Here is a 144,179-nt window from a genome sequence, read left to right on the forward strand (position 1 = left end):
GGGTGGAGAGAGGGAGGGAGGGATGGTCCACAGCTCTGTGTTTCTTGGTCCACGGCATTCAGGATCCACGTGTTTGAACAGCATGTGGAGTCCAGGTCCTGCCCACTGCTCACAAACACTCCCGCTGGTGTTTGCCATGCTGGCAGCAGAGTGGAAGACTCCAGCCTGCTTGTCCACATGCTGTCTTATCAGCCGACACACTCTCACAGCTTGTAAACATGTTTTGCAGAGGGAATTCTCAGGAAAAACAGTTGTAAAAGAGCCAAACATAACTAGGCTTATATATTTTTATATCTCTGATGACCTTCAGTGGCTGACATGCTGAATGGGAGCGATATGTCTGCAGCATTACGGTGTTACTAATTTTGGATTCAGCTAAAACAGAATACATTGTGTTTGACCTTGCTAGCCTCCAGGCTGGTTTTCTTCCCCTCTTGTCTTGCAACACATGACCTGTACCCAGTTACCTCATGCTTGAAACTTGTTTAAGGCTGGAATGTTAGTCTCACAGAAGCAAAACAGATGTGTAGGAAGTGTTAATCCCGTTTGGGAAAAGGGAATTCAGCTGACAAGGAAGTGAAGACAAATTTCTGGCAAGCTGAAAGATTTGCTGATAAAACCTTTATCAGCTAACATGCAACCCAGAAGATCAACATCCAACATCATTCTGCTGTGAATACGAGCTATAAAATATTAAAAAGTGACAAGGTTACACTCCTCATTTCAGTTTGAATTAATGTTTCCTAATTCTATCTGTTAGAGAAAGTCAAAGAAATAATTTTGTAAATGTATTTAAAGCAATGAGACTTCAAGACATGTTAATCACCCTTTTTCCTCCATATCATCATGTATTGTTACATGTATGTCATTGACCTCTATAGTTAAACTATAAGGAATATAAATATGCAAACATAATGAAAGCTGAGTTATGAAATCCTCTTTTTTTCTATAAGAGAATTAAAAAACATCTTAACTGAGGAAGATCTTGCGTACTAGTATTTTATTATAGACTTCAGGAGTGTCAACAGTGTCTGGCTGGTGAGTGTAGGGCTGAGAAAGCACAGCTGATGCAGTCCCATAATTTTACATAAATGTATTTTGCAAAGGGCAGCACAGTGGTTAGAACTGTTGCCTCACTGAGTTCAATTGGACAATCAGGCCGTGTTTTTCTGTGTGGAATTTGAACGTTCTCTCCGTGTTTGCGTGAGTTCTCTGTCGAGGTCCAGCGCGTACCCTGCCTCTTGCTCTAAGACAGGATAGGCTCCAGCGCCCCGCGCAACCCTGAAAAGGATAAGCGGAAGAGAATGGATGGATGGATGGATGGATGGTATTTTGCTGTATAAAAACAAACGAGTCCCATATTTATCTTCTAGTTATTTATATAAACAACATCCATTATTTTGACTGTTCTGAGTGTGGTTAAGTTCATCATTTTGCCAACAGCATGAACAGACATAATAATATTATTATAAGAAAATTAGAAATAGTCATATTTCTAACTTGCGAACATTAGCCAATGTTAACTATGATTGGATCACAGCAGCACCTACATCAGTGGAAATGTTGCAGACAAACAGTAAGTTTAGAAAAGTTACAAATTTTGGTTTTTATTCTTTTCACTGAACATTTTTTGCCAGCTGTGGACAAGAGGAGGGCAACTGCAGATGTGCTAGGCAAGTTCTCAGTTAAATACATATAAGTCTCTTCAGTCAAAAAAAATCTTCTGCCCAAAACACCAATTATTGTGCTAACAGCATTTAACAGAAAGTAACAAGCATCTTTACAATTCTATAGCAGCACTGTTAGCACCGCACATGTACTGAAGCTGAAATTGAATGGCAACACACATTCCCATTATGTTGTATAAATATCTCTAAGTCAGTTTTCTGTTTGCCTGTTTATATATGTATTAAATATACATTTTATACTTCTGGAATTTTAAACCTCAGATCCTAAAAAAAGAAAAAAAAGGCCATTGGAAAGAGTTTACCTGAAATTTGACCTCAGTCAAGTTCACGTCTTTGCAAGTTCTTCATATGGGAAAAACAAGCCTGGAAAAGCTTGGAATTCTCTGACTGACGCACGTGGGCCTGCATGAGTCACTGCAGGCCTTAGGCTGAACAGGTGAACACGTATTGATCTTGCAAGTTCTTGCTAACAGGTAATATGCAAATAACAAAAGTGTCATCTTTACTCACACAACCACTGGCAAGTACAGAACGTACATGACATAAATCCTGCATGACGTATATAAGTGAATTACTTTCTTGCCTCAAGCTGTTTAAAAATAGTTAGATGGCTTTTTGTTTTGGAGATCTTTAGTTACAGTCTGTACTTTCTCAGTTTTTCCAGCTGTTGCATCGTGATTCAGTGTGATTGGAGACGAAATGAACACGTTTGAGATATTCTTTTCAATTTTTAAATAATTAAACAAAAGCACAAACGTTATTATTCATAATGAATATATTTATATATATAAGTAATTACACTTCTCATTGGAGCATTTTAAACTCTCAGTGGGACCTTGAACCTTCTTTGTTTTTTGGATACTGAATGTGTGTGTGTGTGTGTGTGTTGCAGTGACTATTTACATCAGCCTTAGTGTGAAGTTCAGTACTTCCACTCTCAGTTCAGGTATTATCTTCAACCATTATTCATTCATTTCACTCCTGTTTTAATCAGTTTAAGAGATCAACACCATCTGATCAGGGTTAGATAACAGTTATGTTTTCTATTAATGCTCCATTTCAAGACTTCCAGAGTGGCAATGTTGTTACCAGTGACAACATTTAATATGTTTTTAGGCTCCTTTTTGGAATTTTGTAATGTTTCTGATTGTGCCAATTTAAGTGTATACAGCAACAGTAGGGGATCTTTGAAACTGTGTGCAAGAACACTAACATGCTAGCGTAGTAATGCTAGGATGTAGATGTTTAGCCATGAACTATATAGCCAGTAAAACATAGACAAAGGCACCGCAGTGTTACCCATTAGTCATGTCTCAGTTTGAAGCCTCAAGCTGAACACTTTTGCCATAGTCATTTTAATTTATATATTTTGAAACCAGACTAAGTGAAGGCAGAAAACAACATAAGCTCATTGGCTTGAGCAAGTGAACATAGAATGGTTTAGCCTCCTGTTTTGCAATTAGCAAAGTTACAGACCCCTGCATACAGATGTTTGGTGTGCCCATCATTTATTTTGATTATCTTTTTTTTGAGCGGATATAGAGAAATGTGTACATATATGGAAACAGAAAAGTTGGAAACAGAGAGCATTGTACCTTACTGAAGAAAATGAAAACTAACAATCACAATACAGCATCACTAAAAGCTCTAAAGTGCCTTATATATTATTGAAGGATTAAGCAGCAAGTGCTTTTTCATGTTTCATATAATGATAATACAGTCCAGCTGCAGTTTCAGGTCATATATTCACTGCAACAGTGAGCTGCTGCTAGAGCTAACCTCTGGATTAGCTAGCATGTCATCTTACTGACTGTTAACAATTTTAAAGTTAGCCACAATGTTTTCATCCTTATATATTATTGAAAAATAAAGCAGCAAGTGCTTTTTCATGTTTCATATAATGATAATATAGTCCAGCTAAAGTTTCAGGTCATAAATTCACTGCAATAGTGAGCTGCTGCAGCTGCAGCTAACCTCTGGATTGTCCTCTGGATGCCATCTTAATGAATGTCAACAATTTTAAAGTTAGCATCAATGTTTTCATCCTGAATTGGTTGGAAAAAAGTATTTGCGCTATTAAAGTCAAGGCCAAAAAATGTCAACGTGGTGGCACGACAATTCAAATCTGATAACACACGAAAGTCATCAGAAGTCATCTTCAGTACAATGAATGAATATATGTCCAAAATACAATTGCACTCTATCAGAGATGATTTGAGATCCATGTATTTGAGTCTAGGCTGACAGAACAACTCACTGTAGCATCCCTAGAGTAATGTCACTAGCCAAGCTAAAAAGGTCAAAGACTACATTTGTTTTATCCCATTTAATCCTTTATTTATCATGAAAGCAAGCTTCTTCCTGCCATCTCTGTAATTATGCAATTGTCTTTAAAGTCACGGAACACAACATAGAGTAAAAGCACAGCTTCCACGCACAGTTTACTTAATCCACTCATATCAGGAAACACAGCGTGTGCATGACATGAGTGGATTTTTAAGTGTGGCGTTCTCTGCCGCTATCAGAAACCATAACACACAAGGCGAGATTAGGAGAAATGGTGACTTTGGTGCACACATACAGTCGGGCACATAAATCCTGTCGGCTTATCCACGTTTTCCATCTGTGTTTCCGACCTTTACTGGCCCAAGGGCAAACAACTTTAAAGACCCATGCTGCTGTACGCAGAGCATCATAAAGAGTTTTCTCTATCACTATTACTGAAGATGCCTAATCTGTTGGTCTTTTTTATCGCTGCTTAATCCTTTAGCTATGGCGTCTTTGCAGAATGTTCCACTACCAAGCTATAGTGTTCAAGTGGGAAGTCATTTGGTGGCATATGTTTTCATGCACATGAGGTAAATGCTCAGGAATTTGAACGCACCTAAGGAGCTTTATAATGTGGAGAATGCCGTAGAGGTTTGTCCATGTGCGATACTGTTCTTTCTTTATTGCTAATGCACTCTGCATCTTTGTCCTGTTTCTTTAGCCTCGTATGTTTCTGTAATGGAGGACAATGCAATTCAAGTTAGTTTGTTGTCTTTACTACATATAGCTACTTTTACATGAAGCCCACTTCTTGTGGATTGAATAGTTGATTACTTTCTGGGTGCAGTTTTTTGTTCTGAACACACTCTCCGTCTTGGCATCAATGTGTTGATACATTTCTTGTCTTCCCAAAAATGCATTTTTAAATTTTTTTTAATATAATTGTAAACAACAGTCCGCAATAACTACTGGACTGCAATGATTGCGGACTTTTAGGAAGCTGATCAAAGAAAGATAAGCAGGAGACAAATGCACGCAAACATTAGAAACATCATAATCACTTTCCATGTAAACTTTGACCTGAAATTTTCAATCCAAAAATGTGTGCATGTAACCCATCCACTGAGACGCTGTTGCTAATGAGCATTAGCTTAAGTCTATAATGCAGAGCATGGCAGTTTAACATTGAGGGCAGCCTTAGCACACAACCAATCTGACTCGCTGGATTTGGGATGATACTGTTGGTGACCTAAAAGCGCCAAACACGCATGTACAACACAACACAGGCTCTCGCTGTTTACCTCAAGCATTACTTGGACCATTTTCTTTGGTTTTTAGCTGCACTTATTTACATTAGAAAATAATAAAAGACATTAAATGTAAGCAAATAAATCTTGGAAATAGTAAAGTGACCTTCCTGACAGATTGCACTTGTGTGTGGCTGTGCGCCATTTGACTCAAACTGATAACATGAGGGTAAGGGGGTTTACACATTTATGCAACAACTTTGGTTGGTGGACTGAATTTATTATGTGGTATTTAACAAAGGACGTTCAGCTATTCAGCTTCTGTCTTTTATTGAAGTGGATCGTTCTCTTTACAATGCAGTCTAAGGCTCATGACCAAAATTGAAGACTGTTTAATTGCTACCTTAATGGTTTTAGTTACCTATCAAAAAAGGTTCTATACATTAAACTTAAATGACAGCCACCGAGTTGTCCATGGTAATCCTGCAGTGCTTAAAGTTCTTGAACTGGTGCCTGATGAGTGTTGCCAGAAATTTAAGAAGCCAAGAAGTTCAGAAAGTCAGATTTATGTTGAATTTGTTCATTTGTCGAGCCGTCAGTTTAATTCCTGGATTGCAGCTTCTGAGGTAAAGACCATGGATGATTTTTGGGAGCTGGGTATTCTACAACAACTTAAGGACAATTTCTCCAAACAGCTTGAAAAATAACTGTATAGTGAGCATTGAAAATGACCCATCAAGCCTGTGAGTTTCCTAAGGTGAGAGTAAAATATCTGAGTAGTTTGGCTGGACAGAGTCAGGTACATCTGGTAAGGATCAGAGTAGAGGCTATTGCCAAAAAGTGTCCATGAGCTAATTAAATTTCAGTGCTACTATACCACTAGGATACTTTATTTTGTGCTCATATGCACAGATAAACACCAATCACACAATGCTTATTTAAGCATTGTATAAATGGTCATAAAAGCTCTACACGCAGACATATATACAGCTAACACTGGGACAATAAACGTACATCACAGAACAACCATTTATAAATGAATTTATATATTTAGAACATTGGACTTGAATGTTTTTGTCAGTGATGCAAATTTAGTTGTCAATTCCAATGCAAATGCAGTTTGATCCTGTTACAAATCATGTTAAAACCTCCCTCCCTGCAAATACTTTCCTCTAATTCCATCTCCGTGAATCTATTAGCGAGGCTCGTGCATGTGAATCCAGGGTCATGCCTGCCTCTTAGCCTTGTGCATTAAAGTCGTCCACACGTAAGCATAATGTGTACATGTGGATGTCTCCGTAAAGACCATTAAATAAATGTAAACAGATTGTTGTCTTGTAATGAATGTGTCCAGTTATTGCATGTTTAAGCCTAATTTGATGGAAATCACTGCTCTCCTCGGAGCAATAAAGTTGATTTATCTTTCCATTAGCGTTGCCTTTGAGTGAATAAAGACAGGACTTTTATGCTCACTTGTTTCGTACTGTTGGCTTTATGTGCATTGCTGAAAAAGAAAGCCCCCTTGTTGATATTTAACCCTCCGTTTCCTGTTTTCAGGGGAATAAACTTTAATAGCAAGGGTTTTTTGAATATTTTTTTACATTTCTACCCACACTTGTGGTCATGGACTTATCAAGATCTCAGTAAAGACCAATGGAATGAGCTCACAGATACAAGTTTCCTCTGAAGGGTGGCTGGGCTCTCCTATAGATATAGGTTGAGGAGGGCCTTGGAGGAGGGCCCCTGTTCCTTCAAATCAAAACGAGCCAGTTAGTGTGGTTCGAGCATCTGATTAGGATGCCTCCTGGATGCCTCTGAGGTGTGGTGTTTCAGGCATGTCGTATCCTTTTGGGAGGCACCCCTGGGGCAAACCCAAGACTCACTGGAGAGATTCTATCTCTCGGTTAGCTTGGGAATGACTGTGTCCTCTCTGATGAGCTGGAAGAGGTGGCCAGGGTCAGGGAAGTCTGGGATTCTCTGCTCAGAGTGCTGCAGTGACTACCCAAACCTGGAGAAGATTAGATAACCTACAGTGAAGACACACAGCAAAGAGCCTCATGTGAAAAGTGTCCCTGGGCAAGATGCTGAACCCTGATGCATCCACTGATATTTCAGTGATAGACTAAAAGTGCTGAAGTATGAATGTGTGTGTAGGTGAAGTGTAAAATGTGCTTTCTACTCAAGAAAAGTAGAAGCACAGTTTATAAACTTCAGTCTACCTGCATGTTTTCAGTCGTTATGCTAAGCTAACTGCTCTCCGGGCTCCAGTTTTATAAATAAAGAGACATGTGAGCGGTGTCAGCCCTTTCATGTGACTTTTGGCTAACAAGTTAGTTTAGGATCATCACCAATCGTGACTTAGACCTCACAGGGTTAGTTCAATTGTGATCTCACTTTTCTTGCACGTAGACTCTGTTATATTCAAAGCCAGGATTTACTAACTATGAATTTCTTCTATAGCAACTCTCTTTCTATCTATTCCCAATGTAACAAGTAGCCATACTTTTCCTAGCTTGAGTGTGTCAGTGTAAATAAAGGCTTTTTCTGTATGTCCAAACATTCTTCCAAGCACTCCTCGACCTCCGCTGGAGACTGTCACTGCACTACAGTGGCAATTAAGTGACTACGCAAATGGATGCTTACAGTTCCTGTTGATTACTGAGCTTTCTAAGCCATACAGATTTTAATGACAGCTTGGGTTTGTGAGCATGTGGGTCACTGAGGCTGGGATGTGCTTCAGGCTCCAGCGTCTGGCTCCACAGTTGAGCTGGTACCTCACTGTTTTTGACCTTAGTCCTGGTGCTTGTTTACCTGCTGAGTGGAATGCGGAGTTATGTAAGGCTTAATCTATCAGAAAGTACACTTTCCCCTGTTACCTGGCTCACAGGGCAGCACACACAGACACTGACCCACACGCAAACAAACAGCTTTAATGATATGGCCTTTCTGGTGTCGCGCACAGCATATCTAAACAGTGATCAAATAAAGAAACCCTGTGTACACACTGCTAAGCTTTCCAACGCACACGCGTACTGCACACACTGGTGCTGAAGCCTTACACTCTGTCTGCGCACAGTGTCCTGACGCGTGCGCTTTTATGACCAATAACCGGGCTTTTAAGGTCACACAACAAAGATAAAGGCCCACTTAGCTTACGCATTCTGAACACACACATACACACACACAGTGGAAACACATGCACCTCGGGCAGTTGTTAACCAGTTCCAGTGTGTGTGTTGCCATTATACTCTGACCAATCTATGGAAATTTCCTCTCATGTTTGCTGAAAACACTCCACTGACGTGTTTGTTATATGTTAGGGAGCTATTGATGAGCACAGCAAGTCGATATTTCTTTCCAAAGGCTCTTGGATGCCCCCACCCCCCTGCAAAGAATTTAGTATTGGGTCAGATTGAACAGAAAACCCTTTTAAATGTCACTTTCAGAATCAATGCACTGTACTTCATGAGGTTTACAGATGAAAATAAATGTATAAATAGCACAGATGCTCTCCCAGTCTTAGTGGGGCTTCACCGTGATGCTATCTTTCAGGTCAGCTCTTGCACTCAACGCTCCTTCTGTTGCACTTGGGGCTTGGTGCCTAATCTCAGGTGGGGGTGATGATATCTACCCCCTGACCTGACATCTTGGTTTCCTTTTGCCTTAGCATTTATGTTGTACCTCATTTGTGATAGCAGTTACTTCTTCCAAATGTTGGAACACTGAGCTACTAGTTGTTTCACCATCAATGTCCATACAGTAGCTACAAACATGAACATACATATATATATAAAACCTGAAATATGAGTTCTATATATACAGATATGTTTATATGTGTAAGAGAACTCTGTGGTGAAAGTGCTTCACATATTCCCCATATGATCTTTCTACACATGGCTGTCTGCCACAATTTGAAACAATCCTATTACTCTGAATGGGTTAGTGCCTATAGAAAGCCTAGTCAGTACACGACAACACCCAACCGAGGTAACACCGGGGGCATGTTTGCATGCATGGCAGCCAAGTAAATCATCTGTCAAACATCCCAGCCACACGGCTAAAGCTTACAGAGACAGGGCCGAGTAAGACGGAGACACACATTCAGAGGGGCTTAATGGAGGTCGGCAGCACGCAAAGAAGCTGCACACGCAACCTGCTGATCAAATCCAGTAAACAACTCTATGCCCCATCGCTCTGACATCACCAGCAGGTGCGAAACAGTTGAAGCCAGCTTGTAGAAACAACATACAGTAGGGTGGAGGTGGGGTGGAATCTGTGATAAGCTTCAACAAGGAGTTCAACGAACATCATAAACATGACGATTTTTGTATTAATGTAAGCTGGTTGTAAACAGAGCATGACCTTTTATTTCCTGTCATAATGCTTACTAAATAAGACACGCCTGCAGGTGTAAGTGGGGCTGTTAGCGGGCTATTTTGCTTCCAGTTATGTTATTTTCTACCTAAACATGGACCTGACTCTTAAAAGGCTTGCTGACTGTTGCAATGCTCTGAAGCTGAAGATGGTCATAGGTCAAAACTTTATGAATTTTTACAAAACAACTTAATGACTAAATTATTATTTTACACATGACAATAGGGTGAATAGGACTGACTTTTGTCACATCAAAATTTTTATTTTTATGACCTCACATATAAGTTTGCATTCATAAAATACTTAAATGCCTGAAATATTTAAAATAAAACACTATTAAGGAAACAAATGCAGAAATGGAACGGAAAGCACTCTTCCCTCTTACCTAATTATGGAAACTTTTGGCTCTCCATAAGGAATTTTGAGTATAAGCCATAATCTTGTAGCCATCCAAAGCAGATTTCGTGGGAGGTGTGACATTGTGAAATGATGATCTGTGCTCCCGTAGAAACACAAGTCTGCATGATAGCAACCTTGTTTTAACAAAAGAGCGTTGGATTCACTTTGTCATGAAAAAGAGCTACAGCAGAGTTGAAACAGCGATGTCACTGACTGGTGGAGGTCACTCTTACCATGGAAATGTCCAAACCCGTGAACAGCAGTTTGCTTAGTGAATCAGGAAGTCAGAATTTACGCACTGTGCTGTGTTCGATAACTGGGTTGTATTTTACAACACATGCAACACAAACTATGAAAATATTTTCAGAACTATACATTAAGAAAAAGAAAAATGATTTAACTCAAGAATGCTGGACCTTGTTCACCTCGGAATCTGGGATTTGCTGCATTGTTGGAGCATTTCCCTCATTGTAATAAATAAATATATATACACAGGCTTTGCGTTTTTCCCCATTTTCCTTTACATGTTTGAATCAAATCAAATCTTTGTACAGTCAAAAATATCCTAATGGGTTGTTGTTTATCAGTTTCAGTGGAAAAAAGGAATGAGAAATCATTTCAGGAAGTGGACTTACTGTGTTTCAAAATGGAAGATTATCTATGGTATGCTTATTGGCTAACAACTTATGACTGACAATGCCGTCGAGCAGGCAGGATTGCAGTCAGAAACGGCCCTCCTTGTCACATCCAGTTTTTTAAAAAACCCAAGATGGCAGCAGTGAAAACCAATCTCAAGGCTTCAGAAGGGGACTTAATATGCTGCGTTTTAGTTACTTTGAAAGTCAGATGTTGGAACCCAGGAGTGATGTCACTGCCGAGTCGAGTGTATTCCAACTGTAAAGTCGGAAAAGCTCAAAAAGCAGGATTTGTTTCGCTTCTTCGTAAGCTAGCCCCATTCATCGCTAGCAGTACAGCGTTATAGCTGAGATTTTTTAGCTTAAAAACACAGCCGCAGCACATTCACGGCTAGAGCCAGGTCAGCTTATTTAGCGAGTCACAAATACACAACAGTCGCAGTGCAGATTAAAAGTTTTACAGTTTTACTAGTGTTTACATTCACTGCCGCCATTTTGGATTGATAATATGGGGTTGTTGGGGTTGCCCTGACTTTCCGAGTCGGAAAACCAAGTCGAGGGGGTGTTCCGGATAAAAATTCTGATTGGAAACCCTGATATTCCAACTTCCATCTTAATCTGGAATGCACTAAGACAGTGATCCCCAACAATTTTTGCGTACCGGTTTATGTCCAACAATATTTCCACGGACCGGCCTTTAAGGTGTCGCAGGTAAATATAACAAAATAAAACCAGTACTGGTACCGAAAAAAAGAAGGTTTATTCATAACACACGAGAAAAGACTTACGGAAACTGTGTTAAAGATTAAAACGATAAAAAAATAAAAATAAAAACTGATAAAAACCATGAAAATCATAAATTTCACACCTCAACTCTCAGGGCCCGGTACCAAATAACTCTCGGATCGGTACTGGTCTGTGGCCTGGGGGATGGGAACCACTGCACCGAGACACCAGTGTATGATATCACACTGTCCGTGTTAGAAAAGAGTGATGTCACAGTGGTTATGCCTTTTCTTTTTTACACGTTCTATGCGACTTAGTTAAATTACCTTACTTGTGTTTCTTTCTCTTTGAAAGTTGCAACCTATTGCTAGCAACACTGGTGTGAATAGTGTGAGCAATGGTGTGTGTTTCTGCTATAATCTCACTAAGGCTTTACGCGTATAGACCCTAACAGACTTGTCATGCCTGCTGCTGCTCTAAGCTATGCTTAGGCAGATGCTGTTAAGGTAAGAAGTTAAGTAAGTTTCAATTAATATGGAGGAGAAACAACAATGGGTTTTTATAGATAAGTCTACAAAGCATTAGTAATTGATAGAAAACACTTCATTAGACACAAACTACAAATCATTTAGCAGGTAATGTCGCATAGGATCTGTGAATTTGACTTGCTCTTAATGGGCTGTTTGAGGGTTTGCTCACATGTTAATACGATTAAAGTCTTTATAATCTTGCTTGACTTTAACAGTATCGCAGACCTGGACATGCATAGTCTGGCATTTTCAAAATACAAATGAGTGTAAACATTGAGACAGTGCTGCTCTGGGCCACCCAGACAGGCTGCGAGCAAATGTTTGTTTACAAATGACCAGATTGTAGTCGCTCCAATTGCTCATTGGATTACAGCCACTGCCAAGTGTCCCAGACTGGTATCACACACGCAGGGCCAGAGTGCCGGCCTGAGGAAAACAAAAACATGTCAATAACACAGAGCGACGTATATGCAATTTATATATAATTATTATATGAATCAATCCTGAGCTGATCGTAACATTTCACAGGAGCGTAAATATCTAGGTTCATGTTTTTATGATGGAACTGTAGTTTAAGCACAATAAATTGTTATAAAGGTAAACAACACAGCAGTGAAGTAGCCAACAGTATGTTAGTAAGTTCAAAGTGTACAGCCTACTGTCTTGGAACCATCCCCTGCGTTCGCATCAGAGCTTTTCCCCCTCACCAAACAAGATGCCTTGTCCCTCAGAAATGTCATTAATTTGAATGTTACGTAAGGACTTGTTTGTGCAGAGCTTCGTACTTTAGAGAAGGACCAGTGATAGTATAAGGTTGCATAAGATGTATTAAAGGGTAATGTCTTGACTTCTTTGTGGTGGCTGATACTGTGCGTATTATCAGCGAGTGAAGGTTAGCGCGTCATGTTTAGGCTGAAGGTCAGGATGGGAGCAGCTCTTCCTGACAAAGCTCTCTAAGTCACTGAGTTCAAAGAAAACATTCAGATAGTAAGACTGCAGCAGATAACAATTACAGCAGCGTCAGTGAGATCAACAACATCACCTTATGGGAGGAGAAGCCTGGCATTATAAATGACAACAGTGCAAATGCATGTTACAGAGAGGCTTGGTTGAGAATACAGGGAACTCCGTACAGTGTTGCTTTTACATTAGAAATGTACAGAATAACAATGCAAATACTAGAGGTGGGACCCACCAGACACCTCATGATACAACATTGCCACAACACTTCACTCGCAATACAATATCATTGTGATTTTTTACATTTTCCTGATATTCTTGGTTTTGCAGGAAGATATATCACAATCTATAACATTTCGAATATGTCCTCAAAGTTCAACTTTGTCAGTATCTGTTTTATACAATAAGATAAAGTTATCTCACTGTAGTTATTAATTTAGCTGCAAAATGAGATTATTAACCTGCCATAATAATTACCATAAGACATAGTCTGTCTGCAGTTGAATGGGGTCATGCTGAAAAGTACATGCAATCTGTTACTGATAATGCAGCAATTAACTGTGATAAATCATTGAAAATCAAACATTTGTTCCTCTCTACATAGACAGAAACACTTAACTATCAGATTTGTGCTAAGCAACGTTCCTGTTCTATAGGAAAATAATCAGAATACAACCAGCTGGCAGCCAGCTGAGTTGAGTCCCCTCGTGAAAGAAATGTGATGAAGGGCATACATTTTTGGAGTTTTAACTGTGTTTTTGTTAGTTTTACAGCTTTTCCTATTGACAAAGACTTCCTTCATGGTCGTTTACTGAAATAGTAAAAAAATTAATGCAAGGTTGTAAACAGTGACGGCCCAGGCTGAAAACAAACCATAATAGGCCCCAGAATCGAGCCCTGAGGCACATTCAAGTGATGCTTTTGGGCTGAAAGGTAACACGGCTGTAACAAAAACTCACTTGAGTCTAAAAGAAGTCTAAAGGGATTAAAACAGTACTTTTTCCAGAGTCGGCATTAAAAGCACATCTTTGAGCACCTTCAATACTCAGTTCTACGGAAGTCTCTGAAACTAGACTGATATACAGCGCGGTACAAAAAAATGGTTTGGGCCTTTATAATTAGTTTCCCTTTCGTGACAACCTCTGAGAACCATAATATGGTTTGCTCTGTGGAATAAACTTTACAGGAAGTTTGTACTTTTGTTTTCATGAAAAAAATTCATTCATTTCCATTCATTCAATTGATGTGTTTTGTGTGCTTTTGCAGCATTTTCTTTTGGGGGTGGGATTTGTTGGTATTTTCTTAAGTTGCAATGCGTTTGACCTTTCAGGGCCACTGTACTATAGACACACCGCTTCTCGCTTGAAGACTAGTTCCATAGTTCCACACCACTAGCTGGAAAACAAAAACTTAACATAATATTTTGAAAGTTAGCAAAACAGAATCTCGGTGTCCTCGTCTTTCCTGACACTTGTGGATTCTAATGTTGCTCTGAATGCGATCGTACCTCGAAGCACTGATGAGTCAATATCAGCTTTGGCGTGGGCGTGCGTTTATGTTTTTCTCATTTTGTTTATAAACACTAGAGACTGCAAATTTCCGGTAGAACAGACAGAGGAGAGAAGCTATCTAATTTAGATCCTGACGTGTGAAATCTGGACTTTTATTAATAAATTTGGATAATGTATTTGGCGGCGCCAAAAGCAGCAGCACAATGAGAAAGCACTAGTCTGAATGGGCTTAAGTTTAAGGCATAAGAGGCATCAGTGAGAGTTTTTGCATTAACCCGTCACCTCCCTTTAATGTACTCACACAAGTCTACTGTGCTGATAGTGGACCTGACGAGTGTTTTATGAATGACTTCTATGACTTAATTAGCTCCTAAAAACAACTGAGCCTTCAGAAAGTTTATTTATTCATTGTTGTCATTTGGTAAAATAGCTCAATAGGAGATATGAGCCACGATGGGACGATCGTGAATGTGACTGAATGTGTAAAGCGCTTTGGGATCCTTAGGGACTAGTAAAGTGCTATACAAATACAGGCCATTTACCATTTATAAATTCTGCTTGCAAATTACACAGTACTCTTACGTTATTCTCACATTCTAATAATCTAACCCGGGCTACCAAGGATGCATCTACTTTGTTTTATGGCTGAACTAGCTGTTGTCTCTTGGTTTGTGCTGCTGTGTTGACCCCTTGAACCCTCTGCTATTATGCTACATGATATAATCACAGGTCACAGGTTAGCCTGCTGTCCAGTCAGGGATTTCATAGGAATGGCATTTCATAACAACTGAGAGAGGGAGAGGGGAGGTGCTGTTATGACACAGCATGTTATGAAGGAGAGTAAACAGGGAAGACAGACAGCTATCAAAGAGTTCCAGATTCACAGTGATGTCTAATTGTATCCTAATATCTCTTGCTTCTGTCTGGCTCGCCCTGCCAGCTGAAAAAAAAGAGAGAGAAAAAAGGCCTCGCACAAAATTCTGTGCTCTGCAATTTTGACAAACAGGATCGCACTGTCCTCATCTCTCCTGACATTTGTGTAAGATTATGTGGTGAGGAGTTCATTTGTGTCTCGAGGCGGCGGCACAACATCAAACGTGGCTTTGGCAAGCGTGGATTATTTTTTGCTCACTCGGTATAGACAGCAACTGCTGGGAACACAAATTAGGCACTTGTACGTGTGGGTACATACTGTACGGAAAAACACGTACGCTTGTAAGCCCTGTGATGTATATCAGACCGAGCCCTTGGGCTGCTGTTTGCAGCTGGTGCACTAGACGCAGTGGTTTCAAGAACATGCTTCATTTAACAGTGTAAACAACAGTGAATTTGAGGGATTTCAGGTGATGCAGCAGCACCAAAAACATGAAGTAAGCACAGATAATGGACCAGAACGTGACTTTTGGATATCTATTCCTGTCATATATAAAATATAACAGCACAGAAATTCGTAAGAATTTTGAGGTAAAACTAAAGAGTAACAATCTATCAGCCTTTGGAAACCTACCCACTTTATCTTGTTTTCACATTTACCTTTGAAACTGAGCTTGTGCAACCACATTACTGTGGCTGTAATAGAAAAAAAAAGAGCAGTCAGGTAAAGGCGTTGTGGTTAAGCTGCAATGAAGTCACATGCTTAAATGTAATTAATTACAGGACGCTCTTGGAGAATGTTTGTGGAATGTTTCCCCTGAGCACTTGAGATGGATCAACGGTAAGGTTTGACAATGTAGGTTTAAAAGACACCTATTATGCTCATTTCCTGGACTCTACTATAGTAGCTTTGCCTGATTCGCAATTCAAAATAAGCCTAATTTATGTTATATTGGGTATTTTGACTGCTTTTAAACTGGCTATGTTTAGTACACTATCAGTACCAGGATAGTATGCTGAAAACTACCAAAAAGTGTGTGGAACTTATACTTGTACACTTGTTACCCTCAGGGGTTGGCATCTAGTGGAAGAAGGGAAGGAACCATCAGGACGAGAATACTCTTCAGATCTATAACGAGCATTCCTGTTCAATATGTTCGGTCAGGACCACTACAGCCAAAAAGGAGACTGTTATATCCAGCTGCAGTAATTTACAGTTGACAGCATCCTGTTGCAGGTGCATGAGGTCTTCCCAAACACTCAGTAGACTGTGGCTCAGAAAGTAGAGCAAGTTGTTTACTAACCTGAACCCCAAATGAATCTATCATGTCTGAGCCTGTGTGATACTCATAAAAGGGCTAAAATTGTATAGAATAAAGGGCCATATTTAAGTGTATGAATGGGTGAACATACTGTAAAAGCTCTTTGAGTGGTGAATAGTACTAGAATCTCTCTATAGATATATGTATAGGCAATATGAATACTAGTGTAAGTCAGATACAGCGCAAAGATGCTGGGGTTGAAACTGGTTCCAAAGTGGTTTGCAGATGTAGGTCAAAGCAGCTTAAATAGCATGGCCTGTATGATATTTGCTAATTGAATATATAGAAGGCTTCCATGTCAGAGGTAAGGGATTTTAAGCTCAAGCTCTAAGCAAAGAATCAGGATTTAACAGCAGTTTAGTCGTGAGGTTCTTTTGACTCCTTTTGTATCTTATAAGTTTCAATATGTGGACTCAGAGAGTCCAGGTCACAACAGGTGCTTTATTGTACAGACAACAGTAGAATGAAATTAGAGCAGGGACAGGTTAAATCAGCCTACATATTTGCCAAACAGATGCACACAAGCATATCAGCTGATGTGAGCTGGCATTTAGATGTGCTGATCTGACAGGTTAAGCGGCCACGCTTGAATTTATGGTCTTCTAAGATGGATTTCAGGTGTTGCGTTCCACCATGCTTGAGTGTGGAAGATTTTTGCATCGTGTGCTCAGAGTTCAGAGATTTAAATGTTAGTTTAAAGAAAAGCCACAGCTAGCAGGAGAATCAATTCCAAACGCTGCAAACACATCGCTTCCTCGAATTGAACAGCTTGTACTGGATTTTCAGCAATGTTGAAATTCACATACTACACAAACACGTACATGGTGTACACAGAGTGTTACCAACAGGGATATTGGAATTTAAGCACAGTATTTACTCTAAACTCTAATGACTTCACTCTGACATCATTAGGGTTAGTTTCCCAGCCCATAAAAAGCTCCCTTCGGGCTGACAGAAAATGTTATACAACTGCTTTCACGGGCTGAGCAGCACTCCTCTTGACTAGTTAGCAGATTCTCACATGTAAAATTAGCAGCTCTTTTAAAACTGCCTCTCTGTTTCTTACAATTTCTGTCTCCATCCTTTACCTGGATCTCCTCCACCCCTCCATACCTGAGCAGAGTGTAAAAAAAAGGGGGTGAAGCTTTTTGGCAAACCCATTTCTCAGTGTGTCAGCCCCATGCCTCCCCCCTGCATGGGCCAGGAAGTGTTTACCACTGTCTCTGAAGCCACACTCCTCCAACAGCTCACTCTGAAAGTGGAAGCACCATTTAGTCACGAACAGCGTGATTTCTCTGTAGCCCCCCCACCCCCACCCTCTCTCCTCCTCTTGTGCCTCCATGCCAGGATACCGAGTCCCACCAGCACGCTATAAACACAAGCCCCCCTCCTCGTTCTCCCCACCCCCTCTCTCTCTCTTCAGTGCGAGCTGACGCATGCCACGGAAGCAGTGACGTCAGTTGTTTACTGTCTTGTAGGTCGCCTCTCGTTGCAGTGCAGCAGCACATCCAGCAGGGCTTATGTAACCCCCCTGCCTGCTGGATGTCAGCATGACGGGCGCTTTACTGCAGAGTGTGTGTGCTGCGGGAGGGTGGGCGGGGGTCTCATGCTGCAGCCTGCACGATACATCATCCCCACGCACATAAGCGCAGGTGCATGCACATACTGTATGCAGACATACAGTAAACACACACACACTTTTCCCTCCACTGCCTGCATTGTGTACGGATTGAAAACACAGAGGGTTCACTCCTGGAGCACATAGTAACTCTAAGAGGACCCCCTCTACACACACACACACACACGCCACAGTCCTCCATTGCTGCTGCAGCATCAGCACAGAGGTAAACAACTCTGGCTCACAGCTGCCTGCCTTCTCGAGAGTGGACACACCTCGCCCCCTGCTGGCAACAGGAAGCAATGACCAAAACCAAATTTGGGTTGCTGAGGAAGTGAAAGTGGAGCCGGGGTCTGTTTTATTTATCAGGTCAAAATTAAGTCCTCCTGCTAGACAGGTGGTCCACTCCTACTGAGCTGATGTCAGTGCTTAAATTAGAGGAAACACCAGACAAATAACAGATTAAGCTGCATTTTCTCTGCACTCATTTGAGTGTTTCATAACATGCAAGATTTGGACTGTGCTTGAAATGTTTTGTTTGGCATTTTTCCTTAAAGTGGTTTATGGCCCAATTTGTATTTTAATGTTTTCATGGTCTTTTAAATGTATCATGTATAGCTTATAATAAATAAACTTGCTGAACCTTCTTGAACAGGACGTCTACTGATCTTTAAAAAAGTTAAACATAATGTTATCGCCAGAGAGTTCATGTAAAAAGTGAGACACCTCTGATGTTCACAGCTTGTTTTTGTCCTGTCTCCTTCCCCTCACCACCAGTTGGTCTCAGAAGGAGGTCGCCCCTCCCTGAGCCTGGTTCTGCTGGAGGTTTCTTCCTGTTAAAAGGGAGTTTTCCCTTCCCACTGTCACCAAGCGTGCTAGCTTGCAGGGGATAGTCGTAGGGGATTGTTGGGATTTTCTCTGAATCATTGCAGAGTCTTTACATATAAAACAGATATTTACAATATAGGCGACTGTTGTTGTCATTTGGCACTATATAAATAAAGCAGAATTGGATTAATCTTTCCCAATAGATCAGATATACTGTCTTTGTAAAAAAAAAATGCTGCTGTCATCTCTGGTAATGATCACAGTGACAGCTCACTTGTGATATTCCTGAATGCTTTTATCGTTGGTGACCTTTTGCTTCATGGCAATTTATTTAAGCTAATCTAATAAATGCTTTATAACAGCTGTAAACAGCTTCAATGTCACCGTTTAAGTGTTAATGGAGCGTATGTCTCACGTCTATGAATACATTTTCTCTATTAAGATTCATAGTATGGCAGAATCTCACCTATACATCATCAGTACTTGTCATTTTTCTTTGTGTATGTATGGATATATACTGCAGGATTTGTGCTCTTTAAAGTAAAGCTCGGGAGATACACACACACACACACACGCACGCACGCACGCACGCACGCACACACACACACACACACACAGATCAGAAGTTAGAGTCATTGACTGAACAGCACCTCTGAAGCTGGAGGAGAGCTGCCATTCTAATAACAGATCAAACTGCACAAAAAGCCTTCAGCCGCTCCATCCAATAGGGACGCCCAACAGACTCAGATCCCAAGTTTCGGAGAAATGAGCATCTGTGTTTATTTTCAAGGAACGTGCCCTGCCTGGACGGGCGTGGAATGTGACTTGTGTTTTTTGGATTCCACATCAGCACATGCCTCAAATAGTTTTGATTTGAAGCCAGACGCCACTGGAACGATTTCGCGTTACTTTAAAAGAAACAGGCGTGTACTTGGAAACACACCAGCTACCAGCTAATGAAGTGTCAAAACAAGTTTGTAATGGAAACAAAGCCGATGGCTAAAAAGCAGTCGAGCTGTCCCTTTGCATCCATCACACATGGACGTGGCAGAACTGTCAAATGTTGAATTTGTAAATCATATGATATGTACTGAAGCTGGAGTATGCAACATACTGGATGGAAAATCTTTAATAGTAATCTTTAATGGTTTCAGCACATCGTAGTTCAAGTGGTTAAGAGGGGACTCTGATTCCTGTGCCTCCACTGGGTTTTATGTTAGTTCATTTTTCAAAATCATGAGAAGACATGATCAGGTCTGTGACATATAAAGAACAGAGAAGAGAATACATGAATCTCGTACATACAGGGGTTACAGTGGGCTGGAATGATCCAGAACAGGGCTGTACCTTTCATTTATGAGTAATTAAATCTAGCAGGCTGTTTAATAATCATAACATCTGGTCATTTTTTATGTGCTGAATCCCAGCATCCCCAAATACAGACTCACATACACCTTCTTGTCTCTGTCTTGTGTTCATGTGAGCAGATGTCAATAAAGCTGCAGTGGCACAATTTCATCATCTAGCTAGATGCTCTTTATTAATTATGAGTGGTCGCTAATGTCATGTCAAATACAACTTTTCAGAGAGTTGATTTCTAATCTGACTGACTATATTTTTGTATGTCCCGGGGACAGTGGGTAAATTAAACAAAATGTTTACGTGTGACAGAATTTACAGATGGAGAAAGATGTAAGAAAGGCAGGAAAATCAGAGCACTCAAGTTTAGGCTTTTTAATCAGACAGTGAATCTGTGTATAATAACCAGGGAGGTTATGACAATTCATTAAAACATCCTTTGCATCCATCAAGGTCCTCAAGGTCAATTTAATGATTTCTTAGTTGAAAATTGACAAAAGATCTTACAAGTTTGGTGTGTATAGTTGACATATAGAAACTACCACATAAAGATTTAAAATATCACATCACATTTGATCAATGACCTCATTTTTACAGCTGTAAAAATCCTTTGAAGTAAAAACAACAACAACAACAACAACAAGGAAAACAAAACGAATATATAGAAAATACAATATAAAAGGAAACACTCCCCAGAGACTGAGCTGCCTGGGTGGAGGTTTGTATTCTCAGAGTGCTTCTTGTTATATTATACTGTGAAATGTCGTTTACAGCTAAATGAATCATAATAAATAAAACTGGGTTTGGAGTATTGTAATAAAGTTCACAGTGCTGGAGGGCAACTACCTGGTGTGGTATTCAGGGATCGGTTATGGGTAGGAGTTAGGTTGAATTTAAGATCGTGAAGCTCTTTAGTATAATCTTATCTTGCTTTACACTGGTTAGGGGTTGTAAAGCAGCCATTCTAGATAATGTTATATCTTCTTATTTACTGCTGAATGCTGTTGGGAAAATCCACAAAGAGCAGTAAACCTCAGAGCAGCAGCAGAAGTGCAGGTCACCTGATCACAGCGTGTACACAAAGAAAACTAATCTTAGTTTACTAAGTTTACAGCTCAAATTGTTCTGTGAGTCGTTTCCACATGCATGCTGCACCGTTACATGGTTCTCCTGGTGTTCTTAGAGCCAGCCCAGTCATAATTTAACCCCTACATTCTGTATGTTAGCACTGTGTTAGGAGGTGCTTAGAATAAAGAGGAGGCAAGGCTTTCAGTTTTTGCAGAATTCTGCAGAACACGGCCTCAACACGGCAGATTACTGATCAACAACTTGTTGTTGTTGTTAATACCTGGCAAAGTTTTGCAGTAGGGCTAAAAGTGCTTCCTTGTTCTGATATTGTTTGCACTACAACCATCAAAGTACAATGAATCACACTTCTCCCACTTACATGTGCTGCACGTGACACCTGACATGCCAGGTAAAGATAAGACCATACAGATTCCGCACAGTGGAAAAAGACAATAACACCATTTATCTTGGAAAGCTTCCAGGGGCTTTTATTTATTTTCTATTTATATAGCTGGGACTCTGGAAAGTACTGCACTCTCTGAGTAAACACTGGTAAATTCCAAATACTGTAAACTGAAACTTGAGAACACTGCACGTTGTTACAATCTATTAAATTATCAGAAAACATAAACATTCCTCCTTCCAGTGGACTCTGGTCAGTGATTACACAAACTCTATAGTGAGGAGAATGGCCTTATGGTTACCAGTAAGTATGAATGGATGATTACCTTTTACTTTTGCTTCGGACTCAGCTGCCCCAAGATCAGAGTAGTAAACAACCTCCACCTGTACCTCCATCAGCACTGCAGCGTCTCATTGCTGCCCTCTGCTGGTGAATACAGGAAAAAGAAAATGATATCGAGGGAAATTTACAGGAGTATTATGTTTATGTCAAATAAAAATAAGAACATGTCCACAGTTTGATAATCACATTAACTAAGATAGCAACAAATGTTATAAGCGGCCCTGTAGTTATGAAAAAAGCATTCCTAATACTGAAACTATTCATGTGTTTAAGGTTTAAACCAACTTCTTGATCAAATGAGTCAAACAAAGACCCTTTAATTTAATTTAATCTTTAATTGCAATGGGGGAAGGGTTATCCTGTGTGGTATATATGGTGCATTCACTGGATTTAACCAAAACCTGCTGTTCAAATATAGAAAAATGATTTTAGCTTTATTTTATTTTATTTTTACAATACAACATCATATGATACTATATCCTTTGTCTCTTTAGCCAAATTTGTTGTGTACTCAAGCATTGTCCCAGAAGCTGTCTTCACAGAGTAATGAGCATTAAAATATAGGACAAAAATCATATTTTTTGCTTGTGTTTTTAAAGCAGACGTTAATCTGCAATCACAAACAAGAAACAAATCACCGCTGAGCCCAATATAAAAAAATAAAACTGAACTGAGGAAGAATTATCAGTGAAGAAAAACCACAGACCAGGTCAAATAATAATAATAATAATAATTAAACAAATAAATACATACATACATTAGATAACAAAGCACAATAAAGAATCAAAACAAAGATAAAGAGTAGAAATGACTACCAATCCAAATAAAAGCCAGGAGGACTACCCCTTCTGTTCTGAACTCTGTTTTTCACGCGTTGTTAGGCTCGTCACGTATGCACAAACACAGCTTTTCACCCCATGAATAAAGTGTCTGAACAGCAATGACATTAAATACTGGACGGAGGCACTTTTCGACAAAAGCCGGTTTGATGAATGAATACGTCTTATTATTGACATGGCGTTTCACCTTTTCAAAAATAATTCACGTCTCTCAGTTTCTTGCACTACCAAGAGAACAAACCTTTGATGCACTTCCTGTCCTGTTTGAATGCCAAACCTGTGGATTTTTAGCAAATTTGTAATTATTTTTCACAATTCTTTGAAAGGAAGGAAACATTGTCTCTAGGAACCAAGTTTCCATTTCGGTTTCTATGGGAAGGGTTTCCTTGAAGCTCCCCACCTAAAGTTCGAGGAAGCGTAAACATGTATTTGTGGTGAGGAAAATCAGTCTTTTACTGCCGTTTTTGAGGATATAAGCAAACACGGTAAATCTTTAACCTTTTATTTTTCACTATTTTTTGCTAATATGTGTCGTTACTCTCTCAAACGGAACCGGCATTACTTTAGCAGAGTGTTTGCTGCGCTTAGTTCACGTTTAGCTTTGTGTGAACGGAATATTTCACTCGGATAATTAAAACACAAAATGACTCGTATCTGTTTTAGCTTTTATCAGTAAGGGTCTTGAACTCATTGTGAGCAGACATGCCCGGACGAACACAAATGTGAAACGACAACAGTACTTTTATTTTGAAACGTAAGCGGAATTGCCTCTTTTTTCAAACACTTTAAAAGGCTTTTCTTTATTGTACCAGACATCAAGTTCTCAGTGTATATATAACTATTATTAACTAAATACTTACAAGGTAGGGTAAAGACAGTTTTCCGGTTATGTAGGAGTGTCTGCTGCTTAACGAGTTTATAGTCAGTGTGAGACATGTCAGAGCATGTTTGATCTGTGTGGAACAATAATCAGCGATTGTGCAGCTGTAAACTTACAGTAGCAGTTAAGTCATTTTAAAATTTCTTTTTACCCACAAGTATTTAGCAGTGGTTTAAGTTGATTTCTTATTTCTGAATTAAGTTTTATTTTGTAGTTGAGCTAAAAAAAAAAACCTACAAAAACAAGTTGTTCTACTGAAAGTGAGAGAGAACAAATTATTATTAGTAGTAGTAATATTATTATCATTATTATTACAAATGTGTTGATTTTATTTCAGCAGTGTATTGCGTTTTTATATTCATGCTTTTATCCAACTTTTTAAGTCCTTATACCTTGGCTTTATATATTTGCTGATTTCAAGTACCAGTTAATACCGCTATCACATTAACACACTATTTCTCACTGTGATGAAAAGATGTGCAATCATTTTTTTATCACATGTTAGCAAGTGCATTTAGGCATGCACTCATGGTCAAGGTGACCTGCTGGAATTGAAACCAAGCATGGTAGGGTTAGAATTTGGTGAAGTCATGAATTCATCCTGCCTTGTACCAGTGGTTCAAGCTGGTGGTGATGGTGTAATAATGTAGGGGATATTTTCATGGCACACTTTAGGCCCCATTGTTTAAACTCCACAGCTTATCTGAGTGTTATCACTGACCATGTCCATCCCTTTATGACCACAATGTATCAATCTTCTGAATGCTGAATGCATCATCTCCAACTACTCAAATTGCCTTCATAGTCATCAGCCCCATCATGGATGTGCAGCCAAGAATTCTGTGATGCTATCAAAGTCTAAACATGTTATCATAGCAAGTGCAAAAGATCTTTTAACTCTTGATCTTTTACTTTAATGACGAGTGGTGTAGTAAACACGGAATACCACAGGATGAAATGGAACAGTTTAGCTCATTATCACTGTCATTCAGTGTCTATTTTTTTGTGTGTGTGTGTTGGACGTGTCGACATCTAGTCTGGATACTGGATTGTTGCGCTCTTGAGCATGTCAAGTCTTGGCTTCATCTTGTTTTGTCTGAATGTCTAAAAATATATATTCAGCTTCACACAAAATGGGGAACGCATTAAGTCCTCACATGTGGTACCAGATTTAATTCCCTCTTTTAAAGTTGTATTATTAAAAGAATCTGTTTTTTTGTTGTTGTTGTTGTTGTTGTTGAAGAACTAATTTCTCAAATGACTCATTTAATTTGTTAAATGCTGGTAAATAGAGGAATTCAAGGAAGGGCTAAACTGAGCAGACCTTTTCTTTCTTTTAACTGGTCTTACAGATTTCACCATGGACAGCACTTCCAAAACTGATGCTTCCAGTCAGTTATCTGTTGCTTCTCAGGTTCCTTTCCTTCACTTGTGTACCACATTAGAAAAAATTCAAAAGTCCAAACTCCGTCCAGAGAAATCCAAGATCCTTGGGTACTTCATTGAGAAATGGCGGGAATTTCATTCTGCCCTCCACAAAGACAACTCCAAAACTACAGACTCTTTCTATCCTGCCATGCGCCTCATAGTCCCGCCTTTTGAACGAGAGCGAATGGCATATGGCATTAAAGAGAGCATGCTGGCTAAACTCTACATTGATGTATTAGGCCTCCCAAAGAATGGCCCTGAGGCTAATAAGCTGTTGAATTACCGTGCTCCGACCACGTCCCAAGGAGAAGCTGGAGACTTTGCTGGCATGGCGTATTTTGTGCTGAAGAAACGATGCACCAGCCAAGGAAATCTCAGTATTAAAGAAGTCAACGACTTCCTGGATTCAGTAGCCACCAGCAATGCCACCAAGCAGAAAGATCTTGTCAAAAAGAGTCTGCTGCACCTCATCACCCAGAGCTCAGCTCTTGAGCAAAAGTGGCTCATTAGAATGATTCTGAAGGACATGAAGCTCGGGATCAGCAAAGAAACCGTTCTCCAAGTTTTCCACCCAGATGCTGCTGAGCTCTACAACGTCAACACAGACTTGAACAAGGTGTGCCAGCAGTTACACAATCCAGCCGTGTCCTTAAGTGAAGTCTCTATTGGACTTTTTTCTGCTTTCAAACCTATGCTGGCAGCTGTGGCTAACATCCGCAACGTGGAGAAACAGATGGGAAACAGCACTTTTTACATTGAGACAAAGCTGGATGGAGAGCGCATTCAGCTGCACAAAGACGGGGATGTGTACAAGTACTTCAGCCGAAATGCTTTTGAGTACACGCAGCAGTTTGGAGGATCCCCGTTGGAAGGATCACTGACGCCTTATATCCACAATGTTTTTAAAAGCAATGTGGTGAACTGCATTCTTGATGGTGAAATGATGGCATACAACCCGGCAGCAGACACCTTCATGCAGAAAGGGAGCAAATTTGACATCAAGAGGCTGATGGATGACTCCGAGTTGCAGACATGCTTCTGTGTGTTTGACGTGCTTTTAATAAATGATCAGAAGCTAGGCAAAGAAACTCTCAAGAAGCGACATGAGATTCTTCAGACCATTTTCACTCCAGCCAAGGGAAGGCTGCATCTGGTGCCAAAGGCTGAAGCCAGAACCATGCAGGAGGTGGTGAATGCTCTCAATGATGCTATTGACAGCAGAGAAGAGGGGATCATGGTGAAGGATCCTTTATCCATCTACAAACCTGACAAGCGAGGGGAAGGCTGGCTGAAGATAAAACCAGAATATGTGGATGGCTTGATGGATGAGCTTGACCTGCTGATTGTTGGTGGCTACTGGGGAAAAGGGAGAAGGGGTGGCATGATGTCCCATTTCTTATGTGCTGTGGCCGAAGCTCCAGAGCCTGGCGAGAAACCTTCAGTTTTCCATACCCTTTGCCGCATTGGCTCCGGCTACACCATGAAAGAATTGTATGACCTTGGTTTAAAGCTCACCAAACACTGGAAGGTCTACCGGAAAAACAACCCACCAGCATCCATCCTGTGTGGAACAGAGAAACCGGAAGTCTACATTGAACCCTGCAACTCCGTTATCATCCAGGTTAAGGCGGCTGAGATAGTCGGAAGCGACATGTATAAAACCAACTGTACTCTGCGCTTCCCCAGGATTGAGAAGATTCGAGATGACAAAGAATGGCACCAGTGCATGACACTGGCAGAGCTGGATCAGTTCCGCAGCAAGGCGTCTGGGAAACTCGCCTCTCGGCACCTTCACATTGACAACGATGAACCGCAAAAGAAGAAGCGCAAGCTGCCAGTCAAACCCAAGAAAGTGATCGGCGTCATTGACCACTTTAAGCCCCAGGACCTTTCCGGGGTGACCAAGGAAACAGATATGTTTGAGGACGTGGAGTTCTGCATCCTGAATGGCACCGAAGATCATCCCAAGTCTGAACTGGAAAAGGGTGTGGCCAGGTAACACAAGTTTTTTTTTTTTCTAGTAAATTAAATGTTAGTTTGGTATTTTAGTTAAAGAAAAAATTGTGACTGAATTAGAAATTTTGGGCAGCCAACATTTTTCTTACGTATTTAGTATTTTAAGGAATGAAATTTTTATGATTAAGTCAATTCTATCTTAAAGTAATACGCTGATATCGTGGTTGAGTTCTCACTTAATAAAGTTGTTAATAAATACATTTTATAATGTGTCTACAGGATGAAGACACATTGTAAGAAAATGTAAATGGAGAAACTTTTAATAAATGTAAACATGTGACAGCCCTGGCAGAGATACAGCTTCACTGCTTTAGCTAACAGTAGGGACTTTAAGGGTGTGTTAGCCAAGCCCTGTGAAGAAACAGGGAACTTCTGTTTCAACTTTTGTTATTATGATCACTTTTTCTGTGTTTATGTTTGAGTAAACAACATCTGGATAAGTGGAACTGTGGCGGTGCAAGTGGCACTGGCATTCAGGAGGCACTTCCTCGCTTTCTTAAATGAATTGTAATTCCAAAAGGTTCTGAACCAGTTAGAGGACTCCAATTCGACTATCTTGGACTATAGCTGGAAACAATATTATTTGTTCTGCTCTACAGCCATGGTAAGCTATAGCATAGCAGCACTAGCTTTCCATGTGTTTTAAGTTTGGTTAGAGAGGCAACAACAGGACAAGGACTTTCATTATCCACTGGATTCCAAGAGTTGGAGTCTATCCAGCTGTTGGAGGAAAGTCTCAATCTAGTTCTGTTCTCTTTATATAGCGCTATATCACAACAATAATCACCTCAAGGCACTTTAACCCTTTCACGCATAGGGGTCACTACAGTGGACAGCTATTCAAAGGCTGTTTTCTTGTATTTGTATCAGTGTTGATGGTATACTTGCACATAAACCACCACATTGGACACTGATGTGTCACTCCAAAGGTGATTTTGTCCACCTAAGTGGACATGTAAAAAACTCTTTGAAAAGTACATGTTTAAAAAAAAATGAAGTTCAGAAATCTTTTTTTCATGCCTAAAGATGAATAAAAGTACTTAAGAAAAAAATCCTGATTGAGGTTGTCATAATTCATGCATGAAAGGGTTAATTTGGAAGCCAAAGACCCTAAAATACAGAGAATAGTGAGAAAACCCCAACTCTCAGACGACCCCCTGTGAGCAAGCGATTGGTAAAACTGGTAAGGAAAAACTCCTTTTTAACAGGAAGAAACTTCAGGTGGTGGTCATGACTGAGTGTCTAATAATTAATAATTTCTTATGTAATTCCCACTTTAGGTGTGGAGGTTTTGTAGTTCAGAACCCTGGACGGGACACCTACTGCGTGGTTGCCGGTGTGGAGAACATGCGCGTGAAGAACCTGATTTCATCCAACCAGCATGACATAGTTTGGGCCACCTGGCTGCTGGAGTGCCTGGACCAGAAGGAGGTGGTTCCATGGCAACCCCGCCACATGATCCACATGTCGCCTTCCACCAGGGAGCACTTTGCCAAGGAGTACGACAACTATGGTGACAGCTACTTTGTTGACACAGACGAGCAGCAGCTGCGGGAAGTGTTCAATAGGATCAGCACCGCAGACGCATCAAACGAGGTGAATGTCACGCAGGTGGAGGAACGCTACGGCTGGGATGACCTTCCAACCAGCATGTTCAGACCGTTCACAGCATATATGGACAGATTTGCGGACATAGGAGACCCTAAAAGTGCCATACCTGCCACCTGCCTGGACACCAGGGCATTGGAGTTTTGTTACCATGGAGGAAAAGTGGTGGAAGAGCTGGAGGAAGGCGTTTCACATGTTATTATTGCAGAGGAAACAAGACTTCTGGATTTGAGAACTCTGAGGCGCTGCTTTAGGAGGAAGTTTAAGATAGTAAAAGAGACATGGGTGACTGATTCAATCAAAGCAGGGCATGTGATGAATGACACTGAATATCTGGCTTGAAGAGGCTCTTAGTGAAATACATTTAAATGGACACTCAGCATTTTTAATTTGTTCCTAATACGATTAGGAATAAACTCTTTAATAAAACCTACAGCATGAAAACTCCAACGACGCTAATTCTCAGGGTTTTCAGTTTCTGTGAGTTTTGTCTTTTGTGTTCTTATCGAGACAGCTTATTATTAATTTTAAATGAATAGGCTGCTGACTGGTTTTTCAATTTTCAAACTCAGAATCATTATGAAGGGTTCAGATGCTTTTTGGGGGAATGGGGATGGGGGTCGGTCCTTCCTTCTTTCAGATTTTTAGCCAAGCAGTTATTAAAACTGTTTCTGCAGCAGAAAGGAGATTTGCCAATTAACCAGAAATGGAAGGTTTAATTCTGACAGTAATTTCGGTGAATGATCCACATTAGAGAGCAGCAGCAAGGGAATGCTCTGCCATAATAATCTGTCCATTGTGAAGGGGCGCTCCAGTGGTTTCATGTTTCACTTTAGTTAAGCTGACGGACTTGTGAGAGAGAGATTAAGAAAATAATGGTTCAAATTGAACCTGGAAAAACTGACTCGTGTTTCCCATGATTCCACAGTGTATTTGATTTGCTCGACCTTAGCCTCTAAATATCCATTTTCTCCAAACCCATTGGGAAAACATCAAATCTGAGGTTGTTTAGCCAGTTAAGTTTGGAGCCTTCCCTCCAGAGCCTAAGAAGACACTCAACATGATCATAGACTGTAAATGAAAGATGTGCATGGCCACTGTGATTTTTACTCATTGGTATCTAAAGTTCACAGCAAGCCACATTATTTTCCAGATAATAAATATGCTCCAAAAGGAACCAGCAGCAGGATTCTTTCAGTTACATAAATGAATGAAATTTTTGGCTATAGCTATATGTGTCACATCTTACCCATATCCAGACTGGTGAGTTACTGAAACATTTACCTCCTGTTCAGTTGTCATAGAGGGAAAGAGTATCCATAGAGACCCAAACACTTTGTGCGCCAGGCTAGAAGCATGATTTTTAATAGTGTAGAGTTATAAATTTTAGCATTGAAGTTTATGGCGAGTTACCAAGAGGCAACATCCAGGGTTTAAAGATTAAGCTGGAGTGAAAGTGTTCCTCTAATGGCCATTTGACGCTGGCTCCAAAAGTGAGTCAGTCCACACTGACGCCCATGTTAAAATGCCCAACTTTACAGAATTACCACAGCCTAGTACAAATTTTTTTTAATATAAATTTAATATAATCAATCCATTTGGATACTTGAATGAGAGGTGTCCAGATACAAGCCATCTGCTGCCGTCTCACTTTCATTAATTGGACTTGTGTTTGCGTGTTACTGTCTGTGCCCTTTGTAATAGAAAGATGTGACAGGTAATACAACCTGCTCTGTGGTACAAACGATCAAAGTTTGTGCTTCGGTTTTATTAGCCTGCTACTTGTGTGTTTGTGAATACAGCCGGTTAACTAAGCCTGCTACCATTAGCTGAAAACTTCTTCCTTTTGTCCAAGTACAGTAACTTCTGGCTCCACAAAAGTGATAGCCAGATGCTAATGTTGAGGCATCACAGTAGCTATATTCATCTTTGGGATTGATTTGCTTTTGGAACAAGTCCCAAGTGGCTTTAGAGGAACTGTAGTTTTTGGCACTTTCACGTGGCCTTCACGTGGAGGTCGTTGCGTGTTCATGACAAGTGAAGACAATTTCACGTGGTGTCCTTTAATGTAAGAAAAATGTCTTGAACTGCTCCTGTTTTTTTGTGCTCTTGTGTCTTTGTCATTATGTATGAAGTACGACTCTAATAAATAATCCTGAAGGGGTTTGAAATACAATTTGTTAATAATTTTCTTAAAGACAACATCTGTGTGAAGTGATGGCCTTTGCCTCAGCTCTTCAACAAGGGACCACACGGGGGGCACGTTAAAATTGGCTCAGCTCAAGGCCCTCCAACAAAGATGTGGCCATGTTTTCCTGCCTTCAAAAATGTCACTGATGAGTCTTGGGAGTCTTTGATATGTTCTAACCTTCATTAGCATCATCTCTAAGGTGCAGGCAGCTGCCTGTGGCGCCCTGGGCTTTGTTATGTGTAAATGCCGCATGAATACATTTTTAAAGTATAAGTGATGAGACACCTCTTCCTAATCATATACTGTGAATAATGGCCTGTTGTTAACACGTTGTTAGATTCCCTGTAGAGTTGTTGCATAGTTTTGCAATTAAAATTCTATGCTTAAGATATTGATAAAGATTAAGGCATGTTTTTTCAGCAAAGTCTTCTGCCAAATTTGTCAAAATAATAGATAAAAACTGTCTTCATTAGTAGTTAAAAAAAATATTATGTGCTTCAATGTGCACTCTGTAACCCAACGCCCACTCTGCACTATTTCCAGGTGATGCCGAGTGAGCGTTTGAGTGACAGGCTTTAATTAGAGGTACTCAACCAGCTCTTTTTCCTGTGCAGTTTTGTGAGTACGAAGTGCCGCCGTTGGTCCCCTAAAAGGACTCACAGGAGCAGATTATCAGTCCCGACGATCTGGAGATGCAAACATCTGCTGTAAATCCAGCATTGCTGAAATATGATGTCCCTAATGGGATAAATGCTCTCATTAGGCTGGCTGCAGCTTTTGGAGAGCTGCTACCAGCAGCAGCACCCAGGACAGAAGCAGAAGACAAATGGTTTGGAAGCAACTCCTGGACCACCAGTACTGCACGCACTCAGGGGAAGTAAATGAGCTAGTAATAAGACCAAACACAGGTTCACGGCTGCAGGGAGGGTTTGTATGAGTCTGCAATTAGTACGGCCTGCCCTCAGTGAAAGTAACAGCCAAACACGGCAGTAAATCAAGCTCTGGTTGGTGCTTCCTAAGGATGGCATTTGACTGCTAGTAGGTAAATTAGGAGACACAGATGCCTTGGGGAGCGGGGTGTCTGGACAAGGCATCCAGTGTAAAAGTCTGCCCAATCAAATGTGCACTGGCGAATCCTTGTGAATAAGGGAGCAGCCAAAATAGGTTTGGGTAAATACAAACTATAGAGCGCAGAGTAATGTGTGGTTTGATTAAGAAGAAACAAAAATGTAGACACATGCGTATGATGTCATAAAAAGCGGATCCCTAATATGGTCAGGTCAAGCACACATACAGCTACAGCTCTGAGCACAGATGGTTTGCTGTTCTGACCAGGGCTGGACTGGGACAAAAAATCGGCCTGGGCATTTTGACTAGAGACCGGCCCACCAGGAATATTATAGGAAAGGCCATAAAGCCTTTGAATGAAAACAAACGCTGTTGTGACAGTCATGTACACTGTCTTGTTGGTATATGTATGATTTCTATACATTTTACGTCAGATAAAAACTTTGGTTGTAAGATTCAGATAATTATTTAATAAAAGCGAGACATTTTAAATGAGAATAAGAAAGAAAAGTATTTCTTTGTGCCCTCCTCTCCCTGTTAATGCCCTACCTGCCCCCCTGGCAAAACTTTGCTAGACCCGCCCCTGCACAGTTACCAGCTGTCAGCTACACAGAAAAGGATCCTGGTGTTATTTGTCTCTCAGAAACAGTTTATAACTTCCCTTCAACTCATTCATGTCACCTAAAAGGTAAACCTGTTTCTCTATCACCTGTTCAGCTCTGATGATTCAGTAAGGACATCTCCTGGTTTCATCTTCATGTTTCCCTCTCACCACATATCCAAATTGTTTATACCGTTACTACAAAAAATAAATAAAAAATAAAAACGAAAAATCACCATTTGCCCGGTGGGCCGATGGCCAGTCCAACTATGGTTCTGACCTGCTGTTTGCAAGGATTGGCCAATCAGAAGAAAGTTGGCTTACAGGAGAGTAGCTACAAGACAATAGATGAACCACTTGCTTTGACGCTTAATCATGCAAAGCTACTCTAGCGAAGTAGAGCATAAACATACTGAGAACAAAAGCACCAATAAGTCATCAATAAGTTAGAGGTTTAGACAAAAAAGATCAGTTATTAATGTATTCTGAATTAAAAGCTACAACCAAGTTCAGTTAGCTTTTTTCATTATTTGTTTACTGTGTGTTTTAGTAGGCTTTAGAGCTGTTTGTTGGCGGTTTAGCCTTAAGACACAGGTCAGCGGTTTCTTGTCAGAGGATAAAACCACGTGACCAACCTGTCTGAAATGTCCAGTCCAATAAGAAATAAAATAGTTTTCAGAAAAGCTTCTGAACGACTTATAATTGATACAGAACACTCACACATAAAATGCTAAGTCCCTATACTTATATTTATTTAGTTACATTTCTATGAATTTTATGCCCAGCAATATTCTTTTCTTTAAAGAGTTTTATTTCAGAGCTTTAATTCTGAAGTCACACTTCGAATATTTCTGGTGAAATTTTAGCACGGTCTGTTTGACTTGATGCGCTTTTGCACAGAGAGATGAGGCGACTGTGGTGCGCGCGCATAACGTCAGAGCTGGAGATGTTTGGTCAAATCGCGTTAATTAAGTAGCACCATACCGGATGTTAATCGAAATTACCGACAAAATAAAACACAAGCTAGGTTTCAACGTTTAAATGTGATATTCTGTATTTGTAATGTAATAATAATAATGATAATAATAATAATATGATTGTGCCTTGGTTTGTTACATAATGCTAAATTTTTCAAATTATTGTGTTTTTTTTATTTTCATTATTTTGCTTGAAACATTCTTTTCCTGCTTCATTTCATTTAAATAAAGAGGTTGGGTATTGGTAGTTTAACATTTTCTGAAGGTTATGAATGTGTGGTTGAAGGCTTCCAGAATAAATCTAAAGCGGATCCAAGGCAGAAGACTTTATTTTTTAAATTAATTTTACTTCTTTATTTCTTGTTTTAATTTATTAATTTATTTATTGTTTGATTTTTTTTTAAATTGTGTTGATTTATAAACATTTTCTTAAAAAAATTCAGTAGCCTTAAAAACAAAACAAAAAACCCTCATTTTGGAAGCATCGCGTGCCATGAATGTCTAAAAAGCGGGAAAGCTGTTAAAACGAATCACTAGGAGCGACTAAAACGAGCCTTTATTTTGAGCGGCGTGACCGGAAATGCCGCCCGTTATCGTCGCCGCCTTCACCCAGCTTCCAGCAAACACACAGCATCTCTTAGCGAACATGGCGGCAACTTGACAACGGCAGCGAGCTGAGGATGGTGAGGGCTTGAAAAAGAAAAAAGAGGTCTGTCACAGGCTGTAGGCCCATCCGCCGACACAAAGGCATACAGCTTCGCCATGTTGGAAGAGGATAGCGCCTTTGTCCCTGCACGACCGAGGCCGGGGGAAACGTAAACGCGTCGGGAAGTGTTTCTAAAAACGGAGTCGAGGCTACGCAGAGGAGCGGAGCGGCGCGGCGCGGAGGAGAGCTCGGGGCGGGCGGGCGGGAGGACAGCGGCTTCACCGGTCAGCCATGGAGGATGCGGCCCGTGGTCGCCAGCGTTTGATTTCCCACCCGACCCACGCTCCTTTTAATGGGAATTACCGCTGATAGCAAAGGCAAGCCGGGACAACCCACCGCCCGACACTTGAGGGGAGGAAAACGCGAAGCGGACCCGACGTCAATGACTGTTGCGGCAGAGGAGCCCCCACGGTGGAGTCGGCCGGTTCCCAAAATATGACCAGGGGTGCTGGGACGTGTTGGCAGCAAGAAGATGACGACGGCTTCCAAATCTGGCTAGAGCCCCCCCGCGACAACCAAAAGCCATTCACCGACTCAGAGAGGGCGCAGAGATGGCGACTGTCCTTGGCATCCCTCTTGTTCTTAACCATCCTCCTCTCTGATCACCTGTGGTTCTGCGCCGAGGCCACGCTGGCCCGGACCCGGGACAAGTTCGCATCCACCCACCCTTTGTCACCTCAGACATACTCAGCACACAGCAGCCTCAGAGGAAACCCAGATGATATTTTTATAGGAAACTCTACCAAACATTTGTGGCGGCTCGAAACTTGCCACCGGGATAGTTTATCTAACGACTGCTTTACTTTCTTGGATGCCGACGAGTTGTGCAGGGGCCTTTCCGACAGAGAGGGGACGCGGGCTGTAAATATGAGCAATTTGTACCTTTCCTTTTGTAACTCCTACTCCCTGCTGGATTTGTTGTACGGCTCGACGAGTCCGGACAATTTGAACTGCAGCCTCGACGCGCTCGGCGACGGCGACGCGAACCGCTGCAGTCTGTGCGTCCAGGCGTACCAGCGCTACGACCAGCACGCCCAGGAGAAATACGAGGACTTTGAGCTCCTCACTCAAAAATACGAGCCGGGGGCATATTCGGTGAGGACGTGCATGGAGCAGTGCAAGGTAGGCTGCAAACAAACAAATAAAACCTGCAAGAAAAGAGAGGAACAAACAAACAAACAAAAGGGATGGGGTGGGAGGGTGTTGGGGAGAGGGGGGTGATGTGGTGGTGGCCATCTGTTGATTTGGGCCCGGATAGATGCCAGTTTTGTGGTCCTCCTCCTCCTCCTCCTCTTGTCGCCATGGAGACGGATGACAGATTCAAGGAGACTCCCGGCTCCGGGCCTCATGTTCATTCATCTCCTCATCGTGTTTAGGCCCCATGCTAATGTGCAGATGGAGGCCTTACTCGTGTGTGTGCGCCCCATCCCCACAGTCCTCCCTTTTACAAGCTTGTGCACTTCATAATACCGGAGAACGCATATGGTTAAGTAAGACCACTGGATAATTTAATGCAGTGGTCCAATTTAACCCCCCCCCCCCAAAGAAATGTGTCTGCTCTTTAAATGTACAGGTGCCCTTGTAGCTCACCTGGTTGAGCAGGTGGCTCAGTCCGCTGCTGATCATTGTCTTCTGGTCTCCCTACTGGCTCCCCCCCAGGAAAGGCACATTTAATGAGTCCTGCGTTTTCTAACAGCCCAGGTTGTCTTTGTCTGTTCTGTTAATCAGTTGAAATCAAAATCGCATAAGTCTTTGGAACTACACAGCAGTATTTTACTACTTGAAGTCTAGAAGTGCTTTAAATTTCCAGATGCTGCCAGCATGTTTAGCGGCTCATTTGACCAAAAAATTGGAGTAATTATGTACCAGCCATCAAGCAGGGCCAGATCAGACCCTTCCTCGGGCCTGTTTTGGCCACTGTGCCGCATGGTTGACACTCCAGTTTTATGGCCTTCTAACAGTTTAATGATCAGGAATGAGGCAGGCACCTTATGCAAACAACTCTAGGATCCCTGTGTGTGTGTTTGTGTGTTGCTGCAGTCTGCCAGGTGTTCACCACCACTGCCCCACTCCATATCAAGAGTGTTTCATTACAGTCAAGAGGTGGTTTCCCTGCCTAATGTGCCGGAAGTCTCCTTCCCGCTGCTGTTTGCTTATCTCCATATCCGCACACACACACACACACACACACACACACACACACACACACACACACACAAGCAAACGGCCTCGCGTTGGCTCCACTGTTTGATCGTTTACCATGTCCTGACAGAGCACTGCAAGGTTAATGTGGGCTGTAATGGGTGCCCGGTTAAGAGCTGCCTCTGACAGTCAGTCGGTTCAGCACCATGGAGCTGTCCACAGTGCTGAATGGCGCTCCCCGGCTCCATTCACAGAAGCCCTGGCCAATCCCAGATGGCCTCCATTCACCCAACCAGCGGCAGAGACACAAGCACAGGCGTCAAGTGAAAAATCTAACCAGGCCATCTGCCTGCTTATACAAACCCGATGTGTGGCATGCACAGGAGCGGGGCCTAGTTTGGAAAAAGTAGCTAGGATCTAGGGGAAGGAAACGTGAAAAGGCAAACCAAATCCCTTTTGTGTGCATTTGCAGTCAGCAAACTATGATTCACTTTCTTCTTTATATCTCTGTTCTATTGAATGTCTTAATGCTGGTAAAGACAGCAGCCTTTTTTAGGTACAATAATGCATATTGTTGCATATAAACACTCTGATTCTTTGAGTGCAGAAAGGCGTTGGAGGCAGCTGCTCTTGAATTTATCTCCTGCACAACAGTGGATCAGGATTTATTTTCTTTCTTGACAGTTTTGCTGTCAGTGTTTAAAGCCAGGCTCCATATTCAGTCTGCTGTTACAAGTCTCTTTATATTTGGAGTATTTGTGGGATCTCGATACATATTTGGATTAGCTACAAAAATACATACAAAAAATGCATCTGATAGATTTTTTTTGCTGAGCAAGACACTTAAAGACACCTTGGGTGTTTTTTGGATAAAAGATACAAGTAGCACAGAGATCAATTCCAAGTCTCAAAGCCTGTATCAGAGGCTAGTTTTTGACAATATAAGAACAAACCGAATGGATTTATTGTTCTGCTTAGTATTTTTAGCTGGACAAAATTTATGCATTTTTAGTGCACGTGAGGATCAACAAAGGCTACACACAATTGTGTGACAACAAGCATCTCGAGGTTAACAACACTGGAATGTGATCCAGGAAAAAAAAAGTCAGGTTTCATCATCTGCAGTTAAAACTCTTACAATACTTACAATAAGGGGAACAATAGCAAACGTGCATAAAAAAAAACAGTACGAAGCTGTTCATTAAAATATATTTGAGCAGTTTGTATAAATAGATTTACAAATGTACAATAAATGCAAAATCATATACAGAATAACATTCTGACCCTGTGCAGCCAACCGAGTCTATACAAGTGAGCAAAATGCACAATGTTTAAATTGAATGGCATCAAATTTAATCAGTGAAAGGGGCATCCATAAAATGGAAATCCCAGTAGGCGGTTATTATAATAGGCTACAGGAAGCAGCTCAACATTCATTCTTCAATTCTTCAATTTCTAGTGTATGAATCCAAAATGCTCTTCTTTTTAACAGTAATCTGTCTGCATTCCCACCACTTTTAGGAGTAATTGTAACCACTATTTCTATTTCTGTATGTATGTTAGGTAAATTTTCAATGTACCAGGGTACATTGAAAATTTTACAGTGTGTGAAAATTTAACCATTCACACATGGGTAATAACTTAGTTATGTAAAATTATACTTTTCTTGACTCTTAACAGCCAGTGGAGTGACTTTTCTACAAAGGACTCAGGTCGAACATCCAAAGGATGCAAAACTTATGCTCATTACTAAGTGCCCTGCTGCACTGCCTCTTTGTTGATGCGAGCATCAACAGTGAGCATTACTAGCTAATAGTAGCGTAGAAAGAGTCCACTAACCTGAGTGACAAATGGCTGACTCGCAGCGCCAACAATTGGCTTCAAAGTGCTACTGACAGTATCAGTTGCTAAGTTGGGTATCAAGTCTGTGTTAGCAGTCAAGCTAATGTTAGCTACAGGGATGTGCAGAACTAGTTGACTAAACGACTAATGGTTGCTGTTGTCAGTAGTCGGGACCGGACGTACTAGTCGTTAAATCTAATTGTTAACATTTGAATTGATGCCCAGTCCTAAATGTTATGCAGCCAGCTGCCACCAGATAGAGCACTGAATTTAAGAAACACCATGAATGGATCTTTTTGTCAACAGTATTAGAGATCACAGATACAAGCGGTGAAAATGAGCTTTTTCCGAAGGGTGGATGGGCTCTCCCTCAGCGATAGGGTGAGGAGTTCAGTCAATCGGGAGATGCTCAGATTAGAGCAGAGTAGTCCTCCACATTGAAAGGAGCCAGCTGAGGCTGTTGCCTCCTGACTTTTTGTTTTTTTCAAAAAATATTTCAGTAATACACGAGCATCTTTTGCAGTAATATCTTTTCATATCATATTTAACATCAGCTTATTTTATGTGTTTTTCTTCTTCCCTGTCTGTTTGGAGTATTATGTACAACGCTCATAATGGGCCAGTTACGTCGCATAGTTCAATATTGAAGAAGTCATATATTAATGGTTTCAAATGCCATTGTTTAAACAGTTTTTGACATTAAATTATTCTCAAATTGAACTTTATATCTGAATGTTTCTTAGTGTAAGACTAGTCGTTTAGCCTAATTGATTTTTTCAAGTAAAAGATTAGTTGCCAGGATTATCCCTAGTGATCTAATATTAGCTAAAAGAAAGCCAGTTTTATCTACCAAAACCGGTTTGACCTAACCGGCTAAACGCGGCTAAGCCAACAGCAACATCAGCAGTGTTTTTCATTCATATAGAATTTTTTTTTTCTCTCAGCTCAGAACCGACTCAGTGCTGTTTTTTTCAGACTAATGTTAGCTAAAGCTAGTGTGCTTGCTCACATGGAAAAATACTGTCTTGAGTGGACAAAGCTAGCTGTTTTATCCAAACACCCAGGGCTGATCTGGCATCTTGGCTGTCCATTTTCACATTACTTTATGAGTTTAATGTTACTAACCAACCATCACCAGATTTGTGCAGTGTAGATAAGTTACAGCAGACTCACTGTATGTCACTAGCAAAATCATATCTGAGTATAAAGGCTAGTTGACTAGTCTGCCATATTTGCTTCATCAGCCAGGCTGTGGGTGTCATTGATAATACGAGTGTTAAGGAGGTTGTTAGGTCCACGAGTTGGACTAAATGATATCTGGAGAAAATAAGAATGTAGAGTCATAGTGTAAAGGAAAATAAACAGCTGATCTTTCTGGAATATTGAAGTTTCCTGCCATAAGTGTGAGACGGCTGTGCGTTTTACTCCAGCCGCCATGTCTGACATTCTTTCTTCTCCCCTGCTGAACTCAAGCCCTGCTCATGATTTCATGTTTTAGCCACTGCCAGTCTTCAGGCCCATTCTTCACACTCACCTCTTGGCATTTGAAGGGAAAACAGTCATTTAGTCAAGCTGCTAATTTCTTTAACAATGACCCTTCTCTGTCACCTTCTAGATTATAGGGTTGCCCGAGTCCTCCGTATGGTACGGAAAGAGAAGCATGACTCAAAGGATAATATCGAGCTCTTGTTGAGTTAATGGCTACCTGCCTCGGAGAAACCTAGCGGTTCAACTTGTGTGCCCGCTCAGACGGAAAAGTGTGAAAACATTAAACAAACAGAGGCCTGAATCACTGTCTGGTGCACGGTTAACAGTGCAGACAGGTACAGCAGGCGTTTGCTAGAGGACAGTCTCTGACATTTCGAGCGAGGATATTTGACATGGAGAGTTGCGTTTGTTGTGCAGGAGTGTCTCCAGTGGTCCGCAGGTGGTGCTTTGATTCCTCTCGCCTGAGGTGAAACATCACACAGCAGACACGGCAAGTGTGCTGTTCCTCACAATGGGATCCTCCATCATCGGACTCTGTGAAAACCCACCATTCATCCTGACAGCAGGGCGGGCTTGGAACATACAAACCGGGGCAGATGCACTGACCAGCGGTATTTTCCAGCTTTTGTTTTTTTCTTTTTTTTTTCATCTCGAGCGTGAACCAAAATGTCAGACTCACTCAGACTTTTACAGGAAACAGTGAAGCGCTCCAGAAAGCATTTGACTGGAAAATGACTGTTAGCTAACAAAGGCAAGGGGTCACATTAATTAGGGTGTTTCCTACTCTGGAAGCAGGTGCACAAAACTCACGGTTTGCTATGAGCCTTGTTTTTAAAGTGGTGTTCAGTAAGTTTTGTAAAAGCTGGGAAAATGAGAAGACCGGTTGTCTGTCTCTGTGTTAGCCCTGTGAGACTGGCGACCTGTCCAGGGTGTACCCTGTCTCCTTCGCTACCGGTGCTGGGACACACTCCAGCCTCCTTGCAACTCGATTCTGGACATTATTTAAAAAAGAACATCATGCTATGTTCAGTAAGAGTTGAAACTAGAGATTGACTCTGTGAACTCGTCAGAAAAATCTTTACTGAGGTCACAGTTTGAGGGAGCCAGAGACTCATTGTAACCATAGATCTCTATAAAACTAGACTTCTTATTGAAACCAGAGGAATTCTCAAGAAAGTTCATTTCTGGGGCATATTTTAAATGATCTCAATTGAGCAAAGTGCTGTAAAAGCTATACAGAATATACACTATATATATATATATATATATATATATATATATATATATATATATATATATATATATATATATATATGACAGTCATCAAAGCAACCATAAAGATACACTGTAAGTCAAACAAAATAAGTAAATAAAACAGTTTGCATAAGAAGAGCCAGAGTAATCTGCTCAACTAGACCCGAAAGCAAGCGAGAACAAATAGGTTTTTAAAAGTGTTTTAAAACGATTAAGAGACTTGACAGCTCTTATGTGAAAAGATAAGTTGTTCCAAAGATTAGGAGCCACCACTGAAAAGGCTCTCTCGCCTCTGCTTTCAAGCCTGCATCTAGAAAGAGCACAGACCTCAGTGCTCCTGCAGGATTGTACGCCTTCAAAAGTTCTGTTAAGTGAGGGAGCGCCAAACTACTGAGATCCTTAAAAACAAGCAATAAAATTTTAAACTGGATACTGAAATGGACTGGAAGCCAGAGGAAGGAGGCCAGTATAGGTGAGCTGCTGCTTGGAGGTGATAATGACTGGATTATTCTCTCAAAATCATGTGGCGTGACGTAGGTAAAGGTAACCTCACTGAGGAGCCTGAACTTGATATAGACTTCTGCAGGAAATCGACGTCTTTCTCAGGAAGTGCACGCGAGGTTATTTGGAAGTTTACAGCGTGGGGTTAAAAAGAGTTTCCCGTTATGTCACAATTACAGCACAGTTTCCAGTTAAAGCATAATTCATGCATTAGTTGAAAGAAGCTGATCTTAACAAGAGAGCTAATCTGTTTATCACACTGTCAAAAATCACAACAAGGTTCCTTGCAACCGGATGACAGTAATCGGCTAAAAGTGTTTCCTCCAAGTTTGTGTTTTGCTTTTGTTCAGATTGAGGAATTTCATCTTCAGCCATCATTCTTACTTTTGATCTTTTAAAAAGATTGCAGGTTAGCAACACTTCTGTATTGGCATTGCTTTAGAGGCTCAGAAGCTCCAAATATCTTTCATGGATTAGAGATATTTCGGGTTCTGGCTTCACCTGTTATGGCCAATTAGGTTGTTTGTTTAATCAAATACGGCTGGACCATATCATACCGTTCACGGTAATAATGTTGGGCAATGATAAGAAAATGAAAATATCGAATATGGGTAAAACGCGCATGCGCCAGTGCCTTTGTTTTCATACGCACATGGCGGAAAAAGCATGGCGGCGACGGAGAATGAGAAGGGCGGAAGCGGATCGTTGAATGAAACAGATGAACCAGAATTGGTTTGTCAAAATGGTGCAACTTCAGTGGTGTGGAACTGGTTTGGCTTACTTCCGTCAGATACACAACAAAGCACTATTTTTGGTAGAGCATGCTAGCGGGCCGTCGTTATTACCGTGTTTTTCGGAAAATAAGGCACACTTAAAATCAATCCTTTGATTTTCTTAAAAATCAAAAGTGCCCCTTATAATCCCGAGTGCCTTATTTATGTAATTCTGGTTGTGTTTACTGACCCCGAATCAATTTTATGTGGTAAAAATCTTTCAAAAATGTTTTAGTACGACTTTCATAAGCTACAAAGCCGCACCACTTGATGGATTGTTGGAGCATTAATGCTACCGTAGTCGGGAACTCGTGGAGTGATACGTACTGTATTTCAACATAATATTACCGTATTGTGTGTGTATAACCTCTTTTTAAGTTTTGTGGATATTATACATGGTTAGGATATGCTCAGGATATGATGGCCCATTTCCCCTGGAAATGTGTTTTGGTTAAATTGTCAGCAAGAAATTTGCATTTGCACTGTTAAATTTGTATATAGCTTTAATGCACATAAAAACAGCTGCTTGTTTAAGTGAAAATACATTGATGGGATTTTTTTGCACTAATAAAGTTGTGAAGTTGTAAAGTATTTTGTCTTGCGTCAATTATATTGTCAGTTATATCGTTATCGCAAATTTGGAAATATATATCGTGATAAATAGTTTTGGCCATATTGCCCTGCTCTATAATCAAATTTGAATTCTCCTTACACTGTCCTAACAAGCATCATGTTGGATTCAGTAAGAATGCAAACTTCTGTCTGAGCCCATAAACATTTCACTGTAAACATCTATACAACTTTTTGTAATAAGAATGCTGGTTTTAGGCATTTAAGGAGCTTGGAAAGCAAAGCATTTAAGTTTCTTGAAGACGTTTCATCTGAGAAGCTTCTTCAGTTCTAAGAGCAACTGGTAGAGAGTCCCCGATTTTAAGCCCTATGGGAGTGTCCCCAAGAGGGTCATGGACCCCCTATTGATCCTCTGCCTAATCACACGAGCCAGGTTGTGAAAACAGGTGTAGGTCACAATTAGCCAAGGTTTCGGGTGAACCCATTGTGAAACCTAGCTCCACCCTATCATGTGAGGTCAAATGGCCCAGGATGTGGGTGTTAAGGTGTCTGGGAAGGGATCTCAAAACTGGATTATAGATGGCAGACAGTTGGTGTCGCAAGCCACCTCCTCTGTTCAAAGATAGTCGTTCACAGTGGACATAGATGGCTTTTTTAGACACCTTTACAATGGCTTCACTTTTCAGGCCTTGATCCAGAGGCTAAAGTTGGCTCGAACGGGAAAGACGTGCAAATTACTGTTGAATGCGTTCATTTTAATGAGTCTGGCCTTATTTCCAGTTGCATGGAGTTACTTGCTCAGTAATAAGAACATAATACCCACAGCATGGTTACACACTTTTTCCCCCTTCTCATCTCTGCGATGCCTTCATGGGGCAGATGTAAATAAAGCTGGAGTTGTGGTATTCCGCATGTAGCCTGGAATATAGAAGAGGAGCAAGCATTAATGGATTAGTGTTTTCTTAAGTGGCAGGTCATTTCAAATGTAACATTTCAAACAGCTCAACAAATAAATCACCAAACACACAAACTCTTTCTGCGCAGTGACTGCTCAAAACGTTAATGTGCTCCACTCTAAGAGATAAAGATGCAAGAAAGCCAGGACAGGAGAGGAAGAGGAGATTATTTTCAAAGCTTATGGAGTCACAGCAAGTGAAATTTGATAAACTGGAAAATGAAAGCTTACAAGCGACGTATTATTTCACTTTGGAGATTTTCAATTCAGATGTGTTGTGGAATTATTATACAAACTCATACTAAGCTGGAGTTTTGCAAAGGTTGCATGGATATAGTGTACCGGGCAGTTTTGTGCAGGTTAGTTTGCAGTACTGTGGAGAAGTTTACTGCAGTGACTGGTACAGAGCTGGCTGTGGTGCTCAGGTCAGTGCTAGGCTACATCAAGGGTAGCGGACACTAACTTATATTTAAGGTGGTGATGTTAATTAGATTCACCCAGTTTTTATAGAGCTTATTAATTGAAAAATCAGCAGTGTGATTCTTGTTGAATGCAGCTGGCTGAATGCACAAAGAGCAGTGAATATTGCAGTATTATCACAGGTCAACTGATCACAGCCCAGACAAAGAAAAATCTACTGGAGATCACAAAACAAATTATTATGCGACTTACTTCTAAGTAATTCTTTGCCCCACCTGATGTAGGGTTCCCCCACCTCCAGTATCACACATGAATGAGCTAATGAATTAGTGAATGGATGCACATATTTGTTGGTAGTCAACGATTTGACTAAAGCCACAAAGGGCTACATCTACATCTTTTATACACAGTGTTCAAGTCTGGATTTGGCACTGTTTGAATTTGGTGATATGTGATGGGTTATTTTGTCACTGTGAGTACAGTCTGGTTTGCCTTAGACGTGTTTAGAAGTTGTTTTTCACCTTTAAAGCCACACAGGGGATGTTAAACTGGGACTTTAAACAGTAAATGTTGGCATTTTTGCTTAAAATATACTAACATAATGATAGGATGCATGGTTTGATTCAGAATCCTGATGTTTTGTTGTTTGTAATGAAAGGATTGGTAATCCAACTGAGCAAAATAGGAAGCATCCCAGTGGGGCCGCACACCTCTCAGAAGGGCTCTATTATCTTCATTTCCAGCTTTTATACATGTTTTTAATCTTCAGTTCTGCGATCTCCCACCAGAAATGATGAGCCTGCATCCAAGTGCATAGTTTAAGTCAGAAACTTAAGTAAAAGGATGCGTTGTATTCACCCAAATAATGCTCCATTAAGAATTCTTTAATACAATTAAATACTGCTTTTCAGGTAGTTTTAATGTATTACGTTGAACAGTGCTGGAAGTGAAAGCAATTATGATCCATAATGATATATCCACCGGGCAGCATGGTGGTGGCACGGTGGTTAGCACTGTTGCCTCACAGCAAGAAGGTCCTGAGTTCAATTCATAATAATGTATACTTTATTAATCCCATAGGGGATTAGTCCTCTGCATTAACCCCATTCACTCAGTGATGCAGTGAGCGGCCACCAATCCAGGGAGCAGTGTGTAGAGACAGTACTTTGTTCAGGGGTACCTCAGGGTAGCCGTTCAGTGGATTTGAACCCCCAACCTTCCAAACCTGGGGCAAACACTCTGCCTAAGAGCTATCTCTGCCTCGAAAATATGTTGCCATGGGTAAGATTCAAACTCACGCCTCCTTCTCTTAGAACACCTGCTCATCTCATTGAGCTGAAGCTAAACCAGTGCTCCACCATGAGGCCGGGGTCTTTCTGTGTGGACTTTGCATGTTCTCCCCGTCATTGCGTGAGTTTTCTCTAGGTACTTTGATTTCCTCCCACAGACTAAAGGCAAGCAGGTAGTGGGGTTAGGTTAACTGGTCATTTGAAACTGCCCAGAGGTGTGAATCTGAATGCGAATGGCTGTCTGTCTCTGTGTTAGCGCTGTGACAGACTGGTGACGTGTACCCTGCCTCTCACCCTAAGACAGCTGGAATAGGTTCCAGCCACCCCGTGACCCTGAAAAGGAGAAGAGGAAGAGCTTCAGGGAACAAACTGATGGCTGGACTTTCTCCTTGAGTTTCTGGTAGAGTGCAGAATAATTAGTTCTATTCCATTAGTTAAACTAAGTCCTCCAAGTCCTGAAGTAGCAAAGCAACCACCATGTTTGACTGTTAGTCTGATGTTCTTTTTATGAAATGCTGTGTTAGCTTTTTACCAGATGCAACGGGACTCAAACCTTCCAAAAAGTTCAGCTTTTGTCTCATCAGTTTATGGAATATTCTCCCCAAACGTCTAAAATGTGAGACGAGCCTTTGCGTTGCTTTTTGGTCAGCAGTGGTTTTCACTTTGCAGTCCTTTAGATGTTGTCCTGGGTTCTTTTGTGACCTTGTAGATGAGTCGTCGCAGAGTCCTTGGAGTAATTGGAGATCGGTCACTCCTGAAAAAGTTCGCCACTAATCCAAGTTTTTTCCATTTGTGGATTTGTGGCTCCATCTGTGGTTTGCTCGAGTCCCAAAGCCTTAGAAGTGGCTTTGTAACCCTTTCCAGACTGATAGATGTCACACACTTTGTTCCTCAGCTTCTTCAGATTGTGGTGTGATGTGTTACTTTTTGAGGCCTTTCTAAATGTTAACAGATGTTTTTACCTGAAAACCATAAAGTCATGCACTTCACACATCTGCAGTGGAAAAGTTTTTATTATCTTTTATTATTGAGCCTTATCAGCTCACAACAATAACTCCGTCAGCTGGCTAGTTACACCCACTCAGTAGTCTGTTTGTGTTTTTTATTATTACTGTAATCATAATCATCCAAAAAGATGCAAAAATGTGTAAGTGATAAATGAAATAAAATTTTCTTGAGGAGGCCCTCAATAAAAAAGCCCTTAGGCTAATCTCATCTTAATTTGGACCTCTGCATCTTCAAAATTTCCTCAGTTCTTGACGCAACGACACAAAAGTATCTGCTGTTTTTTACTGAATCGCTGGGAAATATGCTTCGGGAAGAATAATGAATTAACGGCACAGGTGTCTGCACCGTTGTTCCTCCTGGGTAATTTTACTCATTTGTGGATTTGAAAGGCAGAACTCTCGGCACCTGCATGGAAAGTAATCACAGAGTCTCTGGAAGTAAAAAACTTTTCCTGCTTGTACTAGTGTTTCTGTTATTGCTCTGTTGCTGCTGGTTATTTGGCTGCTTTTTGTACAACACCTCATCATTTCGGAACACAATCCCTGACCAGTCCTTCCACAAATTCATCTCCTCCGCCCCTCCCTTCAGTTCCGATTGAAAGTCTAATCTTAGCCGGTGTTGTGTGCAAATGGAAAGGAGGACAGCATCCACAGCATCCTCCCTCTTTACATCCTTGTCAACCGCACACATCTGCATTGATCTCAGCCCGTTTTGAGCCAGAGGGACGGGTGGCAGCGATATCAAGAGGTTGATCCCTATTGATTTGAGCCTAGTGCTGCATGTTCACACGTCCTTCATTTGATAGTGGGCAGCTCCTCTGACCAAAATAGGGCAGCTGCTGAGCTCAGTGAAGACATCACGTTATTATCTGAACCTGTCTGATTGTGCCATTCGACCTGGGAACAAATGTGTGTTTCAGAGGAGGGCATGTACAGTTTATAAAGAGACCAGTGTTAGAGTATCAGCCGCCTCATCTGTTATCTCTCAACCTACAACATGGACAGCTATGCAATTGTGCAGCAAATGATGTGTAACAACAAGGATATCAGCTCTCAGATGGGGGGCCTTGAAACTAAACCTAAACACTGATGGAGCTCAGTGAAGTAATGTGTTTTCCTGTTAGGGTTTGGAAAAGGCTTATGCGCTACATTTTGAAGAAGAAATCAGCAAAATCTCATCACAGTTGAATATACATTAAAACCAGTGTGATACTTTTACTTTACTATATGTTGGATGGACTTCTCCTTTCACACTGATTTTAAGATGAAATTGTCCTGTAAAGACTGTCCCACCTATCTTAGCTGTTGTTTGTCATAATTACCTTGCTCAATTGAGAATGAACCATATTGCATGTAATTTATCATATTATTTCTCTTGATTGCAGGCATGGTTGTAAAAGTATCTGGTCAGCTGTGTCCCTGTGTTAGCCCTTAGACAGCAAAACAAGACCAATTTCTCTGCAGGCCGATAATATTAGCTGATCTTAGCTATTTGCCAGTTTATTGGTATCTGCATTTACACCGGTGAATACATGAAAATTAAAGAAGTGACAGGAGAAACACCCTTCAACTATGTTATGAGTATTGACTTTGCATAGTTTGTCCACCAGAGGCACTCCTGTTAGCAACACATATGTTTGGACAAACACAACCAGCTGATCCAGGCAGAGCGTAAATGAGTATATAAATAATTACATTTATATGCAGGGAAATCTGTTTATTTTTTGTGCATCTGAAAGAAAAAACAAATGTTAGCCAATATATTGACATGTCTGATTTTTAATCACAAAATTGGGATTAAAAATCCTATATCGATCGGGATCTAATGCAGTGTAATTCTAATACTGTTCTGAAAGTGAAGCCATCGTGGGAGTCTTTAAAGACTGCATACTTTTTAATGGTGAACAGGGGCGATCCAAATATTCCCTTCCCTAGTGCTCAATCACTAGTTTCAGGTCATATTGAATAAAACTTGATTTATTTTCTAAATCCTCATTGTCAGAATGGAGGGTTATTAATGTTATGCTGAATAGCCAACAACTTGTCAGTCAAAAGTCTTTTAGCCAGTGAGTGTGCAGTGTCTCTGAGCTTCGCAGTCAGATCCTCTCAGTTGTCCTGTCCGGTTTCAAAATAAGAAGATGGTGACAGCAAAGCAAAAATGTTGACTGACTACTGCCTCTGCTTTAGTTGGATAACTGGTGGACAAATGGACACATGGACTAAAAATGCTGATATTTGGAAAGGATATTCTGATCCCAATCCAGAAATCTCAATATGGGTGATAACGGATTGCTAGCACTAGCACTAGCATTGTATAGTGAAGGCAAAGCAGAGGATTGTTGTATGTTTGCAGCAGAATCTGACTTAACCGCTAAATGTGGTCATGTGTGTTGGCATGAATGAAAGGCTCTGTCGGTGCCTCTACTATTGGCTTCGCTTACTCTGCCTCACTCACATGTTGTTGAGTGGCATTTGTGCATCTGTGTGAAAGCACAGACAAGACAAACTAGCTTGCCTCTCACACTGAGCTGAAGCGAAACTGGGGCAAATAAAGTAGGTAGAAACTGCAAATACAAGTTTAAATTATTTGTTTTGTTCCCGTTGGCATTTATTATTTAGAGTAACTAACATTTCAGTGGAATTTGATGTATTTATTTGCTGCATTTTACTGTGCAAATTGGAGCCTTTCTTGAACAAATGACCCCTGGAACTGGCAAAAAAGATGACTTGCTACCTTTCCGAGAATGGCTGGGACACCAAGACATCTGTGGAAAAAAAGGAATTATTCTTTACTGTGCTTATTATTTTCTCTTCTAATGAATTACTCATTTAGTCTTCAATAAATGTGATAAAATGTCTGATACAGTTTCTCAGTAATTGAGGCTGTCTCTTGAATTGTCTTATTTTGTACAAAATAAGATTTTACAGAAATATGGGAAAAAGGGGGCAAACTCCAGCCAGACACTGCATCACCTGTCACCTAATTTTCTGTGAAAGATCGTTATCCTTTCATCAGGTAAGGGCCAGTATCACTGTGCAGATCCCTTACTGTGTTGGGTTTATTTTGAAATCAGCTTACAGATGGATTCCTTGTGTAGCGGTGACTCTGTGCGTATACATCAATCCAGCAGTGATTATGACGGCTCTCGGAGTGGAAGTGGCTCACATACGGGTGCTGCTGCAGCTCTGACTCGCTCTCTCGCTCAGCCCACAGTACCTCCTACTTGACAGCAAGACATAGATACAGACTCTCTCATCCACAGATCTCTCCCTTATGTTGCAGTGTTAATGTGCTTTAACTCATCTGCATGAATATCCTGTGATCACACATGCTTTTTTTCCCCTTTGTTAGCCTTTATTTATTATTCATATTAGCCAACACGGTGCGTGTGAGTCTGTTACAGTCTCACTGAGCCTCCTGTGCATTGACGAATGATAGACTGTTGCAGTGCATTGCATTGTTCGCCTGTCTAGGTTGCACTAAAGCCACGGATGGAAGCGCTCACGAGCGATTTCCGCCATTGTGCCTTCCTGCGGTGGTTGTGAATGCTGACCTTGGAGAGGTTTTGTCCCTTCAAGATGCCTGGCCCACTCCACGACGCCCCCTTTTATGAATGGGCTGATCCCTGAGCCGAATGCTAATGAGCCAGGGAGAGGAGAGAGGGGAGGCCAGCTGCTGCAGTGCACGGCGGCGCTTCCATATTGTTTTTGAGTGTCCAGGGAGCAGATCCGATGAGATCACAGGAGATAGCGGCAGGGCTGGGAAAGAGGAGAAACTGCACTGGGCTAAATGGGGCTCACGTGGATTACCCACTCAATAGGCCTCATTCAACCTCTGTGGCATTTCAATTAGAGATGACACATGGAGTCATTTCTCTGACATAACCTAATGTTGTCAAATCAAGGGCAAAGGCTTAAAGTAATCATAGCTAGATCATGTTTGATTACGGGAGTGGAAATTTAAATATTTCAGTGCTTTGGTTTGGAGCACTATAAATTTACTATAACACCAGTTCTCGTTACACCGGCTCTAGCCCCAGTTTGGACCCCTGGCATTTAAAAGGGTCTTTGAACAACACCTGGGTTCTAATAAACCTAAAGGGTGTTGTAAACATTTACTGTTGTTCTGAAGGCATCACTCAGGTATCTTACAGATCCCCGTTACTTTTTTAAATGTATTTTAATTTTTTTGTAATTTTGGCTGTAAAATTACAAAATAATTCTGATCTTTCAGGAACAATTAGAATTTTCTCTCAAAAGAGTTGAGGAGTTACAGTAATCTGAGACACACATGGTAAAATCTAGGCAGAGCTGATTTTTCCGTTTATCTGTTCAGATAAACATACCTTGTGAATGCTTTGTGCTACCATGATACACCGAATAGCCCTGTAAAGCTCGCCTTGTCTTTTTTCCCAAAACATTTAATTTTTGACTCTAGCACAAACAGTACTGGAGTTAGTGCCAGTTAAAGAGTGCTTGTAAAATGAGCCGCCCGCCCATGGTCAGTAGCTTAAAAATAAAAAAGGGTTAACAGTCTTTTGTCAGTCTCATTGATGCTCATTTTACATTGTGGGCCTCATGCAGCCCACTTTGATCTTAAGTGGGCCGAACCAAAGAAAGTCCCCTTTCTGTCGGTGTAAAGATGTTTAACTACGCATTTAATCCCATTTAATATAAAAAGAAGTGCAATTTCAGCAGAACATCTCAGTAAATGCTGCTGTAGTAAGTGCAAAAAATCTGTCATAAGTAAATAAATACCTGTATTAAACTACAGATAAAGTTCTGGTAGTTCACTGCCCAGTAAATGTTCTTTTTCTCTAAAAAGCAGAAATTTCTAAAGTAGAAACAGGAACTTTCCTGTGATTTCATTGTTTTTGTTTATCTGTTACTTAATTGTTTTGGTGTAGAATGAATGGTAATGGTGGAGGTCTTTATCAGTAGGAAACACTGTAAAACTTATGAAAATATAGTTAAAAGTCCAAAATCTATGTCTGCCATATTTTCCATACAAGGCCCCGGAGGTCTGATTCTGGCCCCGGAGCCTCGTATTTGACACCCCTGGTCTATTTTAGTGCAAAGATAACAAAAGGTAAAAAGTTTCTTTTGCTGCTTGTGTTTTCTGTTTTGACTGTGGGCAGGTCGCCATCTTTGTTTCGACTTTCAAAGAGAGACTCAACATGATGCATAATAATCTGAAAGTCCTCCTCAAGGCACTTTGTATTTCAAGGGCAACACCTACAATTTGGAGTCCAACAATCAGATAATCATCTATGAGCATGCATTTGGCAATGGCGGGAAGGAAGAACTCACGTTTAACAGTAAGGGATGGTGATCTGCTGTGAGCGGTTGGGGGGTGAGGGGAAAGAGAATATGAGGTTTTTGGAATGATAGTTTGAAAAAAACAAAACAGATGTAACCTTTTATTTATTTAATTAAATGTAAATATAAATGTAAATATTCAAGGAAGGAACCACAGCAGCCACAGTGCACTAAATGAACACTGCATGCTAGCCTATTAGCTTCAGTTAGCTTATTTATAATGTAATCAAATGACAGACTGAAGAGACCAGAGTGCACCTACCCACAGAGGCAGCTTCATTTTAAATTGGGCCAACGTCCCCTTTAGAGTCATCTTCCCATGCACCTCTGGATTGATTTCAGTGCTGCTCCTGTTGAAATCCCATTTTGCCTGTTTCCACTTGCACCTCTGTGGCGAGTGTTGGATTTCTCCCAGTGTGTCAAAACATCAAAAGGGATGGAATTTTGTTTTTGTGGCTGCAAAACCCATTTAAAGTTCACCATGTGCTGGGTCACAGCGGCACAATGGTCACTAAGATGCCTTGGCACTTGGATGATCTGTGCAAGAGAAATTCACAGTGCACAACCTCATAAATGTGGAAAACATCTGCCTGGCCGCTCTCCTGATCTGACGAGCAATCTTCGGACTTGGAAAGTGTGAACTCTTTGAATGCATCCATTTGCTCTCTGGGTGGTTTCCAGAAATCCACCAGTCAGGTCAGTTTAACAAAAAAGCTGATATTTTCTCTGCTCAGCTTTAACATCCATGTTACATTTGCAGATCACACCTACAAACCATCCAAAGTCCCAAGCACCAAGTTGTCTGAACATCCTAGCGATGCTAGTCTGTTTTTAGATGATATGTTGGTGGTTGATGCCCTGATACACAAACTGGTGGGTTTTTTTTGCAAAGTTTAGACTTGATATTTTTCGGTTGTCTGTTTTAACAAGATGCAACCAGCAACTTTTCTGATATGGTGTTAGTGAATTTTGAGCCAACCGTGCAAAGCTTTAAGTTAGAATTTAGACCTTGCAGTCCCCATAAGGTAGGGTTAATTTAAGGGTATGGGAATATGTGGGGGTTTTTTGTAACAGGTGCTTAGTCTCTTCCTCCCACTGCAAAAAAAAAAAGACTAAAACTTGGAAAGCAAATAATGTAATGGTTTTCTCCTGTATTCTAATAAATAAGAATGATTCCAGATCAGCACTTATTGGCCAACAATTGACCAGATGACCTGGAGCCCTAGTTATTCGGTCATAGTCAGATGGACACTTAATAATATTCTTATAGCTTTGGAGTTATTCAATGTGAAAATGATCTGCTACTTCCAGTTTAAAGATTAAAAAAAAAGTGTATGCCCCAAAGAAAAGACAGATGCGTTATAGTGACACATCGTTCAAAAATCCTCCCTGGAGATGGATTGCATTTACTTGCCAAGCTGTTCTCCTGATTAAGCAATAATGGAACAACCAAAATTTAATTATAGTAAAAACATTCATTAGTTTGGCTACGTAATTATGAGAAAATGAAGACATTTCAAGCAGGATGTTCTTTTCCTGTGAAACACCTAAGGGTCAGGCAAATGCCTCCATTCATTTAAGCGCATGGCATCAATTAGTCTAACAGAGCTATTGTCTGCATAGGTATTTAAATGGATTATTTTTACAGGGGCTGATATAAGCCTGAATGCATATCCCAGTCCCTTTGTGCTATATTACATTATGGTATTTAACTAATCTGGAAAATGCCTGTTTGGTGCAGGGTGGTGGGGGTGGTGGTGCCCTTGTTTATTAAGCACTCAGCGGTGTTTTCTGTGGTGGTGTCATATATGAAGACTGATGACAAGCGATCCTGAGTGCTGCCTTCAGATGATCACATCTAAAGTTCCCCACCACTTGGCACTAATGGAATTATCTGCCTTTCCCTTTAGTCAGGTACTGCTCTCTTTAGCTGCCACCCCCCCTTTTTTTTAAAGCCAGGTGTGCATGTATATACAGTACAGTGAACTGGGTAAAAGGCTCTGTTAAGCTCTGTGTGGCCCATTAGGATGATTGAGGATCATGTCTGTCCCGGTAAATGAATTGTCAGTCTCTGGACATGAGTTTTGTTTATTAGAGCATAGTGTGACAGTGAGCAACAGTTTCTTTTTTTCTTTTTTACAGTAAGGTGATTTACAGTATGACAGAATACACTGCCAGCCTGTGAGTTATAGGATTGCATAATGGTTTTTGTGTTTTTAAAAATGCAGCCCTGTAGGATACAGTGAAACCTAATTTACTTAGCTTTACTATCTGCAGTGATGGCACATGCCATGTTCGGAAGAACCAGCAGCTTTTCATTCAGGATTTGCTGCAGTGGTGATTTCATCAGCTTCCCTCGCTGCTCTGAAATGAACTATATTATGCACAGTACAAAAGGTGGCAGAAAAGCCAAGGAGAGGCGGGGAAAACACAAAACAGGAAGTGACAGAGGGAAAAAAAACACTTTGGCAGAAATTGGTGGATGTGGGCATGAACAACTGACCATAGAGTCCTTTTATCATGTATACTTTTTCAAGTCTACTTGGAGTTTGCTGCAAAGGGTGCATGGGTAGTTGGTGCACCGTGGCGTAGTGTGTCCGTGGACGAGTCAGTGAATTTGCAAAAAAAGGTGGGAGACGCGAGCACGTCCGCTTGGAGCCTTTGATGACGAAATTTAGGTCACTCAGACTTAAGCAAACCTTTGCATACTTGCGCGTGTGGAAAGCATAACATCAACCCAGCTACATTAAGACTGACAGCTCAAAGAGTTTAGTGAAGAATCCTGGACACTTCTCACCCTTAATGGACAGTTCGACAGATGTGCAGGTTGCAACTTCGCATTAACAAAGTAGCAGCCATCGCTAAAAGCACGCCCTGTTTATCGTATGTTTTAACCTAAACTGGACCATAATTAACAACATGAACATGAAGAAATCTCGACCTTATTAGGAAAATATTTAATAAGGTTAGTGAGAAACAAGGTCATTGCATTTTATACAGTTCAACCGCTTTTAGCAGTCAGAGCAGACGCCATCTGCTGGCCACTCTGAAGGATGCAACAGACTTTTTGCATTGGCTTCACTTTTTACACGTGGAGGTGTGAATATGAGTGTGTTGTCTGTCTCTGTGTGTTAGCCTTGCAGTAGACTGAGATTTAATCAACCTGAGATCTCTCATCAATGTGTTCTTTTTGAACTGATGCTTTACCCATTAGGGCTAATATTTAGATATGGCACCTGGACTTTGTGTTACACATTTAACAGTGTGGTGCATTTAAGGAGGTTTTTTTAATCATTACCGCTGAACATGTTAGAGCTGTTCTTTTACAGTGAAGCCTGTCTAATATCAAGGAATACCAGTTTAAAGATATGTCAAAACAAGCACAAAACATGTAAAATTACAATTAATCTATTCAGTCAATATAACATGTACTGGTTGAGGGATGGGAGCTTTGTTGTGAGACTTTAGTGGGACTCAAACAAATCCTTGTAAGTATCTGAAATAGCATTTCATATTTCACTGTATAATAGTACTGTCTGCAAACTAATCTGTTAAACTGGTTTCTTAGTAAAAGCAGTACGTCCTTGACATCAGTGGTTTTCACAGAAAGTATTTTCTGTGGTCTGGTTAAGATAAGATGCGACTGATATCTTGTCCTTGGGCGTTGCACCCAGTGATTGAAAGAAAAGGCTATCTGTGATATCCCATCCACAGTTACAAGTCCACTTAAAATAAAACCGTCTGTAATCAAACATCCTCCATCCATTTTACTCTACAAAAAAGCCCTGATGATTCCAATATGAGATAAATCTCCTGTAAATGTGTAATGACACCATTTTGAAACTACCCCAAGCGACTTTTCCTGTGTTATAATTCATAATGATGCACAGCCAGTACGGTAATTGCCAAAACCAATCCTGCGATAAACCAATATAGACAGGTAATATAGGCCAACCAGTGTCTCCTCTGACTTTACATCTATCATTCAGGTAAACGTAATTTGCTATAAAAATTCAGTATAGTTGTTAAGAAGTACAAATTCCATTGATAATTCTGTTAATCTGTGTTTCTGTGCGCTAATAGTTAATCTGTCAGAGAGAAATAGAGAATTATTCGTTATGGATGGTTAATAACAGCTTTAACATTCAATTTCTGGTTAGAAATACTACATTTTGACTTGAAGTTCACTATAATGTCAAAAAGTTAAAAATGTCAGCAAATTCCACTGTTAAAACTCTAATTCTGAGATTTTGGTCCAATGATAGCATCACAGAGTTACAGCAGATTTGTGCATGATACGAATCTAATGTTCCACCACATCCCAAAGGTTCTCAGTAGCACTGAAATGTGGTGACTGTGCATCCCATTTGGTAACAGTGAAATCATTGCATTGTTAAAGAAAAAGTACTTTAAGATAAGCTGAGCTTTGCGACATGGTGCATTATCCTGGGAGCAGCCATCAAAAGATGAGTATACAGGTCACGAAGGGATGGACACGGTCAGCAACAATAGTGACGCTGTTATCATTAAATGATAGGGCCCAAAGTGAACATCTCCCCCCAACACACACACACACACACACACGCACACACACACACAATAATAGTATGATGTCATACTATATACTATGGTGTAATACCCCCTTGAATTATTGATGCAAGGCAGAATGGATAGATCCATGTCGCAGAAATCACCAATCATCAGACCAGGCAGGTTTTCCAAGCTCCTGTGGGTTTTTTTTTTTTGTTATTGTTTTTTTGAGAACTGGAAAGTTTTTCTTTGTTTGACCAGAACAGGTCTCTGTAAACCTTAAACAAGGCTTTGATGCAAAATCCCAGCAAATCAGAAATACCACAGATCAGAAATACTCAGACCAGCCCATCTGGCACCGCACCAGTACCTGGCTACGTTCAGAGTTACTTTACATTACCTTTCTTCATGAATCTGGTGCTTGGTTTGAACTTCAGCAGATGGTCTTGAATAGGGTTTTCAATACTCAGGTACTAATCAATACTAATAATTGCTATCAGATTAGAAACTCATTTGCAGTAGTACTGATACAAACAGTGCTGTTTGTGCCTCTTCCAACTCATGCACAAGTTCATACAGCACCGCTGCAGAGAGTCTGGCACACAGCCCTTCCCATCACTACAGGCTAAAGTAGTTGACACTCATGTCACTGAATTTTGGTTCAATAACACTGAAACATTAAACTGTTATAAATAAAGTTTATAATACATTAATATTAACTGCTTAACTCTTAGCAATTACGTGATAGCTGCAAACTCTTCCTCAGGGGGTCATAAGCTAGTGTAGTGTGGTCCCAAACATGCGTAATTAGGAGGGTTTTATCAGGAAGGGCATCCGGCATAAAATCTTGCCAAATCGACCATGAGGATCCATCTGCTGCGGAAATAGAGAAGCTGAAAATACTTTTATTGGATAGCCACACTGGCTGTCTGTTAAGTTATCATTAAGGTAGCGGCTAGTGGCTATGGCTAATAGTAAAGGAAGTGGGATTGTCTTTAATCACTCTGTGGCAAATTTCCAATCCAGGGACGGAATGAGAAAGATCGACCGATCGATTAGGAGAAATGGAACACACCAACTTTGAAAGCAGTTAAATGATTATATTTAAAGTAAGAAAGCGTGTCGTTTTAATTTTTGTGTTCATTTAACACTAAAGATATTTTAGTCAGTGGTGTTAAATTATTTTTTTCAGTTGGGTTGTTGATTTTTAGCTCGAGTTTAAAAGCATAAGCACTAATGAATGTATTTTTTTGTGAACTGTTCAGGAAGCAGTGTCATTAATGATCTGTTTAAACTCATGTCTCGTGGGCCAAAATTTGTTGTTTTCACATAAAAATTATTCATGCTTTTCTTTTTCTTTTCACAGATCTATGCTATATACACCTACAAATACAGGTCTCATATAAATCCCTTCATGACCTTGTGCTGCCTACTCACTAGCCTTAGTGCAAAGCAGAAAATATTTTATTTATATTTTATTTGCTGAAAGATTAACATGTGCTGCTGTAATTACTAACGGTAAAAATAACATCTGCCCTCAGATACACACCAAGATTATGAATTAATGGGTATTCTTTACTGAGTAAAGACCTGTGGCATAAGCAGTGTGAATGTAAATCATGTGAGTACAGGGATTTTATTCCGGTAAGTCACAAACAGTTGAAGCTGCAGTTTGTAGCCTCCGTTGACTTTCTCACTTCATTAAGTCCACTAAAAACACAGAGCAATCCCACAGTCTCTACCTGTTTTTCATTAGTATTCAAGGCACAGAATAACAGCCTACAGTAATAACCCACTAATAATCCTCATTGTCAGTTTTTATTTTTACTTTTTTGGGAGCGGTTGGTGTCACCAGAGACCATAAATATACATGGGAAGTATTAAAACTCAGACAGTCCTTCTGTCAGTCACCAGAATCTGAATTTCCCTCATGGCCTTGAGCAGTGAGCTGGTGATGCAGGATGATGTCACTAAATCTCAGCTAATTATGATATTTGTTTTCTAGTATTTTTCATCCTTTTCATGTATTGAAACTTCCTGAAAATGTATCCCAATAGCCACTGTGTTATTTTAAAATGAACCCCAATACTTCCCCCTTAGACCGTCATTATGAAAGGGAAATAGCTATAGCTGGATACAGTCCAGATCAAAAGTTTAAGAGCACTTGAAAAATGGCAACAAATCATATTTTGCATGATTGGATCTTAACAAGGTTCCAAGTAGAACTTAAACATGCAACAAGAAGAAATGGGAGTGAGACAAAACATTTTTTTGTTTCTCAGTATTGAGTAGCTCCACTGTTATTGTTGATCACTTCAAAAATTCGTTGCTTGATATTTGCATGAGGTGAGTGGGAACAGCCGGCTGCATGAAGGGCATCTACTGTCTAGAACTGTTGTCCATTTTTGTAAACTTCCCTTGCCATCCATCCCAAAGGGTCCTCAGTTGGATTTAGATCAGGGGAAGATGCAGGATGGTCCAAAAGTGTGATGTTATTCTCCTGGAAGAAGTCCTTTGTCCTGGGGGCATTGTGTACTGTAGTGTTGTCCTGTTGAAAAACCCAGTCGTTACCACACAGATGAGGGCCCTCAGTCATGAGGGACGCTCTCTGCAACATCTGGACACAGCCAGTGGCCGTTTGACGCTCCTGCACCTCCTGAAGCTCCATCGTTCCACTGAAGGAAAAAGCACCCCAGACCATTATGGCGCCCCCTCCACTGTGGCGTGTAGAAAACATCTCAGGTGGAATCTGCTTGTTATGCCAGTAACATTGGAAACCATCAGGACCATCAAGGTTACGTTTTTTTTCTCATCTGAGAATAAAATTTTCTTCCACCTTTCAATGTCCTATGTTCAAAGTCCAAGCGGTCAGTTCTGTGGCGCTCAAGCAGACGAGACCTTTGAAGACATTTTTTGTTTTTGAAGCCCTTCAGACTCAGATGCCATCTGATGGTTACAGGGCTGCAGTCGGCACCAGTAACGGCCTTCATTTGGGTCGAGGATCGTCCAGTGTCTCGACAGACAGCCAATTGGCTCCTCCAGCTCAGTGCTGGTGACATTTTTTGGGTCTTCCACTTGCCTTTTTTTTGCCATAACACTCAGGATCATTTAAGAAATTCCAAATGATTGTTTTTCTGCGTCCCACCTCAGCAGTGATGGCGTGCTGCGAGAAACCCTGCTTATGCAGTTCAACAACCCAACCACATTCAGGGAACGTTGTTTTGACTTTGCCATCACAAGGTCAGTGTGACTACCTGACAGAAAATGACAATGATTCCACATTTTTGCGCAGACTTGGCCTTTTAAAGGCATGAGGTCCTAAACTTTTGATCAGCTGTAAAACAGCCTGTATCAGTTTAAGCGCTGTTTTCAATAAATTGCATGCTCCAAAAAATGTTTTGTCTCACTCCCATTTCTTCTTGTTGTATGTCAAAGCTCTACGTGGAACATTGTTAAGATCCAACCATGCAAAATATGATTTTTTGCCATTTTCACCTTTTAAACTTTTGATCTGGACTGTACAAAGCACTTTTTTTTTTTTTACCCCTTTGGGATTTTCCCCCTAAAAATTTCTTTAAGAAAACTGCACCATTGTTAACCACCTAAATAGCTACCTGCCTGTCTACGTGTAAACATGTTTACCTGTTTACCTGTTGGGGCTGGGTTTGTGTCTCCTCCCACAAACCAGGAATCTTTCACATGTAGGGTGAAATATGTTAACCGCTACATCATGCTCATTAATGAATATTAGAAAGGCACTAAAGACAAACGAATAGCACTGCAACATAAACCCAACTCGGGCTTCCTCTTTGATGTTGAAACAAGTTGCACCCATTTAAATTTGCATACAAAAACTTAAAGGAATACATTTGATCATATTTCTAATTTTTCAATATTATTTCTCATTTAGCTGTAATCCTAACCATATCATTAGCAAGGGAGTTTCAAACTTTATTTTTCAAAGTATTGCAGGATTTTGCAGACTGCTCCAGTTTGAGCATCCTTGTCTGGCGATAGATCAGCGCAGATCATGCACCTCTATCTAAGAGAGCTGCTCCGTTTAGCACAAATAGAGAGAATGTCAAGCCATTATCAGAGGCACCTGGTACACCCACAGTCCCGATGCCGTTCCCACGTGACCTCCCCTCCAAATCCTCCCCTCGTCTAAACTGCTAAGTGGCCACCTGAGTTGAGAGCCACTTTGGTGCGTTTCGAGGAGCTGCACACTGCTGTGGAGACCCTCTCCCACCTCTTCAGCAGTGTTCAGCTCTGTTAGAACAATAGATGTTAAATGGGAAATAGCGCTCCTCAGCTTTGTCTCATTTCTAATAGATGCTCTTTCGCACTCGACTGCTACTGTAATATGTCCCAGAGATATTAACAAATTTCTTTCGCAGTTAGCTCTCAAGGCTGCAGAGATGGCAGGAGGAGGGGGTGTATGAACGCAGGAGCTTGTGTCAGGCTCCTGGTGTGGGCGGAACGGGAGGCCTCTTGGACGTTTAACTTCCATTTAGTTGTTATATACACTAATAAACACACATACAGTGCATACCTTTAGTGACATTTCTGTGTGTGCTATTCCAGAGGTCTATAAGCACTCATTTTTAACTTTATGATGATCATCTTATTTTTTGATCAGCAGGTGGATTCTTTCATTTTTCCTTATAAATTCTATGCCTACAACGCTTTGCATCAGTTATCTGATTTCTAGTTACTTAAGAGACGTGTATGTCTTCACTTTTCTCTGAGGTCTCTGGGAGATTAGAACAGTAACACAGTTAACACACACTTAACTTTATAATGCATTCATAACAATGTCTTCTACTGTTAAGGGGCTTGAAAATAACCAGAAGATCTTGTCTCTGTTAATGTCATAATCCTGTGATAATACTGCGAGGATGCTGCTCTACTAGCATTAGCTTTTAGTGCAACACATCACCATGTCTACATACTACATCGAAGAGCTCTTAGCATGGCTTTTGGTATTCATGTTCTAGTTACAAAGTTTTTTTAAATTATTAAATGTCTTAGAAGAGGAAAGGACAATAGCATGATAACAGCAAAAAGCTGTCCATCTGATAAACTAATCACTTATTATATTATGTAACTATAGTGTGTGTGTGTGTGTGTGTAATAGACAAGCATTTATATAGTTACAGGTTGTTGTGTTTTTTAATTCAAAAATACATGTCTTTTGGCTAATAGCAGGGAGTTAAAAGTTAATGTTAGCTTAGTAAGCTTTTTTTTAAAGTTAATTTTATCTGCGGCTTGCTAGCTTGGTTAACGAGGTGTGTCCATAATTCACTATGATATTAAATGGCGTCTTAACGTTCAGTAGCGAAAAACAGGAAAAATTAGCTCTGGAGACTCAAGATATACCAGTGGGTTGGTTGTTGACTGGAATAAGTTGGTACATTTACCTGTTATTAAAGTTTACCTATGTAGAAATGTAATTACATATCAACAATACAACGCCTACTGTTTGTGCTGTTAGTTGAAATTCTTAGAAAGTTAGCCAAAATTAAAATTGGTGATCTTAAAAACTGGATTTAATAAGTTGGAAATGCAAAGTAAATTGGAATTGTTGCATCTCAATATAGCTCAAAGGGCAGCACACCACACTAACTGATCATCAACATCAACAACTTTGTGAACATGCTAGCGTTTAGTCTAAATCTGTACTCTGTCTGAATCGAGCCATAAAAAGTGGGCAGTGTGACGACAGACTGTGGGAAATTTATTCTATGATGAAACTTTATTTTGTTTTCTTTTTCTTTCTTTGCTCACACTTGCAATCCCTCACTTATTCTGAGGCACTGACTGAGTGAAGGCTCACACTGACATTGTTACATTCTCCAAAGTAGGGGTGCAGTCCATTTCTCTGCAGCTGCACTCTACATAAATATACCCCTCACAGCTGATCATTGATCTCAAGGTAACTGTTTCTTCTTGAGGCCCTAAAGCATACAGTGTGCGCAAACAGTAAAAGGTACATATTTGCACTGTTTCTTATTTTTCTTAGATTTTAGGGGTTTACTAGGCAGAGGTTAGAATCTTCTTACAGACATGGGATAGGTAATAAAAACAGAAATGAACCAATTTTACACCTTTTCTTAAAAAAAATCTATTTTTGTTGCTTTGTTGTAGAAAAAAGAAACTACAAGGGTCAAAAGAGTCAAAAATAAGCAATTTACCCCTAAAGGAGTAATACTTTTTTTTCCTGACTGTGTTCAGATTACAGTTTTAACATCTATATGCTGATTGCTCTCCTCTCGCACACTGGCCCTTCCTTCTCATTCCCTCTCTGTCATTATTCCCAACACTCGAATGTGATGATCACCGTTTACACTTTCTACCTTGAAAAGCGATCATCTGTGATGACGTCAGTCGCCTTGAATTTATTTTCTGCAGACCTCAAAAAATCAGTGTAGTCACAGCATAGAAATGGATGGAATCCAGAGATTAATGTTGCCAACTTGTATTAGCTGTCTGGATATTTATAGATCTGTCTGTCCCTTTGTTTCTTTCCAGTATTCCCACCTTTGAACCTTGTCTTTTTCTAAAGTCCTGTCATGTTAGTACTTACCTGGACTCCAGTTCTTTCATCCTCATGTTAGCGTACACATAAACAACCAGGTGTTTTAGACGTCATGTTTCATTGCTGATAAGAGTGATGTAGCCGAGCTCAGTTTTGTGGTTCCTGTGTGTCACAGCGACAAGGTCCCTACTCAGCATTTATCCCGCTGTGTTTATCATGGAGCGCCATCTCGGGGGTTGGATGGTTCAGTCGATATGTCCCAGGCTTATGTCAAGCCACCTGCAGTCAGCAGGGTCTGCATCGATGAAGAAAGCAGAGCCACACTGACCTATTCAGCAGCCTCGCTGTTCTCTGATCCAGCTGAAAATGATTTCCTTAAAACTTGGGAGAGGAAAGCTGCAGAGCTGGCTCCAAGCCAAGAGGGATTCTTCGACCAGAGCACCGCTTAATCTACTCACCGTGAAAACCAAACCTGGGAAACAACCTCATGCCTAAAGAAATTAGGTTTGTTTTTCACAGCAGATAGCATTTTTACATGGGCTGAATGCCAATTGTTAGACCTGCCTGCTTTGTAAATGGAGCCAGGCTGAAAACAAATCCCGCCATGCACATTCATGATCATGTTTTCTCAGAAATGACGAACAAAACACGGTTCAGGGAAATGATGCTATGTTTGCATCTACGTCCTGATAAGTGGATCCAATCTTGCAGCATTGGACGCAAAGCAGGAGCAGATAGCGTCGAGTCGGATTGTAAAAATCTTCCGGTTCGTGTCAGTCAAGCCTAATGGGTCAGACGTCTCATAAAGCTGTGTCCTCTAGAGAGGCTTTCCAGCTAAAAGGGTCAAGATTTCTGGAAGCCTGTCAATATGATTGATCTTTAAAGCAGGCCCGTGTTTAATGTTTTCACCTTTAAACATTGTTCTTTTGGGCTTGTTTACTTCTGAGAAACTGGAAAACCGACAATTTGTCAGCATTTACACTCGGTTTCAGTTCAGAGGTTTATCAGAGCTGCTTTACTGACAAATGTTGACATTTCAAAAATAATAAAATAGATTAAAATCTCATTTTTCGTAGATTTTTTAAAATGTTTTATTTGTTGAACAGTTAAAATGATTGTATAAAAATAGACAGTACTGAGCAAATGTTGTGAGCCAACCTTCATTTCCTTATATTTTACTTCCAAGGAGCCAGCCTTTCTTATTCTTACACTTTTTCAGTGGACTTGAGCAATAAGTCTCCAGCTTTTCTGAAGGTCTTTCCAAGTTTTTCACTCATTTTCAATCCAGTTCTTGTACCTGATCATTGTTAGAAGAATGTTTTGGGTTTTTTTGTCTTTGTTAAGCCACTTAACACTGACCTATGAATAATTCCTGTGTGAAAAAGGCCCCTAACTAGACGGATGAACCAGTGTTGTGCCTTCACATAACAGACAATTGTAAATTATATCTTTAGGGACTTTGTTATGGGCAGCCTGTAACAGAAACACAGAATTTGTTTCCGTTTCTTTGGTTCAATCCACCAAAAATGTCAATGGTAACATAGTTTGACAGGCATAAAATAGTATTTTTGCAACACCGAGGTGATTGCCAAAGAGCTATTAGCTGAAAATTTGGCATATCTTGACATAATTCAGCAAAGACCTGACACAGGGCCTAAGAAATATGTGACCTAGACCCATCTGAAGTACTAGTAATAACTTTTTTGTATAGCACTTTTTAAAACACACAGTAGTAAAGTTTCTCACAGTTATAGAAGCCACACATTAAATACAGACACAATCAACATACTGCTTGGGTCCAGCTGATCACATAGGCTGAGAAGGCTTTATAAAAATGAGATCACCTCTGGTTTTAAAATAAGGATGTAGGAATGTTAGGAGACCTGATGATCGGAGAGGCTGGCTGCTGTTACAAGTTATTAGTATTTCTGCTATATAAGCAGAGCCATGTATCTATTTTAATTCTGAATTTCACTCGAAGGGAAGCAAGAATCGGGGAGATATGCGGATGTCTGCTAGTTCTTATTGGCAGCCTAGATGCTCCAACTGCCTTCTGGACCAGTTGAAGTCAGGCTAAAGAAGACTGAAAGACACACGTTAAATAGTTACAATAATCAACACAGTCCTAACAGTGATGACGTCCTCTGAAAGTCTCATTATATCCTAATTAAGGTCCTTTAAATATATCTGTGAATTGCTGTGTATTTATTTTTATGCTTTTATTCTTTTTTAAGTCCTTACTTGCCGTCATCTTGGTGTGATGGTGTCTTGGGCTTAATTTCTCCTCTATGACATTAACTGCTAGCATATTGTTATTGAAAAGTAATGGAGGTAAGTGTTTAGTCTTTATGTGGTTAAAAAAAATTTTTTTCGTTGTTCACTCGATTTTTCCCAAGTGAGCGCTTGTCGGCAGAGGCTGACACGGTCAAGGCAGGAACAAGGGTCGCACTGAAATTGCAAACCATCTAATTTGGTGAGAGCGCCCTGCCTCAGTGTCAGACACAGAAGCTCTGCCTGGATGTGTTACATCACCAGAGGATGGGATGCAATAAGTGCACACATCAATGCAGGAAAACAGGCAACCATGTGTTTGCCTGTCGTGCTGGATTATCCAAGTGTTGCATTATTGACCCAAGGCGACCACTGAGATTTAAGCTGTGAATGATCAAAGTCCTATCAACAAAATTTTGCCAGTATTGATGGTGTCTTTTTTTATGTCCTGCTCTGTGTGGTTTATACAATTCTTTTTCCTGAATGAAACAGATCATATTGGCTTGTTGATTTCCACTTCAGATATGAGCTCTTCAGTATCGGGAATCTAGCCCTAATATTTTGCACACTCGGTACTGTACGGTACTTAAAAAAAGCCTTGTCAAACTGCGAAACACAGCAGAAAATAGCACAGGTAGTGTAAGAGCCCCTTCCTGTTCTAACGCAGCCATGATTTGTGTGAGTGGTAATGATCTGTGTCATTCAGCTTCTAACTGGGATCTCACTCTGCTGCTGACTCATATGCTTTTTATAGCCATCTCTGTCATTCCACTTTATAGCTGACGCGTGTGCGTGTGTGTGTGTGTGTGTGTGTGTGTGTGTGTGTGTGTGTGTGTGTGTGTGTGACAACACCGTCCTGCTGGGAAAGAAACAGAGTGTTGATACTTCACACCATGTTGAGTTAAAGTTTTTTACATACCCGGGAGCTTTAAGCCAATATGAGTACAGTTAACGTGGCACTTCATTTATGAGGCAGAACTTGGGGATACACTCGTTGTGGCTCAAGACATCATTTCATGGCCTGTGTTTAGTATTATATTAAGGCTAATAAAAAAATATGCACACTTAATGAGTAATGTTTGGAGCTTCCTACTCAAAAGCAGCCATTTTACTGTTTTATGATCCCCATTTTAGGAAACACACTCATTCACTTCAACAAGAGTTGAAAAGATACAAAAATTAACACATAATATCTCCACATATATACACATAGTAGTATAGCATAAAAACCTGAAACAGGAGAAGGGGCTAGCTTGACTCTTAACAAGAACTAAAGGGTATGGGATAAAACATGATACAAGACATCCGGTATTTGGTCAGTTCTTTAGTAAATTGGTAAATAAGTTATTAGTTATTAAGAATGAATTAGAGTAGTTGAAAAACAGCAGTGCATATGGGGGCTGCTGTAACAGGCTGCTGCTCAGGAACAAAATAAATAGATTATTTATAAAACAGCTAGCTTGACTCTTTTCAAATGTAACATAATTGACTATTCAAACATGAAGCTACATTAGCTTATCATAAAATCTAAAAAGCAGCTCTCTTGTTTTTTTGTCCTTTTTTTGGAAAGAAGAAAATTAACAGTTTAAGTCAATTCTGTAACATAAATAGTAATTTAGCTTAGTTTAGCATCACAGCTAGAAGTGAAGCGGGCTAGCTTGGCTTCTTTTAACAAAATTAAAACAATATTCTTCATCTTTCTAAGATAAATGTGAAGTTAGATTATGTTAGCATATGAAACAGAAAAGGAGGGGGGAATCTAGTTTTAATTTTTCTGAATTTAACAATATTAACACAATTTATTTCATGTCTCTAAATTAAATATGAAGCTAGATTAGCTTAGCATTAGCATAAAAGCTAGGACACAGGGAGGGGATGCTAAATGTTAGCTACCTTTCATGTCTGAACTATTACCAGTGCCTGGAATTTTTTGACACTTTCTTCACGTTAATAGTATTGTATAATAATACATAATAAACAAATTATAAATAATAAAAAAAATACATCAATAATTCTTAATTGAAATTTTTTATTTTGCACACCATAATAGCTGTGTTGGTCACTGTCTGACAATGTCTGTGATGTCGACACCACTGTCACAGTGTCTGCGTACTTCATTATTAAATAATAATGTTAGATTATTATTGGTTATGGTTACGTACTAAGGTTTTGGACATCTTACATAATATGTTTGTTTGCAACAAGTTTCTCTGACAACAACTTATCCAACGGCCTAATTAAAATTACTAATTAAGTATAAAGAAATTAACAATAGCAATGGATAAACATGACAGCAATTTAGTTCCCTAATAGTCAGATTTTTTTTCATCATAAAGAAACAGAATTTAGTGTCTTCTATATTTGACAAAGAATACGTACAGCCATTTATTTCTTTAGATCATCATAATGTAGCTCCACACAGTATCTTTGGGCAGTCATCCGCCCCATTTTTTTCCTCTTGTTGGTCTGCACTTGAAAGTAGAAACTAAAGGCACAGTGTTTTTTTTAACGAGTGCTAGTTTGATGTTGAACGTGTTTATATATTGTTGATTTTTGTGCTATGCTACCAAATGAGTACCAAGCAAACAATTACATGTGTCTGCAATTCAGCAGCTCCTCTTGTTTGCAGACAAGCTCTCCCACAGTCCTCTCTGTGTTAGATGACAGGCATGCGATTGGGAATGGTGAGGGGAAGCCCTGCAGCCCGGGAAAACAGAATGGAAGATGAGCTGCTTTGCATGTCAGATTTACAGGAGCTGTCAGCCTGAGAGCCGCTTCTTGTGAACAGCTCTGGGTTTGGTGGAATGACCAAACACTGATCCATTTTTACAATACAGAAGTCACCAGGAGTGTGTGATATCCATTTGAGCTGAGGAGTGGATCCCCTTTTAGCCAAGCAGAGAGAAGTTATTTGTAGGGTCTTTTTATTACATCGTAAATGTGACTTTTTTCCTTTCTGGCTGCTAACTTTTGCAGCATGTAGCACCAGAATAGCTCCGTTAATCTTTATCTTTCAACATACAGCACAGTTGTAACGCTACCTGCTGGCTGCAAAACCAGTACATTATGGAATAGAGTGACCACCCCCCACACGCATTCCCTGCAGAGACACAGTTGCTCCGCTGTTTGATTTGAGAGTGTTTTTTGCTCTCCGATTGATTGATGCTACATGACAGCACACAGGCAGAAAACCTCCCCTGAAGGCATCAGATGCACTTTTTTCCAACCTGCCAATTATTTCATGTGGCAAACAAAAGCATTAGAACTAAAATCATTAAAGTCAAATTGAATTTACAATTAAAATAGACATTATATTCTCCCTTGGTTTTGAATTCCATTCAATTCAATTTGATTTTATTTATATAGTGCCAAATCGCAGCAATAGTTACATCAAGGCACTTTATATTGTAAGGTAAAGACTTTACAATAAGGCTGAGAAAACAGTGAAAACACCAACAATCAGATGACCCCTATGAGCAAGTGCTTTGGCAACAGTGGGAAGGAAGAACTCCCTTTTAAGGAAGAAACCTACGGTAGAACCAAGCTCGGGCCATTAGGCTTGTGTTTGTTAGTTGTGTTTGTAGATGCCAGTTGTTTGTAATTATTCAGTAGTAAATGCATCCCTGCGTTACGACAGTTAGCTCCTCGGCTATTAAATGCCTTTAACACATCTACAGTCTTGATGGTTGTGAGGTCAGGACTCCACAATGAAGTTCTGTCATTGTTAGGTTGTAAAAAGCTGGTTAGACAGTAACAGACAGGAACACTTCTTCATCATCCTGCTGTCCGTTGTCTGTGTTTTCTATTCCCAGCATTACAGTTTTTCAAGTTTCACTACAACTTGGAGAGCAGTTGGCAAGTGGCTGCAGACATGCCAGCTTTTCAGTGACTGATGGTTGCCAGATGGTCGATGGCTGCTCTCTAGACCCGTGTGACCCCTAACAATAGTTGATCTGTACTTTGCAATTAGGAGCCTTTACCCAGAAATAGTAGATAAAATAGTACTTATGTATTGAGTCTCATTTACCCAATCACACAGATTCATGTAATGCTTTTATCTGTACCTAGGCGCTTTGATCTAACATTCATGCTCTTAATAACACTCTGATTGATACATCTGGGACAACTCGGGGTTCAGGATCCTTCCCAAGGACACTTGGATACATAGACTGTAAGGACGTTTTCCCAAATATAGTTTGTTTCCTCTGGTCCGAATAAGTTGATGAATTTGTAGCTTTTTCCTGTGGTTTGGTTTGTTTTAGCACAGAGAAAAATCCAAGTCAAGTCCAAGTGAACCAAAATGTGTTGAGAATTTATGTTCATCATTTCACAGCTAGTGCTTACCCATACCGACCCTTGCACTTTTATCATAACTTGCCGCATCCCAGAATACAAAGCATATGTGGTTACGAGACCTCTTTTGGATCGAGGATGGATCACATTCACACCATAAACAACCCGCTCTGGAGTTGAAATCAACGAAAACAACTGCACCGAGACTCTTTGGAGGAGGTGGTCTCGGTGTGGTTCTCTTGGTCCGCATTTCAGCGATTACTGTATTCACACCTGCACAAACAAACCGCACCGAGCTTGATTGCAATGGACTAAACACCACAGGTATGAAAAGACCTTAAAAAAACACCCTAAAATCCTATTTTTAGACTGCCCATTCTACCACCTAAGCCAACCTTAAAGAAAGAAAGAAAAGCTAACTAGCTTTTCCCAAGTGAATGTGCACCATGAAAATGGACAGGTGGCCTTACTTTTTTAAACAGCAAAAGACCAAACCCACGGTAGTCAGTGCTATAGAAGTTAAGTGTCTTGTGTAATAGTTAACAAGCTATACTAAGCTGTGAAGTTTAAAAACAATTAATGTACTGCATACTGTAAACAACCATTGGTTATTCTAGCATTAAACCTCAACCTGTCTCATATAATAGTCATCACTGCTGACACTTATCTGGCAGAACATTAGCACTTAAATGGGATTTTTTTAACCCTGGAGAACCCATGGGGTCAGAGCCGACCCCATTGGTTTTCTAGGGAAACCATGGGGTCAAATTTGACCCCATGAGTTCTCCAGGGTTAAAGTTATTCTTCAGCTTTAAATAATTGGCTTGGGAGAAAATTACTTAAATCTCTAGAGTTAATACCCAAAATACGACGACTAACCGACACTTGATGTGTTGACAGGTGTGGCATCTAAACAGGACTGAAGCTCTTTGTGCAAATAGATGGGCTTTTGCTGAAATCAGCTGCAGGGAGTAAAGCCCTGGTGGAAGCAGTTGCCAGCTTGGTGTCTTTCCTGTCTGTGTCTCTGGGCTTCAGTAAATTGTACGAAGCAGACTAAGCTGCATGGCGACAGAGGCTTTTTGAGTGCCAGGTTCCCATTCACACTGATCACACATTAGACTGATCAAATCAGACTCCAGGCCTGCTTCCTGACTAACTCAATTTGCTCTTGTACGTTTCCCTTTTCACGCTGAGCATACGCACGCACACATTTACACACACACGCAGACACACACAGACCTGCTTGCACGCTTAAACATGTGCACACAAACAGACAAACCGACAGAGAGTGGGGCAGTACCCATTGAGCTCTAATGAAAAGCAGAAAAAGCCGTTACCTTGGCAACTGCCAGCATACATCTTCAGGAGGACCCAGATTTCCTGTCTCACTGCGATCGTATTGTTTTGGTTCTCTTTTGATAGCCGCGGTATCCCTAGACGGATTATCTTACGGCGGTGAGAATTTATATAAAATGATCGCAAATTAAACAGCAGCATATGCGCAGACAAGAAGCCGGCACAGTGAAAATCCTCGGTCACAGATTTAACACGTCACACTCCAACAAACTCTTGAAAGATAAACCCCCATTCATTGATCTGTCTGATTTTTATCTTGGCCCTGAGCTTGTTTTTTCCTCTGTACGTTCATCTGTTGAGCCACTTCACTGTAACAACGCTTTTACCAAAAGCAGAGAATCATGGGAATTACACTGTTGGTGTGGTTTATCTAAATTACCCTCCAACAAACAAAGAGGTGTAGTCACTATAGTCCACAGCAGTTTTTTTTTTGTTGTTGTTGTTGTTGTTTTTTGCAAGTGTGAGCTTGGATTTAAACAGAGACAGATTTCCCTCTAAATCCCACACAGCATTGACTTTTTTTCCCCCTCTCCTTTTGCTTTGACGGATGAGTGTATTTCCTGGAAATAAGCCCAACAGTACAGTATGTTGCAGATGCATGTAGAGTGAACATGAAGTCATACGTGTCTGGAATATATTAGATTTTACAAAGCACATTGTTCTCATCATTATGATTCCCATCATCCTAATCAGATTAATATAATTAATATAATTGCCTGTGCACTGTTTGTTATCTTTGTATATTGGCATAAATAGGAAATCAGACGCACATGTGGGAGGCCAGTGCTAGAGGTGAAGATTTACCTGGGTGCAATTTAAACAAACATCTAAAACCACAAGGAGTCGAACCACAATGACAGCCCCACCTCCAAAGCATGGATGTCTCTGTGTGGTTAAATAACACGGAGGTATAATTAACTGTGCCTGCACCGTTTTGTCTTTCCCTTTGGATTTTTTTGTTAGTTTTGTTTGTTTCATTTCGGGGGTTTATGACTATCATTACACATACAAAATTTTTGATTTTATTCACATCTATTATTTAAAGGCCCCATCAGTTTTGTTTAATTTTGAACAGTTTTGTATTTATTTAGTTTGCCTAAATTGCTAAAGTTGTTTACTTAGTTTTTCACTTAAATATTTAAAATCAGATTCATTTTCATGATTAAATTGAGTTTAAGTAAGTTTAATTTTTGAAAAGAAGAAGACAAAAAGCTAAAGTTTGCTACTTTGTTATTTAAAGTCTGAAGGTGGATGCTTCTGGAAACTGGCCAATCATAACAGAGCGGAGGAGGGGGAAAGCCTTAAAGAGACAGGCACAGGCTTACATTATCACACGTATCAAGGGATCAATTCTAGATTAAAAATCATTTGCGTAAATTCAAAAGATGATGGCGCAAAAATCAATATATAAGACTGCCATATTATTAGATTGTATTGATACTGGTGAGCATCTACATGGTAACTTACAGTTTTAAGGTTAACAATAAAGAATAGTTTTAGTGCTAAAAATATAAAACCAAATTTTAAAAAACGATTAAAATAGAAATAAAAGAAAAATGCAGTGATTTGCAAATCTTATTAACTGACAAAATGTACAATTTGAAGAAAAATATATGATGCCAGAAACACACTTCAGAGAAGTTCTGGCAGGCCCATGTTTAACACTGTGTAGTATCACCTCTTCTTTTAACAGCAGTAAAGGTGCTGCTCAGCAGTCCTGAGTCTTCTTTGTCATAGTTTTTGTTTCATGATGCTCCAGATGTTTTCAACAGGTAAATGGCCTGAAATGCATGCAGGCCAGTTCAGCACCTGGACTCTTCCACCACCAAGCCATGCTTTTGTAATAGATGCAGTATGTGGTTTGACATGGTCTCCCTTGAAAAAGATTTCATTTGGATGGGACCATATGTTCCTCTAAAACGTGTATATACCATTCAGCAATCATGGTGCCTTTCCTCATGTGCAAGCTGTCAATTCCATGGGCACTAATCCCCCCCCCATGCATTCAGCGACACAGGTTTTTTAAGTGTGTGCCAATGACAAGCCGGATGGTCAACATCCAGTTTGTCTGGCCACAGGGTGTTTTTTTTGCTTTGCATTAATCCATTTTAAATAAGCTTTGGCTCAGAGAAGATGGATTGTATTCACATATTGCATAATAGAGTTTTATTTTGTTTGCCTACGAAGCGGGGTTTTCAGCATGCACAAGCATGTTCCCGTGCAGTCCTCCAAAAACGCAACATCGTGTAGCTAGAATGGGCATAGGTCAAATGCTGATTGGTTGAGAAGTGGGTTGGAATGTGGAAGAGAGCGACAGTTTACCAAGAAAGGGAGAAGTGTGAAGCAACATTAAAGATAATAAAAAAATATAGCATATCACAGGCTCCACCACGCCCAAGATGGGCTTTTATTTTCATTTTCGCAACTTTAAAAGGCTTCATACTAATGTGGAACATTGGTGGTGTTCCCCTTAAAACTCAGATTGCGTTATTGCAACATTCATTAGTAAGAGCAAAACTTTGCTCATGGCAAGATTTTAGCATTGTACTACTTGGCAATTACATGACTGTTGGTAATGGTTTGTTTTGTCTTTGATTCATCACTTGAAAATTGCTGTTGTACCTCTATTGCTTAAATGTGTCAGGCAGCCTAATGACTCTTTTAGTGGCTTTCATCACTTAATAGCAGCACATTTCCGCTGTTATTTAACTGACACAGCTTTTCATTGCATGTCTTTGTGGCTTCTGTGAGACAATAATTGAAATATTGTGTTGCCAACTCCAGGTAGAGCGAAGAAAGCTGGCTCATAGGAAGCATGTAACAATGTAAGCAGTCCAAGGAAACAAAAGCATCCGGTGTGTGTGTGCCATCATGCCAACTCTTGTTTTTGAGGCTTAGGTTTATTCAGCTTAAAGGTTCAACAAGTGTTCTCCCCATCCCAGCTAGCTACAAAGGTAGATGGGATGGGGGGAAAGTGCCTGTCCACCTTTAAAGACTGTGTTAGAGGGCACTTATCGAACTTACAGTGATCTTTGGTCCCACCGGGTTGGCGCAGTAGGTGGTGGGGTCCTAAACAAATCTGATTTCAGTCTCTGCTTGATATCGTCTGTGCTCTTTCCCCTCTCCTGTGTTAATCCCAATAAAAACACACAAAGAAATGGCTAAGAATGAGAATGAATCCAGACTGTGGTATGCCCTTGGTTCATTTAGTTTTGCTAAGCTTTCCAAGCTCGAGGCTTTGGCTATTACATGTCACCATCTGTCTCCTTATGCACATAAGTCTGTGCGTTTTGTATTACATCCTGCCTCACAGTGAACTAAAGCAAATTTAACTTGGAAGAAGACGCAGGATGAAATGTGGTGAGTTTATTTTGTGCCATTTGGTTTTGATTGCACTGGCATGCAGCAAGCAGCCAAACACACCACAGCAGATTAAAAACACCCCTTTGCTTTGAAATAAAATCTCGTACATTTTTGTCATGACTGTTTTTTTTTTTCTCTGTTAAACGATTTTCCATTTGGCTGTTTCAAACACGCAAAAAGTTAACCAAACCCTGCCCCTAATCCTAGATGAGTCACCAATGACATGGTGGATATTAAGATATTTAGTGCCTGTAATGGCTTTATTGGAAAAAAAAAAAGTCCTGCCTGCCAATGATTACTCTGTATTTGGCGTAGCTTTGATTAGCTAATCTTTGAACAGTAACCTCTAATATCCCAGTGGCTGTTAGATTGATGTGTGAAGTGTTGCTGTTCTATTTTGGTGGAAAAAACATAAGTGACGCTTAGTGGACCTCTAGATATTTATTTGTTATTGTGAAGAAAGCTATTTGAACCAAGGGGAGGGCCAATACCCAGCAGAGACAAATGCAGTAACTTCCTCCAATCCTCTAGTGGACTATGAACCTGCATCTATTTATGTAATTTTCTTGCCTTTTTCTTCTTCTTCCTCCTCCTTCTCCTCCTCAGGCGGCCTATAAGCCCTGGCTGTGTGCTCAGTATTTCCCCACCACCCAGCAGTCCTGCCAGAAGAAGGTGCCGTGCCACCAGTACTGCCTGGAGGTCCAGCAGAGCTGTCCGTTCATCCTGCCCGATAACGACGACCTGATCCACGGTGGCAGCCCCAGCTTCATCTGCACAGGTTAATACCCACTTGCTGCCTAGTGCCACTTCCTGTATCCTGGAGATGAGTGCAGATTGTATGTTTGCATGCGTGGGTGTTCATGGGGCCTTGTATCCTCTTCACAGAAAAACCTTCTAATTTAATTTATGCTAGTGAATAGCTGGTGAGTAGCATTTTGCAAAAGGACAGACAGTAATAAATCATCCAGTGTGTGTTTCTCTGTATTGACTGAATGGTGTCTCACCAGGAAAACAGTGAAGTGGTTCTAAAGGCTTTCTGATGACATCTAGTGGTGTTTTTGAGCACTGCAGTCCTCATGCAAGGACGTTTTAACAACACATTTAAGTCTTTAGTCCTTCTCTCAGTATCTGCTGCAGATTTTTTTAAATTCTGTAATCATAAAGGTCAGCTTCACAGGTTACCTGGATGAGACTGGCAACATAAAACATTTCAACACCTAAAGGCTTAGAGGTTTGTGCATAATGGATGGAAGTCATGATTTTATTTTTAGTCACCTCAAATTTTGATTTTCAACTTTCGCTGTGTGATGATTCTATGAAAGTATACTGGGGTTAAACAGCTGAAAACAATTCCTGTAGTGCTAAATAAGACTGTTGGGTCAACTACAACCAGATTCCAAAATAGTTATTTGCTTTTAAAGCCTGTATTGAACTGAAAATTGTACAAAACACATCTTATCAAATTATAGCAAAAGGTTTTCAAAACATTGTGACAGAGGCATGTTTCCCTTTTGACAGCAAATTTTAATTAAGTGCCGTCAAAATTTAGGAATTGAAATTATTTTAGTTTTAGTTGACTAAATATCATTAGATTACAGTAGACTACATCCAAAGTTGATTCAGCTGAATAAAATATAAAGTGTGAAAGTTAAAGTGTTAAAGCGTCTGCTCTTCTCTTCCTCCCAAGCGCTGACATTTGTCTCGTTTTCTATCTGTTCCTGGGGGGAGATCAGATGTGCGTATTTGACCTTACTGCACAACAAGATGACTTCCGATTGGATCACTTTGAAACTCGTCCCGCCTTTCTACACACCTTAATTAGTTGTGATTGGATCTCATCTCTCCAGAGTATTTTAATCTTGTTTTTATTAGTTGATGAAGGTGTCGATGCATTTCATCGTGCGTTACTTTTTATTCAATTATCGTCTTGTTTCCGTTATAAAAAAAAAAAAGGTTACTGAGGAAAACTGTGATGTGAATTATTTTTGGTTTTACAAAGCTTTTCCTGGCCTTTTGGTGTCCCTTTCCAACTATTTTTTAAAAATACCATTTGGGCATTAGCACTCTCACCTCTGAGCAGGAATGTTTGACGTCCTGCTTGACCATGTTCCCTCCTGTGAGTCTCTGTGGATTTCCAAAGTTCAAAGACATGCATGTTAGGTTAACTGGTGATTTTGAAGCTAATGAATGATGTGAATGAATGAAAGATTTCCTAATAGTTATAATAAGTTAGTTTGCCATAAATTTAAAAATATGCCATCAAAAATATTAATGGCTGCTGTAAGCAAACTGTGAGCCAAAGATACTTTGTGAAGAGAAAGGGGCAGGTGCGTGCAGGTGTTCTAGAATCAACAGGAAGTTAGTCATGCTAGTTTAGCGCCTGATTTGTGTCGGTAACAGTCAGCAGTTTCAGCAACACGGCTGTCTGCGGCGCTCAGCTTTTGGAGCCAATTAAGTGACTTCCAATCCTCTTTGCCTGCCCTTCCATGTTTTGCTTTAAAAAAACTGCTTTAACAACTCAGCTAAATGTAAACACCCAGCGGTGATACTCACATTTTTAGTGTGGCTTGCACTATTCAAACATATCATTATCCTAGAACTCCTTTGTAGCTACAATCTAGATATTATTACATTTTTAAGCCGTCTTCAGTGTTGAACTAATCCAGCGCTACACTATATTGCCAAAAGTACTCACTTGTCTGCCATCAAACGCATATGAACCTGAGTGACATCCCAGTTTAATATGATGTCACCCAGCTTCAACTATTCTGGGAAGGTTTTCTATAAGGTTTAGGAGTGTTTATGAGAATTTTTGACCATTTTCCCAGAAGCATATTTGTGAGGTCAGATACTGATGTTGACCTGGCTCAGTTTCCACTTTGTTTCGTCCCAAATGTGTCCTGTCGGGTTGAGGTCAGGATTCTGTGCAGGCCAGTCAAGTTCTTCTACACGAAACTGACTCATCCATGTCTTTGTGGATCTTGCTCTGTCTACCGGTGTGCAGTCATATCCTGTCACGGTACCACGCTAGAATTCACTGAGCTCCTGAGAGCGACCCATTCATTTATGTATGTTTGTAGAAGCAGTCTGCATGGCTAGGTGCTTGATTTTATACATCTATGGCCATGGAAGGGATCGGAACACCTGATTTAAATGATTTGGATGGGTGAGTGAATTGGCAATTTAGTGTAGTCGTCCATAAACTTATTGGCACATTGCAACCAGGAGCTGCTAAAATCAAATTGGCAGTGCTCTTTGCAACAACAAATAGGGCTCACATTATGGCACAAATCTATGTGAATCCACTATAATCCAATCTGCATCTTTCAATGCACCATGGGAGCAGATCCAAAAAGATAATCCCCCAGTTCAAAATGACAAAATGTTTCTTGTGGTACACTTTAAATATTTTACCTACACTACCAGCTAGTGCTGGGCGATATGACGATATATATCGTGTGGACGATAGAAAAGTGTCTATCGTGCCATTTGTCTTCTATCGTTTCTATCGTTTCTAACCCGAATTTTACAAATTATTACATAAAATATATCATTAACCCCATTAAACCGGTCGGAGCAGGCAAACTCCGTTTTCCCTAACTATTTTTAAATCCCTGTAGAACTGTAACCACGTAAGGTAGCGCAATAATGGTTTTTTTTGCATATGAAACGGTAGGAGTTGTACTTACATCTTATTCCATTAGCTTGTCCTAGGTCACGGTTTCCTTCCACATATAGCTTTGCAAAAATTGCATAAAAAGCACTTCCAGCAACAAAAACATAATATTCCAGACTTGCAGCAACAAAAACATAATATTCCAGAAACAGGCTTTGCCGATCCGATCAGCTGTTCATAACACTTCCTACGTTGGAATATAACTCAGCGCGAACTATCGCATGTCCGCCATTACATGTCCGAAACCGCAAGTGATGTCATTTTCGCGGAAAATGTAGTTTTTTAAGCTTCAAAGCCTATGTTGGTGTTTTTAAAAGTCATGTTTAACTTTATGTTCTTCTGTATCGTTTCTGGGATGCTTAGAAGTCAAATTACACTGCTGTAAATCGTTTATTTTGATGCACATGCTGTGTTTTTGCAAATTTGCATTTATTTATTTTCATTTTTCCTGTAGTATATAAAAATTTGTGTATCTCAAAAATAAAACTATGAAGACACTCAAAATAAATAAATTTTAAGATAAGCTCTGGTGGACTTGGTTCTATGGTAGGTCTTAAAGGGTTAAATAGCCTGTGCAAATATATTAATGTTGTCTTCTCACTTTACATACTCTTAACTTTATGCAAGAGAAAATAAAGTATAAAAAAATGACATTTTTCACAAAGAAACTCTGTCTTGTTGTTTTGCAACATGGTACTGCTTTACGTGCACCCGGATTTCCGACATGCTTTACAGTAACTCAAAACAAAGACTGCACCCTCTCTACTCGCTGTTTAAAGACTGCATACTTTCCAGATGACCACAGGTCAGGTGGTATATCGTGATATATATCGTTATCGTGATATAAAAGAATTCATATCGTGATAAATATTTTTTCCATATCGCCCAGCACTACTACCAGCATGGCAACAAAAGCAGCATGGCCTCTTACATTAGTGGAATATCGACGTAGGAAGGGTCAATACCTCAGGTTGGAAGGGTTCCAGGTGGAAATGAGTCGTACCAGTTTAAGATTCAACAGCAAACTCAAACCTAATCGTTTTCATAATGTCTCTTAAAGATGATAAAGGGGTTAATCATCTCACTTGTCACAGGTGCAACAGACGAGTCAGGCGAGGTGTCAATCCACACAGAGAAGGGGTCTAATCCAGCAGCTCCATGAGTCCTCCATCTGCTCTCATCATCAATCACATGCTCTCTACTTATGCTTTGCTTTAGTTAGAACTGAGCTTCTCTCTCTGCAGTTTAAGCTTCCCCGTGCAGATGATCACAGCAGCCATGGTGTTTTTGTTCTTTCTTTTCTTTTTTTTATAAACATGCTGGCAAGTTAAGACTTCCAGAACCATCAACTGATGCAGCAATGTGCTCCCTCTGTGCCGTGGTGAGCTCTAATTGGAGTTCATTTGAGGGTCACCGTGTCTGGTTGTGATTAGAGCCACACGCTGAGGTCTAGTGCGTTTGATCCGTTTACCGAGGCAGCAGATGAGCAACAAGGTGGCTGGTGTTAGACAGAGCATTGTCATTTGTGCTCCACGTGAGCTATTTATTGCCTGTAAGGTTATTTTTTCAACTTTTTAAAATTATTATTATTAAGCAACTTCACAGAAAGCCACCATAGAGATGTATCAGATTTAGCTAAAAGGGCTAAATAGAAAACAGTCTCTCTTTTTGTCTCTTTGTATTAGATAATTACTGTTAACGTTTGACACATACTGATAACATTACCTACAGTCTCTAAAAATATCCAAAACATGCTGAGGACTCTCTTTGCATCCTTGAGCAATCAATAAAAATTTCAGTTCATGTCCTTCTCAGCTAAAAAACCTTTTTTCGCATCTTGTTGTTACGTTGGTTTTTCTTCATGGATCCAGTATTGATGGGTGAAGCTGAACTGTCTGATATCACTGGCTGCTGTTGGAAAATCGCAGATATTAATGGATTAGTGAGGTATGCTGACCCTAATGCACAAATTTGACCCCCTTTTACATTGGCTGGTTCATTATAACTTGGGCTGAGCACATTACTTTTATTGGAGGAGCCCTACAATAAGCCGCAAATGCGTAAATATGTTGTTGCCATCCGTTTTGCACAGTTGGAATTACAGCAAACAAAACTGTCCATTTTGTCAGCTCATTTATCACCAAGAAAAATCAATCAGCGTAATTCATTTGTCTTTGATTTGGAAAGAAACTAACTCCTTCACTAGGCTACAAGACGGCGTGAGACCTGAATGCACCGGTTAGCTTAAATGTTTAAAAGTCACATTAATGATGTTAAAATGTGTTAGTGTCACATCTTGAAGCAATTATGGTGTTACGACTTTAGTTTCTTGTGTTTCAAAGTTTGCAAAACACTGAATGCACATTTAATGGCATATTTATGTTTTTTTTGAGCCATTTCTTATTATTGGTTTGGTTCCTTCTGGCCTTCCATATGAGCGTGTGAACAGCTGATTGTGCAGCAAAACAGTGGAATACAGAACACAGTTGGTATATCTGTAATATCTGTTGTGAGAACACCAAACTACCAGTGACCCCCTGTTATAAATACAAGTGCACAGCAGGGGAACCTCAGCTTTTTCATCCAGTGTCTTCTCTTTCTCAGGTCTCTTGGGAGATCATCCATCAGACAGTGAGGCGGAGTGCTGCGACGTCCGATGGGACTCCAAAATGGACAACCCTTCAGGCGGCACGCTAAAAAGAACTGCTTCTTCCTGCCAGCCCGTGGGGGCTTCGGTCACCTCCGCCGCCACCCCGAGACTGTGCAGCGGGCGACTGAAGATCTGCCTGCTGGCCCTTGTCCTCCTACACACTGTCATTATCATTTCAGCCTCCCATAATTCTTCGTTGGTGGGCGTGGCTGCCATTTTCTCGCCAGAGGAAAGTGCTTCTAATGAGGAGTGAACCTTGGGGTTGAATCAGGGCTGGAGCTTGCGTAGAGCGATTGTTGACAGGGAGGAAGACGAAGGCTTTTTACAGTGTCATGGCTGCCAGGGACACAGCTGGTGAGATGTGCTGGAAATGCCTCCACAAGCCTGCTGCCGATGAACCGCCAACCACAGGAAGTGGGAAGGTTTTAATTGGAGCGGAGGGTGCTGGAATTGGACATCAACTGAAGAGAGATGTTTGAGAACCACCACCCCTAAAAGAACTGACCTCTTGCCACTTGAAACCTGCTCATTGTTTCTATTCCATCCAAATGTTTTCTAGCATATTGTCCCCCCCCTCCCCTCCCTTCTCTCCGCCCTCCTCCGTCTGTTTTCGATGTGTGTGTACGGATAGCATGTCAGAGGAAAAATTGGACATCGATGAGGTGTGCACTCTCATTCGTTACTTTTAGATTTTTGCTGCACTTTCTTTCAGGTGCCAGAATGTTTTTGACATATCAGCTGTTTCCCACTTCCTGCTCTCCATCACCTTAGACGGATCTTCTTTACTACCTTGTATGTGATGTTGCTCGAGGGCCTGCTGGGACCAGCTCCATCTATCACTTGTGGGTCTTGTTTCCCAGAAAACAAAATGTATGTGATTCTGTATTCTGATGTTCAGCTTGTGTTTCTGTCAGACCGGACCTTTCCTCAACCCCTTATGACAGTACATGCCTACATATTTTAGGACCTTAAGTGCTCTGAGACTGGCTCACTTTCTCCTCTAGCTTGTTGGGTTGTTAAGCAAGTTAGGAGAGGTGGAGTGGTTACAAAAAAAAAAAGAAAAGGTAGTGGCAACTCAGCTCACGATTGCATGGTGTTGCAGGAACAGAAAGCTCAGATTAGTCACCGTGTAGCGCTCCTGGGCGGGGGGAAATGGTGTTTTCTGGTTTCTAAAGTGTTCAGTTTACCTCATACAGTGGTGTTGGTGTTGCAGACAGGCAGCACGGCGAGTACTTAGACTTGCAGGGACAACCCAGGGACACTAGAGGACAGTTGCATGAAGCCAAAACACCAGGGGCCTCATTTATCAGCCACGCGTAAGCTATCAAATTATCAGTTACACTTGTCAAGACCTTAGTGCTAACCTTAATGAGGGACTACATAACAACATGACTGCACTTAAGCTTAGCCTATGGACATCATAAACTGTGACATCACCACAGCCCTGTATCCATTTACTGATGCTCAAGGCACGCCAGACTCACTGTAATATTCTCCTGAGCGGCAGATGTTGCCTCTCAGGGAAAAACAAAGAAATCATATCAGTGCTGGTGGGATTAAAAGAAATCCAAACTGGAATCAAAAGGATTGCAGACTTTGTTTTGTAGAAAGTCTCGCCGTTTCCAGCTGTAGTAGTCTCCGTCTTCGTAATCTCAGCACTATTCCACTGATATATCATGGAAGCGACCCGCTCGTACAGCAGGTTACAAAAATCAAGACGACAATCTGAAACACCAAAGTGTAGCGCACGCCGGCAGTTTTGATGTCACTTTTACTGCACACGGTTGTTTGTGAGGCCAACAGCAGGCTCTATTCTAATAGGCATCAAGCTTTTCTCCAGGATGTTTGGGTTACTTGTCATTAATTATGACCCCAAAAAAGTTCCGTTTTATCTCAGTACCTCCTAAAAAGTCATTAAAAAGTAGAAACAGAAATTTTGCTGTCAGAATTGTTATGTAGCATTATTTCTGCCATTGCACTTACAGTTACAGTTATGACGGGTAGCTACAGTAATATTATACGTGCATTGTGGACACAAATACTACGGTGGCCCTGAGTGGTCAAATGCAAATCAACTTTTGAGAGAACACCAGGAAATAGAGAGACACTGCAGAGGCACACAAAGTACAACAAAAGTACAAAAATAACACTTTAAAAAAGAGATACACTTCAAAGATGTTAAGGGTTCATCAGTGTTGTAAGGAAGAAAAAGATGCAGATGAAGCGTTTTAATCATGAGTCATATAATGCTGTAGCTACATTTTTGCTGTTTAATGTTAGCTTGTCACTTCCACTACTGTTCCGTGAAGTTATCGTCTCTTTTTTTTCTATTTACATTGTTTTTTTAATTTAACTTCATTGGTTTTGTGAGATTTTGCAGCTGCTGTGTTCTTTTTTGAGAGAACATGAACAAATTCAAATGATAAGTTTTTAAAATTTATTAAATGGTTGAAGGTTCAAGTTACACATGGCGCCATAGGCATCCCTCTTTCCTGTATCCCAGACAAAGAAAGGGTGCCACTCCCTAATTAACAAAGTTTTTATATTATAGTATAAACAAGACATGAACTTGATTGGTTAAAAATCTGGGGAGGAGCCACGGCTTAGGCTCTCCCTTACTGGTGTTTGGTCTGGTGTCCGGCTCATGCTTCATCTCTGCTCCAATCACAGGTCTTCTTCCTGTAAAGGAAAACTCCTTCCTATCTCCCTGTTGCTATGCAGTTTAGTAACTTTCCACGGCAGCCTCACAATGACTTCACATGCATGTGGGTCCTGCGCCACACCCTACACAAAGCACAAATGTGTAATTTAAAGATAAAAAGTAAATTCCTGACACATCATTTTTCTGTTATGCTGTTTTCTTAAGTTGCAGGGCCACCGTACAATACCAACGTTTAATTGTGAAATATCGGTGTAAACAGTTCATGGTTATTGCGACACCCATTGTGGGAAAGAAGGAAAAAGATTACCGTTTTTATAACAAGTCAGTGTTCACTTCACCAGACGACTGAGGATGACAACCGTCTTAATAAATACTAGCTAAAATCAAGGAGAATGGCACTGATGTTACTAGCTAGCTGGAAAACAGAAAATTTAAATGACAAGCAAAGTGTACGAAAGTTCAACAGTGTCAAATGCCCCTAAATCAGGGCATTTGACAAAAATCTTCAGTCAATTGGTTCTAAAATCTTTTTTCTCCACATTCACATGCTCCTCGGATGGTCCGAGTAATTTAGATCTGACATCATTCTTCAGACTTCAATGTGCAAGAAAGATGTTGAAAAAATGGAAGCGCTGAAAGCATTTAAACACATTGCATTATTGATCATTGTCAGTATTAACCAACAACAATATGGCGAGTGAGCAAATGTCTCCTTTCTGATTTTCAAGTTAGTTGTCTATTAAATTACTACAGACAACACTAACGTGCCTACAACTCTCAGTGCTGCAGGCCCCATTCCATGCATCCCACAGAACGTCATTTTTAGTTCTGATAAATGAGGCCCCGAGATCTTTGAGTGCCTCTGCTGCATAAATCTAATGAGGCAAAAGTGCAATATAGGAGGGAAAAAACAAACAGCTTGGGTTAGTGTCCTACTTTGTGACATCTTCACTACTGATGGCTCAGCTTGTCAGTATCACAGAGTTGGTGCATGTGACTAGCCAGCCACCCAATCTATCAAACCGTTGACTCTTACATCACCCTTAGACAAGCTGATCAACCGCTATCTTTCACAGACTAGCAAAGGGCTGTGTTACTGTCAGCGTGTGAGGAGTGTGAGGAGTTTTCAAGGGCTGATCCGTGTGATTTTTTTTTCTTTTTTCCTTTTTTTTTTTGTTTTGCATGGCTGCTGCTAGTAAAGTGCACATTTACACGAGGATGGATCACGCAGGGATTAAGATTAGTTTGAACTCGCCTATTAGGCAGCAGAAATAGGGATTTGAACCACCCGTGAGCAAATAGTGACAAAAAACTTACACTAAGTACACCAAATCTAAATGAAGACATTCTTGTTTTGCTGATGGTGAACTTTGTTTCCAGATTGGCTTTTTCCTCATTTACAGCCTCACATTATTTACCACCCATCGATTTGCTATTCGCTCACATGTCAGAACGAAACGATAAAGTCCAAAAGTAAGTCAGGTTTTTAAGATGTCCATAGTTTTGCCCCTACGTCTATCACCGCCACAACCATTCCACATTGGCTCTATTTTTTATTCATTCTTTTGAGATTTGTTTTGGTTTCCTTGAAAAACTCTGTTGACAAGAACTTACATTCCCTTGAAGACAGCAGTGGATGTAATAGACCCACACTTTGTGCTCCCTCCTTCCTTCAATCTCTAGCTGTTCATGATCTGAGTCCTGTGGATCTATGCAGATGAACCCCACCCCGAATCAACATACCACTTTCCAGCACCACCCCCACGCCAACCCATCCACCGGCTCCTTGTCCTTTATGTTGTAAATATGTCCTGAGGATGTGGAATCCCAAATATCTTCCCTAACCTCTCCCTACTTCCCCCACTGTTGGAATCTCACTGTGTTTTCTGTTCGGCTCCTTGGTTTTTGTCTGTTTTTTGAGACCTTTGCTGCATTTTTCTGTTGTCTAAAGCTGTGGTGTGAGTTGAGGAGATGAAAGAGGTCTTAAAGGAAAATATACAAAAAATGAAGCTTGGATTGAGAAAGGGTTCAAATATAGAGGAAAAAAAAATCTGATAAAGTTGTCATATTGTCATACTAGAGATGCTTTAGTTTGCTAATTTACTTTCTTTTTTTTCTACAAAAGACTTGGATGAAATTATTTATAAAATGCGTCCCACGAGTCATGACCTTTTTTGGACGTAAAACAAATACATTTATTAACATTTTGTTCAAAAGAAAATAAATATAAATTATGTTAAACATTACTTCTGTTTGTGCTTTTTTCCAGTGTCTGTATCATTGATTATTGAAGAGCTGCATTTAGTAATGAGAGGAACCAAGAGGAGTGGGTGAAGCAAAAACTGGGGTATGGGAGATGTTTGGTAGGACAGTGAAGCAATGCTTTGTACAAACTGTATACGGTGGGGATGAAGTGCTGCATCCGACGAGGGACGCAGCTTGCCTATCAGTGGAGCAGAGGTCACTGAGGTAGTTAAAAAAACACTCCTCGATGCCCAAAGCCCTCTGGATTGATGGATTTGTCCTGAGTCCCTCAAAATTCTGGATGTTGTGTGGTGGTCCCAGCTGACGTACCTCTGCAACATCAAACCAAGGTTGGGTACAGTGCCTCTGGACTGTAAATTGGGGTTGTACTTCCCCCTTTTAACGTCCACTAGGCCTCTAACAAACTAGAAGTTGTTACCTTTCAAAATAAGTGTTTTCATGTATTTTGGTCGGATAAATAGATTCTTTATTGATCCCAAGAGGGAAATTATAGGGTCACAATACTACCTTTATTACCAATAAGTAAACAACAGAGGTAAAGTGCCACAGGCTCAGAGTGAGGACTGTGAGACAGTGCAAAGAGTTTACAGAGTTTACATTAGGGTGGCGCGGTGATTAGCACTGTTGCCTCATAGCAGGAAGGTCCTGAATTCAATTCCACCACCTGGCTGGGCCCTTCTGTGTGGAGTTTGGATTCTTTCCAGGTACTCTGGTTTCCGCCCACTAACTGCACAGTCTAAAGACATGACTGGCGACCTGACCAGGTTGTTCCCTGACTATCGCCCTATCAAAGCTGGGATAGGCTCTAGTGTTCTTTAAGAATAAGAACAACTTTATTTATCCCGAGGGAAATTCTTTTGTCATGTACATGCTCAAAGCAGCAGGAGAGACAGAGGAACAGATGAAATAGATATAAGATATACAATATATACAATAAGAATAGTGTACAGTAATATACAGTAGGATAGTGCAAGACATAGTATCGGATAACTCTAACAAAGTAATATACATAACTATATCCTGGTGAATAAATAACTTAACTATCAGTGCAGGCGGTTCTAGAAAGTGACAAAGTATTGTGCAATAGAATAAAGGGAGTAGCAGCGTATGATGGGGGGATGAAACAAATGTTCAATAAGTACTCTTGGGTAATATTGCACTGTCTGGGAGGGAACAGAATAACATAGGTAATCGTCTCAGGAGAATCACCTACAGAGTGAGGAAGAGTTAAACAGTTTTATTGCCACCGGCACAAAGGATTTACTGTGGCGGTCAGTTCTGCATTTCGGGGCAATGAGTCTTTTGCTGCGTTTGCTCCGATGGTCCATCATGGGGGCGTGCATGGGGTGGGAGGGGTTGTCCATGATAGAAAGAAGCTTTTTTAGCATTCTCCTCTCAGACACCTCCTCCAGATTCTCCAGTCTGACACCCAGGACAGAACCAGCCTTTCTAATCAGTTTGTTCAGCCTGTTGGCATCAGCTGTCTTCACCCCACTTCCCCAGCACACAGCTGCAAAGAACACGACGCTCTCCAACACCGAGTGATAGAACATGGTCAGCATTTTCCTACCAACATTGAAGGACCTGAGTCGCCTCAATAGGAAAAGCCGACTCTGCCCTTTTTTGAAGATAGCATTGGTGTTCTTGGTCCAGTCCAGTTTACAGTCCAAGTGTACCGATCCAGGTACCGGTAGTCCTCAACGATCTCCACATCAGCCCCTCTGATGGTGACAGGGGTAGGAGGAGGAGCCTGCTTCCTAAAGTCCATAATCAGTTCCTTTGTCTTTGTGATGTTAAGTTGTAGGTGGTTTAGCTCACACCACTCGACAAAGCTGTCCACCACACTCCTGTACTCCTCCTCCTGTCCATCCCTGATACAGCCCACGATGGCAGAGTCATCTGAGAATTTCTGCAGATGACATGACTGAGACTTGTACCTGAAGTCAGATGTGTAGAGGGTGAAGAGGAAGGGTGATAGGACCGTCCCCTGCGGCGCCCCTGTGCTGCTCAGGATGTTATCTGAGCGGCAGCTCTTCAGTCGGACATGCTGTGGTCGACTTGTTAAATAGTCCGTAATCCAACCTACCAGTGGGGCGTCCACCTGCATTTCCGTGAGCTTATTCCCCAGCAGTGATGGTCTGATCGTGTTAAAAGCACTGGAGAAGTCAAAGAACATGACCCTCACAGTGCTCCCAACAATGTCCAGATGAGAATAAGCCTGGTCCAGCAGGTAGATGAGGGCATCCTCCACGCCGATACGAGGTTGATAAGCAAACTGCAGGGGGTCCAGCCAAGGCTCCACCAGCAGACGCAGATGTTTCAGGATGAGTCTCTCCAGCGTCTTCATGACATGTGAGGTCAGAGCCACTGGCCTGTAGTCACTGGGGGTCGACGGGTTGATCTTATTAGGGACAGGAACCAGGCAGGATTGCTTCCAGAGTGATGGGACTCTCTGCATCTCCAGGCTCATGTTGAAGATCCGTTGTAGAACTCCAGACAGCTGGGAAGCACAGCACCTGAGGGCCCTAGGACTGACACCATCAGGCCAGCGGCTTTGCCGGAGTGGAGTCTGCCCAATTCTTTTTTGATGTCATCTGCTGAGAGGGACAGGGTGAGACAGTCTGAGGGGGCAGGAGAGGGGGGAGGCGAAAAGAGAAGATGGGAAGAGCTGGGTGTGAAGACAGGAGACGCAGGGCAGTCGAACCTATTGAAGTGTAGATTTAGGCTGTTAGCACTTTCGACGTCCCCATCCATCCCAACACCTCTCTTTTGTCTCAGGCCAGTGATAGCCCGCATTCCATTCCACACCTCCCTGGTGTTGTTTTCCTGCAGTTTGTTTTCCAGCCTCCGTCTGTAGGACTCTTTACCCTCTGCAATCTTGGCTTTCAGCTCCTTCTGCACCAGTTTCAGCTGATCTCTGTCACCATTTCTGAAAGCTCTTTTTTTCTTGTTCAGGGTTGCTTTGATGTCTTTGGAAACCCAGGGCTTATTGTTGGGGAAGCACAGAATTGTTTTTTTGGGGACCACAGTGTCAACACAGAAGTTGATATAGTCTGTAACACAGCCTGTCAGATTGTCAATATTGTCCTGATTGTAATCACAAAGAACATCCCAGTCAGTTGACTCGAAGCATCATTGCAGAGTCTCTTCCGACTCCCTTGTCCATGTTGTAACCGTTTTTGTGGCTGCAGGTTGTCTCTGGACGGCAGGTCTGTAAAGGGGCTGGAGGTAGACCAGGTTGTGATCAGCCCTGCCCAGAGGAGGGAGAGGGCTGGAGGTGTATGCCTCAGCAGCACTGGCATAAAAAAGGTCCAGTGTTTTATTGTCTCTTGTTTTGCAGTCCACATACTGCTTGAATGTAGGTAGAACAGTGGAGAGGTTCGTGTGGTTAAAATCGCCCGTTATAGCCACAAACGCAGAGGGACTACGATTTAGTAGGTCCGCTGTCGCAGAGCTGATGACGTCATACGCCTGCGCCGCGTTGACATCAGGGGCGATGTAAACAATGACGATAATGGCGAGGGAAAACTCACGCGGTAGATAATATGGTCGAAGACCGACTGCTAACAGTTCGATGTGTTTGTTACACACAGCCATCCTCACCTTAACGTGACTGGGGGAACACCAGCGGTTGTTAACATAAAGAGCGAGTCCTCCTCCCCTCTTCTTCTCGCTGCTGCCTGGGTCCCTGTCCGCTCTCACACACGTAAATCCGTTTATATCCACCACCAGGTCCGGGATGTTTTTGTGCAGCCATGTCTCCGTGAAACACATAACACTGCATTCTCGGAAAACTTTCTCTGTCCTTGTTAGCGTCGCGATCTCCTCCATCTTATTAACCAGCGATCTGACATTGCCAGTCACCACAGACGGGAGAGCAGGACGGAATCTTTTCCTCCTCAGTCTTCGCATTTTCCCCGCTCTGCAGCCGCGGTAGTTCCTCTTGATCATCGCAGGGATCTCATGCTGAACACCGGCATGGCTGTGCTGTCTTAGCCCCAGCAGCTGGTCCCGGCTATAGACAAAGGGGCAGCGTGGCGTCGCGGTCATCTCAGTAGTTTTACACGGAGTTTCGTGTCCAAACACGGATAAAAACTTCTCGACTACACAAGAAGTATAAACTAAAAAACTAACTAAGTAGACAAAAAGAAATAAATAAGAGGAAAAGAGAGAAAGGGGAAAGTAATTTTCAACTGCAGAGAGCATGCTAGACAGGCTGCCATCCGAGACGGCGCCGGAAGTGCATTTATGGCACCAAGGTTGGAACAGTCTGAGAGAGAAGGAGCTCTGTTGCCTCAGTAGTGTGGACTGGAGCAGGGTTAGATGGGTTGTGATGGAGAGCAGTTTGTTCAGTTTGACTTCCTGCCTTTTGATGACTCCAACGCCTCCAAATTCTGGCCAATGATGGTTCCAGCCTTGTGAATCAGTTAGTTGATCCTGCAGGCATCTCTGGCACTGATGCTGCCTGTCCCAGTAGACGACAGCAACTTGGATGCACTCGCTATCACAGACTGGTAGAAAATCTCTAACTTCTTGCTGCATGCATTAAAGGATCTGAACTTTCTCAAAAAGCTCATGACTGTTGGTCCTCCAGTCCAGGCTGTCATTCAGGTGATCCTGTAGCTGTCCACTGTTTCCACCTCCTCACCCTCGATTTTAATGGGCCTTATAGTTTATAGGTTTTCTGTTGAATATTTTCATTTTGATATGTCAAAAATAAATAACACATCTGCTAGATGTGAAGTTCAGAAGAGGGACTGGATGGTGACAGACAACAAGGGAAATCGCACTCCTCATTTTAGCTGGGCAAGTGCTGGAGAGGAGATCTGCCCTTTAATCTCAGATTCAGGAGAAACCATGCAAGATGTTTTTCCCCTTGGTAAGGGAACACTGGACCAGCTCATCATCCTCTTGAAGATACCAAAGGTACCCATGCCCTCTGGGTATGGGTGTAACGGCTACATTTAGCCACTTTGATATTGCAACATCACTGATATCAGCACTCGTTGGATAGGCCAAGTATAAATTGTTGATAACGGGACTCTGCCCATTATGGTGTAGCACTTACGTGGAGTTATATACAGTACCAGTGGATAATTACCAAGGTAATGAGTAATTTGGGCTAGTATCAGAAGATTAAGAACGACTCTTACAGTGTGTTCACACCGAACGCGATAGACGCGACCAGAGCGTCAGGTTTACATGTACAGTCAATAGAGAAGCGCGAAGACGCGCGATTGCGGGTCCCGCGAAAATTCAGAAGCAGATTTGCGTCGTGGAAACGCGTCAAACGTGCGTCAAAGTAGTGCGTCTGGCGCGTTTGACGCGTGCATAAAAATACGCGCGTCACTTTGTGTGGTGCATTTTGTGCATTCGCACGTATCGCGTCTACTGTCTCTCTGTAAATAGTTATATTTTATGTATTTATGTTTGATGTTTTTACAGTACCAATGGATAATAACCAAGGTAATGAGTAATTTGGGCTAGTATCAGAAGATTAAGAACAACTCTTAGAGCTCTGGTACATGAACGGCAGAGGAACCAGACAAACACAGTTGTGTGGCTTAAAAGTACTTTAAAAAATTATTTTAAAAGGCTTAACATCACTAAACAACACAGAATTACAACAGGTTTTAACAGAACTTCAAGTATAAAATTTTGCCCCAAAGTAGCAAAAAAAAAGAAAGAAAGAATAAAATAAAATAAAATTGTGCACAAGTAAAGAATTAGTCTTGGTCCAAATGGTACCGGTGGGGCCCATGACAAACGGGTGTATTGCAATAGAGTCCATCCAATGAGGAGTGTGTGTGTGTGATTGTCTGTCCTACCGCACTACTTGTACAGTAGATGATTGGAGTCCATCAATGTGCAAATGAATGTGCGTGTGTATGTATATCGTCTCCTAGGATCTTGGGTTGGCTCGCCATCCAGTGAACACTGGAACACTCTGGGATCTGGAATCGCTGACCTGGTCTTTGGATTCGTTCCATATAAAAACCTGACCTATAAACAATGGCCAAATATATGTCACGAACAATTTAAGAATAACTCTCACAAATTAAACTAAAGTAGTGTCACACTGCAGTGACTACTATTCAGATCAGCTATCATTAATTCAATCATCATCAGTTCAGTCATGTTGTACAACATTAAAATATCAAGGTTCAAAGTATCAATGTTCAAAATTTCTCTGTATCAAGGTTCAATACTTGTTTGTAACCTGCAGTAACATTAAAGATTATCTACAAGGCTTCAAACATTCAGGAATTATAGTCACCATATAATTCACTTTTCATGGTAAACATTCATTACATCCATCAGATATAAACTCACTGCATATATATAAAATCACAAATAAATAAGTATATTACCCCTTTTAAGAGATGGAGCAATACACAAATGCTTATCAGAACTGAACAAAGTGCAAATAATTTCAATAACATATAAACACAAGGACTCAGTCCACGAATAGGAGTATTAAAATAGATGTGCTTAATCCCGCTTGTACCATAGGCCTACTAGTACAAGTGGGAATACACTAAAAATTACGTCCAAGTATTCGATACTGAGCATTGTAATATAACTGATTGACATCAAAAAATTAAGCAGGAAGCAGCATGAAGTCTGCTTACAATTATCTCTCATAAACTTATTTTCAGCTGCTTTAGCCATTTACAGCTTTTCACATGTTAGTGACTTGGTTAACGATATAACTAGCACAACAACAGTGCGTTTCAGAGACACCCAACAACTGTAGCCACGTTTAGCTTACTGCTGTCGAGTGGATGCTCAGCGTTTACGTGAAGCACAGCTCAGTAAACCTTCCGGCTTCGCTCTGTCCTCTACGACAACAAGTGCAAAACCATACTTTGTGAACAATATCAGTTTAAAGGTTTAAAAAAAAAAAAAAAAAAAAAACTTGTTAGAGATTAATTTAACAAGAGATTAATAACAAAGTTTTAGCCCGGCTGCTCTGTTCGGCTGTAGAAGCAAGAGACCGAAAACTTGGGAGCTGGTACTAAGGAGGGACAAGAGCTGCCTAGAGCTTCACCGATTGGCTGACACGCGAGGAGTGGAGTAAAACAATAGGCTCTCATCAGAGCTCATCAATCCTCGGAGAAACTTAACCCTTGTTTAACCAGAACAAATATATAAATCTGTGTCCCTTTTTTTGTTTAAGTAAATATATTAATTTCACTTTCATTAAACAAGGGCAGTAAGAACAGAAACAATGAACATAAAATGTTTTACTTTTTCTTCTTTTTTGTTTGAGATGATTTTAGGAACTGGGTTACAATGGGTTTTCTGCTTTTCTCTGAAAAGCATCTTCGGAATCAAAGTGTAAAAATGTGTAACCAGATCATGTCAACTATTTTTACTAAAACTCTTACCCCGAATGAAATAAAAAGTTTTTGTCCTGCCTAGCATGGTGGTATTATGTCAGCCTTGCTAAGCTTCCATGTTTAGTTACAGCAGCCTCTAGTTGATGGAGTCAGAAACAGAAGGTTTGACTACCAATCATAACTAACTGAGTGGAAGTAGCTAACAGGTTAATTGTGGTAGCACCTGGACATGTTGAGCATGTAATATTTGTCACAAACTGGCTCAAAGTAGTTGCAAGTAGGGAGTTTGTGACCAAGGGTTATACAATAAAACTAATTGAGATTCAATAATTTCCTGTATTATTTTGTGTTGTATAAAAATTGAAAAATGGTGCTTTATTGATAATATGGTTGCAGGGATAACTAGGAGAGTTTCTCAGACTGACCAGTAGAGGGGAGTACAGCTTCACATTTGGGAGTTTCACGCCACAGTGAACGCCATCTTGAACCTACTGTATGCCTCGTCACACCTCAGCCTGAGCATCAGTCACGTTTCACTTCCACCTGTTCTGATGAAATTTGCTATTCTTCAGTCTACCTTTGAGTACGGGGGCATTTTCTCCCCCTCAGTGTAACATCAAGTGTAAAATTCCAATTTTTCCACTAGAGTGTCAGAAACAGGTTTCTCACTTGTGGGTTTTATTAAATTTAATGAAGCCATTATTCTCAAAACAGGCAAAATATCTGAGATAAAGTTAAATTATGTCATGATATTGGCAGGCTTTACAAAAAAAACACCCCCCCCCCCCCCCCCCCCCCCTCCAAAAAAAACCCAACAAAAAAACAGCCCACTGAGAAAAGAAACAATCAAGAACTTAAATGAACTCTCTCAGCTCTCTGTGTTTGGGTCATACAGACATTTTAAAGAGGGAAAAATCCAATGGGAGAGTACACAGTCTCACTGGTAATTCAACACCAGTCCAAGACTCACTTTGAGAAGGCACTGGGAGAATCACATTGCATTATGCATGTATTACCCGGTATTAGCCACAAGGGGGAACCATAGCACCAAGTTAAATGAGCAGCTGTCAGTGAACTGCCTAGCAGAGTTTAGCCATTATCAAGCATTGCAATGTGTGAGATTGGAAAAATACTGTAACAGAATAATGAAATATGTGTTAAATATTATGAAATAGGTGAAAAACTAGAATCCAAAAGAATCCAAGTGATGCATCACAGAATTTGAAGATGTAAGATAAAGCACCCCACATAAGAAAAGGAAACACAAGGAATAGTGTGTCTACATCAAGTATCTACTGTACATACTGTACATAACTACATGACATAAAAGCTGCTACTTCATCTTTACTGTAGCTCACTTCCTTATTCAAACAGATGATTCCAGCAGCAGGTCTGACTGTTATTGAAGTTTCAGGCCATTTTTCTTCCTTAGCCTTTTCATGTGTTCTCCCACAACAATGCTCTTAACTCCCACTCATTTTTTCCCTCTGAACCACATGTCAACTGACATTTCCCCTTCTCATGGGGTCAGATCTACTGCCCAGGTAGGAAGACATTCATACAGAAGCCGGGGAAAAGAGGATAGACTTCTTGAGCTCTGAGCTCCTGTTGAATCTAATCAAGAAATTTGTGTACTTGTACACAAATACTACAGCTGCTGTGGACTTAGCCACCATGACATTATCCATTGGCCTGTGATGAGCATTTTCACCATCGCCAACTTTAGTGTTTTGAAACCAGATGAGATAGGTCAAGGAAGGATCTCACTTCCTCTGATCCGCACGCTCGGTGGCTAATGACTTTTCACAAGTCATTAGCCACCAACCCTGGATAATCCTCGTCTCTGGCAGTTAGGATGACCAAATCTGGTAAATGGGCTCAAAGTAATGTAGTATGACCTGAATCGAGTGACTGACCCAAACTCGCCAAGCAAGTGTTTCTATTAAAGTCAGGGATTTTGCATAACAAAGCTCACTCTGCTTCATCCTTTTGGGGATACTTCTTGAGTTGGTGTGTCTATATAACCATGTCGGGTCTGTTTTCTTTTGGGTCTCTCTTTTGTTTTGTTGATTTTGGTGGATGCTGTGGGTTGTGCATCTATAATTTTGAGTGAAATTCTGCGGGGGTGGATGTAACAGAGTTAGAAAATAGCTTAATGAATTTCCTCAAAATTGATGTGCTTTGTGAATAGTTGGAGCCACCTGGTGGACAAATACCGCAACTGCAACTGTTAAGGTTCCAAATTGCTGCACAGCGCATGCCTCAGCAAAGGAAAATACTTCCAAGCTGGTGGTAGGTGCTTGTGAGCGATGCTGTTGTCAATTTTGTATGTGTATTAATGAAAACATTCTTATAGTGGTAATTGTCAACATGTATTTTGATTGTAAGCAGTACTAGCATGTATCCTGAAAGTTACAGGCATTTTGATGCATGGGTAGTAACTTTATTCACGAGTAGCATTTTTAGTTAGCATGCTAAGCTAATATTCGTTAGCTAGTCGGGTGCTTTTTGACTTGCACTCAGCTCTAATGTTTCTCTATGAGATTGTAATTGTTCAAATTCTTGTTAACAGAACTGAATGTTGCAGTTGCTTTTCACACTAGTGATGACGACTGTGCTGTTTTCTTTGTACCAGGTAGGCGCTGTTAAGTATAAGTTTTAGTTGCTGCTGTTGTATAGGAAAAAAAGATGAATAATGATGATTGTTTTATTATATAAAAGCTGTTTTTATATGTTATTGTTGTTGTTGGTTGGGAAAAAGGAGATATAATGTCTCTCATCTCTCAGTTACCACAAGGAGAAAAATAAATAAATAATACTGCCCCTGTATGATCACAGGTTTGGTTTCAGCTAGAACTTTTAAAGAAAGACTTTGTTGATGTTGTGTTGTATAAATATAGCTTAGTCATTTGTTAAATGTTATGTTGGGGGAAACAAAGGAAAATACTCCCAAGTAGAGCAGGGCGATATGGCCAAAAATATTTATCACGATATATATTTGAAAATTTGCGATAACGATATAACTGACGATATAATTGATGCAAGACAAAATACAACTCCACAACTTTACTAGCGCAAAAAAACACTTAAACAAGAAGCTGTTTTCTATGTGCATTAAAGCTATATAAAAATTTAACAGTGCAAATGCAAATTCCTTGCTGAAAGTTTAACCATAAGGCATTTCCAGTAGAAATGGGCTGACATATCCTGAGCATAACCATGTATAATATCCACTGAAGTTAAAAAGAGTTGCTTTGCAACATTAAACTGCAGTGTGCCAAATAAAAAAGTCAAATACATATTTTTCGGACCATAAGGTGCACGGGATTATAAGGCACATTAAGCGAAACAAAGCAGTCAGATAAATCAAACTTTATTCAACTCATTCTTCTTGCTTCCTCCACTTCTGTACCATTGATTCATTAATGCTGTATTCTATCACAGCTGCTCTATTCCCATGTTGTTGCAGTATATTAATGACTAACCTTCTATTGTGGATGGATTATCTCAGTTGTTCTCCTGACTAAAGTTTGGTCCGTTTACAGCATCCTGCTATGCGATTGCATTTGTCTCTAACCATCAGGAAACTTCACGTTAACTTTTATTGAGTGGAAAAGTGTTAGCCTTGATTCCTCCAGATTCACTGTTTATGTTATGCTAACATAGCTGTGTCGCTAGCAATCACGTAGCACATCATTACATACCAGCTAGCCCAACTTCAGTAACCTTACAAACGTCACTGCTGTTTAGTTTCCTGTCTTCATTTATGTTGGAAGTGATAGCAGAGCTGTACGTTCGAATTTTTTCAGAAATCTCTCAGTCAGAACATGCTATATCATGCTTAGGTAACTAGCGAAACTAGCGAGCTAACTTCCGCTAGCTTCCTGCTAACTTCTAACTCCGTTAAATGTAATAAATTCTGTTTTCATGTATGCCTGGATCTTAAACTTCATAGTTACACCTGGTAAAGCAGCAATGCTGATCATTTTATTAAAGATGAAAGAATTTAGACAGTTTTTAACTCTTAGTGATGCTGCAGTGTTTGTTTGACTTTGGGACCTGAAGCGGAGGGAGTTTAGGACCCAGATTACTCCCAGATTTACGAGCACCTTAGTCCGACAAATACGGCAATAACGACGGCCGCTTGCTTGTTCTACAAAAAAAATGTGCTTTGTTGTGTATCTGACGGACAAACACCAAACTAGTTCCACATCACTGAAGTGGCACCATTTTTACAAACTAATTCTGGTTCATCCGTTTCACTCAACAATCGGCCATGTGCGTATGAAAACAAAGGCACTGCGCATGCGCGTTTGACCCATATTCTATCGCGATATTTCATTTTCCTATCGTTGCCTAACATTATACCGGTATTACCGTGAACGGTATAATATGGCCCAGCCCTACTCCCAAGCTGGTGAACTGAATGTTGCAGTTGCTTTTCACACTGTTGATGACGACTGTGTGCTGTTTTCTTTGTACCAGTTGCCAGAATAAAGAGGGAGCCCAGAGTAAGGGCAAGTCCAGCGTTGCAGTGCCGTCCTTTCTACATGGGCATATAAAACCACTTGCACCATGGGTGCACAGAACAGCAACAGCTACATTGGTGCCATGACTCTGTGATTTGAGATCCACTTGATGCAGATCTCCAACCCAGGTTGCAGTGTATTGTGCTTAAAGATTCGTCCATTGCCCGTCTTGGACTGTGAATTACGTTGAGGTACTGGACTGTTTGTTCTTTGGTTTGATGGGACTCTCTCCGGACTGCTTGTGCTGACACCTGCAACTCTGAATATTTGTTATTGTCTACGTTTTTTTTTTTTTTTTTCTTTCTTGCTTTTCCTTTTCTCTGTTTATGTGCTAATATGGCAAGCAAATTCCAGCTGAGTGATATATGTGACAATGTTCGCTCCTCTGTTGGGCGGGGTAGAGGTGCAGCACGTGCTCATTTACTGTCACATGGGTCAGTTGGGAGGGATGAGGGAGCTTCACCTGTGTTGCCTGGGAGGGTTGGAGCCTTTGGGTCGGGTGTAGATCCAGATGAGTCTCCCGTGGGGCAATTTTTGCGGGGCAAAGCACATCACTCCACTCCCAGTGATGGGAATGACACATTAAACCAGTTTAGTGACATGATCTTTCAACTTGGTTCACAGATAGGTGAATCTATTGCGGCCAGACTTATGTCTAGTGGAGCTGTTGGTGATGTTGACCGAAATAATGCTCACTCACATAACCAGACTTCCCATTCGGGTGGCAATACGAATACACCTAGTGAGAACACTCAATTCAGCATTATTGTAAAATCCGACAGGGAGCCTGTCATTTTCGGGGGTGATGGTACAGACAAGTACACAGTGACTGAATGGGTTGAGCTGATGAAATCATACATCAGGAAGCAGAGTCTTGATGTGTCGTTGCAGACAGAGGAGGTGATGGGGAGGCTAATGGGGAAGGCCAGGGATGTAGTTAAGATAGGCTTGAGAAGTGACCCCACACTTATTACTTCCTGCGCCCCTGATGTCATATTCAACATGCTGATAAGGTACTTCAGCAGCACTTCCTCTTGCCTACCCCTGCAGGACTTCTACTCAACTCTGCCTTCTCACAGGGAGAATCCTGTTGATTACTGGATACGCCTCAACAAGGCTGCTGATATGGCTGAGGAAGGTTTGAAGCGTCAAGGCAGGCGCATGGAGGACATTGGTGGTGAGATCGCTAAAATGTTTGTGAAACACTGCCCAGATCCTGAGCTCGCATCTGTGTTTAAGTACAAGCAGATACATGAGTGGACGTGCAAGGAGATTCAGGAGAGGATAGATGAGTATCGGCGCGAGAGGGTGTCTTCTGTGAGAGTGCGCGTGGTTGAGGCCCATGCAGCAGCGCTAATTCGTGACGACACGCATGTTGAGCTCTTGAATAACGATGACAGGAAGTCTTCTGGTGTTGACTCGCTTCCTACCTAACCCCCGTCTCCTGGGGTAGGACCCTCTGTCTCACCCTCTCCTCTCTTGTCCCAGACGCAGCAGACGTTTCTTGCTCCAAGCCGTCCCACAGTTCCTCCTCTATTGTCACAGGATGGGGAACGGAATCCGACGGCCTCATCTCAGAATAGATTTCAGGCTATTCCCCTGCATTACCAGAAGCAGTTTGCTCTCCCTGCTCCTGAGGAGCAGTTCCCCCACAGTCAGCAGCCCAGCGACAATGCTGTGCTTGGCGAGATGATGTCAATGCTCAGGGAGCTGTTGAATAAGGTGAAGGCTGGGGATGGACATTCCCCCTCACGGCGGGGTGGCAGACAAGTACAGAACCGGGCCCCTTCGTTCAATGGCAGGAGCTGTCAGGTCTGTAATAAGGAGGACCACACTACACAGTCCCATTGCCGCTTTGCCCGACTCTGTTTCACATGCTTTCAGCCCGGTCACACACGGCGCTCGTGTGCCAATGGGGCCTCTACGGGTGACAATGTCCAGGGAAACTAGACGACCTGTGCTTTGAGGGAGGCTGTACAGGTCATGAAGAACGCTCCCACACACATGACGCAGCAGAGCTGTATGACAATGTAAAGGACTTAGACAAGTCTGAGAGGGTTATTTTTCAGGACACACAGAGAATCAGCAGCAGTGACAGCCTGTTCTACACTCCTGTTACAATCGGAGGCAAGGCATCCCTAGGTGCTATGTTGGATAGTGGTTCAATGGCCTGTTCCTTGAGTGAAGTAGCACTGCAGAGGCTTGCTGCTGCTGGTGCTATTGATTTGAGCAATCAGGGGGCACCCACTGTTGTTTTTGTTGGCTGTGGTGGTGTATGAGTGAAGCCTAAATCAGTGGTGGAGCTCGACATGGAAGTGTATGGGTGTCATATCTTGGTTCCAACCTTTGTTGTTGAGAATCAACAAGATGACTTAATTGTTGGCTCGAATGTCATCAGACATTTAATCCGTCAGTTCGAGAAAGATGCAAGCTACTGGGAGGCAGTTTCGACGTCGAGTTCAGGGCATCAGGAACTTGAACAGTTCCTCTCTCTGCTTGCTGGCCTGGAACGCTGGTCTGGTACTGAGGTACCAGACAAAGTGGGCACAGTCAGGTGCAACAGGGCTGTCACCCTGCCAGGTAACAGTGAGTTTCTTGTATGGGGGAAACTACCTAAAGATGTTAAGATATCTCCGGCTCTACTGTGGTTACTGAGCCAACCTCCTCTCGCTCTGCACCCAGGGGCATCATGGTTGCTAGAGTGGTGACTCCTCTCTGGGGAGACAGGTGGGTCCCACTCAAGCTCCTCAACGTCACAGACAACCCTGTTATTCTGCGGAGGAATGCCAAGCTTGCTGATGTCTACACCTGCCTTGCATTGGAGGATATGGAGGTTCCAGAGCTCAGTCAACAGTCTACTCGTACAGAGCCCACTGGGACATCTGTACCCACAGTGGATGTTGGTACTGTACAGGAGAGGCTGGACCGTGTTGGCCTGGGTGACCTGGACCTAAAGTCCTGTGATGTGTCATCGGACTGGCAAGAAAAGTTGGCTGACCTTGTGGTCAATTATCAAGATGTCTTTTCTCGCCATCATCTGGACTGTGGTGAGGCTAAGGGCTTTGTACACAGGATTCGACTGACAGATGACAGACCATTTCGTCTCCCCTACAGGCGTGTGCCTCCTGCTGAATACCACAAGCTCCGCCAGGTTCTTAACGAGATGGAGGAGAGAGACATAATCAGGAAGTCTACTAGCGAGTTTGCCTCACCTCTTGTCCTTGTGTGGAAGAGAAATGGTGACTTGCGAGTGTGCACCGATTTTCGATGGCTCAACAGGCGGACGCTAAAGGACGCTCATCCCCTGCCACATCAAGCTGATTGCTTGGCAGCCCTTGGTGGCAATGCGTTTTTTAGCACGATGGACTTGACTTCTGGCTTCTATAACATGCCGCTACATGAGGAGGATTGCAAATACTTTGCATTCACAACACCCATGGGTTTGTACGAGTATAACCGCCTCCCTCTGGGTTTGTGCAACAGCCCAGCCAGCTTCATGAGAATGATGACCTGCATTTTTGGCAATCAAAATTTCCTCAGCCTGCTGTGCTACCTTGATGACCTGTTGGTCTTTGCACCATCTGAGCAGTTGGCTTTGGAGAGGTTGGAAATGGTTTTCAGCCGACTTCGCCAACACAACCTGAAATTGGCCCCAAAGAAGTGCTGGCTTCTCAGGAGGTCGGTGAAATTCCTCGGGCACATCATTAATGAGTCTGGTGTGTCCACGGATCCTTCTAAGGTCGAGGCTGTCAGCAGTATGACCATTGCGGACCTAATGGAGCCTGATAGGTTCACCCCGTCATAGTCCCGTATCAGATCATTTCTGGGGATGGTGAACTATTACCAGCATTTTGTGCCCAATTACTCTGCCTTGGCAAGTCCTCTCTTTGACCTTCTGTCTGGCCAGAAGCAGAAGCGCAAGGGGCGGGCACGTGTGGGCCGTGCTATGCAATCTCGGAAGTTGACACCTACTGACTGGACACATGATCATCAACAGTCATTTGAGGATCTGAAGGCTGCTTTGGTGTCCTCAGTGGTTTTGGCCCATCCTGACTTTGCTCGCCCTTTTGTCTTGTCCACCAACGCGTCCTTGGATGGGCTAGGAGCAGTTCTTTCACAAGTTCAGGAAGGTGATCTTGTGTCTAGACCAGTTGCATTTGCCAGTAAATCCCTTTCCCGTGCCCAGCGGAAGTACCCTGCTCATCGCCTTGAATTCCTTGCATTGAAATGGTCTGTGTGTGACAAGTTTAGCCACTGGCTCAAGGGACATGCCTTCACGGTGTGGACTGATAATAATCCGCTTACACACATTATGACTAAACCTCGTCTGGACGCCTGTGAGCAGCGGTGGGTGGCGAAGCTGGCGTCTTACGAGTTTGATATCAAATATGTCCCTGGTTCTAAGAACATTGTCACAGATGCACTAAGCCGTCGACCGTTTGTGAAGTTGGCTGTTGGAGAGAGGTTGCTTTGCTGCCCTTATAGTGACCTAGTTGGAGAAGCTCTTCCCATCTCTGTTGGCTCAGTACAGGAGGCATTTCGACGACGGCCAGGTCGAGGAGGAGCCTAATGTGTCGGTGCATGCCAAGAACCAGTCCTTGACTAAAGAAGAGGTCCCTGCCATCTTTGAGACACATACCCTTTGGGAGTCGAGTGCCAGAACGCGTGCTGTTGACATCCTCCAACAGCTTCCACAGCTACTTCTCCCTGCAACAGATGCTCAACCTGTGTTCTCTGACGGTGAGCTTCGTGAGGGGCAGATGAGTGATCCTGTCCTCTCGAGAGTGTTGTACTTTGTGGAACGAGGCTGTCGACCTTCCAGGAGGGAGAAATCCAGTGAGTGTGCCATGGTCATTAGGTACCTTAAACACTGGGACAAACTGACGATGTGTAATGGTGTCCTTTACAGAGTATCTAGGGATCAGGTCTCCAAGAAGAAGAGATACCAATTTGTTGTCCCTGATGCCCTTAAACCCGAGGTCCTCCAGGGCACACATGACAATGCTGGTCACCAGGGGCAGTTTAGGAGCTTGTGTCTGGACCCGCCAGAGATTCTTTTGGCCACACATTGACAGAGATGTGAAGGATTATGTGCGACAATGCCAGCGGTGTGTCGTTGGTAAGGCAGCTGATCCTGAGGGGAGGGCACCCCTGGAGAGTATCAAGACATCTGCACCTTTGGAAATTGTGTGCATTGATTTTTGGACTGCGGAGGATTCTAACAAGAAACCTGTTGATGTGCTGGTAGTGACGGACCATTTTACTAGGATGGCCCAGGCCTTCCCTTGCCGAGATCAGTCTGCTAAACAGGTTGCGAAGCAACTCTGGGACAAGTATTTCTGCATTTATGGATTCCCAGAGAGGGTCCATTCTGACCAGGGGGCATCATTTGAAAGTCAGCTGGTTGCTGAATTGCTCAGGGTTGCTGGTGTAAAGAAGTCTCGGACGACACCGTACCATCCAGTGGGCAACGGTAGTGTGGAACGTTTCAACAGGACACTGGGCAACATGATTCGTGCCCTCCCTCCTGATGCAAAACGCGACTGGCCCCGGCGCCTCCAGACCCTGACATTCATGTATAACTGTACTGTGCATGAGACAACAGGTTACGCTCCTTTCTATCTCATGTTTGGTAGGGTCCCCCGTCTTCCAGTTGATGTGCTGTTCAAAAACATACTGAAAGATCCTGAAATCAGTGATTTTGATAGCTACGTGGTGTCCCTGACAAAGGATCTTCAAGAGGCAATGGTTATTGCTCAAGGACATGTTGACAAAGAACAGAGATGTCAGGCTGAACTTGATCACTACGGGTGATAGAGTCCTGGTTTCCAACAGACGTGAGAGAGGGAAGCGAAAAACAGCGGACAGGTGGGAGTCCACCATATACACTGTCGTTGGTGTGAACCCTGCTACTCACACATATGTGATCAAGAATCCTATGACTGGACAGAGAGGGTTGTGCACCGTAACCTGTTGATGCTTGTTAACTTCTTACCTGTGGACGTGGACAGTCACGCAGATCGCACCTTTCAGTCTTCTTCTGAAGTTGGATCTGACGATGTCATGGATGCGACGGGATTGCTGTCTTTCTCAGAAAGTGGGGATTCTGGTAACAGAACTCGGCAATGGGTTGACAATTTGTCGGCTGCATGTTTGGACATCTGTGAGGGCGCTGAGCCCTCTAGTTGTGTTTTGAGCATGGCTGATGAGCCTGAGCGCATGAGTGATTTGCACCATCAATCCGGTTCAGTGACCTCTGCACGAGACTGCTTACCGGCCCCCTCGACCATCACTCAGGGACGGAACAGACAACTCACGCCTTCCAACCAATCTAGTCCTGGTGATGTACAACTAGTCAGATCTCGTTTTGGACGCTTGTCAAACCAGTCAATCGGTTGCTCCATGTAATGTCCACTCATGAGGTCGTTAATGATGCAAGTCAGATCATTGGCAAAGTCTCTAAGTCAATACGTCAGGCTTTTCAGTAAGGTCCTCTACATTGTGGTTTCCAGTTTGGTGTATTCTTTGTTCCGTTCTGGTTTGCCATTGCACCACCATGTTTAAAGTTCGGTCCCGATGCGGGGAATTTTCTTTTTCTGTGGGGCATGGTTTGTGTGGGGTGTAGACGGCATCCTGCATCCAGGAGCTGGTAGTGAGTTGGCGCCGCTCACTCTGCTTCATCCTTTTGGGGATACTTCTTGAGTTGGTGTGTCTATATAACCATGTCGGGTCTGTTTTCTTTTGGGTCTCTCTTTTGTTTTGTTGATTTTGGTGGATGCTGTGGGTTGTGCATCTATAATTTTGAGTGAAATTCTGCGGGGGTGGATGTAACAGAGTTAGAAAATAGCTTAATGAATTTCCTCAAAATTGATGTGCTTTGTGAATAGTTGGAGCCACCTGGTGGACAAATACCGCAACTGCAACTGTTAAGGTTCCAAATTGCTGCACAGCGCATGCCTCAGCAAAGGAAAATACTCCCAAGCTGGTGGTAGGTGCTTGTGAGCGATGCTGTTGTCAATTTTGTATGTGTATTAATGAAAACATTCTTATAGTGGTAATTGTCAACATGTATTTTGATTGTAAGCAGTACTAGCATGTATCCTGAAAGTTACAGGCATTTTGATGCATGGGTAGTAACTTTATTCACGAGTAGCATTTTTAGTTAGCATGCTAAGCTAATACTCGTTAGCTAGTCGGGTGCTTTTTGACTTGCACTCAGCTCTAATGTTTCTCTATGAGATTGTAATTGTTCAAATTCTTGTTAACAGAACTGAATGTTGCAGTTGCTTTTCACACTGGTGATGACGACTGTGTGCTGTTTTCTTTGTACCAGGTAGGCGCTGTTAAGTATAAGTTTTAGTTGCTGCTGTTGTATAGGAAAAAAAGATGAATAATGATGATTGTTTTATTATATAAAAGCTGTTTTTATATGTTATTGTTGTTGTTGGTTAGGAAAAAGGAGATATAATGTCTCTCATCTCTCAGTTACCACAAGGAGAAAAATAAATAAATAATACTGCCACTATATGATCACAGGTTTGGTTTCAGCTAGAACTTTTAAAGAAAGACTTTGTTGATGTTGTGTTGTATAAATATATCTTAGTCATTTGTTAAGTGTTATGTTGGGGAAAAAAAAGGAAAATACTCCCAAGCTGGTGAACTGAATGTTGCAGTTGCTTTTCACACTGTTGATGACAACTGTGTGCTGTTTTCTTTGTACCAGTTGCCAGAATAAAGAGGGAGCCCAGAGTAAGGGCAAGTCCAGCGTTGCAGTGCCGTCCTTTCTACATGGGCATATAAAATCAGTTGCACCATGGATGCACAGAACAGCAACAGCTACATGTTCATACATGAACTCTGGACAGTATTACAGATTAGAAGAGTGTATGACTCTACAATAATAGAAAGAAAATCCCAACAATCAGATATCCCCCCATAAGAAAGCACTTAATGATGAAAACTCCCTTTTGACACAACGAAGCCTCTGGCCAAAACAGATTCAGGGAGGAAAGCTTAGTGCACCTGGTATTCCCAGGCTATCTCTCATCCAAGGACTAACCAGGCCCAACCCTACTTAACTTCCAAGATAGGACAAAGTCAGGCATGTTTATGGTGGTATGCAGTGTTGGGCAAGTTACTTTGAAAAAGTAATTCAATTATAGTTACTAGTTACTTCTTCAAAAAAGTAACTGAGTTAGTAACTGAGTTACAATATTCCAAAAGTAATTAATTACTTGAAAAGTAACTATTGCGTTACTTTAAAAAAAAAAAGTTTAACCCTCTGGGGTCCAGGGTATAACTGGCCATTTTAACTGCTTTTGATTTTCCCTCCACATTTTACCTTTAAAAACTATTTACTTTGCCTTGTTTGGTATCATCCTTTTCAGCACAACCTCACGTGTCTGAATTTACAGTTATGTTTTCATTTTGACATACTGTATTAACACAATTGATCTAAAATCAGACAAAAACCATAAAATCAGAGTAGAAAAAGTTATATTCGTTACTGTAACAACCACAAACATCTTTAATGAATCATATTTCATAACTTTAAATGCAACTATAAATTGTCAATTTTAAAATCCTATGCACAAGTTTGCTTTTACCCTTTTTTTAAATAACCATTTCAAACTATTTACAGAACAATCAGCTGTTCTGCATTCAATAAGATGCCACACAAATTATTTGTGCCACTCCAAATATTTCTGTCCACTATAAAGGAGAACATCACAGCCTGATACCTGCAGGTCTGACAGCAGCAGGTGTATCACTCCTTTTTCTACCTGGAGACAGCAGTCACCTTATTGTTCTGACACACAACACAAAACTATCCACAACACTACACACTAACTACACAAGACAACACATTAACTACACACTCCAAACACGCTAAACGTCACAAATCTCTCACATCTCAAAACTCGCTCTCTCTCTTTTTCTGCTCTCTCTCTCTCTCTCGCCGTCACTCCTAAAACTTCCGCTGTTTTTTTTTTTGTTTTGGTCATAAGCAGAGAGTGCTTGCTAGTGCTGTCCTTAGACAGTAAACGTGACGAAACTATTGAGGAAAAAACGCCGCGTATATATTGTTTATCATGACTCTGGTTTTACGTGGCCTATCAACATAATTTATAAACTGGTATATATCACCTTGTTGCTTTGTCTTTAAGTGGTCGTGTGATTAGCTTACCACGACTACTTTATTCTTCCTCAGTCAAACAGCAGCACTCATGCGATTGTTTTGCCCCCTTAGCTCCAGGTGCAGTGATCGTGATTTTCGCGTCCGCGGGAGCGCGCGCAGCTGCTTAAAGCTGTAGCGTCCAGATTACTTACGTAGTCAGCTACTTCCGTGCTACTGATATAAGATGCGGGAAGCTGAACACAGCTTCAGCCGTCTGTTTGTTGAAAAATAGTAACGGACCGCGTTTCCTTGTTAGTAACTGTAACGGCGTTGTAACGATAGGAATAGTAATTAGTTAGATTACTCGTTACTGAAAAAAGTAACGTGGTTAGTAACGCCGTTACTTGTAACGCCGTTACTTGTAACGCCGTTACTTGTAACGCCGTTACTTGTAACGCCGTTACTAACCAAGTAAGCAAGCTAGAAAACTGGTAATCTCGCTGGGTATCCAGTTACGGAAGCAACACATTAACAAGAGAATTCTGAGTAAAACCAAAGTTACTTTCCCTAGTAACTAGTTACTTTGAAAGTAACGAGTAACTTGAAGTAACTGAGTTATTTTTGATAGAAGTAACTAGTAATGTAACTAAGTTACTAATTTAAAGTAACTTACCCAACACTGGTGTTCTCGCTGTCACATGCTCAAAATGAATCGGAGATGCCAGCCTCCCTCCCACATCTTGTCCTCTCGCTGCCCACTCTTCTCTCCAATTGCAGTTTATTCACTGAGCAAACTGGCATCCAGGCTCATTCTTAGCCGCTTCAATAATGTGACACCTCAGCTGCCGGTGCCCAATAGACTGCCCAGCGCCTGGGCTCATCTGCATCAAAGGCCTCACTGCGACTGCAAGTTGGCGAGGTTAGAAAAAAACTCCTGGATTTGTTACTGCAGGTGCCTGAGGGAGAACAGCTGGTGCTACGACTGTAATGCTCTCCTTTGAGGAGTTAGGCAGTTTGACATCAGAGTGAAAGAGAATAATGTGTTTACATGCGCTTTTTGTCTGAACGGAAAGCAAAGGAAAAAAGGTGCTACACAAACACAGCAATGCTGAAGTCCGGCGATTCTGTAGTCTCGCGTCATGCCCTCGGGACACACGTGTCACTTCCCATCTGTCTTGTGCACTCTTGTCGAACAAGCTCCCGGAACCATTGTGTTTTCAACCTTGGTTGAAAGAGCAGCTACTCTATCTTGTACAGCACATTAAATTTTAACGCCGTCATATGAGTTTCTTCATGTGTTTTGTTGTGTTTAAAGAATCGCCTTGTGGTGCTCATGTGTCTTCAGCAAAGACGAAGGGGAGTTTATTAAGAAGTTGCGACATGTGATCTAATAGTTTGTCCTTCCTGACGCTAATTTTATTTCTGTTTACAAGAACACGAGTGTTTAGTAGAGCAGACTCGTATCTACTTATCCGTGCTGATGCACAAAGTTTGACAGTTTTCAACATGTGTTGAAGACACATTCTTACTATTGAATTACAGTACATTATTTTTAAGGACTGCCACAAAACAATCAGTAATTCATGTAGGTTAAATGGTCATTATTTTTAGTGTTTCACTTTAGTGTTTAGTGATTTTTTGTCTGTGTAGGTTCTCAGTCATCCACGTCATGGAAAGAAAAGTGACTGGACTTGTTAAAGTTTCCTAAACCTCTCATCTGAGAAGATTCTTCAGTTCTAAGACTAAATGGCGGAGAGTCCCATGTATTTAAACCCTAGTGGGAGGGAGTAAAGAAGGTCAGACACCAACTAGTAAGAAACAGGATGAGAAATGGAGCAACACTGTCATCCCTTAGGTAGCAAGTTATCAGAAAAACTCAGGAGAGTCTTCTCCAAGCGCGGCATCCCAGTGTACTTTAGATCCAATCATACTCTCAGAGTCCCAGGGACTAAAAACACAAACACAAACTAAACAACGTAGTGTATGCTGTATTCAGTACTCAGACCTCTACATTGAAGAGACCAAACAACCACTTCATAAGCGCATGGTACAACATAGAAGAGCCACCTTTGAGATCTCTTCCCGGTCGCGGCAGATGGCCGCCCCTCCCTGAGCCTGGTTCTGCTGGAGGTTTCTTCCTGTTAAAAGGGAGTTTTTCCTTTTCACCTTTGCCAAAGTGCTTGCTCATAGGGGGTCATATGATTGTTGGGTTTTTCTCTGTATGTATTATTGTAGGGTCTACCTTATAATATAAAGCACCTTGAGGCGACTGTTGTTGTGATTTGGCGCTGTTTAAATAAAATTGAATTGAACTAAATTGAATTCCCAGAGCCTTAACGTCCACTCACATCTTGACAGTCTGTTGATCTCAATAGGTCACATGATAGGGTGAGGCAATGTCTCACAATGGTTTGACCTGAAACCTCTGCTGATAATGACCCAAACCCTTTTCCACACCTTGACTCGTGTGATGCGGCACACGATCAATAGTGGGTCGACGACCCTCTTAAGGGATAACTTGCACTAGGGCTTAAATACCTGGGACTCTCCACCATTTGGTCATAGAAAAGTGTTTCACATTTTCTCTTGGCTGGTTTCCTTGTATGAAAGCACATAGAAGTCAAATCTCTGAATCTTGTCAGCAAGCAGCTACATAAATGTAAAATTTCTAAGAGTAATGTTCAGAAACTTCTTGTTAAAAATGCCACAGATGGTCATTAGTGAACTGCAGGCAGTATCCTATTGCTCACATGAGTACTCACTCTCTGTTGGAAGGCGCAAACGAACATCCTGGCCATCAACCAAAAGAGTGACATGAATGAAGCTGTTCTCATGCATACGCTTTGGAAAATGTGGGGAGAGTCAGGCTGGATTTTGTTGAACGTTTTCTGTTGTGGTGTGTAGCGCTTACCAGAAACTGTTACATTTCTTTAAAGAAACACTGGTTTTAATTCAACAACAATCCTGAACATGAACTCCGGGAGTCATTCGTCTCCACAGAAGTCCTTGCCGTGGTGGTCTGCTGCTAGCTAAATATTTACACTGTTTTTGGCCACACAAACCCTGAAAGTCACTTTATACTCTCGCAAGAATCAAACTCTGAACACAATGTTACTGAATAACATGCTAAATTGAAGATGTTAAGTTAAACAGTCCTGTGAGGCTTTGAATTTACCATTGCACAAGTATTCTATTAGTGTGCAGATTATTTATTTTAAACAAGTAGGAAAAGGAGTAGAGGTAAGTCAATATTACCAAAATTGAATCAAAAAAGGGGTTTTGTTAATATCTCGTCTGTGTAATCTCAGTGTGGCAGGGTGTGGTTTGTGGCTCAGCTGCAGGGTCTCACAGACTCTCACACTCAGGCTACTGAGGTTTCTGTGGGATTTATTGCACTTATTTATAGTCACGCTCTTTGACCATGGGGAAAGAAAAAAAAAGAGGGGGGAATCAGGCTGTGATTAATTGTCTTTCATTGGGAAAAAGAAGGCACACAAACTGACGCCTTTCCTTAACAGAAAACAAATATTCTTTAAGTTGTTGGCAGAAGCTACTGAGGCAAACCGATCAATACGAAGAATCTCCATTCAATAAACTGACAGTATTAGAGGTGAGTAATGTAGGATGGACATAAATAAACCCAAAACACACACACACACAACACACACACACACACACACACACACTTTTCTTTTTTCCCCCTGTGTCCAAGAATCTGCAAAAAGTCACAATTGCCAGATGGCTTGTGAGACGTTCGCGGCTGAACCAGCATTGAGCAGATATCACTTTTCGTAAACCTCCTCTAGCTTCTTGCCTCTGTGCTATTAGAGCCTCTCACTGCATGAATCATTCATAAACACTAAGCCGTATAGCTGAGCTATAGGGGACTGTTATCAGAGGCGTGTTTTCCTTCAGCACATACTAACCACATTGTTTCATGGCCTGATGCACACCCAACATCTCCCTTGCTTCTCATTCCACAGACTTTGGAGCTCAGATTCTGACATGCGTCTGAGGTCAACACACCTCACACTGGGAGTGTGGACAGCAGCGAGGGATGCCAACACACTGTGCAAAGTGACACTTGAAAATCCCAGAGTGGACACATAATGAAGGCCTTTGACATCTTGGTTAATTAAAATCAGATATTATCATCATCATCGTCTAACTCCTACTCAGGGAAAGCAAATCTCTGCATTAAGAAGCAGAGCAGTATAATCACAATCAAGATGCTCAGCAAGAAATGCACTGTAAAGGTCACTCAGAAGGAGGCTGAAATGACAAGCTGTACTTAATTTGTTCTAGTGATGATTTTTCAATGTGACATTTAGTTTGGCTTGCAGGAGGCAGGATGTACAAAAACCCACCAAGTTGAGTTACCTTTTTCTTTTTTAAGAGGTCTTTTAGTAAAAATCTTTTCCAAATATGGCAACATGTTGTTTCAAGAAACTAGCATGGCAGCATACCAAATGCGCATGCATATCATATCAGTCAGTATTTGATAATCAATATATTATTAAGTCTTCTAGGGTGCCGGTTTCTGCCTCTAAATGTACAAATGTTTTTCTTAAAGTGGCAAATGATAGCTAGAGTGGAAATGTCACTAGATTCAAAAATACACTCATAAGACACAAGACACAAAGCTTTATCTGTGAGCACAGAAGTCCGACCCACATCCCCTTTAAACCATAATATAAAACATGGGCTCTCGCTCACCCTGATTCTTCTGGAGGTTTCTTCCTGTTAAGAGGGAGTTTTTCCTTCTCACTGTCACCAAAATGCTTCCTCAGAGGGGCTCATAGGGTTTTCGGATTTTTCTCTGTATTACTGCAGAGTCTTTACCTTATAATAATAATATAAAGCACCTTGAGGCAACTGTTGTTGTGATTTGGCGCTATGTAAATAAAATTGATTTAAACTGGATTGAGCACAGTGCACGGTGCTTAGCACTGTTGCAGCACAGCAAGAATTCCACTATCAGGCCGGGGTCTTTCTGTGTGGAGTTTGCATGTTCTCCCCGTGTTTGCGTGGGTTAGGGTACTCTAGCTTCCTCCCACAGTCCAAAGACATGCAGTTAGTGGGGATAGGTTAATTGTGTCACGGTTGACGATGGCCAACCGTGGGAAAGTGAGGAAGGAGGACCCAGGCGCGGAGCTCTGAATATCAGCAGTGCGTTTATTCACAGTGAATGGAAAAACACCAATAAATCCCCGTGCTCTCCCCTGACTCCCGTGTCGTGTCCTCCCTGAAAAGTCCGTGTCTTTGTGCTCTCCGCTCCCGTGTCTCAGCACTCCCCGTGCTAGCTGCTGTCTGGTGCTCCACACCTCTCCTGGGGAAAACAATAGAAGCAGCCGTCAGGACACAGTACAACCGCGGGCATACACACACTAACTCAACTCAACCGGAAGACTAACGTGGAGTATCACGTAATGATCCCGCGTCGGTGGGAGCTCCATCGGTCTCTTAAATAGCTCCCCCGACGAGCCTGATCAGCAGCAGCTGTGTGGCAGGGGCTTCAGGCGTGGCCAGTCCTCCAGCAGGGCCACACCCATCAGGCCTGCAGGTGCTTGACATCCATCTTACAGCCACACAGATATATACACACACACCCTGCCTAAACATACAATAAGTGGAACACCGAACAGTAGCATAGAATTACATATGGCACATATAATTCATAACTGCTCAGGGACCCTGGGTCGCTCAGACCCAGGACCCTGACAAATTGATCAATCCAAATTGCCCATAGGTGTGAATGCGGGAGTGAATGTGAGTGCGAATGATTGTCTGTCTCTGTGTGTTAGCCCTGCAACAGACTAGCGACCTGTCCAGGGTGTACCCCGCCTCTCGCCCTATGACAGCTGGGATAGGCTCCAACGCCCCCCGCGACCCTGAACAAGGATAAGCGAAAGCGAATGGATGGATGAAACTGAATTGAAAATTATTTGAGTATACTGAGTTTATTATATATTTACTTAAGTATATTTCTAACTAACTAAGCAGATCATTCTCTCTTTTTTTGGACAATACTTGTAAAAGTGAAATCAGAGGTCAAATGTGATAAGAAAAGGAAACTAAAGGTTGTGTATGTAAGGTTGTGTAAAAGTATGTAAACTGGCTGTTACTCACAGGTAATTACTGTCACTTTATACTCCTTGGAGTAAACTGGAAAAAATGTAAAGAAAAAAACAAGAACTCAACCGCTATTAAGTCTCCGAAAAAGCAGAGGAATAGGTTTGAAAGAGCAGCACGGTGGCACGGTGGTTAGCACTGTTGCCGCACAGCAAGAAGGTCCTGAGTTCAATTCCACCATCAGACCGGGGTCTTTCTGTGTGGAGTTTGCATGTTCTCCCCGTGTTTGCGTGGGTTCCCTCCGGGTACTCCGGCTTCCTCCCACCGTCCAAAGACATGCAACTTGTGGGGATAGGTTAATTGGATAATTCAAATTGCCACTAGGTGTGAATGTGAGTGCGAATGGTTGTCTGTCCCTGTGTGTTGGCCCTGCGACAGACTGGCGACCTGTCCAGGGTGTACCCCGCCTCTCGCCATATGACAGCTGGGATAGGCTCCAGCGCCCCCCGCGACCCTGAAAAGGATAAGCGGAAGTGAATGGATGGATGGATAGGTTTGAAAAGTTCAGAGACATGCTTGAAATATGTGAATTATTTTTGCTGTTTTGTTGCACATAATGACAGCAACGCACCTTTTTCAAAATCAGTGTGTTCTTCCCACACAGCCAGTGTGACGGCATAAAAGTTGGTTAGAAGTGGGAAGCCCAAGGCGAGCCGAGGCTGTCAGCTACCCAGTTACCTGTAAGGGATGGAGAAATGAGGGGGCGCAAACCCACAGCATCCACACGCATTGATTGTAATCAGTGAGCTGAAACACGGCGAGCAGATGGAAGTGTTTGTTGTAGAGAGACAAGAACAAAATCCAGGACTGCATGAAAAAAACAAAGCTTCTCTGCATATGTATGACCTCAATGCTGTGTTTTTTTGGTAGAAAATGAAGGCAGTGTGTCACGGTACTGGGTCGTGCGACCCAGTGTTTGAGTTTTTATGTATCTTTTGTATTCAGTTGTGTTCTAGTTCAGCTCATCTAGTTAATTTCTAGGTTGCTGTTTAGTCCTCTGTTTCTCAGTTCCTTTTGTCATCTCCCCCTGTAGTCTCCCATTCGTGGTTTGTGCGCCACCTGTCATGTGTCATGTCTGTGTGGTTATGTTGTCAAGTTCATATCATGTCTAATCTCCATGTTTCCTGTTTTATTTTGAAAGAGTCCGGTGTTCCTTGCTTATTGTGTTTAGTTTCACTTCCCCTGACCTGTCATTAGGTTCATGTGTGTCAGCTGTTCTCGCTCATGTGTTTCCACTTCCCCTGATCATCCCTGTGGGTATTTAGTGTCTGTGTTTCATTAAGTCTGTGTCACGTCGTCTGTGTAACCTTCCCAGTTATGTCTCGTCATAGTCGTCACAGTTCTCATAGTCACAGTCATAGAATTAGTTTTCAAAGTTTCATAGCTTTATCACAGTTTCATAGTCTCGTATAGTGTTCAGTGTCATAGGTTTTCATAGTCTGTTTTCTAGTTTAATTGTCTTGCCTGCACTTGTCTTAGCTTTTGTTTTGCCTTCTGTCATCAGCCATTATAAAGGCTCGCCTTTTGTTAAAGTCATGTCACGTCTCCTCGCATGTGTCTGCTCTTGGGTTCTGCTCTAACTAACACACCGGCGCACCTCGCCATGACAGTATGACGCGACCACTATGGGCCAGACGGACATCTTTGAGGACCAATGGAAGTTCAACACTCGGTTGACTGTGCTCCACAGACAGTGGAAAATCTTCTCCGCGTGCGGACCGGAGAGGGAGAACGAGTCCGTGAGAGCTCAGCTGAGCTGTTTGATGTTTGCATACCCGGCTTTCAGAGAGGGATCGCCAGGGGATCTGCAGAACTTTGTCCGCACCGCGCTGCCTCAGCAGCAGCGTCAACCCCGCGAACTGGTGTCCCCACCGCTGCCTCGCAAGCCCGAGGCGGTTAGAGTCGGCACGTTGAGGTTCGCCATGGCGCCACACCCTTCAGCGCCGTCATCGCCTTCCAGCTCTTCAGTCCATCAGAGTCTCACCACTTTCCTGCCACGGTCCAACCCGGGGAAGCGCTGGACGCAATACATTTGGACCACAACGAGCGTCAGCAAATACTGAGCGCTCTGTTGGAGGAGGAGCGCCGGTGGAGGCCGTGGCTCATTCCGGAGCACGTGCGCTCTTTCCGGGAAACTCGACTGGCTCTCGGGGGTCCCCGGAGCTGCCAGGGACTTCCACCCCTCACTCCGCCAGCTTCCACAGACAGAAAGAAGCTTTCATGCTAACGATGTGCTGCCGAACCGGCCACTTCTGAGATTAAGACTCTCTCCAGGGCTTTGTCAGATGCCGGACTTCAGACCTCAGCAGACTCAGGCCCCCTGGAGGGCATGGAGCCGGGGCAGGGGCCTTCACCAGCAGTGGAGAGCTCACTTGAGCTCATCCAGTCCACTATGAACTTTGGATTATTGTCAATGCCTGGACAGCCTGACTGCACCGTGCAACCCCGGCCACTGCACCCTGTGCCAGCTGTGTGTCTTGCCCAGCTACAGTCTGCTTCGTTCCAGCCAGAGGACTCCGCACCTGCAGGCCCTGGTTCCGTTTCGCCAGCTGAGGGTTCTGGAGAACCCAGCTGGCATCACGCCTTGTCAGCTGGAGGGTCAGAGGGGCCTGTCCAGCCATCTGTGCCGCCATCTACGCCATCAGTGTCAGCTCCACTTTTAGCTGAACCATCAGATCAGCCGCCTGCAGCTGCCACACTGCCTTCAGCTTCACCGCCTTTGGCTGCCACTGCCTCGTCTGGTCCTGCCTCTGCCAGACTGCTGTCACGGCTGCATCCATGTCCTGCTCATCCACGTCTGGCTCAACCCGAGCGTCCATGTTCAGCACTTCGCTTTCGGCAGCCATTTTCCAGGCCATCGGCTGGATATCATTGGGGGCGTGGACGTCCTCCTGACCTGCTTCAACGCCACCGCTGCTGTCCGCACGGTCGGCCACCAGACCTGCTGTGTTATGGACTATTGAGCTGTCGACCTCTGGGTCGGTCCCCTGAATTGAGTAATAATGGACTCTTGTGCTGCCGACTGCCGGGGCCGGCCTCCTTATGTGACACGTTATGGACTGTTGTTGTTGCCGATAGTGATGTGTCAGTCGCGAACGAAACGGCTCTTAGAGCCGGATCTTTGAAGTGAACGATGCGAGCTGGGTCCTTATTGTGAGTCAGGTTTTTTTTTGTTTTGTTTTTTCTTTCTCTCACCCTCTCTCTCTCGCATTTTTTTCCGCTTCACTCCACATGTGAGCCTTGTGCTTGCACTGAGCAGAGGGGGGAGGGGCGGTAGTCACACTCGCAGTAGCACAGGAACAGAGCGGAGGGAAAGACAGAGAAAGAGAGCCAGGGACACCGGGAACAGGAACGATGAAATGGCGTTGTCTCTAATTCCCAACCTTCCTCGACCAAACAACGTAAAAGGAACCAGCTAGTTACTTGTCTTAGCAGTACATATACAATAAAACGATCTTTCATAAGCAGTGAATGCTAACTCTTCAGTTTGTATGACTTTTCTTTCCCGTACCTCGTTTCAGTGAATCTCCATGTCTTTTTCCTCGCTAGCATGGTCATGGAGGATTCGCGAGAGAGAAGGAAAAGCCTTTGCTCTCTCAGACGGAGATGGCGGGCGGGGCGCTGCACCACATTTCAGCAGCTCATTAGCTTAGAGCAACTTACATCTACTCCCAACCTGGTGTTTATGGACTTTTGTGCAGTCGCCCTCCGGGTAAACCCCCTGGGCTGCCTTGTTTTGAACTTTGTGCCTTTGACCTTCAAATTTATGGTTGATTCCTTTTGTTCGTGTTTTGGTCTGTGGTCCTTGTTGGGTTTTGTTTTTTTTCTTCTGTTTTGTTGGTTGGTTTTGGTACAGTGTATCTATTGTATATTTTAATGGAAGTGTGTGTCTGTGCATTTACTGAAATTCTTCAGTCCTTACAATTGTAAGATTTCTCCTCAAGAACACTGGTGCTACAATATTAATCTTGAAGTAATTTGAATTTCCTTCCGGTGCTAAAATTAATTTGACCTCAGATCAATCATGAACTGCATTGTTAAAAAAAAAAAATTGTAGAATTTACTGGCAGCTGTGGTTGCCAGAATTTCACCGTGAAAAATAAATTGTAAATGTAGAACACAAAACAGTATACTATTTTGGTAACCATAAGTTTCACAGTAAATAATAATTATTTTTTTTACAGTAAATAACTATGAATGTAAAAATAAATTGTAAAATTTATTAAAGGTTTATGGGTAATTCATGTGAAAACAGCAGTAATTCCATTAAACTGATTACAGCCTTGTATTGTTAAATACAGTGAAACTGTATAAAATAAATATAAAAAATTTCAATATTACGGCAAATTACTGGCAGCTGTGGTTGCCAGTAATTTGCCGTAATTACTCGCAAGAATTTGCCAGAATTTCACCGTGGAAAATATAGTGAAAATATAGTGAATACTTTGTTGATAAATGTAAAATTCACAATGAACTGTTGCACAATAATTACCATTGAAATAATGTTAAAATCTATTGAAAAAGCACAGAACAGCTGTATAATACAATACTTTTTTAAATTCAAAAGTTCAGATTGCGTTCTGTTCTGTTGCGCCGGAACACTGCCTAAAAAAAATTAGGGTCCAACAAATGAGGTAATAAAGATAAGAAGGCTGATTGGCATAACCTTTACTTTGACTTTTTGTTATAATTTGATAGAAACATTAATAAAGACCAATAGAAATGATGCGTACATTAAACTGTTAATATTAAATAATCAAATTAATGACTACAGAGGCACTAACCTAATTAATATTAAACTTTATAGCACCAAAAACAAAAAAGTACTTAATAAACAGTACTTTGATCCACTTGATACTTGCGGTGGTGTCTGACAATGTTTCTTTTTATCCAGACTTAGTAGTAGTAGAGGGCTTTCAACATGGAAACCAGTCTCTGATGTTCTGACGTTCTTTCCTTGCACCCTTAATGCAAATACAAAGCACAATAAAGCAAACTGGCCATTTAAAAACAAATAGATGTGTACATTCAATCAAGCAAATTTACAGTCTCATATTTAATACAGCTTATACAATTAATCGCATAATGATTATACAATGACTGTGATGCATTGCAATGTGGACATAAAGATACCTCTTTAGGTCGGTACTGGATGCAGTGAGGTAAACATCCGCTCCAACTATAGCATGAGTACTGACCACATGTGAGCTCTCTGGGATGGGAGAGGAGCCCACAGAAGCTCCACTGCTTGGTGAGAAGATTAGAGACGAATGTAGAAGTAGAAGAATGATAGATGCTTCATGTCAGAGCCTCCAAAAGTCTCCAATAACAGCAGAAAAAGTCACTAATTGTAGCAACAAAGTCACTAAGTCGTGCTGCTCTTTCCTACACAACTCTGCCTTTTCAACTGCTGGTGGACACCATATGCAAAGAAAGGGCCTGTCTGCTGTCAGAAAAAGCAGACCTGCTCAGTTTTCTGAAGAAAAAGTGCTAGGACTCATGTTTACAACAATGCACATACTTCACATACTACTCTTTTTTTAACCTCTTAACCTCTTTATTGCTCAGATTAATAAATTTGTTCATAACAGTGTCAAAAAACAAAAATGAGAATTACAAAAATTACAAAAGATTTAACTGTTGTGAATAATATACATTCCACAAAATTAAACATTGACCTTTTTCAAATTTACTGAACCTAAAATGTAAGAATTGTTGTCACTGCTTCAAGATCTATTAATTTCTCCAAATATTTAGTATGTTAGTTGTGTTTTAAACTTTAAGGGAAAAAATGTTCACAAATTTAAACAGCTGAAACCAGGTATGTAATTGGTCCAAATCAGAATAAAATTAAAAGACTGTTCTTATAAAAACACAGAACTGATTTCAGAAAAAAGAAAAAAAAACCTTTGAAAGCCAGTGGCTAACTGCTACATTAGAATAAATATGTCACACAGCCAGTGATGTGAGAGCTGAGACTTAACAACATTGCATAAGTCCATTTTTAACATCTCTCTCGCCACTCGTGGTCTGAAAGATCTGCAATAAGAGTGAGCACTCTTGGGTTCACAGACAGTTGCTTCTTGTTCTTATTTGTTTCCACCTTTGTGCCCGTTCCTGGATTGATGTTGAAACAGCATCTGTTTGAGCACAAATTCAACTATCAATCACTTCATAAACAGTGTGCTACTCATAAGTATGGTTTTTGTGTGTGTGTGTGTGTGTGTGTGTGTGTGTGTGTGTGTGTGTTTTACCTCTGAAGAAACTCGAGTGTTGAGGTCCGCAGGATAGTGAATATTGAGGCAGCAGTAACTTCCAAACATCTAGCAGATGGCAGAAATGAAGGTGGGAATGTTGCCATTTACAACTTTACGGTCTACAGCAAGCATGAATCGGGTTGAAGAATAGCAAGAAGATCCTGCAAAGAACATAAATGTAAGAAATACTTAACTCATCATCAGTCATTATTTTACATAAATTTTGATAAACATTTTTTTCTCAATTGAAGTAGTCTAAAACTGTAAATCACTAAAACAAATCCAAATAGCTGTACTTAAAAATAAAGAATAAGAAGTCAGATAACTGAACATCAACTTACCGCACACAATGATACATGGAGTTACTGGCAGGCTTTCCATTTGAATCTCGTGTCCCAGACATGTTTGTTCAACATGATGGAATAGATTCTCCTCTTTCTCAGGAGAAGAGGACAGGAGAAGAAGGACCATATCCTTAACATTCTCTGAGCAGCCTTCCAACTGTCCTCTAAGTATTTGTAGATTTGTGACAGCCTGCAAAACCCTTTTGCTCTTATCAGCACAACTGTTTCGCATGAAGTCTAGCAGTCGTTTTCCCTTTTTCTCCAGACTTTTAAGGGAAGTCTCTTTCAGTGAAACCCCAGTGAGCTAGTAGAAATGGGCTGCCATTCCGACCTCCTGGAACAAGAAAGGCCATTCCTCCAACAGGGTTTGCAGTTCTTCTCCATTGTTTATATCCTTGCTTTGAGAGTAGTAAGTACGCTTCATGAGAATTCCACCTCATCTAGGCTGACATTGGTCTCACGATGAAGCCTCTTCATTTTTTCTTTTTTCTCCTTTTGACTTTCTGTCGTCTCAGTCACTGGCATGAATTTCATGTCCCACTTGATGCAACCATATGTGTCCTGAACAGCAGCCTTTTTTTCAGCTGGGACTTCATCTGTTAAAGAATCATCTGAACACTCCTTGCGCTTCTTTATCCTGGGTGTTGAAGACTGCTTAACATTTTCTATTCTTGCTTGTAACTGCTTAACCAGTGAGTGATACCCTGATCCCACCACATCACCTTCTATGACATCTTGCAGTGACTGTGGATACTTGGCAATCAGTTTTTTTGGCTACTTCAGTTGAAGCTTGCTTACTCAGAGATGCGCTTGCTTCCATCACCTCAGAAGCAACAATACGGATCATTTCTCTTCTCAACTTTGGCGCTGGCCTTTTCCATCTCTCCAAACACTGCAGCAAAGCTTCTGGAAACTTATCCCATGGAATCTGGAAGCTGTCAACCCAGTCTAAAACAGCAAGGATTCGGCCAGGTGAAGGTGAGAGAGAGATTAAGGAGCTTGTTGGTGAGGTAGAAGAGGATAATGATGAGTGGATGTGACTTTCAGTACTTTGTGCTGTGAAACAAACAAACAAAAATAAATCAATAAATGGGCAAAATGTATGATTGAAAGATACACAATAAAGGTAATTGAAATCTACTTACAGTTTTTTTTCCACGCAGCCACCAGTTTTCTTGCTTGAATTGGTCTAAGAATGGACATCTACGGTGGCCCCTAGAGACAAAGCACATGCAAACTCCAAAACACATGCAAACTCCAAAACACTTGCAAACTCCAAAACACTTGCAAAATCCAAAACACTTGCAACTTTGTCCAAAGATAAAGAGGAGTTGAAAAGGGTGCAGAGAGAGTTGAGGGGACTGATAAGGAATGGGAAGGATAGCTACAGGCAGAAGATGGAGAACCAGCTTCAGCAAAATAACGTTGGTGAAGTCTGGAGAGGCCTCAGAACCATCTCGGGCCACAAACATCAGAACTCTCTGCCTGGGAGGGATGTGAGGTGGGCAAATGAACTGAATCATTTCTTCAACAGATTTGATTCAGCCATGAGGCAGTCTTCAACATCGGCTGCAGACTCACCCACCCCCACTGCTGCTGTTCCACCTCTGACACCTCAGACACTTCACACCTCCTCTATTCACCCTGCTCACTCCTCCCCACCCCCAACAACAGCATCCAATACACAATCAACACAAGGCTCCAGCCTGTCTCTCTCAACCACCCAGGTTAGGAGGGAACTGAGGAGGATTAATGGCAAGAAGGCAGCGGGTCCAGATGGCATCAGCTCGAGGGTCGTCAGGTCCTGCGCGGACCAACTGTGTGGTGTGATGGAGCACCTCTTCAACCTGAGCCTGAGGCTGGGAAGAGTCCCACAGCTCTGGAAAACCTCCTGTGTTGTACCAGTGCCAAAGACTTCACGCCCCAAGGACCTCAACAGCTACAGGCCGGTGGCTCTGACATCCCACCTGATGAAGACCCTGGAGCGGCTGGTCCTGGCTCAGCTTCGGCGCCTTGTGAGCTCATCACTGGACCCACTTCAGTTTGCCTACCAGCCTGGCATTGGAGCGGATGATGCCGTCATTCACCTCCTACATCGCTCCCTCGCTCACCTGGAGACCGCTGGGAGCACTGTGAGAATCATGTTCTTTGATTTCTCCAGTGCCTTCAACACTATTCTTCCCTCGGTTCTGAAGGACAAGCTGGAGAACTCTGGAGTGGACCATCACCTCACTACCTGGATTTTGGACTACCTCACCGACCGACCACAGTATGTGAGGACTCAGGGCTGTGTGTCGGACAGGGTCGTCTGCAGTACGGGGGCCCCACAGGGAACGGTTCTGGCTCCGTTCCTCTTCACCATCTACACTGCAGACTTCTCCCACAACTCCACCCAGTGCTTCCTGCAGAAGTTCTCTGATGACTCTGCTATAGTAGGCCTCATCACTGATGGGGACGACAAGGAGTACAGAGGACTGACTCAGGACTTTGTGGACTGGTGCCAGCTGAACTACCTCCAGATCAATGCCAGTAAAACCAAGGAGCTGGTGGTAGACTTCTGCAGGCACAAACATCCACCACTGCAACCACTGAACATCCAAGGTATGGACATTGAGACTGTGGACAGCTACAGGTACCTTGGTGTTCATCTGAACAACAAACTGGACTGGACTCATAACTCAGATGCCCTCTACAGGAAAGGGCAGAGCAGGCTGTACCTGCTGCGGAGACTCAGGTCGTTTGGAGTGGAGGGCCCACTCCTGAAGACCTTCTATGACTCTGTGGTGGCCTCAGCCATCTTTTATGGTGTGGTGTGCTGGGGTGGCAGCATCTCTGCTGGGGACAGGAAGAGACTGAACAGGCTGATCCGAAGGGCCAGCTCTGTTCTAGGATGCCCTCTGGACCCAGTGGAGGTTGTGAGTGACAGGAGAATGGTGGCTAAGCTGTCATCCCTGCTGGACAACATCTCCCACCCCATGCATGAGACTGTGACAGCACTGAGCAGCTCCTTCAGTGGGAGACTGCGGCACCCACGGTGTGGGACGGAGAGATTTCACAGGTCTTTCCTCCCCACTGCTGTCAGACTCCACAACAAAGACTTTAACTGATCAAACACACACATCCACAAATGTGCAATAACACAAATGTGCAATAATCTTTCTGGCACCATTGTATTTTTCACTCTGTTGTATATAGCATTTGTATTCTATTTTTATCCTATTGTATATTTTATTCTATTTTATTCTACTGTATATAGTATTCTATTTTTATTCTATTCTGTACAGTTGTGTACTGTATTTATTCTTATTTTATTTTATTCTAATTGTCCTTCATAACTTTTGCACTGTCCACTTCCTGCTGTGACAAAACAAATTTCCCACGTGTGGGACTAATAAAGGTTATCTTATCTTATCTTATCTTAAAATCCAAAACACATGCAAACTCCAAAACACTTACAAAATCCAAAACACATGCAAAATACAAAACACGTACAAAATCCAAAACACATGCAAACTCCAAAACACATGCAAAATACAAAACACATGCAAACTCCAAAACACATGCAAAATACAAAACACGTACAAAATCCAAAACACATGCAAATTCCAAAACACATGCAAAATACAAAACACGTACAAAATCCAAAACACATGCAAACTCCAAAACACTTACAAAATCCAAAACACATGCAAACTCCAAAACACATGCAAAATACAAAACACATGCAAACTCCAAATCACAACGGAAGTGCTCCAGGACGCTAGGGGCAGTGTTGAGCTCGATTTGCAAAATAAACGGCAAGTTTGTCTGTATGGGACGGTCTAGTCTCCGTTGCGCTTCCCAGGTTGCCTAGCAACCATGATACTAACCGCTGGAAACGTGTCATACAACTTTGTTTGACAGAAATGAAGGAGAACATATTTTGTTCATTTGTTTGTTTGTTTCTACAAGAGCTTTATGTGATTTGATAAGTATCTGAGGCTGAGACCACAGGACAGTAAAACGTGATTTTTGGGCTTCATTTCTGTACTGAACAGTCATTTAAGATTAGTTAGTAAATAACAATTAGCTAATGTTGTTCATGAGACTAAAGTCATATCACTTTGGTAATATAAATATAATATGGCCAATATTATAGTTATTATATTAATCATTATTAGCTATTACAGCAGTGAACATGAACTCTGTGTCAAATACTGAGCCTCAGTACAGATTCAAGTTGCAGTTATTTATATGTCTTATCACCTTAAATCTTCACTCAAAGACAAGTATCTTTGACAGTGCATATGTAGGTGTATCATATATAAGAGACAAATGTTGTTCCTTCAGTATGTTGGCATTACTAAATTTGGCTCATTGCTTATGTGGCAGGATGAATGTTATTCCTCAGTTCAACCCACTTTCAGCCTGGCGCATTAGGGGGCGCTAGTATAAATAGTGGCTATTTGAGCGTCCCTGGATCGCTTACCTGTGATCTCCTTTTTGGTCACCTGACTTCCCTTTGGTGTTGCCGAGATCATTTGCGGGTTACGCTTCTGAAGCCTCCATCGCGGCTGGTAGGTGTTTACTCATTGTAGTGTGTACATTACCTTACTTGGTGGTAAACGGCTATTGTTTGTAGGTCGTAGCTGTAGAAGCCTCCTATGAGCCATTCTGCTCATGTTTTATGACGCGGCTTACTCGGTACGTAATCAACTTTTGTTACGATCTCTGCCTTCTATTGTTCTTTTATAGTAATTACTTATTGTGCTTTGCAGGAAGTGTGGGCCTTAGTTTTACGCCACGCTACGCGAGCTGAAGTGCTGCTGCTTTGCTTTGCTGTGCTTTTACCGTCTGTTCCCGTTGCGAGATTTCTTTTCCTGCTGTTGCCAGCTTTTACAGTGGACATCGGCGTGGACAGCGGCCATATGCATGCCGGTTATGGGAGTCAGCTGGCGTGCATATTGATTGACCGTTAACTTGTAGTCGTGCAGACGGCAAGTTGGAGCAATACGGCGATTCCGTTTGCTCCAGATTTTAGAGTTTTATCCAGATTGTATGTTGTTTTACTGTTGTTTGATTTGTAGTTTGGATTTTTGTTACGCCACTGGTGGGAGGCCCTTTTTCTAGCTGTAGATCACCAGTGTGGTCCTGCAGTTGGGTTATCCCCCAGCGCTACACATTAGTTTGTTGTAATATATTAAAATTTTCTTTGTTTCTTTTATTCAGATGCGGAGTGCCGACGTGGAGGAGACTAGGGTGCCTTGGTGGTGGGATCCTTTGCGTGTACACACCTGCCTTGTTTAGTTTATTAGTGTGAGTGTGTGATAGTGTGCTGCACTTGTCTTGGTGTGTTTTCTTTTTTTAGTTTGTGTGTGGCATCCCTGCCCCTCCACTGGTAAGCCTCAGCTCTGAATACCTTTTTAAGCATATTTGTACATGGGTATTTATGATTGTGCTTTTATACGGTGTTTTAAATAATTATTAATAAATTGTCAACTTGTTTATCATTGAACCTCGTCTCTGTACTGAGTATAGCGAACCTAAGTGCCTTTTTGGTGATTTAGTGTTACTTCCAGTATTCTCTGGGTGAAATTCCCAGGGTGGCGTTGTCTTTTAAAACTGTGAAGAGTATTTACTTTATTCCACCTTGTGCTGCCACACTTACATATATTTATAAAAAGAAAATGTACGAGCTTTGATAACTGTTTCTGATAAAATGAAGAGTAGACTGATATATTGAATATTCCTTTATTGGGTGAAAAAATCAGACCATGTCATAACTGCTTTAAGTCATACAGAATAGATATCAGGGCCTTAAACAGGCTGACTTCTGCTAAATGGGTCAAACTGGGCAGAAAGTATACAAACACATAACATCCTTATAGAATATGATGTAACACTATAGATCAACTTACCTCAGAATATATAAAGCATATAAACAATTACAGCAATATGATGCAACAAACACAGCAGTGCTACTAATCCAAAATACTCAAAGCTTCATAGAACTGAAACAAACATTTATTTTTAGCTCCATTCTGCTGCTGATACATACTTTAGGTTTCTGAACATTAAACTTGTTGCTGCCTTTCACAGTGTGTAACTTGAAGGCCCTGAGTACTTTCTCCCACACTGAAAACACTGGAATGATAAAATTATTTGAACATTACCTAATAAGACTGATTCAGGAGAGACAATTAGTTATGTTAAACTTTCCTAGCAGTCCTTCACAAACAGGGAACAGTCTGTCTATTCTCTCCATCTGTCAGCTGCTGCTGGCTCTTCCTCCTCCTCTTCCTCACACACTGCTGAGTTTGTCCTGGTGGATCATCAGGGGTGCAAAGCCTCACAGATGATGTGCAGCAGTGGGTCCCTCAGTCTGTCCTCACTCTGGACACTTGCAGTTGTCACACATGGAAATCAAATGTGTGATAAGCTGCAGAATTCAAACACAAGTGTAACTTATAAATACACGTTCATACTTTTATTCCACAATCAGAGAGAAAGAAAAAGAGAGAGAGTGCAGGACAGACAGACAGGTGACAGTCTCAGGTGTATACACTGCTACAGAACAGCACAAGAGAAGGAGGATTTAGTGTTTGTGTTATTACGAGTGCTAAACAAGAAGAGTTCCCAGATGGTACAGTGGACACGTGTGACTCCTGTGATTAAAGCATCTTTCTTTCAGCTTAACGAGTGAACCGTCAGCTCGTTCAAACACACGTTAAAGTCCGCTTGGCTCGACACCACCGAACAGAGGCAGCAATATAACATAGCTAACATTAACAGTGCAGTGAATCCTGCTTGTGCCGTGATATTCAGGACTGCAAACCGAGCAGCATTCACTTACTTTTAGCTTGGTGTGTTTGTGGATATATGACTGACTTTAATTATCCATAAAATCATCACATTCTCTGTAAGATTAAAGTCAACTATTGAACGGCGTATATTTTAAAGTAAAGGCTTTAAAACCAAGTTAGTACAAACATCGCTAATGTCACATAACTTTGCCGACATGTGGCCAACAGTAATGTTTTAATGTTCTTCATTATAAAAACATTTGCGCATAAATAAGTGACATAATATTCAGTACTTACTTCTGAAAGTTTACTCTTCGGCGGCTCCGCTTCCGCCATTTTTTTTTTCGGCAAAATTATCCACACCACCGCCGCGCTATGATATCTGGGATATGTTGGGCCATAAAGGCTTCACCGACCCATCCTTAAAATTCAGGGAAATTAAGGACGCATTTGAGGGCCGCATTTCGAGCAGCCTTTGAATTGGGACAGCCTTCGTCGTGTCGCTGTGACGTAATCGGCCTTAAAATGCGGCCTTTAAGGCTGCAGACCCTGAATTGGGATACAGCCCAAATCCGGTCATTGGTACTTCCTGGCTTGTGTAGTTACTAGGTAACAAAAGCTCAACACTGCCCCTAGCGTCCTGGAGCACTTCCGTTGTGTTTTGGAATTTGCATGTGTTTTGGGGTTTGCATGTGTTTTGGAGTTTGCATGTGTTTTGGATTTTGCAAGTGTTTTGGATTTTGTACGTGTTTTGTATTTTGCATGTGTTTTGGAGTTTGCAAGTGTTTTGGAGTTTGCATGTGTTTTGGATTTTGCAAGTGTTTTGGATTTTGCAAGTGTTTTGGAGTTAGCAAGTGTTTTGGAGTTTGCATGTGTTTTGGAGTTTGTACGTGCTTTGTCTCTAGGGGCCACCGTACGGAGCTGCCCCGAAGGGGAGCACGAGGGTTGAATAGATGTAACGGTTCAGTCACATGACGCATTGTTTCCAAAATGTACATATAAATTTGACTTTTCAAAGAAATTGATTGTTAGAGCTTTACATTCTTGCTCTTGACTTTACAAACTAAACCCACTATTTTTAAAAAAAAATTTCGTTATTTTTATGGTATTTCATTTTTATTAATTTTAAAGTTTAGCAGGTGGTATCACACTCAAATACTTTTCAGTCACTTACTTTTTCTAAAACAAGGATCTTTACTTTGTTATGAAACTATTACTTACAGTTAAGCCCACCACTGACTTAATGCAACGTTAACAAGTTAATGCACTATGGATCATTATTATTACTATTGAAATGTACTGTATCTCTGTAAATGTAAATATTATCTTTAAAGTACACTCTAAAAAAGCAGTTGCCACAGGTTGAACAGTGGCAAATCCATGATTTAAATCTCCTGTTCCACCAGCACGTAGCGCGTACAAATTCTGAAGCACGTACAAATTCCAAAATATGTACAAATTCCAAAAAGCACGTACAAACTGCAAAGCACGTACAAGCTCCAAAACATGTACAAACTCCAAAACACTTACAAACTCCAAAGCAAGTACAAATTCCAAAGCACATACAAATTCCAAGTTGCATGTGTTTTGGAGCTTGTACGTGCTTCAGAGTTTTTTACGTGTTTTGGAGTTTGTACATGCTTCAGAGTTTGTACGTGTTGTGGAGTTTGTACGTGTTTTGGAGTTTGCACTTGCTTTGTCTCTAGGGGCCGCCATAAATATACTTTTATTTATTCACTCCACATAAAATGTAATAAATAAATTATAAAATACAAAAACCAACTCCAAAAGTTGATTCTGTTCATCTGGATGTAGCGTTTTGTGGGAGAAACGTTTCGTCACTCATCCAAGTGACTTCTTCAGTCTCAGCTGACTGCAGGTTTCCCCAATCTTATAAACAGTGCATTTGCATAATGACTGAAACCAGCCCACTGAAGGAACAATGGGCTGGGAGGTCAGTTCCTTAATCATAATTATGCAAATTCTCATGACCATTGATCAACAACCACTGACCAAAACCCACTGATCAAAGACCACTGATCAATGGCCATGAGTACCATTCACAGAGAGTTGGGGAATGGCTGCAATCACAGCATTGTAAGATGGCGAAAGATGTATCCTTAGGCCCCCTCCTCGATTCAGAGATGGTCTTTCCCTTTTCACGTAAATGGCCTCCTTGACTCCGCGCTCAAACCAGCGTTCTTCCCTGTCCAGGATGTGTACATCCTCATCATTGAAAGAGTGTCCACTGGCCTGTAGGTGTAAATAGACTGCAGAGTCCTGGCCTGACGAGGTAGCTCTTCTGTGTTGTGCTTCGCCAGAGGTTGTTTGGTTTCCCCGATGTATAAATCCTGGCAATCCTCCTGGCACTTAACAGCGTACACTATGTTACTCTGTTTGTGTCGGGGGACCTGATCCTTGGGGTGGACTAGTTTTTGGCGCAGCGTGTTTTGGGGTTTAAAAGCCACAGAGACCCGGTGTTTAGAAAAAATGCGTCTCAACTGTTCCAATACTCCTGACACATATGGGATCACTACAGGTTTTCGCTTGGGCAGCGGTTGTCCTTCTCTCCTGGATCGGCTGGAGCTTTCTTTAGGTGCCTTTCCAGCTTTGACAAAAGTCCAGCTGGGATAACCACATTTACTCAGGGCCTTCTTGATGTGCTGTTCTTCTGCCTCCCTGGCCGCTGTGTCAGTGGGGATGGTGTTTGCTCTGTGTTGTAGCGTCCTGATGACACCCAGTTTGTGCTCCAGTGGATGATGAGAGTCAAACCTTAGATACTGATCCGTATGTGTAGGTTTACGGTACATGTCAGCTTTTAGATGTCCCCCATTACTGATGGAAATCTCACAGTCTAAGAAGGCTAACCTGCCACTTTTCATATCCTCCCTGATGAATTTGATGTGTCGGTCCACCGAGTTAATGTGATCCGTGAAATGTAGTACGTCCTGAGATTTGATTTTCACCCAGGTGTCATCCACATATCTGAACCAATGGCTTGGTGGTGTTCCAGGGTAGGATAGCAAAGCCCTCTTTTCCACTTCTTCCATGTACAAATTGGCCACGATGGGTGAAACTGGGGAGCCCATGGCACACCATGGGCTCCCCAGTTCAACTTGTAACTATTTACATTGTCAGCTTTTTCGTTTTAAACAAATTTAAAGTGAAACAATATAAAACGCTGCAAACCACAACACAATAAAATATAAATTAAAATATGCAAAACAAAAACATGTACATTCTGTCATATAGACCTGGGATAATTTTTTGGGAGAGTGTTTTTCTGCTTGGAATTGCATACATAGGATTCACTACATGACCTTTCTGAATCCTTTATCATCCGCAACTGGAAATAGTAGTGGAGGATTACTATTGTTATGGCCTGTCTAGGCATGGCCAGACCATAACATAAGGGTGATCCATCCCCGTCCGACCCCAAGCAGCACATAACGCAATTAATACTTTTTGACAGTGATTTATTTACAATGACTGAATTTAGAAACAAAGGAAGGGAGCGAATTATAACTTCGGGGTGAACCTAAGGCCAAAATAACAAACAAAAGGGAGCTTATCTCACGGATAAATCAAACTTATCTATTCAAAAGAATTAAACCAAACGACAATGACTTACCTCCCTAACTAACAAAAACAGGAGAAAACTGTAATCAAACAAAATGGCGGTCCATCCCTACATGCTCCTGCATTAAACAAACATTACTAGACAGTGAACACACAGTCTGCCGGTTGGGATGGGCCAAGGATGAATGACTGGCCGTCCATGGCGGTGTCTTCTTATATGCTGCCTCCTGGTCACTAGCCAATCGGTAGGATCTGTCCCCCTGGATGCACCAGTCATGGAGAGGCACCTGCACACTCAGATTTGCATATTAAAATTACGACAACAGTCGTAACACTATATCTTTCTAATGTGACGATGTTGTCTCTTGTTGTATTCCCTGACTATCTTTCTCTCTCTTTCCCTCCCGCTCTGTTCCTGTGCTACTGCGAGTTTACCTACCGCCCCTCCCCCCTCTGCTCAGCGCAAGCACAAAGCTCACGTGCGGAGTGAAGCGAAAAAAAAGTGCGAGAGAAGCGGTGTCCCAATTCAGCAACCGCACGCTTCGTAGTGTGCATTTGTGGACCGATTACGTCACAGCGACGCGACGAACGGTGTCCCAATTCGAAGTGTACTGCAAATGCGGTCGACAAATCCGGTGCGGTGTTGCCAACTCCTCAGTAAGGAAAATTGCTATTGGCTGTCCTAAAAGTCGCTAGAAGTCGCTAAATGACGTCATCGCCTAATTTGATAATTGGTCATGCTAATTATAAACAGTGCATTTGCATAATGACTCTCCTACGTTGTTGGAGAGAGAAATAACATCGTGGAAGAGACATAAAGTGAGTAAAAAAAAATCCTAAATGCATTTAGAATTTATTTAGAACTACAAATTAAATTTCATTTAGCAATTATTGTTTGTTAATGTCACAATTCCAACCCTGCTCCTTTATCTGGGCTTGAACCGGCAAAAGTGACACGAAATTGGCACTCTGGTGGATTTACTTTGTGTGTGTGTGTGTGTGTGTTTATTAGTAGTTTTAAACCTTGTGACTCACAAAACAGCATAACAGTAAAAGAAGAACTGACTGCGTTACAGTCAGTGCGGGAGCAGCGGCTTCGCTCATGCGCGATTCATTTGCAGTTTGGACGCATAGGTGTGAACATCTCCTGCCCTGATAGCAGCTGGGGGAGGACTATCCTCCACCTGTGAGCATTTTGGCGCGGGTGAGGTGCCCACGGCAGCACCGCTGCTTGTTGAGAGTAAGAGCGATATGCGTTTTCATGACAAAAAGTCATCATAAAAAAGTCTCCAAAAATACCAGAAAAAGTCGCCAGATTTGTCGCTAGTCGCTTTTTAGAAATACAAGTCGCTAAGGGGGTCTGAAAACTCCCTAAATATAGCGACAAAGTCGCTAAGTTGGCAACACTGATCCGGTGTAGACTTCATGGTCCCATATATCCCAGGATTCCTAGCGCGGCAGTGGGTGTGGATATTTTTTTGGGAAAAAACAGCGTATGGCTGAAGCGGGGCAGCCGAAGAGTAAACTATAAAAAGTACCATATTTTCCGCACTATAAGGCGCACTTAAAATCCTTTAATTTTCTCAAAAATCGGCAGCGCCTTATAATCTGGTGCACCTTATATATGAATTCTGGCTGTGTTTACTGACCTCGAACCGATTTTATGTGGTACATGGCGCTCAAAAATCTGTAAAAAAATGTTTTAGTAGGACTTTGCTAAGTTACGAAGTTGCACTGCTTGATGGATTGTCTGAGCGTTATGGCTACCGTAGTCAGGAGCCTCGTGGCTCATAGTAATCTGGGTCCAAAACTCCGTCCGCATCAGGTCCCAAACAAACACTGTGTAAATTCTTTCATCTTTAATAAAATGATCAGTGTTGCTGCTTTACCAGGTGTAACAATTAAATTTAACATCCAGACATCCATGAAAAAGAATTTATTACATTTAACGGAGTTAGAAGTTAGCTCGCTAGTTTCGCTAGTTACCTAAACATGATATACCATGCTCTGACTGAGAGATTTCTGGGCAAAAATAAAACGTACAGCTCTGCTATCACTTACAACATAAATGAAGACAGAAAACTACACAACAGTGACGTTTGTAGAGTTACTGAAGTTGGGCTAGATGGTATATAATGCTGTGCTAGTGATCGCTAGCGACACAGCTATGTTAGCATACCAAAGCATAACACAGTGAACCTGGAGAATGAACACTAACTTTTTTCCACTTGATAAAAGTTCCCGATGTTTTTTTATGACAAATGCAATCGCATGGAAAATTGCTGTAAACGGACCAAACTTCAGTAGGGGAGAACAACTGAGATAATCCACCCACAATATGAGGTTAGTCATTAATGCAAGGTAAGATAACCTTTATTAGTCCCACACATGGGATATTTGGTTTGTTACAGCAGAAAGTGGACAGTGCAAAGTTTCATAGCAAAAATTAGAAAAACACTGGAACAACATATACTGTTGTTCCAGTGTTTATAGAGCAGCTACCAGAGAATTCAACATTAATGAATCAATGGTACGGAAGTGGAGGAAGCAAGAGGACTGTTTTGTTTCGTTTAATGCGCTTTATAATCCGGTGCGCCTTATGTATGAAAACAGACCTGTTTGTGGACAGTGCGCCTTATAATCCCGTGTGCCTTATGGTCCGAAAAATACGGTAAGTACTGAATATTGTGTCACCTATTTATGTGCAAATGTATAATAATGAAGAACATTAAAACATTACTGTTGGCCACATGTCGGCAAAGTTATGTGACATTAGCGATGTTAGTACTTGCAGCATTAACTTGGTTTTAAAGCCTTTACTTTAAAATATATGCCGTTCAATAGTTGACCTTAATCTTACAGAGAATGTGATGATTTTATGGATAATTAAAGTCACTCATATATCCACAAACACAACAAGCTGAAAGTCAGTGAATGCTGCTCGGTTTGCAGTCCTGAATATCATGGCACAAGTAGGATCCACTGCACTGTTAATGTTAGCTATGTTATATTGCTGCCTCTGTTCGGTGGTGTCGAGCCAAGCGGACTTTAACATTTGAATGAGCTGACGGTTCACTCATTAAGCTGAAAGAAAGATACTTTAATCACAGGAGTCACACATGTGTCCACTGTACCATCTGGGAACTCTTCTTGTTTAGCACTCGTATTAACACAAACACTAAATCCTCCCTCACTTGTGCTGTTTTGTAGCAGTGTATACACCTGAGACTGTCACCTGTCTGTCTGTCCTGCACTCTCTCTCTGTTTCTTCCTCTCTGATTGTGGAATAAAAGTATGAACATGTATTTATAAGTTACACTTGTGTTTGAATCCTGCAGCTTATCACACATTTGATTTCCATGTGTGACAACTGCAAGTGTCCAGAGTGAGGACAGACTGAGGGACCCACTGCTGCACATCATCTGTGAGGCTTTGCACCCCTGATGATCCACCAGGACAAACTCAGCAGTGTGTGAGGAAGAGGAGGAGGAAGAGCCAGCAGCAGCTGACAGATGGAGAGAATAGACAGACTGTTCCCTGTTTATTAGGGACTGCTAGAAAAGTTTAAAATAACTAATTGTCTGTCCTGAATCAGTCTTATTAGGTAATGTTCAAATAATTTTATCATTCCAGCGTTTTCAGTGTGGGAGAAATTACTCAGGGTTACATAGTTACACACTATGAAAGGCAGAAACAAGTTTAATGTTCAGAAACCTAAAGTATGTATCAGCAGCAGAATGGAGCTAAAAATAAATGTTTGTTTCAGTTCTATGATGGCTTTGAGTATTTTGGATTAGTAGTACTGCTGTGTTTGTTGTATCATATTGCTGTAATTGTTTATGTGCTTTATATATTCTGAGGTAAGTTGATCTATAGTGTTACATCATATTCTATAAGGATGTTATGTGTTTGTATACTTTCTGCCCAGTTTGACCCATTTAGCAGAAGTCAGCCTGTTTAAGGCTCTGATATCTATTCTGTATGACTTAAAGCAGTTATGACATGGTATGATTTTCTCACCTAATAAAGGAATATTTAATATATCAGTCTACTCTTCATTCTATCAGAAACAGTTATCAAAGCTTGTATATTTCCTTTTTACACATATATGTAAGCATTGAGCCAAGTTTAGTAATGCCAACATATTAAACGAACAATATTTGTCTCTTATATATAATACATCTATATATACACTGTCAAAGATACTTGTCTTTGAGTGAAGATTTAAGGTGATAGGAAATATAAATAACTGCAACTTGAATCTTTACTGAAGCTCATTTGACACAGAGTTCAAGCTCACTGCTGTAATAACTAATCATGATAAATATAATACTAACTATAATATTGGCCATATTACATTTACATTACCAAAGTGAGATGACTTTAGTCTCATGAACAACATTAGCTAATTGTTATTTACTAGCTAATCTTAAAATGACTGTTCAGTACAGAAATGAAGCCCAACAATCATGTTTTTACAGTCCCGTGGTCTCAGCCTCAGATACTCAACTAATCAAAGTGATGTCATAAAAAAAAATGAACAAAAAACATTTTTTCTCCTTCATTTCTGTCAAACAATGCTGTATGAAACGTTTCTCATGGTTAGATCCATGGTTGCTAGGCAACCTGAGCAGCGCGACGAAGGCTAGACCGTCCCATTTCACAAGCCACTCACTTCCGCACTTCTCGTACTTCCTAGTACGCGCCGTACGTAGTACGCGAACTGCGCGTACTCCGAAGCGTGCGGTCGCTGGATTGGGACACAGCCAGTGACATCATACATCTCCTTCTGTGTTGGCGACATTATTCCCTCAAAAACAGTCTCCATCTACCCCAACAACAAACCCTGGATCACCAAGGAGCTCAAGGAAATCCAAGGAGCTCCTCGTAAAGAGTTTCTTTACTGGCTCTCCACTGGATAAAAAGGAGGTCAAAATGGAGGTCAAGGGGGCCATAAAAACTGCTAAACTGGAGTATAAAGACACTGTTGAAAAAAAATTCACCACAGGGGACCTCCACTCAGCCTGGCAGGGCCTCAAAACCATGGCCTCTGTGAATACTGTGGTCACCACCCCCAGAACCATCTAGGTGGAGAGCAGCAACCCCTCCTCCCTCCCTGACGACCTCAACGGTTTCTACACCAGGTTTGAGATGAACAACATCACCCAGCTTGAGGAGTCCAGATCCTCACTCAAACCTGGCAGCTCTGCACTCACCTTCAAGACTGAGGACATGGTGAGAGCCCTCACGAGGACCAGGGAGAGGAGATTACCTGGCCCTGACAACATCAGCAGTCGAGTTCTGAGGCACTGTGCAGGGCAACTAGGAAGTGTGTTCCGGACTCTATTTCAACACTCAATTGACAGTTACACTGTCCCCCAGCCGTGGAAACACTCCACAGTCTTTCCCATCCTCAAAAGAAACAACCCATGTAGGCCATGTAGAAGATCATAAAACAGCACATTGTAAGAGCAACTGACCTAGTGATAGACCCACTCCAGTTTGCTTACCGTGCACGCAGAGGTGTCAATGATGCAGAAATCTTCATCTTGGACTCCATCCACAAACATCTGGAGCTCCCTCACTCCTCCACCAGACTTCTGTTTGCTGATTTCTCATCAGCATTCAACACTCTGCAGCCTCATATCCTGGCCACTAGACTTTCCTCCCGATTTCACCTGGATGATCAGCTAATCCTGTTGTCAGAGTTGTACCCCTGATACTGCTGGATAAACAGAAACTCACTCAAGAATGAGGTCACACAGAGCTCAAGTTTTCACTTGTGAGAGGGAAGCAGTTGTCTCCAACCCACTTCAACTTGCTTCCCCCGTGCAGGTCGTTTTTATTGTTTACACACATGAATATTCATAAGTCTTGTTGCTGTATTAACTAAGAGAAATTACTATATATGGTTACAAAGTGTGTTGTGCAAGCGTGGTTACACAATGTGAGTGGTTATATGATGTGAGTGCAGCCCTCCCAGGATGTTGTTGTTATCTTGTCCTGCCAGGTGGCTTCCTTCATTGAGTAGAGTCTGTTCTTCTCAAGGCTGCTTACTCCCTTCAAGGAGGTCAAGCACATACTCATATTCGTGGGTTACATAGGGAGCAAACAAAAGCATTCTACCTTTTTAAATGGCAATATGTAGCTTTTTAAATGGCAACCTACAACACATACATTAAACCCAACATTCTTCCCTCCTGTTTGACATTTTAAAAGCTCGTGTTTTCAATTATCAGTACAGCATCACTTTCAGGTGCATTTTCATTGCTTACTTCATTTAAACACAATCTTTCATGCCCTTCTTTGGGTCTTCCTGGGCTAATGTGTAGTAAATAAAGGTATTAGTCACCATCCTTTGTACCATGCTATTTATGCAGGGAAGAATACAGTTCACAGCAATAAACATAATAACTAAAACAACAAATACTGGGATCAAGATCTTCAGTAGCACATGCCACCAGGGTCCAGAAGTCAGCCATGCAAGCCAATCCTGCGTGTGGTCTGCCACATACCTTTGCAGCACGGTTAAGTTCTGTAGGGCCTCCAGTGGAGTATTCGTCTGGAATGAATGTGCAACACGTCTCACCAATTAGCTTACACACCCCACCTTGAGATAAGGAAATTGGATCCAGTTGTTTCTGTTTTACTGCTGTTATGCTGCTCCCTCCTGTTGAGTCATGACAACGCCCATGGCTCAAAATTTCAGCAGCAGTCTTGTAGAAGTGTTAATGATGCAAATGACAACAACAATGACACAAAGGGGGACTCTCTGTAGAGTGTCACCTAATGCTCTCTGTAGAGCATTAGGTGATAATCCTTGGGAAATTGCCGTCAGTCATTTCCCGTCACCGACATAGCTTCTGGTTTCTGTGTTGTCTACAGAATCATGATGCCATCCCTGAACTTCCTCTGTGCTGTCGATTGGAGCTTGGCACGCTCCCCTTATCCTTCAGATGCCCATTCTGTTGTCCACCATCTCCTGTCGATGCTCTCTAGGAAGCCCAGTGACACAGCTCTCTGCGAGTCGTCAGCTGGAGGCATTCTCCACTCCTCACTGATCCTATTGTCGCCTCTGTCATAGCCTCAGTCTGCATCTGCATCTCAGTCTCTTCTCTCTTGTAACCCTGTCATAAGAAAAACATTAGCCAGTGATTTTCACATTAAAGCTGTTTAACTCCCAGCTCCGCTTGGAGCCTGTATCCTAGAAGACAAATCTGTAAGTTAAATCAAACTTCACAATTGCAAACAACTGTAGATCATAAGAGTAATAAAGTATTCAGCACTACAAAGACGAATGTTATATGCAGTTTCTTTTTTTTTCCTTTTTTTTCTTTTTTTTTTCAAGCTTTCACTCTCTTTCCTTTGCCATTTTAACTTCCAGTATGGCAACTGTGAAACTCAAACAGTCTTCTCAAGTCCATTCACACACAGTGATGTCACTGGTGAACCTCCCAGCTTGTGACTGGGAGCGCATGCTTCCATTCACGATGGCATTTGTACATGCTGCTGAACCCTTTAAGGTTTTAGGGCAGTGGTGCTGTCTGTTCACCTGGTGTTGACTCTTTAAGTCGACGCCGTTGTGCTGGAGCTGCATTTTGTCTTCAGGGAGAGATTGATTGTCGTCGAAGCTTGTCCTTCAAGATGAGATGTTAAGGTATACATAATAATAATGTGTATGTGTTACATGGAGGTGAAGCTGTGAAATATTCAGCCAAAACATGGGCTGGGTGTGGTTCCAATTATGTTAACAACATTTTGCTCCGGCCGCTGTGCTCGTGAAAGGGGCACTTTTTCAAGACAAGAAACTAAGTTTCAACTTTTCTGCCTTATCACCTAAAGCAAAGCAGACAACCCAGCTCTCAGCTGGCTCTGAACTTATCATCATCAAGGTCGCATGATGAGAGCCACTTCGGAAGTAACAGTACTCCTCACTCAAGCAACATGTTAAAAAACTCAGCACACTACACAAAGAAAAACACCTGTGGATATTGGACTTTTTGACCAACAGGACTCAGAAAGTTCGGGTCAACGTGCTATACAGGTGCTATACCTCCTTAGGAAACTCAACTCCTTTGGAGTCAGCACACCCATCATGATGACTTTTTACTATGCCTTCCTGGAAAGCATCATGATATTCACTTTATTCACTAACAGTTACTTATTCACTTATTCAGTCAGTTTAATTTTTTGTGTATATACTGTATATTCTGTGTATTTATTATCTCATGCTTATTGCCTGTTTATGCCCTGTCCTTATCTTTAACGTCATACTGCTCTGTTGTATCTTAATTGCCCCTTTGGGCATAAATAAACTATTTCTGATTCTGATTCCTTTTGCAAAAGTTTTCAAAAAAAAAGTTTTATTTCTAGTTGGGGCGATCGTGGCTCAAGAGTTGGCAGTTTGTCTCGTAATCGAAAGGTTGCCAGTTCGAGCCCCAGCTCAGACAGTCTCGGTCATTGTGTCCTTGGGCAAGACACTTCACCCGTTGCCTACTGGTGGTGGTCAGAGAGCCCGGTGGCGCCAGTGTCCAGCAGCCTCGCCTCTGTCAGTGCGCCCCAGGGTGGCTGTGGCTACAATGTAGCTTGCCATCACCAGTGTGTGAATGTGTGTGTGAATGGGTGGATGACTGAATGTGTAAAGCGCTTTGGGGTCCTTAGTTAAAGCGCTATACAAATACAGGCCATTTACCATTTTACCATAGTAAACTAATCAATACACTTGATTGAACTAAAATGAAGAAATTCAAACGGTGGAAAAAAAATCCAAAATTAAAACATAACCCCTTACTCCCCGAGCCACAACTTGTATTTTTCCTCGAGTACCTTATTCAGGTTTGTTTTTTAGACCTCGGTGATGCTGGCTTCTGTTTCTTCCAGAGACCTCTTGATGTCCCAGGAGTCTCTCAGCTCAAACAAATAGGCCTCAGCAATGCCTCTTGACTTGAGCCAGGGGTGGTGAGAATCCTTCTACCTGCATAAATTTTAATAATGTGCTGGTTGGTGAAATGTCCATTCCAGAATCCTTTACGCAGTACACCAGAGTAGCAGAAAAAGTAATATTTTTCCAATGGAAAAAGACAAGAATGTTGCATCTGCTTGTTTGAAATTTTTCAATCTGGCTTTAAGCAACTTCACAGCACAGAGACAGCTCTCATAAAGGTTATGAATGACATTCTGGTAGCGACAGACTGTGGTAAACATGTAGTGCTTATATTTCTGGATATGACTGCTGCATTCGACATAGTGGATCACGACCTGCTGATCTCTCAATTACAGCATTGTGTGGGGATTTCTGGCTTAGCCCTCCTGTGGATAAAATCATATCTCTCAAACAGGAGCTTCTGTGTTAAGTTGGGTTCGTCATCGTCCTCTGTGGCCCCTCTGCCATGGGGTGTACCACAGGGATCTATTCTTGAGCCATTACTGTTTTTGTTGTATCTCCTGCCACTGGTTGCGATCTTTCAAAAACACAAAGTCTCATTTCATCTATATGTTGATGAATGCCAGCTTTATTTACCTTTCAGTCATTCTGATAGCTCCCCAATTAGACTCCTGCTTGATTGCCTTAGCGATGTTAAGTTATGGATGGCTTTAACTTGGAATGAGGTGAACTTTAACTAAAACTTTATTGAACGGAAAACGGAAGCAATTCTGTTCATCCCGAATCATTCCTCTGATACCCCTGATGTTGACCTTGCTGCTCTCACCCCTCACCTGAAGAGCTCGATTACCAATCTCGGGGTAAAAATCGACTCTGCACTTACTTTTGATGACCATGTGAATGGGGTGGTGAAATCATCATTCTATCACCTCAGGCGCCTGTTGAAGGTCAAAACTATTCTGTCAAGGCATGATTTGGAGACTGTTATTCATGCTTTTATAACCTCACACTTGGATTATTGCAACTCCCTTTTAATAGGGGTTGGACTGGGCACCCTGACACACCTGCAACTAGTACAGAATGCTGCGGCACGGTTTTTAACTGGTAGAAGGAAATTTGAGCACATTACTCCAGTTCTGGCCTCCCTACACTGGCTTCCAATTGAATTTAGGATTCATTTTAAAGTCCTTTTGTTGGTTTTTAAATCCTTAAATGGTCTGGCACCTGTATATTTGTCTGATTTGCTGAAGCCCTATGTCCCCACTCGTTCGCTCCGGTCAACTGAGCAGCTGTTGCTCTCAGTCCCCAAATCACGGCTGAAAACGAGAGGAGACCGAGCGTTCTCTATCATGGCTCCAAAGCTTTGGAATAATCTTCCTCTTCACATTAGGCAATCGACATCAGTGCTGGTTTTTAAATCCTGATTAAAAACATACTTTTATTCGCTGGCCTTTGACTCAGTGGATAACTGACTTGTATTTACTTATATTTTATTGTTATTACTATAGTTATTATTTTATCGTATTTATTCTTCTTTTTTTTTTTTAAACAATGATTTATTGATTTTTTGGAACAACACAAACATCAACAAATCAGCACAGCCAAATACAAATAAGAAAAAGAGAAGAAAAAAAACAAATACAGGTACATGAGTTACAGATGTACATGTCTGGGTCAAAATATGTACAGTGTTTCACATTTGAAGTCAAGGGAAAGAAAAAAGAAAAAAAAAGGGGGAGAGAAAAAAAAGGGAGTACAGACATTAATTATTGTGTTTAAAAACAAAATGTGATCCCCCTTTATGTAATAGCACAGCAAGGTCACGAGGTAGGTGATCAAGCAAAGGCCGCCATATCCTACAGAATGCATCACAATTGCCCTTTATGATGGCACTAAGGCGCTTCATTGGCAGCACATTGAACATTTCTCTGTACCATTGTGCAACAGTGGGGGGCTGTCTCTGAATCCATTGAAACAGTACACATCGCTTTGCTAAATGTAAAAGTTTACCTAACAAAAGCATCTGTACAGAAGACAGAGAGAGCCCTTCTATAGATAGACCCAGAACGAACAGCACAGGGTTCAGTGGGATCGTCTGGTGAAAGATTGAGCGACGCTCTATAGCAATATTTTTCCAAAATCTAGTAATTAAAGGACATTGCCATATGCAATGGTAGTAGGTCCCCACATCTGTATTGCACTTTACACAAAGAGGAGAAATCTGAGGATGAATTTTATTTAGAAACTCTGGCGTACGCTGCAGTCTATGTAAGATTCTGTAATGGCTTTCCTGGAGTCTGTTACAGGAAAACAATTTCTTGGCAGATCTAAAAGTTTTGGACCATGCTTCTGCACTAAGCTGAATTTCGAGGTCGGTTTCCCACCGAACCCTGGCCTTATCAGTGGTTACAAAATTCAAAGACAATAATTTCCCATAACAAAGAGATAAATTTCTTTTTTGTGATTATTTCCTCATTAAATTTAAGAAGAAAGCTTTCAATGGGATTTAAAACCGGTTGATTGGCTGGAAATTTAAGGGAATTTACAAAATGCCTTACTTGTAGGAACCCAAAGAAGTGTTTCTGTGGTAAATTATATTTAATTTGAATTTGATTAAAGGCCATAAAACTACCCCTTTCAAACAGATCGCAAATAAATCTTATATTTTTAGAACGCCAATCATCAAATATACTAATGCCAATACCTGGGAGGAAAGCTTTATTCCTAATTAGAGGTTGTAGTGCACTAGAAAAACCTCTTCTTCCAACGTGGGCAGCAATATTATGCCAAACCTTAAGTGTAGGCATCAAAATGAAATTATTTCTGACACCAAGAGGAAGGTCAGCCAGATCAATAGATAAAAGACTAAGAGGCGAAAGAGGGTCACAGCACCAAGTATCTACCGGTGGCTCGCCTTGGTATAGAAAGGAATGTAACCACCCTGAGATTATTTGTGCATGGCAAGCCCAGTAATAATATAAAAGGTTAGGAAGTGCCTGGCCCCCCTCATCTGTAGGTAATTGTAAAATCTGTATCTTTAGTCTAGATTTCTTCCCATGCCATATAAATTTAGAAAGATATCCCTCAATCTCTGAGAATGTTTTTCTGTTGATCCTGAGAGGCAACATTTGTATGGGATATAATATTCTGGGTAAAACATTCATTTTGATTAAACTTATTCTACCCATCCAAGATAGGGGGAGGTCAAACCACCTATTGAGGTCATTCTTGATTGAGGCCACAATTGGTTTAAAGTTCAACTTGTACAACTCTGTTGTGTCTGCGGACACCCTAATACCTAAATATGTAAAACCTGTAGTCGACCACCTGAAAGGAAAATTAGGAGGAGTGTCCCACCTCCCCCCATCACCCAGTGGCAAAGCTTCAGATTTATCATAATTTATTTTATACCCTGAAAAAAGGCCAAATTGATTAATGATATGTGTCAGTGCAATAATAGATGTTTCTGGCTTAGTGACAAAGAGCAACACGTCATCCGCGTAAAGGGAAATTCTGTATTCAGTATTCAACAAGGCTACCCCACAGATCTCAGGGTCAGTTCTTATAGCCTCTGCCAGTGGCTCCAATGCAAGTGCAAACTGTAGGGGAGAAAGGGGGCATCCCTGACGCGTTCCTCTACCCAGTGGAAAAACATCTGAGACCGAGCCGTTAACCAATACCCTTGCAGCTGGGGCCCCATACAACAGTTTGACCCACTTGACAAATTCAGATCCCAAACCAAATCTGTCCAAAACATCAAATAGATACTCCCACTCCACCCGATCAAACGCTTTCTCAGCATCCAATGAAATTGCAAGAGCCCTATAATTGGTGTTCTGAGAGAACTGCACAACATTTATGAGTCGGCGTACATTGGAGCGGGAGTATCTATTCTTGACAAAACCCATTTGGTCAGGCTTTATCAGAACTGGCAGAACCTCCTCCAATCGTCTAGATAAAATTTTGGACAGAATCTTGCAATCTACACCGAGTAAACTTATAGGTCTGTAAGATGTACACAGATCTGCAGGTTTATTCTTCTTTCAGATCAGGGATATATGGGCAAGTTTTAAGGTGGGTGGAAGTGTGCCCCTCTCAAGAGATTCTACATACATTTTTAATAAAGGACCCTCCATGTGTTTGGCCATTTTTTAATATAAGTGTGGCCCAAACCCATCAGGGCCTGGAGCTTTTCCACTCTGTAAGGATTTGATTGCATCTAAGATTTCCTGCGCCCTAATAGGACTGCAAAGATCTAATCGACTTTCCTCTGATAGTATAGGGAGATTAACATTATCAAGAAACAATTTCCTAGCGTCTACAGTATTTTGACACTCAGGATTATATATATATAAGTCCTGATAGAACTCTTTCATTATTTTGCTGATAAGTTTAGCCTCGAATTGTAAAACACCTTTCTTATCTTTTAGAGAGGGTATTGCATGAGAGCCCTTTTTCCCCTGGGCAAGTCGGGCAAGTAAGCGTCCAGGTTTGTTGCGCGATTCAAATAATCTATGTTTTGCATAGAATATTGCAGTTTCTGCTTTCTGAGTTAGTAGTTGGTCCAGGGCTGATCTGGCTGCATCCAATCTTTTAAGCACAGAAACAGACGAGGATTTCTTAAACTCCCTCTCCAAGTTAGTAATGTCGCATTCAAGTACTAATTGTTTGGCTAAGGTGCTCTTCTTTTTCGCTGAGGTGAAAGAGATAATAGAGCCCCTGAGAAATGCCTTACCCGCTTCCCATAGAGTAGAAGCACTAACCCCCGGTAAGTCATTTGTAGAAAGAAAAAGTTCCCACTGATCTTCTAAATATTTTACAAATTCAGGGCCACTAAGGAGAGCTGGGTTTAGCCGCCAGTGTCTAGACAAGGGATCATAATAAGGTGGTAATAACTCCATTGAGACTGATGAGTGGTCTGAGAGAGCGCATGTGTTGATCAAACAACCCCGAGTTCTGTCAAGGACAGATCTAGAAAAAAACATGTAATCAATTCTGGAAAAAGAAAAATGGGGGCGTGAGAAAAATGTAAAGTCTTTCACATGTGGATTACAAACTCTCCAGGCATCAAAAAGAACAAGATCTGAGCAGAAGTCCATTGTAGCCTTTGCCATTTTTGAAGGTGGTTGAGATTTTGGTGGATTATAATCAGTTTCAGGACTCAAACCACAGTTAAAATCCCCACCAATTATTACGTGATTCGGACACACAGAGGAGGTTTTTGCCAGAAGGTTTGAATAAAACAATCTATCAAAAGTATTTGGTGCATACACACTTCCTAATAGAATTTGTTCCCCATATAAAGGCCCAGTAATCAGAATAAATCGTCCGTCCGTATCCCTTACAATAGTATTTAGAGTGAACGGTAGATTTTTATGGATCACTATTGCAACGCCTCTACTTTTAGAGTTAAAAGAGGAATAGTAAATTTGTCCCACCCAATCACGCTTGAGTTTTAAGTGTTCAGAATCTGTTAGGTGAGTCTCTTGCAGTAATGCAATCTGCACTCTATCTTTTTTGAGTGAGGAAAATATTTTGCGTCTCTTAATAACGTGATTAATTCCCTTGACATTGAGAGTTAT

The 144,179-nt window shown here is 41.5% G+C and overlaps 2 protein-coding genes across 2 annotated transcripts; both read left to right on the forward strand.

Moving 5' to 3' along the window:
- Window positions 1–23,376: 23,376 nt before the first annotated feature.
- Window positions 23,377–31,396, forward strand: lig4 (ligase IV, DNA, ATP-dependent). The gene is made up of 3 exons (XM_063467356.1): window positions 23,377–23,475; window positions 25,223–27,293; window positions 28,595–31,396. Exons 2-3 carry the CDS (start codon window positions 25,231–25,233, stop codon window positions 29,262–29,264), a joined length of 2,733 nt encoding a protein of 910 aa, XP_063323426.1. The 5' UTR covers window positions 23,377–23,475; window positions 25,223–25,230; the 3' UTR covers window positions 29,265–31,396.
- A 3,265-nt stretch (window positions 31,397–34,661) lies between these two features.
- On the forward strand, window positions 34,662–85,538 carry nalf1a (NALCN channel auxiliary factor 1a). Its single transcript, XM_063467078.1, has 3 exons — window positions 34,662–35,587; window positions 74,983–75,154; window positions 80,657–85,538. The coding sequence occupies exons 1-3, from the start codon at window positions 34,901–34,903 to the stop codon at window positions 80,953–80,955; spliced, it is 1,158 nt and encodes a 385-aa protein (XP_063323148.1). The 5' UTR covers window positions 34,662–34,900; the 3' UTR covers window positions 80,956–85,538.
- Window positions 85,539–144,179: the final 58,641 nt, after the last annotated feature.

The sequence above is a fragment of the Pelmatolapia mariae genome, linkage group LG23 (genome assembly GCF_036321145.2).
Source record: "Pelmatolapia mariae isolate MD_Pm_ZW linkage group LG23, Pm_UMD_F_2, whole genome shotgun sequence".
Classification (NCBI taxonomy): Eukaryota; Metazoa; Chordata; class Actinopteri; order Cichliformes; family Cichlidae; genus Pelmatolapia; species Pelmatolapia mariae.

Bases quoted from the DNA above. Each gene is read 5' to 3' on its own strand.
- lig4 (XM_063467356.1), top strand. From the start codon at position 25,231: ATGGACAGCACTTCCAAAACTGATGCTTCCAGTCAGTTATCTGTTGCT. The intron at 27,294-28,594 runs GTAACACAAGTT...TTCCCACTTTAG, and splicing joins CTGGAAAAGGGTGTGGCCAG to GTGTGGAGGTTTTGTAGTTC.
- nalf1a (XM_063467078.1), top strand. From the start codon at position 34,901: ATGACCAGGGGTGCTGGGACGTGTTGGCAGCAAGAAGATGACGACGGC. The intron at 35,588-74,982 runs GTAGGCTGCAAA...TCTCCTCCTCAG, and splicing joins CGTGCATGGAGCAGTGCAAG to GCGGCCTATAAGCCCTGGCT. The intron at 75,155-80,656 runs GTTAATACCCAC...TCTCTTTCTCAG, and splicing joins CCCCAGCTTCATCTGCACAG to GTCTCTTGGGAGATCATCCA.